We start from the raw sequence: 140,851 nt of genomic DNA, 5'->3' as shown, positions 1-140,851 counted from the left end.
GCCTTGAATGCCTGTAGCTATTAGAATATTTGCCCAGCAAGTGTCAATGTGCTAGACGTCGTCATAACGTATTCAATGGCCATACATTTTGGCCAATATCACAGCCTCTTTTGACTGGATTATTTGCCCCTGTAATTAATGTAGGCTAGATGGGGGAAGTATGTATCTGTCAATCACTAAATCATTCTCAGGCAATAGCGCACCAATATCAACAGAATTTCCAACAAACAACCGCATGCTATTCCGATTGCCTGCAAAGGATCCAGTAGAAATAAATCTGTAGAATCAAACAAGTTTTTGATATTCACAGCTGTCTATTGAAGTTCAATGGTCAAAGTGGTTTCTGCGGGATTACTTCAACTGATATATTATGGACCAATAGAAGGTGATACATTGAATATAGTCAACATAGGGGACGATTACTGCTCCATGACATCATGATTACAATCTTCCTTAACCTGACTCTTTCTTTAAATTTGACGTATTTGCTTTGTGTGGGAAACGGAATAAACTTGTATGATGTCTCCACGGCGGTGTTCAAGCTGTCCGCTGAGCTTATGCTTAATAAAGCACTATGCATCCTTCGCACTCACATACCTCGTCAGACAGTCATTATATTTGGATAGCATTTCTTCTTCTTAGCTGCTTTTCCAGTTTCCAAAATTGGCATATTTATAACCAGAAAGTGAACAATTATGTTTTCTGCTGATTCACCAGTGGATACCTTCTTCTGTAAACTGTATTCACTATATTAAGCCTTGTGGTACTTTATTTATATACTGAATTCACTTATGAGACGAAAAGATACCTGCATTGAATGGCATGGTCTCTATTCTTTCGTCCATACCCTCCTTCCAGTGTCTTGCAGAACTCAAATGTTGCCGCCATGAGAGAGTTCTGTTATTGTTGTGTAACGTATACGCACAAAAGATACATATCGCCCACGAGCAGCATTTGGACCGTATGTGGGAATACAGGCTCATTCTTGTTTGAACCTGCTATACGAGTGAGGTTTATAATGAGTCTGAATGATAAATAACATTGTGCATGGCACAACAACTTGTCAAATATTTGTTTAGCGCGTACAGTTTGAATTATCTAATACACTTCGTTCTCACTTGCTCCATTCTTACATTGAGGCCCTCCAGAAAGCTACTTCGGTGTCTGCTAATCATAAGACACATGCATGGGGTAAATTATAGTTTTGGTTCCCCGGATCAAAGACTAAGCTTTAAAGGACTGGAATCAATCTAAAAGAGGATGAAATATACATATAATAATGCAAGCAATTATGATATTTAGTCACGATAGTAATACGAATCATTCTGTAATATAAACTATTGCATAGTCCTAAAGGAAGGGCTTAACCAAATCGCGTTTTACAATAGTGGTATACATACTTTGTTTTTGTATACTCGTTCTTTGTCCATGATTGAGGATATAATTTTAATGTGTACCTGTCTACGGTCACGTTTTTGTTTTGCTTGTAAATTACAAATATGTTTATTTCGGTTTGAGTTCAATACGCAGCCAAACTTCTAGAAATGAACTTAAAATTTCTGCGTTTTTTTCTTTCCGAAAATGTTATTTTGACATAAGCTCAAATGGGGATGTATATGACGTTGAGATCAATAAGATTATTCAGTCCTACTTTAAGTTCAGACCTGAAATTATTTGTTGTTGTGTTTTGATATACTTTGAGAGGAATGCTCTATAATCTTTAATTTATATAATTAAATCATTATTTGTCGAAATTTTTAAACACTTGTCGGTTTTGATTTTGTGCACTAGGATTCGAAGAAATATTAACAGTAACGATAACAACTGCAAAGAACGAGCGTAACATTGCGTCATGTGTATTCAATTTGTATTGTATGTTAGTTTTAATTTTTTTATTTCAGTATAGACTATTGGTAATTTAACATTGTATGTTTTACTTGACCTTGTCCAAAATAGAGTTCATTTTCTTCCTGAGCTGAATTATTGATTTTGGTTTTGTAGAAAATATATTTATCTCGATTTGAATCCAGTAATCCCCAAAGAACTGCAGAGTCTACCGGTTGTTTACTAAACATTTAATGTTATAAATTTTGCAACAAATTTCTGATTATAACAAATATTTTGTTTGGTAAATAATAAAGAGTTTCTAGAAGGTTATTGTCCACTAAGGCATGTTTTTTATGATAGAAAAAGTTGGTTGTCACCTGAGGGCAGGCAGAAGACTATATAATCTTGTTAGTGAAGGGTTTTTAATTTGTCCACTATGATCTAGCAGAATCAAGATGTATTACATGGTGTGTCCAGTATTTCATTTCGGGATGGAGCTTATTTCTTCAAATTATTTAATTCAAGTGATTACACATTGGAAACATAATAGTGCTCATAAAATATATTCTTGGACAGATAAATTCACCGAAGTATATAGTGATTTGAAAGCTGCAATTATATTACTTTTATTCAACAAAATACTGTTGGCACATCAACACTTTACGGGCTACCACAGACACATCAACACTTTCAGTGTTCGATTTAGTTTGAGGTTCTACTAAACTTTAATAGGGACTTCAATTTTTTAGACTTCTGTCTATAATTCTAGGACTATTTCGTATTTAATTCGCAATATCATAAGTTCCTTTTATTATATTTTCACTCTATTTTCTACTGAAATAAATTATAATTCTAGTTTGGGGATTTAATTAGTATTACCGTATGTTCCTTTTTATTACATTTTCGAAATGCGTTCTAGGGAAATACATTATTTGGTGAATTTTATAAAGCGTACGCGATTTCACTTTGTTATTTATTTTAAGAGCATAGGCTCGTAACAATTGAACAAAAAATCCTTATATTTTATTATCAAGCAGCACGAATCAGATGATGTTTATTTAATGTATTGCGATTTGTTCAGGATTAGTGTTAACCAAATTTTTATATATTTCTTTAGATAGTATATAAGACAATAACCTATTGAAACAACTCTTATTTATAAATGATTCTTTTTGGGGTACCAACTCTCTGAGCTAGGTACTGTGTAAAAAACAATTTCATCACTTCAGACGTTCACATCCACCCCAGTATTTTCGACAAGCATTTTTGAAATACATAGTACCATAATAAATGTATTAGGTCCTAGCAGTTAGACTATAGAGCCCGCATTTTCTTAACCTATGATCGAAAAGAAAATTATATATTTTGCTGACGTCCATAAACCTCTTGGGGTGTAATTTTCAGTAGTCTAGGCAACAGGACCGAACACACTGACAACAAAAAACCTCCCGTCACATATTGCAGACTACAGTACAAGGCAACTGCTGGTATTTCTTTGAAACATTTTATAGTAGTGTGAGGGTAACAGATAGGATGTTACAAGGTCTGTAATAACAATTAACGACATTTGCAAGAAAGTTTTCTGCCTATTCGATCTATGTAATCATTTACCGATATTCATTGATACATTGAGCAAGTACAGAAAGTCATTAGCTCTCCAAGATATTGTATGCATCAGTAGTGTCCAACCTTTCAATTTAGGGTGAGAGTCGAAACATACAAACTGTTTAAGGTCGATGGCCGCATGAGGTGGTTTGTTGACCAACATTACTAATACAATTAAATCATTTTTAATTTTAATAATTAAATACGAAAATCTAACTCTTATTACATGACAATAATAACATTCGTATTACCATGTCGTGGTAATAGTGCTAAATAAGTAGTATCACCTTGCTACGATTTCCTTTTCTCACACTGATATGTTTCCACATCTCATTATAAAATATATACTGAAACGTTATAGCGTGAATGTATAATCAGTAACACGTGTAATGAACCACACAATCAGATTACACAATAAATGGCTTGTGTTAACTGCTGCTAATGAACACTGCTTTACCCCTTGGATAATACATTCATGTGCATTAAAACGATTAAATCCCATCCCATACTGGCCATTACTTAATCGTCGTGTTGCTTTATATTTTGAATAGGAAATCCCTAGGTGCGTCTAAACTTGATCTTGTTTTAACACTATTTTTCAACGTTTTCACATTAAACACACTCTTACTAAAACGAGTTTTCAAAACTTTTTTGAATCCGACAGATAGAACAAATTCTAAACAAAAGTTGTAAACCTTAAAAATAGTATTTGAAGTATTATCGCTACATTCAGCAAACGCAAATGGAAATTTACTAAAATCTAGTTTTAGCCGACCCTATAAAGTGTCTGATGGATTTCCATATACACTATTCAGTTCATATCGGAATGAAGAAGATAGTTCACGGAGCAGATACAATCAGTATTCTGCTACTCAAGTAAGTTATTTATAGCATGATTTCCGCCTGAAAATACATGTTTGTTTTTGATTATACATATATGTACGAACAGGAAGCGGAAGGAGACAATGTATCATAGATGCAAGTATATGCTTGTCGTGAACACTGCTTTTGTTCCAATGTGCGGTACTATTACACTTTTCTGTTATTATAGCATAGAGTTAACTTGCATTAGGGTTCGAAAGACAGTCCAATAATCACGGGAACATCAATATATTAGCATCACAAACACCTGGTACACTGTACTATTAGTATGGTGTATCTATCTTCATCAAGTTCATAATTCTACGTTGACCGTGCATGCCTGGTACACTTCTCTGCTATCATTCTGTATCTTTCATCATTAAACCATGAAATACAGTCCATTAAGTAAATGCCCTAAATACCCGTATATAAACAAAACAGACTAATAAAGACGACAGTCTATCCTCTAATCAACAGACAACATAAGTCATTTATTTGCTGACCCATCAAAGATATGCTAGCAATCCCACCGCATACTCGAATGGACAAAATGCATATGGTTATCAATAGTCAGCATATTGGAATTTGCCATGCAACTTAATTCAACATTTCATCACACAATGCATTTGATTCATTTCACATCATTCAAATTTCATGTACAAATATACCGATTTACAGTACAACATATACATAACCTAGCAATCAGTTAACATTTATACAGAAATCCAGGTTAATAACACTGTTAAGTTGTGGAATGAATAATTAAAATATATTACCCTACTTACAGACCAGATAAATTTGTTATTGTGGTACAGACAACCTGGTATTGTAACGAGTGGGTGGTCAAATCAGTTTCTGCGACTTAAGATAGCAATGTTATTTTGATAACCTAATACCTTATATCCTTGACATTTGTACTTAATTTTACTCCATGTGACCACACAACATTGCAACGCAGCTGCGCGATTAATTAACCATTCTAAAAATGAAGATTATTTCTCAGCAACACAGAAGAATATCCGACAAGCCATTGGCATGGATTTTTCAATAAAGTGTAAGAATTTACAAAGTAATAAATCTGAATCTCTAAAATATACAGTAAGAAGTCAATAAGAATAGAGTTGTATTCTTTGTCGAATGACTGCCTCTTTAAGAACAGAATTGTTTTCTTTGTCGAATGACTGCCTCTTTAAGAATAGAGTTGTTTTCTTTGTCGAATGACTGCCTGTTTAAGAACAGAGTTGTTTTCTTTGTCGAATGACTGCCTCTTTAAGAATAGAGTTGTTTTCTTTGTCGAATGACTCCCTGTTTAAGAATAGAGTTGTTTTCTTTGTCGAATGACTGCCTCTTTAAGAATAGAGTTGTTTTCTTTGTCGAAGGACTGCATGTTTAAGAATAGAGTTGTTTTCTTTGTCGAAGGATTGCCTCTTTAAGAATAGAGTTGTTTTCGTTGTCGAATGACTGCCTGTTTAAGAACAGAGTTGTTTTCTTTGTCGAAGGACTGCATGTTTAAGAATAGAGTTGTTTTCTTTGTCGAAGGATTGCCTCTTTAAGAATAGAGTTGTTTTCTTTGTCGAATGACTGCCTGTTTAAGAACAGAGTTGTTTTCTTTGTCGAGTGACTGCCTCTTTAAGCATAGTGTTGTTTTCTTTGTCGAATGACTGCCTCTTGAAGAATAGAGTTGTTTTCTTTGTCGAATGACTGCCTCTTTAAGAATAGAGTTGTTTCGTTGTTTTCTTTGTCGAATGACTCCCTCTTTAAGAATAGAGTTGTTTTCTTTGTCGAATGACTGCCTCTTTAAGATTAGAGTTGTTTTCTTTGTCGAATGACTGCCTCTTTAAGAATAGAGTTGTTTTCTTTGTCGAATGACTGCCTCTTTAGGAATAGAGTTGTTTTCTTTGTCGAATGACTGCCTCTTTAAGAATAGAGTTGTTTTCTTTGTCGAATGACTGATTTTTTAAGAATAGAGTTGTTTTCTTTGTCGAATGACTGCCTCTTTAAGAATAGAGTTGTTTTCTTTGTCGAATGACTGCCTCTTTAAGAATAGAGTTGTTTTCTTTGTCGAATGACTGCCTCTTTAAGAACAGAGTTGTTTTCTTTGTCGAATGACTGCCTATTTAAGAACAGAGTTGTTTTCTTTGTCGAGTGACTGCCTCTTTAAGAATAGTGTTGTTTTCTTTGTCGAATGACTGCCTCTTGAAGAATAGAGTTGTTTTCTTTGTCGAATGACTGCCTCTTTAAGATTAGAGTTGTTTTCTTTGTCGAATGACTGCCTCTTTAAGAATAGAGTTGTTTTCTTTGTCGAATGACTGCCTCTTTAAGATTAGAGTTGTTTTCTTTGTCAAATGACTGCCTCTTTAAGAATAGAGTTGTTTTCTTTGTCGAATGACTTCCTCTTTAGGAATAGAGTTGTTTTCTTTGTCGAATGACTGCCTCTTTAAGAATAGAGTTGTTTTCTTTGTAGAATGACTGCCTCTTGAAGAATAGAGTTGTTTTCTTTGTCGAATGACTGCCTGTTTAAGAACAGAGTTGTTTTCTTTGTCGAGTGACTGCCTCTTTAAGAATAGTGTTGTTTTCTTCGTCGAATGACTGCCTCTTGAAGAATAGAGTTGTTTTCTTTGTCGAATGACTGCCTCTTTAAGAATAGAGTTGTTTTCTTTGTCGAATGACTGCCTCTTTAAGATTAGAGTTGTTTTCTTTGTCGAATGACTGCCTCTTTAAGAATAGAGTTGTTTTCTTTGTCGAATGACTGCCTGTTTAAGAACAGAGTTGTTTTCTTTGTCGAGTGACTGCCTCTTTAAGAATAGTGTTGTTTTCTTTGTCGAATGACTGCCTCTTGAAGAATAGAGTTGTTTTCTTTGTCGAATGACTGCCTCTTTAAGAATAGAGTTGATTTCTTTGTCGAATGACTGCCTCTTTAAGAATAGAGTTGTTTTCTTTGTCGAATGACTGCCTCTTTAAGAATAGAGTTGTTTTCTTTGTCGAATGACTGCCTCTTTAGGAATAGAGTTGTTTTCTTTGTCGAATGACTGCCTCTTACCTATATTTTGAATAAATACTCAGTGCATGATCCATATATGAATAACGTACAGAGCATAATTAAGGATTATTGAAATCACCAGCAACATAATCATTTCTTTGACGTGAAGACGATTAGTGACAGCCTACAGTAGGCTGAGCTTACATAGCAGTAGGACATGCTATTCGCCGTACTTTGACATTCAAAATGTTGTAGTGTGTTTCAAGAATACAACTGGGGGCTGATTTTATATGTTATAGCTCAATCGAAATTCAAACCCCAGAAACCTGTAATCCAAAACCCTCTGAAAATCCTTTCCACATATATGTATAAAAGCACGATCCAAGTAGTTCTTTAAGTTATGGAATACATCAAGGTTTGCTTGTGACTATCCTAGTTCCGGTAAGTGTAGAATAAGTGCAGAATGGTTGAAGATTCTGATACGTACCAAATATCGTATTGAAATGACATCTATGCAGTAGCGTACTAACTGGGAGGGGAGGGACGGGGCAGTTTACTGAAACACCAGAGGTCCTGGAGCAGCCAAACAACGGACGCATCATCATCGCCCTAGACACCATTTACCCTTAGTACGCCACTGTATCTATATGAAAGTGGAAAATGCAAAATGGGGCCTAAACAGGGATATAAATTGTGAAGGTCATTATCATGAACGGTTATTAACAAAGCACACTATACATTTTATAAAAGTGTCGTATTTTTATGGATCCTTCTCTGATACCTTCTTGCCATGGTCAATTTCATATAAGTAAAGGAAAGCAGCCCGTAGCGTCTTTGAAAAATATTTATGCATTTTAAGAACAATATGTTAGTTGTGCTTTTTTGAAACCCAGCAGCAGCAGTTATTTTATAGAATGTTTGCTTCAGACAGAACATGGCTTTCTGAATAGTATTCAAAATAGCTGTCAACTAGTATAGGTAAACTACACGCATATGGACGCCAACACTCAACAGTGTGAGAGTTGTACACCTTTGCCTTGTAACATCTCCTTTCAGCCGTGACTTAAAGCCTTATGTGCAACCTTATCTACGTTGCTATGGAGTAGTTGAACAAACCGTGTCTTGTTTGTACTGGTTTCATGAGGCAAGCGTGTGCAAAAAGTACAAGCAGTTTTTGCCGCGACAAATTGATAGACAACTTACGTAATGAAAGAGACAACCACAGAATACCTATTAGAATTACTTCCCTTAAAGTAAGAGCAAGTATTCTGGTCTTTTTGATACCATCATTTGTCAAGAAGCTAATAAACGCTAATATACCCGTAGCTTCGATAATCTGATGACCAGTTTCAGTTTTATACTTGTGCTTCATACGTTTCCGTATCTATTGCACGTGCGTCATAAATATTTGGCTAATATGATAAGGACCGTAGAAAGTATTTTCAAATAAGGGGAATATGTGAAAAAAATGCAAATTGAAAAGAACCATACACTTTGATGATCTGTATAACAACACAGTCTAAAATTGAAACAATTAATCACGTATTGTTTCGATGTATGTTGTATTTCATTATACTTTAATAACTTTGAACTCTTCCTAACAAAACTTATCAAACTGTCTCACTTGTCTAGAATTGCATCAGACCTAAAATTATTTTACCCAGATTTCGCTTCCAGATGAAAATTTCCGTTTTCACGAAATGCCATTTTTATATAGCATTATGCATTTGGCAGCATGGGAAAGTATTCACAATTACGTAAGACAGTTCCAAATTTAAACGGAAGAATAATGTGAGGTGAAAACGGATGTAATTGACGTGACCTTTTTAATCATAGAGGAAGAATTTTTCGTGAAAAGAAGATTCGAAAGCCTCTATGATTTCCCCGACCTACAATATAAAATATTCTTATCCTGCCTGGATTAGGCAGCTTATCTCAACTACCTCAGCAAGATATAACATATCTAACTTTGATGTGCCGTTAAACACCAAAATAAAAAAAACAACAGAAATATCACTTCAGGGACTTGGTCACAGATAACGAATAAAAGTTGTCCGGGATGATAATCGTGTCGCCAAAAATGAAATGACTGATAAAACTTAACATCGGACACATTGAAAATTCTTTGAAAATTGACAGAATCAGATGATAATTTTTTAAATCCTCTTTTCCGATCGAAGAAAATATCTAGTTTCGCACCCTTTTCGGTAGACGCATTCCATGTTCTTGCATTTAGCACAACCTTTACCGGTCCACGTGGCTACATATTCTAGTTGATCGGAACTGACCATCGATATGCAGCGTGTGTGAAGAGGCAAACCTCTGGCGATCTATGAAGAATGCATTAGTTTGAGACCAGATTTATGGGGACAGGAACGTATCAAATCGCCATGCTGTCATGATCGGTAATGTCTTTTCGAGGGGAGAATTGTTTTCTTAATTAAGCATTTGTTTATTTAGCAGCCAAATGGACTATTAGGGACACGGTAAACTTTGATTTCATGGTAAAACTGTCACAAATTGAGAATTTCCATTGACCAGTAGTCACGACGTAGAAGGTCAAATTGACCCCATATTTGGCGCCTCTGGAAAAAGGTGGCAGATATACTTAATCCTGATTGGTTACGCTAAATAAAGAGCGTATTTTAATATCGCCCACATCGAATATTTTAATCAGTCTAAGCTTTTCTGTAAGAGGCAAACATGTGTAAAGAAGACTGCGAGAGAAATTGGTGAGAAATTCTCTCGTAAAACTGTTGTCCAAGAGGACTGTTGTCGAAGGAAAACAGACGAACAAATTTGGCAGTAGAAGCAAGGAACTTTGAAAGGAAAGGTATTTTGACAATTCCATGTAATTTGTTGGTGCCATATATAATGCTTTGCTGAATTTATTTACTTATATTTGCATGAATCTATTTACTACATTCGTATATCAATTTGCTTTATGAAGTATAACTGTGTTGAGTTTATACATAGGAAGTCGTACAATAATCTTTAGATAAGTTTGACGATTTGTTTGAATTAGTCATCTTGTTTGCATAATAATTAGGTTCTAAGAATTTAATGCTTTACATTAGTTAATATGAGTTATGAGATTCCGTGTGAAATCACCGAATTTAGAAGATTTCACGTATGATTAAGGCTGAATGTGTATTCGCCGGACATGACGTAGAAGTCATTTAATGTATTTCATTTATTCACTTGTGTAAATTGAGGCTGGCATCGGAACCGTTATGCCTCGTGGTGTGTTATTGTGTGATGTTAATGCGTGATGATTTAGACATTAACCTAACTAGGGTCATTATGGGACCGATATTAAGATCTGATAACAAGAGGGCGAAATTAAAGTCCCTATATTCGTAAACAACAGGAAATTTAGGTTGTCTCTATTTATATTTGTTAAAAGGGGAGAAAATAGCTCATGCGACGTATTAATTCTGAGACGTATAGTGAGACTATCTCTGAGACGTATAGTGAGACTGTGTCTAAAACGTATAGTGAGACGTACTTATCCTGAGATCCAGGTATCTGTGAATCTACGTGCTACGCACAGAATGAGGACCGAAAAAGGCAAGACCGACGGAAGTCGAAGGAACAGCTACAGTGGTGTGGAGTGAACGAAGAAAAAGGTTATGCAATCATACAAGGCATTGACTTCGATTGTTCACTCGATCCTATGATGAACTAAATCTATCAGGAAAACAGATCGGCTACTTTATTTAAATATCTTTTGTATTTTCTTTTGTAATTCGTTAAAAAATTTATATCTAAAAACAGAGTGTATTCCTGATGTAATGAATTATCATAGTTGTTTTATGTAATTGATTAAATTGTTTGTTTACATGTACGGGGGCTCGTGTTGGTTTGTTCTATATATTTGCTCAGATCTCTATCTATTCCATCTTTAAGTTTCACCACTTATATTTATATTTCCTCGAACTGGGCAATAAAATCGAGGGTGGTCAACCTCTAGATAATGAAAACCAAATTAAGCTAACACCTTGAAAGAAGGTACAATCCGCCAACCCACACCTCTTGCAAGAAGAGGGAACTTTGTGTAAGGTTTCAAAAAAATTGACAGTGGGTAACGCTTACAGCGTGCAAATGAAGAATAGCGAAACATAAACAAGCCAGAGAACATCTGAAAAGAATTGGACCTAACCCTGGAGATAAGTGGTGAATGAGTACTTGCTCGACTTGTATTTCCTCAAAAATCAATTACTCATGTGTCTTAACGTAATCTAAACTAAAAACTTGTACGATAATTGACAGTTATTCAATAATTTGAAAGCGTACAAATCCATATGCCACAATAACTTTATTAAAGGATATATAGTTTAAAATCTGTGACGCACGAAGGAAACAAAACAACCTATTATAAATGAAAGTAAAAGTGGTCCAAGTGATACACAGTTTTAAGAGTTTTGAGGGGTTTCACAAAATATATTTTGTCACACTTGTGGTATTGGATATAATTCATGCTTTTTTCAGTGATTACCATTCAGTAAAGTATATTGTTAAAGAAAAACAGATCGCCTACGTCTGTATCTAAGGTTACAAATCCGGTTAAAGTTCATGAGATAATTGAAAATTGTTTCAAACGGGAATACCTGCTTTGATTTTTCATTTAATTGCACGAATTGTAGAATAAATGTACAGGTTTATTTCCTATACACTCCCCCTCTACAATCCTACCCATCCTGCATGGTACGGAGGAGTTCAGAAATTGAATCGTGCTGACAAAAGCCAAATGAAAAGTGTCTGCTTACCTCAAGTGCAACAATGGTTAAAAGAACAAGCCACGTGCACCATACACAAAGTCATTCAACGAAACGTTTCCAGAAGTCGCACCCTAGAGGAGGGCATCGATCATCAATGTCAAGCCGATTTAGCAGATGTCTCTCATTTGGTCACCTACAGTCGTGGCTACAAATATTTGTTTTGTGTCATCGAGGCCTTTTCCGAATTTGCCTGGGTGGTGCCATTGACTTCCAAATGGAGCGATGAAATAGTGCGTGCCTTCCAACTGGTGTTGAAACAAAGTGTTTGTCACCATCTTTTATGGCAAATCCATAAAGACACCGAATTTCTGAATCAAGCTTTTGAAAAAGAATTAACGAAACGAGATATTCACCATTGAGAAACCAGAATTACAATCAAGCATCGTGGAACGTTTTCGACGCACCTTGAAAATATATTTTACGCAGGAACATACTCTCAAGTACATCGATGTCTTACCGTACCTGGTCCAAACGTGCAACCAATCTTACCATCGGAGCATCGGATGTGCTCCCTAAGAAGCGACTTCCGACCACGAAGTGACCGTTTATGAGCGTCTGTTTGGTAAGTTTCAAACTTGCCAGTCCCCTAGAAAGATGGAGTGTTGACGACAGGAGATTGGGTGGGCATTGGCAAAACCAAACGTACATTCAACAAAGGTTACTTACCCAACTGAATCAATAATTGTTTTGTGTCACTGCACGTGAGTGTGGCCGTCATCCTGCCATCGATAAATTAGAAGACACGAACGAGAAAGTAATAAAATATTGTATCAACAGTTACTCTCTCTCTCTCTCTCTCTCTCTCTCTCTCTCTCTCTCTCTCTCTCTCTCTCACACACACACACACACACACACACACACACATGAGAGTATTAATGGTTTAGTTCGAGAAAGGTGGTAGGTACAAACCTGTATTTTTTGTGCTACAAATAACTCATGGAAGCACGATATATCGGCTTCATACATTTATCATGTATAGACCTGGATCAAATATATGTAATCTAGTCATCTGATAAGGATACACTGTTCCTCTTGTTCATAAATCCTATGCAACCCATAATCTGAAAACGGGCAGTGAGCATGGACAAATCAATAAATTATTATTGGATTCTCATTTGTTGAATCACTTGGATACCAAAAAATTTCTTACATTATATTTTTGTATAGTCTCTAAACACTTCGTATAAAAGTATCGATTTTGACTGAACTAGAGTAACACTTTTACATGATATTTTGCTTCGCGAATGATGCAAATCCTGTGATACTTTGGTATAACCTGAATGCACTTCATATGGACATCTAATGTACACATACAAAAGGTTTGACCAAAACAGATACCAGGCGCATTGTTATAGAGATGAACAAATTAAATAGGTTCACAAGAATGCAGAGATACATTGAACATACTAAATTCACTTATTAATTTATTATTAATGTGGTATAATCTGTTCCCGTTAATTATTATTGAATATGTTGTTTTTTCAGTGCTATAAAGATCAAGTTTATTTATTTTCTAATCACGACAAAAGTACATTAATATGATAAGTATGTAATTTTATTATTTAATTGTCACAGTAAGTCCATTGGGTTCTGATGAAAACGTCTTTTATCCGTATGAAAGATTGCTTACCCCTTTGGGGTATGAACTTACATGCCACATTGAAAACATACTTTCTGACGCATGTAGAAAATTAATTATTATTGGCAAAACTGGTTCATACAATCACGGAATAACAAACTATCAGTTTTAAATCGCAACCTACGTGCACCAAAAATAATACTGCACCTTTTTATTAAATGCGGTAAATTCTGTCGTCAGTTCAAATACGCTTATCATGAAAAGCCTTGTATTGGTCGGTCTTTTGAGATCGATTACAAGGCTATGTGTGGTTATTTCGGGGCAGCAAAGGACGTAACGTTTATATTAATCAAACGTTGTTTCCAGATCGCATGAATATGTTATCAATCCAGATAGAAGTACATGTGCATCAGTTACAATTAATAACCGTCTTAATATGTTCCAAATTATAAAAATACGACTGAACGAATGAGAGAAAAAGTAAAGAAGGAAATGACAGAGAAAAGATAAAAACATTAATTTGAACATCGCTTTGAACAGACACTAGTTCTATGTTGGTCACTTTTGCACGCTTCTTTCCCACGAATTGTATGCATCGATCTGTCTATGAAATCTACTCATTTAGGTAAATATCCAAAGTTTAAAATGGCAAGTCCTTGGTATCTCAATACACAGGTACTTGAATTAATTTAATTGGCTGTTGCTATAGGTCGAAAGTGTTAATTTAGCCCATGTTTCAAAAACAGAGGCAAAGAAATGCATACATATATAGCATAATTGATTCTAATAGTCCTTCGAGTTCGAAGATCACCATAATGTCACAAACTGGTTTTTGTTATGGGAATATGTGCGTAGCTGATTAGGCTACATTGTGTTCTGAACTAACTGTGATTCGCTGTCAGGAGATCTCACTTTTTTTTTCTTAATCTAAAACAGGAAGCACTGAAATTCTGAGCCTTATGCTGCGTGCGCTTCTGCACTGTCTCTTCAATTTTCGTCAGCTGTTTGTATGAAGGTCGAGTTTCGATGACACTCCGCCTAGTGAAACAATCCTGTGCCAGATATTTATTGCTGAAATCTTTTATTAATGGCTTGAGCGAGTCTTTGAACCATTAACTTTGACCTTCCCCCATATCTGTTTCTGTCATTTAGTACTCCGTAATCGCTGTTCTGGCATCTTCACTGATGCAAGAAGTTACTGCCTCGATGAACATCGTTGTGTCTTTTAGGAGCATATCCTACCGTCTTATCCTCAAATTGCACTCTGGCACGGATCTGCCTCTTGACATGTCGTGCAGGATACTGGATACCATGTAAGCCAATCATGCGATACAGATAGGCATTAAACCCACAAAATGACAAAATAAATCAGATGGGTAACTAAAAATAATTTATTTACGTCCAAAGTGAAACGTACACCTCTTTCATACATAACAGATGTTATTGCATTCCTTTATTATCAGGATTGTGTGCATGATTTACTGTTTTGAATCTCACAATTATTGAACGTTTATGTAATTCTTTTGTGCTTTTGAAATGCGTAGGAACCCTTTTTAATGCCTATGGTAGACAAAATAGGTAAAATATTTTGACACAAAATTCTGTGGATGTATACCCTAAACTGGTAATTCGGCAAAATGAGACTTCTCAGAGGTTAATAAATATGAAACCAATTGAAAAACAATCAAGAAGACTAAGATTCGTATCATAAGTATGACAGCTGAAATTATTTGTCAACTAACGAGTATAACTTCCAAAGATAAATCTATTTATTTATGTAAAGAGACTAAAACACCTTAAAGCGTTTTCACAGATGATTGATGATGTGGGTCTATGGAGCCGTTTTGTGGAGATAGTCATCTATCGTTAGAATCGATATAAATAAAGATGACACGCAAAGGTTATATTAATCTCAAATTTAAAAATAACCGTCTTTACAAGCGAGCTGTAAATTGCCAAAATTTGAAATGAGTAAGATCATACTAGCTTTAGGTGTAACATATTACATTAAATACGGCTGTTTTGCCACCATACGCCGGTATAGGTATTTAGTTGATACAATAAACACACCTTGATATTGTTACCGTGTAATCTAAGAATATAACAACTTCATTCAAGCTTTATCTCAGTTTTTGTTTCAACGTTTCATCTGTCTCTTTTCTCATAAATATGACTTCCACATTATCGTCGTAAAACATGTTTTGTTTATCAAAGTTCAATTGACAAAAGAGATCCTAAATTATAAAACCAGGCTATTTTACGGTAAACATTTACTCCTGCACAGTCATTCACAAAAATATTTCGCAAAGTATACCCTCGAATGCTAACGTGACAAAATTTGATGTGTTGCCTTTTTCTTGCTAATACACTCGCGTATCAGAAGTTAAGTGTTAGCGACCTCGTAAATATTAACGATCGACTCCACTATTTTAAGTGTTGGACAGAAGAGGCAATATAATTTGATTTCAGGACATGAGTTCCTGAAAGGCAAAGCTGACATAACTTGTGGTTGGTTTTCATGTGAATCATCTGACCTTGTTTACCAATTCAAATCCTTCTGTAATATATATGGGTATTTCAATAGTGCTACGTCTTAGCTAGTTATATAAGATATGTTTATTTAAGAATTCTTAGTATGAATATTGGTCATGTGAGACATTTAGTTCATTTTGGTTGAAGATATTAAATTATTTAATTCAAATATTCATTGAAATGATTACTTGCTTCGACTATTCGAATTTCTTGGAATGTATAACTGTTTCAGAATCTGTGAATTCATTTAAAGTCATGTTTTTGGATTATATCGTTGTTATTCATCAGTACATTTGATACGTCAGTAAAATAGTGAAAAAGTTTAAGAATATCATTGTAACTAATTAGGATTAATCGACACGTTACGAGTTAATAGAAAATTTATGATTGTTTATTATTTCGTCAAAGATACTGTAAGTTAGTTTAATTTTTCACCTTTTACTTTTGATAAATACTTTATATTTTCCACATTGCATAACTTGTTGGTTTTCGTTTTGTTTTACATAGTTTAAGACAAGTAAAAGTGTAAGTTTTCCCTTGCAGCTATATAAAGCGTTTTTCCGCACGTTTTAAGAAATTGAATCTTTCGGGGCTGTTTAGAAAAAGAGTATTTTGACGTAACTATGTTTGAATGTCAATAAAACTACTTCCGTAAGAATCAAGGACTTTAGTATCTTTTTAATCACTCTCGTAAGGACGGCTTATGAATGTCATCTCTTTATTAGTATGCCGGTAACGTAGAAATTCCTCCGATATGAGTCACTTGTGGTCTAATTGATGATAGTTCTTTTTGTTGGAGGTATTTGGGGATATACTGAAATCATAAGCGGAACTATATTGTCCATGTACAAGATAGCAATTATGGTCACACTATCCAAGATATATCTATGTAGTTCAATGTTCGATAGCGAGTTCAATATCTATTATTCCAATATGATATTTTGTGTAGTATTTATGTTATTGTATATAAAAAAATTTAAAAAAAATATTTTTCGACGGTAGCAGATTACAGTGTTTTAACACTCTTTACATCATCTAATAATAATTGCTTATTTTTCAGGTTGTTTAGATGATATACGCTCAATTACACCTTTCAAATATATCAATTTGTTGCAGACTTGAGATGTGGTTGAGTATTTCTTTAACTTTAGTCTTCCTTCAAGTTTTGTAATTAGGTCAAGCAGTATGTCACATATGTTTGTATATTCATTGTTCAGTAACACCATTAATGTTATACCTGTATCTCTCACAAACAATACTGCCATCTTAAATCGCAACATGTAATTTGCCCACCTATCGCGACTTATGTTTTTGAAACAGTATGGCTTTGATTTGGCAGCGAATGCTTACCTGAGTATAAAATACACAGTTGCTAAACATTTTGTGCACACCTATTTTATATTTTCAGGGTTTCGATAGATAGATCCATTGTCGAACTTTGGCCAATATATTTTCTGCGACATGGGGCATATTATCATGTGTACTACTCTAGCACGCGAAATGGAATGTTAGTCTGTGCATAAGATGTTAAACTCTTTTATTAGAGAATCCAGTGTTTTAGGTGTACGTATAAAACATATAGTATTGCCTTTGTTATACGTTGCTTCAGTTTACCATCATTATAAACGTAGCAAATGAAAGCCTTTTGAACAAGTCATGCTCAGTAATCAGTATCTTGTATATTGTTGGATTGATGATTTGTTTTCCTAACCAGTTTTATTCTCCTTCTTACACATTACTAAGGCATTTATTTAAAGAACCCATTTGTGGTGAATCGCGTGTGAAATTTGGTAAAGTAACATCTGTTGCCAGCTCGATATTGCTCCCTAATGATGTTGTCAAGCATAAATGATGTTTAGTCCTGTACTTATTGACAATACATTGAGCAATTAAACTTGAAGCATTCGAATCGTACATAAATCAATTAGTTAATAGCTCATGCCATTTTCTATCTCTCCACCAAGGTTGCAAATGTAATGTTAAACTCTTGAAGAAAAACAAAACATTACAAAGGAAAGGAAATAACTTCTTAACCACTCCTGAATGTAACATAATCCATTTATCATTCACGAGACCTTGCTCTGCTATGCCTTTTTTTCTGAAAAACGCGGGTTGTCACAGGTTTCTATACTTGATAAAAATGTTATAGACATTGCCATATTATTTCTAAATTGTATAAATGAATAAATTGCCCTCAACACTTTTATCATTTACCTCAAATTATGAAAAAGAAACTTAAGTACCATTATGAAAAAGTGTAGGATACGAAATTGAATTAGTGCAGAAAAAAGTATACCGTTCAAGCAAAGCGTAGTACGGAGGGCACTGTTGGAAATATTGAAAGATATGGGAGTACATAGTTGGACATGAACTTGATCTCAATCGTACTGTTTGAGACTTTGAAATACTGAGTTGACAATATAAAAGAAATATTACATTTAGATGAAATGTTAACTAGATCATTCAAAGACAATGCTTGAAAATGCAACGATTATTATGGCAAGAAGTGTTATTATAGCAAGTCTTAATCTATGCAAATATTTTGAGAAAGAACAGAAATAAACAAAAGTAGTATGTTCGCAAATCCCATCAACACTTTCAAAACTAATATCATATTATTCTTGATGCTTCTATTCATAATATGTTCAATCATTTATTCATTCTGACCACTTTTTCAATCCTGGTGAAATCTTGAGATATGAAGAACGAATTTTATACGGTATGGAGTTTGGCTTAAACGAGTTTTGGGGAGCGTAAGATATATCAATGATAGTAGACAATTTGTTTCCACGTCTTGGTTAAAAAGAGATTAAGCAAATTTGAAACAACTCTGCAATTTGGTAAAAAGCAAACCACGGTAACTATAGATCAGATTTCTAATTAGTACTGAATAATATTACAAACATTTGCTAAGCAGGTGCAGTGCACAAAATCAGCTATAATGCATTAACAATATTAGGGCATATTGGTTATCTTTTGATTTTGTATTTTGGAAAAGTTTATATTATTCTTTAGGTATAGAAGACTGAAAACCATATTGGAGTAATATAAAGAGGTCTAGACCGATCAAAACACGTTCTGAGAATACTTTCCTGAAGGTAATAACTGATGTTTACATTTATTTCCATTGCATTTGTATTGTAAATGTAAAACTTTACTTTCATATTTTAAAAAAAAATGGCATATGCAACCACATCTATTTATATGAAATACTCATGTATAGTTCTTTCCCTTCTCATACAAGATGATACACAGGCAGAGATCATTCTCTTATGTAGTGGTCTCCCAACAGTAAAACAGACAAGTATTATCTTCAGCTGACGAACATGAGTTTTCGAGAATCATGCAGGTTTTGAAACAATCGCTACACAACGGGTACGATGTGTGCGTCGCCTGGACGTAAGCATGGCAATCCGACAAGACATCCGCTGTTACGCTCAATCTGTAAAACATTATGTTTACAAAAGTACTAAAGCAACTAAAACATATTTAAGTAATCCTTACTTAATCTGTACGAACACATTCTCTTGGCTATGTTACGCTGAACTAAGCGATCTTGGCTTATTGGTGGACGGCCTAAATGTCAATGTCTTGTCAACATTAAATGGTACATAGCTGTAGTGTTCTTGTGTGCTGAACTTTATAGCGAGTTTGATTATTGTCTCACTCCGAGCATTAAAAAATCTGCTACTTGCTCTGTTTCGTGAGTCCGATTCGTCAGATTACAGATAGGGCGAAAATCTAATAGCTGTGGAAAATTTCAATCATTTGTTTGGATGCATACGCAGCTAACAGCTAACAATAATAACTACAAAAGCAAATGTTTATGGAATGCAAGCTTCACACTCCAATGAAAATGTAATAAAATGCTCTTTTGAACAAAGTCGCTGCATATGCATAAATGCCAGTTTTTAAGAGGGTAATAAGCACCACAGTAATAATGTGGTATTATTCTTTGTTTAATCTTTCCTAATGTCTGGTCTGGCCTATGGAAAACGCACCTATTTTCCTGCACAAATTAAATACACAATTACGGTTCTAATGTCTTGAACAATTTAACAACAGAAGCAAACCTAATAATTTAGTACAATCAACAAATAATTTATTTCCCTAGAATACATAGTGAAAACTTAGCATGAATATACAGTATTGGGAATTAAATACTAGTTAATCCTAAATGTTCAATCACAAAACAGAAATTATAGAATATTCCGATTGAATTCCAAGTTTGGAAAGTGCTGATGTACAACTAGTGTTGAATAGGTTGATGTACCAACAGTCTTTATGTACCATAATTACATACTCCGATCGTTTAGTTAATTCAGAATAATTCCAAAAATACGTTTTAGTAGAAAAGCTCAAGGAGCACTTTGTAATTACCATGCATAAGTTAAATACATTGTTCCTTTTATATTATATATGTACATGCCTAAAGGTGATTCCTTAGACTGATATTAAAAATACGAATAACTAATTTTGCTTGTTTAAACCTTATTAAAAAAAAAATCCCACTAGGATACAATATAATGGCAAGGATCTGTGTCACAATTTCACTTTATATTTGTAAATAAGGCTAGGTCTTAACACTAATATCAGCACACAACTTATGGATAGCTTATAAAATGTCAGAAATATCGTACACCATAGATACGATGCCGTAGCCTCAGCTTGATTTGTCGTGATTGAGGCTACGAACTAATCCCATATCATGTAACTGAGCAGATTTCTACACTGTTTGTTTTTCTGACTTCAGTCGTGATATGGGCCTCAATATCCTTATATGGCACACAAACACATATCACGACTGAAGTCAGAAAAACAAACAGTGTAGAAATCTGCTACGTAAGTATAATCATTTTATGAAAAAAGTTTGGGTTATTTTGAATTTATTAAGCCCTTACACAATACAAATAATTGTCATGTTTACACTAACCTCACTGTGTCCGCCATGACAGATAACACGAGACTCTCGCCGTGACCCTTTTTCTATATAAGGCATGCCAGACCATATTTGGATATTCTACGCTATGTTATTATCAATCAAGTGGCTAATAATCGCTTCTTGCTGGAATTTCAAAGCTGCCGATAAACCGTATTTTTTTTTAATGCGCAGAATTTCTGACTCAAACCGCGCAAAAGTTTTACTACGATTTGTTTACGTTTCCAAATAAGGCCTCAATATCCTTATATGGCACACAAACAAACGAGGCTGAGAACGGAAGTAATCATGATTTGAACTAGTATGGCACACTATCTAAACGAAAATATAGGATACAAAATGTAAACGAGATTTTACAACTATTTGTTCAATGTTTTTCGATATTTCCGGTATTAACTACTCAATTTGTTGGATTATATGCAAGGAATATGTTCAAATTGTTATTATCAGGCTTAAAGAACACCGGGTGTGACGGCTTGCTCCACTGACACTTATATTCTCATGTTAGTACCTGTCCGCGAGGTAGGAGTAAGGGTACTAATATTAGTACTACATACACCCTAAACACTCTCCCCTTAATTACTGATACATGTCAAGTACACTGTCACGGAATAAGGCAAGAAAATAATTTGGGATGCCTTAAGAACAATTTGGTTTATTAACTTCATAGACTCATACAGCGTTACCTAGTGTGGTTCAATATTTGTGTTTGTATGCCTGAACAATACACGTATCTCGTCGTAGGTCGCTCGCGGCGAGATACTCGTATAGCACTGTCTGCACGGGCACTTTACTCCTGGTAGTGTGCATTTTTTTATCATGTATTTATAGAAGGCTTATTGTTCTAGGTGATACAATGATCGCTTGGATCTTGTTAGAGTACCAGCTCTTACGTGTACTTTTATAGGTTAAATATCTTTTGTTTTTCAATTTACTGCCTTTTTCTTTTCATTCTGCGGGTTTAATACAATAGAAAAACAGTAGGGGACCCGAGTGGCCGAGTGGTCTAAAGCGCTCACGTTCCGGATCACTGCCATCTCACCTCTATTTGGCTTCGAGTCTCAGGCTCGGATAACGTGGGTCTGCGAGAAAGCTTGCCAGTAGCTTCTCGTTGGTTTGTAGTTCTTCCCGGGGTTCCTGCACCAGTTATACTGGCTGCCGTGTATAGCCTATATCGTGCTTGAACCATATAACAATAACAAGAAAAACAATCGATATGTTACATTTTATCGCTAAGGCTTTTATTTGACATAAAAAAATTAGTAACATATATTTATGGATTTCTCGTATGTAATTTTGTTTGTTCATTGTTATGACCAGATTGGTTTATTTATAGCTGTCTGTCTGTATGTATGTATGGATGAATATACAGATAAATCGGCTAGAACAGCCCGAATGATGAGACTATTATCCGTAGTGTGGCAGTGAAGCCATTTGAACCGAAAGTGTAATTGCATAGTAGGAATTAATGAATATGGACGTATATTTCTGGAAGGACTAGGAATTATGACGTAATTCTCAACTCCTGGATAAGGACCATTATGTTGTGTAATGTTTACAAGGACACGTGGTGTTGGGTAATGTGTACAAGGACACGTGGTTGTGTAATGTTTACAAGGATACGTGGTTACTTGAACCACGCTTAATTTTCTTTGTATCACATGGTTAGTTGAACCATACATACATTGTTGTCATTGGGCTGTGTGAACCATACATCATTTTCTATTGTAATCATATGGTTGTGTGAACCCCTTATTTTTTATCATCATATGGTTGTGTGAACCATACCTTTTTCCATTGGTATTATATGGTTGTACGAACCACACTTGTTTTACTTTTGCATCGTACGATACTGTGAATCAGACACGTGTCAGTTTATTTGTCTCCTATGATTCCGTAAATGTTCTTTTCATTGTGCACATTGTGAATGTGAAAACCACTCATATTCTTGTTACACATACGTGTATTTGTAACATGTTCAGTATAGTAATAGTGTATTATATTTAGCGGGCGGGTGTTCGAGTAAATTTGCATATGTGTTGTATGTGAACATTTTTTGTTTGTTTGTTTCATAAACTTTCATACCCTCATATTGTGTTGCATCGTCATTCAATCCAAGCATCCATTCGGTTTCAATCCTGCTACATACACAATACAAATTCAATATACATACAAACGCCGAATAAAATAAAGCAACCTGCACTCTCCGTGTATGGTTCAGTAACGTCGCTCCTGTTTTAATTACCTTCCCGAGCTAAGAAATGTCACTGTCACCTTTTAAAAACGCAGCCATTTTTGGTGCCATGGCTGCGTTTACTTTCAAACGATGGTAAGGGTGGATGTTGTAATTGAAAGACAATTAATAACATTGCGATATTTGTTTCCTTTCCAGTTCCTGATTGTAACGCTACTGTGAATACCATCTTTCGATATGAGTATACATTATGATCAGACCTCATTATTATTATAAGCAAACATCACGAACTTGTCTGCATTTCTGGAATCAATCACGTATTCAAACATGTAATATTCAGGTTCATAAATCCTTAAATTAAATCAGATGTCAAAAACATTTCTAAAAAGGCCAAGGAGAGTGGACATTCATTATCAAGTCAAATTATTATGCAGGTTTTTATTCAAAGAAACGTCTTAGCTAAAAGTGGCACGAATGTATGTGTGACGTCTGACCGATTCGATCTAAAAATTTTATTCCAGCATAAAACAGAGCGTATTGGTTAGGCACCTAACCCGAATAAATACCAGATAAATACTGCATCAAATAGGTTATTTATAGTTATATTGTCAAATATAGTTTAATCTTTATGGATGTTATGTATATTTGATTTAATTTTTGTATCTGATTTAATTGTTTGTAATTATTAAAATCTTTTTATTTTTTATTTCATTATATGTCAAAATAACGTAGTTCTGTTCGTTAGGAATTCTATAATTTTGCAGAAAATAGTTTGACATTGACTGTTCGTTTTAGTAAACATAGAAGGCTGACCTGGTCTCCGACCGTAATTCAAAATTAGTAACAGCCACATCAACAGGTTCTTTTTTATATATTAGTGAGATTGAGCCTGTAAATAGTTTCTTGTGAAGTAAACAACTTTTATTTTCGGAGTATATAGATTGGTTCTTATCAAGGACATACGTGACGTTTTCATATGTAACGATGACCACGAGTAGTGAATGGGGATACTATAGCGACAATGGGAATTAGCATTACAGACCCCCCTGGGAACATATAGCGACAATGGAAATTTAACATGGAGAAAAACCCTGGGAACATATAGAGACAAGGGAAATTAACATGGAGAAAAATCGTGGGACTGTTTAGCGACAAGGGAAATTGAACATGGGAATAGGGGACTGTATAGCGTCAAAGGAATTTAAACAGGGTGGGACTGTATAGCGTCAAGGGAAATTGAACATGGGATTTTTTAAATTTTTTTTTAAAGAAAATAAAAAAAATAAATAAAAAAAGGGGTAGGCAATCGAAAGTCATTCTCTTTTCGAGACCTATGAGTGGCCCTGAAAAGGGCCTTTGGTTTTATGTTAATATTAACATAGATGGCATCTGTCACATCTTCTTCTTCTTCTTAAACTCCTTCTAACTGCAGGTCCATACACAAGTACCCTCTTGAGACATCCTTGTCTTTCTATGTAAACTCTTCTCATCCATTGACTAGTATCTGTCCTATCAACAACAGTCCACTTGGACCGGACATACATGAGCATGTCCGTCCGAAACATCATTGAAGACACAAGGGTGGATGATTCGACTGTGGTCCACATCTTGAGGCGACGAGAACAGGTGAATCAATGCAGTGAACTGTGCTTATTTATAGGTAGAGGAAGGATTGAAACGGATTGAGTTCATTCACCAATCCGAACACGCGTTACAAAATTCAGTCAGCCCCCCATCCAATCCGAAGAGAGCAGTCTGTGACGTCACGTGGTCTATATAGAATCGCTAGCGCCTGTGTGCAGTCAATCTATGCGACAGTGATTCAACATGACGGAAACTCAGAAAACGATCCGTTGGGGTGCACCAGCAGTGGAGACCACCCAAGGGAACCAGGACTTACTTTCAGAAGAGGTGAATTGGGATTTTGTGGATTTTCTTACCTCGCAAGAATTTGTTCCGGAACCTTCGTTACCTTCTTCATCACCGCAAGTGGAGAATTTTAGACAGAGACAGAAAGAAGAATTGGAGAAATTTATACAACGACAAAAGGAAGCGGAACAAGCTTTTCTCCTACAGCAACAGCAGCAAGAAGAAGAGGTAAGAAAAAAACAACAACAAGAAGAAGTAGCAGCAAAGAAACAAGAGAGTGAAAATCAAACAGTCACGGTACTGTTGGACATTTTAGCGGAGTTAAGAAGTCTGAAACAAATGTATCAGACTTCGTTATTACGACCGAAGAGAATACGACCTTCCCGAGCTAAACACGTTAACCCTGTGACTAAGCCTACCGTACCACCCTTAGTGATTTCAACCCAATCATCATCATCAACAGTATGCAGCCCAGAAGTAGGCCTTGGCCGTGGCAAAGGCTTAAGGCAGTTAAAGTTGATTGCTTAAGCTCACCCCTACACCAAACAAAGGCCCTTTTCAGGGCCAACCACGTCTTTTGAAAAGAGATAGCCTTTCAATTTGCCAATAACTCAAAAATCAACATAAAAAAAACATTTTACCCACATAGTACGTGTATATCAGTGCGTGAGTGTAGCTTCTTATTTTAAAATCAAAACTCAAAGACACTTACCTTATATAATTAATTTATTCTTTTATCCATAGTTACAATCCAATTCACAATTCACAACAGAGCACTTTAAAAAGTTCATAGACTTCTTCTGTCTCACTCTTTAGTCTCTCTGTTTTTTCAATTTCTTCACCGTCAGAATCTTTTCATCCTCTTCCTCACTTTCTTCCCTTCTTCTTTTCTTCTCCTTTTTCTTTGCCTCTTGTAAATAGAATTGTCTTCTTTCTTCCTCTTCTTCCTCTGAAGAATCCCTCTCTTCTTCTGACTCCTTTTGTTTCTTTTTTGGGCAATCTGGAGACCAATGTCCTTTTTTTTGACAATAATAACAGGCATCTTGACTTTTGTCTTTTTAGCCCCTTTTTTTCTTTTTTGACGGTCTGGACACTCTGAAGACCAATGCCCTTTCTTTTGACAGATATAGCAAGTATCTTGACTTTTATCTCGAAAGGAAGGAGAGTAGTCCGTCGGCTGGTTTAAAGAGAATTTTCTAATGACCCCTCGCAAAGCTCTGATGAAACGTTCGATTTGGCTAGTCTCTTCCATCGTTGTGCTCGGTTAGAGAGTAAAATGAATAGTGAAAGGACAAGACACACACCCTTTTATATACGCTGGGCTGCCATGACTATAAATTAGTCCATGGTGTTTAAACTTGAGTCATTTGACGTTTTTTACTCAAGATGAAACGATCATATTCATTCGAGAAGAAAGAAGAAGAAAGTAAGAGGCAGAAACGTGATCTATCGCCTCGTACCAGGGCTGAAGTCTTGGCACAAATTCATGCCAGTGATTTTGAAGAGGACATGAGTGAACCAGAATCCGAACCCTCTAAACCAAGTTCACCACCCTTAGTCAACCCTGAAAAGTACTATTCCATTCGAGAGACGGAAAAGCGCTTCTCTAGAAAATTTAGAACTACGGCTTACAAATACACGGTGAAGTTTAAAGATTTCAAGGCAGAAGTACCGTTAGAGAAAGCAGAAGGGTTCATCACCGGAGTGTGGGATTCTTTGCTCACCACACTCAAGCGACAATGTCAACCCAAAGAAGACGATCGATTGAGACTTTCCATACAGCACGACGGTTTGAAATCCCCTGTTTGGATCGAGTTTAGCACCCCTGCAGAATTGACCACTTCCAAAGTCATGGACAAGATTCAACACGTGCAACAATCTAATGACCAGTTTGACATCACCGATGGAAAAGCCAAACTGGACATGACCCACGTCTCTCCTCCTCAAGGGACAGGACGCAAAAAGATGTTATTGGTGAACGAGCTTCGCAGCATTAAGCGTAGCCTCGTCCAAATTCACAATTCTCAAGACCAGATGTGTTTAGCCCGTGCCATCGTGGTGGGACGAACCTATGCCAACAAGAACGACACGGTAGAATGGAAAAGAACCTGGAAAACTATTCACCGATACGACCGAGCCAAACAACGAAATGAAGCAGAACTCCTGTTACAACAAGCCGGACTGTCAAAAGACACACCCTGTGGCATTCCTGAGATGCAAAAATTTCAAGATGCCCTAGCTCCACGATACACCTTGAAAGTGTACCCTCAAGAAATGCGCGGGCCTCTGTTGTTTTGAGGGAAAGACTTTAAGGACGGAAAATACATTCATGTCTATTATCACGATGACCATTTCGATACCATTACCAGTATCATCGGATTCCTGGGATACGGTTATTACTGTGAGAAATGTGACCGTGGTTATAATAATCGAGAGCAACACAAACATTGCGGATTGAAATGCTCAGGATGTTTGGCCTCTCCACCCTGTCTGAGCGAAGGACCAGTGCCTTGTTCAACTTGTCTGCGCACGTTTGTCAGCCCTACCTGTTACCAACAACATTTGAAGACGCAAGGTTCACAACATAAATGTGCTTGTCAACTGCTGAGATTGTGCCCTACGTGTGGACAAGGCCTACGTACCAATAGTGCCAAGGCACACGTATGTTCAGGAAAGAAAAAATGTCACATTTGTCATCACATCTTGGACTTGGAACACCAATGCTGCGTGCAAAAATACCAACCCCCACCAGAGAAAGAGGACGGTCACAAGAAGAAAGGCAATTTCATCTTTTTCGATTTCGAATGCATGCAAGAGACCGGCATTCACATTCCTAATTTCTGCGTGGCTCATCGAGCGTGCGAGAAGTGCATTCAGGAACCTATCTTCAGTCATTGCCCTCACTGCAGCAAGATTCCTGGAGGGCGTGAAAAAATCTTTCGGGGACCGAACACGTTAGCCGATTTTACCCAATGGGTTTTAAACCCCATCGACAAGACGTGGAGCCAAGAGAACATCGAACGTTACGGAGATTGTCATCGTCATGCCACGGTGATGGCTCACAATTTCTCCGGATACGGTGGACAGTTTCGTTTGAGATACTATACGGAACAAGGCACCGAGCGTCCTAAAGTGACTTTGAACGGAGCCAAAATCATTTTCATGCAAGTGGGACAAGTACAGTTTAAAGATTCGATGAGTTACTTGGTCATGCCTTTGAGTGGAATGCCTAAAACGTTTGGAATGACAGAAATGGCTAAAGGGTACTTTCCACACTTTTTCAATACGGAAGCCATTCAACACGCCGTTCTACCCCATTTACCTGAGGCTCACTATTACGACCCCGACAACATGCGTACCGAACAACGAGAAGCTTTCTACGCTTGGTACCAGGCTCACACCTCGGACCCTTTCGACTTTCAGGAAGAAATGTTAAAGTATTGTCGTTCCGACGTGGACATTTTACGACGTTGCTGTGGAAAATTTCGAGAACTGTTCATGGAACACGGAGGGGTCGATCCTTTGAAAGAAGCTTGCACCATTGCCAAAGCGTGTTCCTTAGTGTACAGACAACGATTCATTCCTGGAAACACCGTGGCTGTCATCAGCCCTCAATCGACCCACTATGTCAAACGTCAATACTCGGTCAAAGCTTTACGCTGGTTACATTACTTGTGCGACAAGGAAGACAAATGGATTCAGCATGCCCGCAACGGAGGGGGTGAAAAGACCATCGGAACGTATTCGGTCGATGGCTGGGACTTAGAAAACCCCAAGATCGTGTACGAGTTTAACGGTTGCTTATTTCACGGATGCCCCGTCTGTTACCCTGACCGTAGCACTAAAAATCAGTTTTTACAACGAACCATGGAAGATTTATACCAGGACACTTGTCAGCGACGCCTAAAGTTAGAACAGGAAGGATACCAAGTGGTGGAAATGTGGGAACACGAGTACAATCACCGTATGAAAACCGATCCCGAATTTAAACGCCTCGTGGAAAGTTACCAGTTCATGGACCCGCTGAACCCGAGGGATAGTTTGTACGGAGGAAGAACCAATGCCACCTGTTTGCTGTACCAAGCCGACGAAGAGAAAGGAGAAGAAATCAAATACTTGAACGTGTGTTCGCTGTATCCCTACGTGTGCAAATATTGTCGCTTTCCTGTAGGGCACCCACAATTGCTGACGGAACACATCGACCTGAAAAACATTCGACAATACGAAGGCTTGATCAAGTGTAAAGGTTTGCCGCCCACGGACTTGTACCATCCCGTGTTACCTCACCATTGCCAAGGCAAACTGATGTTTCCTTTGTGCCGTACTTGTGCCGAAACTTGCAACCAAGACCAGCCTTGCCATCACACCCAGGAAGAACGGGCCTTGACGGGGACGTGGGTCAGCGTGGAATTGTTCAAAGCTCTGAACATAGGATACCAACTGTTAGAAGAGTACGAAATTTGTCTCTTTCCCAAGACACAACAATACCACAAGGGTGACCCCACGCAGAAAGGCATTTTCGCCGACTACGTGGATGCCTTTTTGAAACTGAAGCAAGAAGCCAGCGGCTATCCGTCCTGGTGTCACACTCCCGAAGACCAAAAGACATTCAAAGAGAAATACTATGAACAAGAAGGCATCTCTTTAGACCACATCGAGAAAAACGAAGGCAGGCGATCGTTTGCCAAAGTGATGTTAAATTGATTGTGGGGTAAAATGGCACAACGACCGTGTTTACCCAAGACGGAATATTTGACAGAACCTTCCCGCTACTTCCAGATGATTCACGACAAAACCAAATACATGAAACACGTGGACGTCGTTCGCGAGGATTTGATCTTGGTCAATTACGAAGAAGATCTGGACTTTGTACAAGACGACCCTTTTGGAAATGTCATCATTGCGGCTTACGTGACAGCTCATGCTCGCTTAAAATTGTACGAAGCTTTAGAACTGTTAGAAGAACGCGTCCTGTACTTTGACACGGACAGTTGCATTTACATCCATCACCCGAGTCAACAGCACCCTAACATCGAAGGAGACCGTTTAGGAGCCTGGACAGACGAGCATCCCGACGACAAGATTCTAAGTTTCGTCAGTGGCGGTCCCAAAAATTACGGTTACGAATACAGGGACAAACAAGGAGAAGTGCACACGCAGTGCAAAGTGAAAGGATTGACTCTGAATTATCGTACCAGTCGAGTGGTCAACTTTGGGGTATTGAAAGAAGTCTTGCAATCCGGAGAAGATGAACACTTTAAAGTGACCACCTATCAACCCAACAAGATTGTACGTTTACCCACTCACCACATCGTCAGTCGACCCTTGGAAAAAGTCTATCAAATCGTGTATCAAAAGCGAGTGCGACTTTCCAATTATTTCACTTTACCGTATGGACACGTCGGTATTGGTCTGTATATAAAAAGGAACTCTAGACAAGATCGATAGTTCATCGTGACTACCAAGACCAAGTGAACAAGATGAATACTTTCAGAGAAACACAAAACAAGTTTAGAAAGGCACAATTCAAGTGTGTGGCTTCTGAAGTGGAATGCGATTGTGAGCCTTGCGATGGGTACGATGCTGTACGCTGTGACCATAGCGATGCCGTAAAGCATCATGGGAACTTTAGTGTCACTACCCCTATCACAGAAAGTGATGCTGTGCGTGTCAAACCTGAGGGATGCGAAAGTGATGCCACTCGTCCTCTTGGACATTTTACTGGGTTTCGTTTTAAAGGGGAATGTTCACCTTCACGTCTACCCCCCTACGGATGTCATCCAGCCCTGAGCAAGCTTCTGTTCATGTCACGCAACCCTCATCGAAACGAACCTGTGAAAGACGAATATTCGTTTCCTGTGCGTTTGTTGGAATACTGCTACTTTGAAAATCGTCTTCAATCGTTCAAAGGAAAATGGCCTAAGTATCTGGGAGGCCCGACCCCCGAAGAATTAGCCAGAGCCGGATTTTTCTACTTGGGCGAAGGAGATAAAGTCAAGTGCTTCAGTTGCGGTGTGTCACTTCACCACTGGGAACCGCAAGATTCGGCCTACGTAGAACATGCTCAATGGTCACCGAATTGTCATTACTTACCCTTAGTGGGACCGATACATTAAAATAACTTACCATGTCGTTGACGAAGAAGAAACCAGATTGGCTAGGAGTCAAATGTTGGACATCACCGAGACCAGTATTTAAACTTTATTTCAAAAAACGATATTGAATCATTACCTAAAGAACTGCAAGAGAAGATTTACAAGGAAGTTTGGCAGGGACTTGCCAGAGTGAAATCTCAATGGGTGACTGTAGAACTTTTATGTCGTGAAATTCACAAGAGGAAAGTGAAAAAAGTCAACCAGTGTGTTAGATTTCTTTGGGTCAAGTGTGCATTCGTCCTATTGTATTACTCTTGACCGTTTACATCAAAAGAGTTGAGTGAGATTCTTGGACGTTACTCTGAATGGCAGTGGCCAGAAATTACTCACTATGTGGATTACTTTTGTTCTAGGAGAAGATTGTGAATTGTACGGACTGACCTATTCATGGATACTTTACAAGAGAACATTCGTGCTTTGCCTGTGGAGTTGAGAGAAAGGATTTACCGAGAGCTGGTCAAAATACAAGTCAAACGTAAAGAACAATTGCATCCGTTACGCCACCAGATCTTTAACCACTGGTACCTAAATGGTATAAGAGGACAGATTCGTCAGAAATTCTTTCAGTGGTCAGACCTTGTTGAACACTTTCAGTTTGTGAATGATGAACTAGACGTTCGTAATTTTGGTTACTTCGAGATTCACCTACTGCAACGTATTGAGGAAGACGAGTTAAAGGATTACCAACATATGTTACGTGGAATCTGCTTAGCGGAAGACGAAACATCTAGACAAACTCTGACGTTTCGGTTACAGTATGTAACATTTAAACTCCCTACTGGAGAACGAACATGTCTAGTTAGAAATTACCTTTATTGCTTCCGAAACAAAGAGACTATAAAATCAGGCTGCCATGCCACGGATTATGTCACATATTATTGAACAGATTCCGTGGAAGGAACTCAATGACCATATTGAAACCGTGGATCATTACCATCGATTATTACAAGAACTGTATCCATTCAATTTGGGTCGACAAGTGGTGTGTGTCTTAGTGACTTGTTTTCTGGGATTTCGTTTACCAGCCGATCCCTTGTGGACTCTTTACGATCAGTACTTACCACACACCCCATGGCCTTAAATTTTCACGAAAAACTCCTTTTGCTCAAAGCCTTGCGGTTTCATCTGGATACTTCTCGACCTCTACGGGAAAAAAGATTCGTCAACTTTTAGCTACCCAAGACGTGTATGATGATGTGTGTGTAGTTTGTGACTTACACCCCCATTGGACAGATGTCCGTGCCTGGAAAGAATGGGATTTTGAGGCTTGGACCCAAGAAGTGGCCCAGTATGCACGAGAGTTGTTCAAGGAAAAAAGTTACTTTTCAACCAGTGTTAGTGACGGTGCCAGAAGAACCCGTCACCCATGACGGGACTGTCGTGGACAGACCTGAAAGACCCTTTCGGGAGGACACTTTTGTGACCTTACCCCCTACTATAGAACTGGTCAGAACATTACCCAAAACATGTTGTACAGACACTTGTGTTTATTCCACGTTAATGGTTATCATGTGCCTTTTATCCTTGTACTTAAGCCTTTGGCTTTTATATATTTTTGTCTTTCGTATTCATGTTTAAAACATTCAATAAACGTGTTCTGAAAAAAGTATATAAACTCTCGTCTTGTCTGTTTTCGCGTCACAAGTGACATTCCTGACACTATGGCTACCTCTGCTGTCTCTGCTCCCTCTTCTTCTACTGTCAAAGTCATCGACGAACACTTAGATCGTGCCAGTTGGGAGGCTTTGTATCTTCGCCATCCCTTTAACATGCTCATTGCTGGACCTAGCGGTTCAGGCAAAACCGAATTCGTCAAACGTTTGATCGAACATAAACATCATTTGATCGATCGGCCACCTCAGCGGATCGTGTGGTGTTACAAAGAGTGGCAATCGGCGTACAGCCTCTTGCGAGAAAGTCAAGGCGATTCCATCGTGTTTGTGGAAGGCATTCCTAAAGAAGACGACGGCATCGTCTCTGACTCCCGTCAAACCCATTTGGTCATTTTTGACGACATGTTAGGAGAAGACGAAGAAGAAATTAAACTGTAGTTCACGCGCAAAGGGCATCACCGTAATGCCAGTGTCGTTTACATCACTCAAAATTTGTTTCAACAAAGTAAAGCCCATCGTACTATCAGTCTAAATGCGCATTACGTGGTCTTGTTTAAAAGCCCTCGAGATAAATCGCAAGTGCAAGTCTTAGCCAAACAGTTAGGGACGCCTTGGCTGACTCAGGCGTACGACGATGCCACTCAAACGCCACACGCCTATTTACTCGTCGATTTGAAACCTACGACCCCCGAGGATTTGCGATTTCGTACCCACTTGTTTCACCACTGGTGCCAAGACGGAGGGCCTGTCCTGTACACGTCTCCGTCCTCGACTTAATTTCACTCCACAAAAAAATCTATAAAAACCTCAGACCCTTTTCGTCTGTCTCACACAGTGTGAACATGACGTCCCTTCAGTCGCATCTTCCCGTCAAATTGATTCGTGCCTTGTATGGCATCAGTCGAGAAAAAAATCCACAAATACGAGCTCGTGTCTTAGAAGCTAGTCTCAAAGAAGTCTTACGATGGTTCACGGTGACGGCACATCAAATACTCCAAGGAATCTTTCAGATTCCTCATCAAACCAAACGCTTTTTTGATCGAAACAAAGTTGCTTTGACCCAACTGGTCGATCCCCGCATTGACACTCAAACCAAAAAACAAATCATTTTGAAACCTGGAGGGAGCGGTACTCTAGGAGGGGTCATCATTCGCTCTCTCTTAAGATGGGATCCTAATGCCCCCAAACTTCTCCCCAAGAAAAAAGTCAATCGAAGCTCCAAGAAGAAGAAAAAGACCAGGTCCCCAAGGAGAACTTCTCCAGTGGCGGGACCCTCCTCTTACCAGACACCACCCCGGAAAAAGAAAAGAAGCCCCCAGAAAATGAAACAGAGAAAAAGTCCCCAGAAAAAGAAAAGTCCACAGAAGAAATCTACTCGCAAGAGAGGCACTTCGGCCAGAACGCAACCTTACACTCGCAAACCACGACCTGCCACGGTGGTGACCGCGTCTCCGGCAGCCTCAAGTTCATCCACTTCTCCGTTAATGACACCAAGAACTGAAGAGTACTTGGAGACGTTGATCACACCAAGAACTTCTCCGTTGATGACCCCAAGAACTTCCCCAGTGGCAGGACCCTCCAATTTAGCGGCAGTGGCCGCGGCTCACAAAGTACCTTCTCCCAAAATCAAAGTCCAAGAAAGATCGGGCATGTTACAAAGTTTACTGGATTTGTCCAAGCAAGAACTGGCTCGATTTAGTCCGTTGCATACCCCTCCACGACGTGTCATGCCTGTCCTCAAATTGATACGACGTAAAGACAATCAGTGGCGACGCGTTCCAGTATAAAAAAGGCCTGTGACCAAGTCGGGGGTATGAGTGTTTTTTGGTGTTCCTGAAGATGTCACCCTCCAGAAAACATCCCTCTTCTAAACAACCCCAAGGAAAGAAAAGAAAAGGACTGCCTCCTCGTTTAGTCAAACATGCGGACATGTTATCTGTCCTGTCCAAAGCTTCTCCACCTCTACGAAAAAAACTCATTCAATCGGCCTCCAAAGAGGTCATCGATACCGTGTGCGAATGCTGTTTGAACGTCTTGAAAGGCACGATCCCTTTGTCCAAACACAAGAAGCAATGCTTAGGCAAACATCGTCACGTTCTTCGCCAAATGGTTCAAAAGAAAATTCCCATTCGTCAAAAGAAGAGGATGTTGGTCCAACGTGGAGGCATTTTACCCCTATTGTAGGGCCCCATACTGAAAGGAGTCTTGGGAACCATGTTGGGAGGACTGGTAGGAGCAAGATAAAAAGACCCTCGGAAGTCCCAAGATCTCAGAATCGACCCCTGACAACCCCATGGAAGGACGAAAACTAGCTTTAGTGCCTTACAAACGATGGATGGAATACCATCGGTGGCAAGAACAACGCACCCCGCATTTACCTCCCAATCCCCATTTGAGCGAAATGTCCCAGTTACAACACGAATTGCAGTCCTTGATGGATCGCCAAGATTTGTCCGAAACAGAAAAATCGCAAAAGTACGGTCAACTCTTGCAACGACTGCAACTCTTTCACCAGAAAGCTTTAGACGAAACAGCTCTACCGACTCTGAAAGATTTTAAGACCTTGATGAAAAGTCCAGCACCATCACCAGTACCAGTACCAGTACCAGTGACCAAGACAGAAAAAGGAGAAGAAGAAGAAGAAGAAGGGTTTCAAACTCCACCAGAAAAAGTACGTAAGTTAACGACACCACCTACCTCAAGAATTGGATGGATTAAAAAGATGATGGCCACCCCTTCTTCATCACAAGAGAAAAAGAAAGTGAAGTGAAACAAGAACCGATATCCCCTGTTCACACATCCTCCTCCTCCTCCTCCTCGACACCTATTGCCGGTCGCACACGCAAAGCATTGCAATCCAAGAAAATACCCCAAGAGAAAAAGAGTAGCATCCTTCAAGAGTGGGTGTCTTATTAACACAATTGTTTGTGTCAATGGAAAAAGTCTTAGCCAGCATTTACTACGATCCCTCCCATCCTGCAGGTTACGCAGGAGTTCAAAAATTGTATCGTGCTGCCAAAAGTCGACTGAAAAGTCTCCGTTTACCTCAAGTGCAACGATGGTTACAAGAACAAGCTACCTACACTTTACACAAACCCATTCGACGCAAGTTTGCCAGAAGTCGCACCCGAGTGGAAGGCATCGATCATCAATGCCAAGCCGATTTAGCCGATGTCTCTCATTTGGCCAGCTACAATCGTGGCTACAAATATTTGTTTTGTGTCATCGACGTCTTTTCCAAATTTGCCTGGGTCGTGCCCTTGACTTCCAAATCGAGCAGCGAGTTAGTGCGAGCCCTGCAACGAGTGTTGAAACAAAGCTGTCGTCACCCTCTTCGATGGCAAATGGACAAAGGCACCGAATTTCTGAACCAAGCTTTCCAAAAAGAATTAAAGAAACGTGACATTCATTTCTTTACCACCGAGAATCCCGAAACCAAAGCCAGCATCGTGGAACGTTTTCAACGCACTTTGAAAGAACGCATGTGGAAATATTTTACGCATCACCACACTCTGAAGTACATCGACATCTTACCGCACCTGGTGCGAGCATACAACCAATCTTACCATCGAAGCATCGGACGTGCCCCGCAAGACGTGACTCCCGAGAACGAAGTGCTGGTGTTTGAGCGCCTGTGTGTTACGTCCCCGACGAGGGCTGTCCCCAAGAAATGTGGAGAGTTGGCCGTAGGAGATTGGGTGCGCATTGGCAAAACCAAACGCACTTTCGACAAAGGTTACTTACCTAACTGGACGACCGAATTGTTTCGTGTCACTGGACGAGTGCATGGCCGTCATGCTGCCGTCTATAAATTGGAAGACATGAACGGAGAAGTGCTCAAAGGAACGTTTTATTTGCCCGAGTTACAACGTGTCACCAAAAAAGAAGACGACGTGTACGACATCGAAAGCATTCTCGAACGCAGAACCCGTAAAGGGGGCAAACGACGTGTCAAAGAAGTCAAAGTACGTTCGAAAGGATATCCACCCAGTTTTGATTCTTGGATCGACGCTTCGCAAGTCATCGACTATAAAAAGAAGTGACCATCATGCCCTTTCACACAGACGCAGCTACGTTGACCACTCCGTCACCTAGTTCTTCTGTGCAAGATTTACAAAAACAACCCTTGTGGGTGTGGTGTGGAGAACCTGTGCCTAAAACCAAAATCGTCTTTTTCTGCCAAATCTTCGTGGTGTATTGTGTCATCGGGGCAGCCATCGCCAATTTGAGTTTGCAACAAGGAGACAAACAATTGTGGACCATTTTATTGAGCAGTTGCATCGGTTACCTGCTTCCCAATCCCTCCCTGAAATTCTCTTCGAACGGGAACCACGGGAACCTAGTGTCCAGTGCCAGTGCCAGTCACCACTCCAACAACAACAACCACAACCAGAACCCCATTTTGGACGGAGACACGCCTCTGATGTCCAGTAACCCCTCGGACAGTCACAGAACTCTGGAATTATGAGTCACCAAAACCAATTTTACTTAACCTTACCCAGTGACAGTTCCATGGAGGTGTTTCCCAACAACACGTTGTGCTGTTACACGGCCAAATTACCTTAGACCATCCAGTTAGATCACGAAGCCCATTGGGAAGTGGCTTTAGTGGAAATCATTCACTCGACCCAAGTCCTCAATGTCCTTCCCAATCAAAATAAATTTGATGTGGAAGTTCATGACGAGCAAGTGCAACACTACTTGGATACCAATGTCAAATATGACAAGAAATCCCGTTTACAAAATCAAAAGTACACCACCTATCACTTGTTCATTCCCCCAGGCTATTATTTTAGTGGTCAACATTTGGTAAGCACCATAACCACCAGGTTTAATGGCGTGTTTCTTAAAGCTTTGGAGAGTGTCAGAAAAAGTGTCACCATGGAATACCACAAAGCAGCTCGTCGCTTCTCGATGAAATTTGACGGGAGTAAAACCCTGGCCGTTTTATTTTGTCCTGAATTGTTTGACATGTTGGGTTGAGACATGAACATGAGAATGGCCATGATGAAGTAAAACGAATTACCAATCATTTACGACAACGAGTCTTTTAGCAAGTTATTTCGTACCCCGGTAGAATTGAATCAAGAACTGAATTTGATGTTCGTGTATTCCGATGTGGTGGAGTACAACGTGGTGGGACACACCTCTGTGCCGTTACTGCGTGTCATTCCTTTCAAAGTGGATTCTGCCACAAACGCTGACGAGGAAGGTGGAAACACTTATCACGTCCACCGCGAATTTGTACATCCTCACTATTTGCCTGTCAGCAAGTCGTATTTGGACACGGTCAACATTACTATAAAAGGAGATTTGGGACAAAATATTCCATTCACCAAAGGAAAAGTCACGGTGAAACTCCATTTTCGAAAACGGTTCTCTCACGACTCGTAAGTCATGTATCCAGTGTACCGAGGGGTTGCTCGACAGCGAGGACACGGTTTAGGAGATATGTTAAAATCGGCCTTTCGTTCGGTGGCCCCGGTGTTGAAACCGACGGTGACACGCGGATTGCACGCCTTGAAAGATGCGGCACTGACACAAGGCAAAGAATTTCTCCAAAATGTCATCATCGACAAACAAAACCCTAAAGAAGCCTTCATGAAGGCAGGCAAAAATGTCTTGCTGCAAACGGGCAAAGACATTTTAGGCCGACGAGACACACCTATAAATGCCCTGCACGCTAACGAGTCAGGCATTCAGCAAGGACAAGGCAGAAAGAGACGACGAAGAAAACACCCTTTCACCAGACTTCACACGTCGAAAGCGAGAAAGACAAAGAAAAGAAGAACCGTTCGAGACTTAGACGTTTTCGATTATTGAGACACAGAACAAAATGATGCACCGAGAATCTTGCGCTTGTTCCAAGTCGGAACTGGATCTGTTTGCCATGCCCCCCACCATGATGACCATGCAAGAATCCCAGTGGGTGGAATTTCACCCCGTCTCCTGTTTGACAGCCTCAGCTCCCATCGAGTTTGAAATCAAAGGACAGCCCGAAGATTACATAGATCTGAATAGCAGTTACTTGTGCTTGAAAGTCAAAGTTATCGAAGATGACAACACAAACATAGAAAGTGATGAGATAATAGCTCCCGTCAACAATTTCATGCATTCCTTGTTCAGTGGAGTGGACTTGTACTTGAATAACAAACTAGTCAGTAACAGCATGGATACTTATCGTTATCGTGCCTACCTGGAAAATCTCTTGACGTACGGAATAGATGCCAAGAACACTCATCTCAATGCCTGTGTGGTATGGGAAGCTGACGATGCAGGCCAGTTTGAAGAATTCGAAATTAATACAACCAAAGAACACAATGCGGGGTTTGTAGAAGGAAGAGACAAAATCAAAGACAGACACAGTTTAGAACTGATGGATTGTTTACATCTGGACATGTGGTTACAAGAAAAGTATTTGCTCAACGGAGTGAATGTCCGCCTGAGACTGAATCGTAGTAGTGCCGCTTTCCATTTGATAGGTAGTACCGCTTGCAAAACTGTCATCGAGGAAGCCAGGCTCTACGTACGACGCGTGGAAGTGTTACGTAAAGTGGGAAACGACATCAGTCAGACGTTGAGCAGAACGACCGCTAAGTATCCGATCCGACGCGTGGAAGTGAAAACCTTCACCATTCCCAAGGGACAGCGATCCATGATCGAAGATCATCTGTTCCAAGGACAGCTACCCAAACGTTTGATCGCTGGTATCGTCGAGAATGAAGCCTTCAACGGAGCTTTGGCTAAAAATCCTTTCTACTTTCAACACTTTGGCGTGTCCAAGATCGAAGTCAGTCGCGATGACCAAACCTTGTGTACCCGACCTTTCGAACCTGACTTTGAGAAGAAGAATTACTTGAGATCGTACTTGTCCCTGTACGAAGCTACCGGACAGATAGGAACCAACACCAGTCACGGCATTACGTACGAGGATTATGCAGGAGGTTATGCTTTGTGGGCTTTCGATTTCACTCCAGACCAAGGCAGCGACAAGGGACATTTCCACCCTATAAAATCCGACCAGATTCGAGTGGAAATTCAGTTTGCATTTAGTGACTCATTTTGATCCTCGTTCTTCTAGAAACGATGTGAAAGTAGATCGATGGTTTTGTGACCAGTATGCTTATCTTTTGTCTCAAGCTAGGAAACGTAGTGTCCATCAATGGCCTAATGACTTCCAACAGTGGAGATCACAATTTCATTCACAACGTTGTCAGCCCTGTTTAAAGTAGAGTATGAATTGAAAAAAAATGTTTGTGATTTGAAAAAAAATGTTTGATGTTATAGTGTTGGATTATTGTTAAAAAATGTTGGTTAGTGTTAAGTGATTTTTGAATAAAAAAATGTGTTTTGAAAAAAATGCCTTTGTCGTTTGTTTGGCTATAAGAATGTTTGATTGATGCTCTTTGATTTCTTACTATCCCTCTCATGACACTCATTGAACGTTGCGGTTCGAAAACCGTGTGGGGGATGTTTTCCTTCACGTCCGCGCTTTGACTTTAAGAACCGGGGGAGTTTCCAATCTAACCATCCATTGTCGACTCATCCTCCTACGAAGATGTGCTCCAAACTAGCTAAGCTAAACGAAGCCTACGTGAATTTGCATAGGGTCAGACACAGTCTGATACCAAAAGCTGAAGAGGTAGAGAATGTGAGAATGTTAAAAGTCACTGAAGACCTGATAGAAGAGCTCTTCAGAGAAGAAGTGAACAGGGAGAAAGAAGAATGGACAGAGAAGTACAGATTTCAGAGACAGCAGCAACAGCAACAACAACAACAGCAGCAGCAGCAGCAGCAGCAGGAACCGGAACCTGACAGAGGTTTTGTCGATTGTCGTATCGACACCAAAGAGTTCTTCTTCTCTTTCCGAAGAAGCAGACCTATCGTCAGAAAGTCTATCCTCAGAGGACGTCGCATTCTTAGAAACTAAAAAATTGCCATAGCAAACAAAAAACCAAAAAACCAAAAAAAACAAAAAACCGCCCTTTTCAGGGCTACCCAATACTCTAGAAAAGAAATAACAATCAATTTGCCAATGTGTGTAGGTAGAGTAGTGTGAATATAAACACTCTTTTTTATAGTGTGAGGGTATGTGTTAGTGTATAGGATTGTGTGTTTGTAAGTGCTCACGTACGTTGGTATGGATAGTAGATTAAGATCATGTCTTTTTTTTTTTGCTGTTAGAGGTGTGGGGAGAGTAGATTTGGGGTTTGATTGCTTTGAGTATGTGGATAGTCTATTGAAGTGATTAATGAAAAAATTTTAGAATAGTGATGGGTAGTATAAAAAAGTGAGTGAGTGTTTCTTTTAGGTCCGCGCGTTGTTTGGTCATGATCTAGGTAAGATCAATTTTATATTTTTAGGGGGATGTTTTCCATCACGTCCGCGCTTTAGCTATAAATTGAAACTCGCTGGGTAGTCTAGCTACCCTGTTCATTCTTTGACAAAACAATGAATACCAGAATTGTGAAACTGCTAGAACTCCAGATGCACCTGGAATATGCCAGGCGCATACTAAATGAACTGGCCGCGGAGGCCATTGTCGAAGAGGGAAGGATGAAAGAGGAGGAGGAAAGAAGAAAAAAAGAAGAGGAGGAAAAGGAGAGAGGAAATTTCAGAATCCCAGAGACAGAAAATTGGGATTCTGAAGCCACTTATCCCGCCTCTGCACTCCCAAGAAGAAAGGTAAAAGGAGACTGGGGAAGAAGATGTGTGTGTGGCGCCAGGCAAGGAAGGTGCCAGCATTAGATAGGTGCATCTGGAATTGAAAAAAATCCAGCCCTTTTCAGGGCTACCCAATACTCTAGAAAAGAAATAACAATCAATTTGCCAATGTGAGTAGGTAAGTAGTGTGAATATAAACACTGACTCTTTTTTCATAGTGTGAGGGTATGTGTTTGTGTGTTTGTGTGTTTGTGTTTGTAAGCGCTCATGTAGGTTTGTGTGAATAGTAGATTATGGGTTTGTTTATTGTTTCTTAGCGTATGTGGAGAGTATAGTTTGGGTTTAGTAACCGCTCACGTACGATTGTGTGGATAGTAGATTATGGATTTAGTTTTAATGATTTGCGTGTGTAAATAGCAGATTTGGGGTTTGTTTATTGCTGGTTCACGTATGTGAATAGTAGATCATATGAAATGAGAAAAGTAGGGGATGTTTTCCTTCACGTCCGCGCGTTGTTTGGTCATGATCTAGGTAAGATCAATTTTATGTCTTGGGGATGTTTTCCATCACGTCCGCGCTTTCACTATAAGAACCCACAGTATTCGTCGTTCAAACCATTCTACAGAGAAGATGGCTTCAAACCACCTCGATAAAATGCAAACATTGCAAGACGTCATGGACAATTTGGGCATGATGGAACAAATGCTAGTGAGACTAAATGAAGACCACTATTCTTATAGCCCGCATAGAGTAAAGATGGAGATTAATAACTTAAGAAAAGTAAAGGACATGATAAGTGCTGTGATGAAAGAAATAAAGGAGGAGAAGGAGGATGAAGAGGAAAGGATAAGGATAAGAGAATGGAATGAAAAAATTGAAAAAGAAGAAGAAAATGAGAAGAGGAAGAAAGAAGAGGAGGAGAAGAAGAAAGAAGAGGAGAAGAAAAAAAGAAAGAAAAGAAGAGAAAGAGTGTAGGAGAGAAAATAAGAAGTTGGTGGAGAAATAGAAGAAATTAGAAGCAGAAGAAACCCAAAGGCCCTTTTCAGGGCCACTCATAGGTCTCGAAAAGAGAATGACTTTCGATTGCCTACCCCTTTTTTTATTTTTTTATTTTTTATTTTAAAAAAAAAAAAAAAATCCCATGTTCAATTTCCCTTGACGCTATACAGTCCCACCCTGTTTAAATTCCTTTGACGCTATACAGTCTCCTATTCCCATGTTCAATTTCCCTTGTCGCTAAACAGTCCCACGATTTTTCTCCATGTTAATTTCCCTTGTCGCTATATGTTCCCAGGGTTTTTCTCCATGTTAAATTTCCATTGTCGCTATATGTTCCCGGGGGGGGGGGGTCTGTAATGCTAATTCCCATTGTCGCTATAGTATCCCCATTCACTACTACCACGTGACCCTTATCCGGGGTGTTTAATTCAAGTTTTAAACCATCGTATTAGAGAAGTAACACCGTTGGGCTTTTATATTGGAAGGGGTCTGCTGAGTCGTTTGGAGTTATATCAAATTATTTGGATTCAAAAGGATTAATTCTTTTTTCCTGGAAATATACATGTGCTCATACGAAATTCTTGAACATTCATAAAAAAGTTTATTCGGATTTTTAAAAACAAACAAGGAACTGTAGACTTCAACACAGTACAGGCTACATTATACGTAATCGCCTTCCATCTTGGATTCTACGTCGGGACTCGAACTTGAAATAATTAGAACATTTTGTTATTAGGACTTCTAAAATTATATTCGTGGATTATTCATGGGTTATTTCTGGATTTGACTCTTGAAACAGTAAGTTCATGTTTACAGTATTTTTCCAGGAAAATATATTTTTTCAAAGCTTGTTGTTTTCACTCTTCTGTTAATGTTTATTCGAGCCTACACACTTACCATAAGAATTAAGAGCTTGTCCGGGATATAGAATTTTGGTTAGAATATTTCAGAAAACTTTGTTTTCAGAAATTTGAATTTCCATAGTTTTCGTAACTTTTAGTGAAATCGGCAACATTTTTCTAAAATGTCATCAAAAGTGGAAATCTCTTTCAAATCCTAACCAGGAACAATTATATCTTTTCAAAAAAGATGAACTGATTGAACTTGCCAGAAAATACGATCTTTCTGAGGTAAAGGCTTTCTTAACGAAACAGGAAATACGAACTATTTTGATTCAGTACTTGGTAGAAAAGAATGTTTTGGATAAAAGTGCTATGGTTTCGATCAATAAGTCTGTATCAGACTCTGACACAAAAGTAAAGGAATTATAATTAAAATACAAGGTGGAATAGGAGTTAAGGAAGCTGGAACTTCAGAAAGAGGAGAGAGATGCAAATGCAGTTACAAGAACAGCAAATGCAGTTACAATATGAGAAAGAGGAGAGAGAGACACGAAAGAGCGGAAGCAAAAGAGAAAGAAAGACAAATGCTATTATACAAAGAACAAATGCAAAAGAAGAAAGAAAGAGATGCAAATGCAGAGAGAGACTGTAGAGAGGTAATATCAATTTAAAATGAAAGAAATGGAACCGGCAAGTGAAAAGCACATTCATACTTAAAATACAAATTTAAGTTTTGATCTTGCAAAATATATAAGATTAGTGACCACTTTCAGAGAAAAAGTAGACAAATATTTTCCTTATTTGAAAAAGTTGCTGAAAATTTGAAATGGACAAGGGAGCATTGGACTAAGTTATTACAATGTGTACTCGCTGGTAAAGCTAGTGATATTTACCGTTCACTGTCAGTTCAATAAAGTAATGACTTTGATACGGTTAAAGAATGCATCTTAAGGCGATATGACTTATTCCCTTAAGCTTATCCGCCAAAATTCAGAAACTATAGAAAAGAAGCCTAACAAACTAATGTCGAATTTGCTAGAGAAAAGAGCAGTTATTTGATAGATTGTGCTTAGCCAAGAAAGTTGAACAAGATTATGAAAGTTGTAAGCACGTCATTTAAATGTTAAGAGACCAGATTATAACAATAGGAAGTGTACTGCCTAGGTATCCGAGCGTCTCGGTTGCTATTGGTCCTCATGCGAATAATTAGTAGCATATTGTATGCATGGAATGGAATAAAAGTATGAGCTTTTATATTTATAAGTGTTTAAATAACTAATATTGACATCTATTTACATGCCTATTCTGAACTGTGCCAGAAGTTAGACGACTTCTGCTGCAATAAGCACTGGAATCATAATTTTAGAAACCAACTCGTCAAGTGAAAGCATTATCTAAAACAATTCAACATAATGCCAGGATGGGATTAAAATTCAAAATGGAAACATTCTTTCCCACTGAAATATCTAATTAGCTTGGAATTCACCTGCTTTAAGTTACAGTATTTAGTGAGCATATATTGGTGATTGCTTAGCAGATGACGAACCTATCATTGACGTTAGATCAGCGTGATACGAATGTCCTCTTGTCGCTACAGTAGTGGCCACAATTTTGAGTGCGATTTGTTTGCGTTAATGTTCGAGATACGCTTGGATTTATTGCACAATTGCAAAGAACTGGTAACATCAAATATTCGCCATGATAATGACCAAAAAAGTGGTCCCACAAAGTAAAGTCTCCGTGCTAGACAAGGTTTCTAATTTGGTAACTCAAAGGTAAGACTTCAAGTCTGATTATGATTGCATTCCTGAACCAGGTTGATAGGTTTCGAGTGCAAAATCATCTTTATTTGAACAGTATATCCATCAACATTTACATCCTTTTAGTAATAATTCAGTATTGTAATTTGATTGGACACAGTGAATCTGCCATCTGCAATGATCATGTTCCAGAAAAAACTTGTTCTTTCCTTTGTTCTAGAATACAAGTGTGAAAGTGTTGTCAACAACGTTTCGAGCAATAAGATGTTATAGCAATACTATTAACTGACCGATAATTTTTATTTGCTTCAATGTTAGTATCCTCCAGACAATTTTGCAGCGGAACAATACATGTGATATAAAATAAAACGTATCTTTATTCTAAATACGCCAATTTTTCACTTATTTCAAATGCTTTTTAATTAAACACCCGTTATAACACGGGGTTTATATTATTGTGGCTTCCTATTTGTCCGTCCCTCAGTTATATGTATTTTCCATATTATCCTGAGTTCTATTTTATTTAATGGACACGAAAATTTACTGAAATATGGTAATGAAGTAACAACAATTTATTTGGAGGTTAGGGGCATCCATTTATTATGTACGCAAAAATCTGGCAAAGCTTGACCCCCACACATATGCGTACTTTTTTTACATCCCACCACCTGCGTACGTAAGCTTGAAAACCCCCATTTTGCATAATGGCCTATATTTATTCTATGCAAAAACGATCAACGATTAATCATATTAACGTGTTTAATAAAACAGATAGTCCACCGACGTTGAATATATGGCTGCATCAAAGAAATATACTGCGTAACTTTAAAAAGTGTCTAGTGTCCACTAAAATTCAAACGCCGACTGAACCCAGTCGAATAGGTTATGTATTAGACAAATTATTATCGAGGTTTCACCGCCTCCCATTTCCTATGCGTACGTACATCATTAGTAGATCCCCCTCCATACGCAAGCGTATGCATGTGGGTTAACTCCCCTCCCACTCATTGCATACGTACTAAATGAACGGCCCAGTTACTGTCAATAACCAGATTATAGAGGCTAAAACCCAGTCTCTGTCTCTGTCCATAAGTAAACATTTCCGTTTCTAAATGATAACCTCGTTAATGATTTTTTTCTTCTTCCCGATGATCGTTGAGCTTCATAGCGGACGGACACAATTCATTTTGGGGTTCGGTAAGTCAAGGGCATAGCTAAAAACAGCCTTTCCGTCCGTCTGTCCGTAAACCTCATGGGTCTCAATTATACGTTTGCTCTTAAAACTAGCGCATCTTTGGTATTAGTGACATAAATCAGGAGAATCAGACAAAATGTACACAATAATATTTTATCTTAAGTGTCGATACTTTCTTCGGCCTGCCTAAACTGAAAACAAATTCAGTGGTACTGTTTGATTCAATATAATTATCACCACTTTGTGTTTTCCTAGACTAGTATAGACCAGACCCGATCGGTTGCAACAATATATATATATATATATATATATATATATATATATATATATATATATATATATATATATATATATATATATATATATATATATATATATATATATAAAAGCGTGCGTGAGTTATATATGCTATTGGTTCACAAAGGGCCGACAAGAGGGAAGGGCAACCTGGGATATATCCCTGGAGACCAGAGCCCGTAAGGTAGCCTGAGCCAAACAACGCTTTAATTTTATTTTAAAAAAGTTGTTTGAACAAGAACTGAGAGGTCCGGGTGTTTGTTACCACAGGGCCCGTGATCGCTATCTACGGCCCTGAGTTCATACACTAAATAAAATTAGTCTGCGTAAACTGAAACTTGCACCATGCACCATGATATACTCTCTGGTCACTGCCCCCTCCCCTCTGCAAAGAAAACGAAAATAAATAAGTGATTGAAAAAGATCCTTGCGTAACAGAGACTATAATAGCAACAGAGAATGAAATTGAAACAATCTAATACTATTGCGCCCAATGCTGTTTAACTTCTTTACACGTTAAAGCGTTAATTAAGCTTTCCGCCACCAATTGTTATCGAATAGCATGTACTTTACTTTAATCCGCAATAACTTTTTATGTTCACTGCAACCATCAAACTTGATACACACATTGGAAAATACATTATCCATTGAGGAACAATATTAGACATTTAGTGCAAAATGAAGGATATACTTTAGGAAGATTAGGTGAATAAATCAGCAAGAATCCTAATGTTAAAGTCATAAAAATATGTGCATACATCTGCATTCCCTGTGCATGGCCCCTTATAAGGTAGGTAACAATATCCAGCTAAACATCTTCTAGAGACGTGTGCAAATGTCATTGATTTGTTGAAAGTTTCATATTACGTTCATGACACTCACATATAGCATTTGTTAAATTCAACAGTTCTGGTTGTTTGAAATCTATACTAGGTTTGCTTCCGGGATAAATGGTGGCTCAACATAATTCATACCTAACTGTCATGAAGACTTGTGTGGATACTTTTGTATGGTAAGTTGATTTCAAACTAATAAATATAACATAATTATGCAGTATTGCATATAACAATATATTATTTGATATTATTTTAATGTAACAAAGACACAAAGCTTATCCATTGTCATCGCTGCAGAAAAATGCTAACATAATGAGTAACAAGACAATATAACACGACAGGAACTGCAATTTGTGTGTGTAAGAGTTATCTAAGATACACAGCAGCCGAAAATAACAGAAACTTTAGCATAAAAAAAGAATATAATCCAAAGAAAAACGTAAAATAAACATTAGAAGAAGTACAGGACAAATATACATACTTGAACTATTAGGTCTTACAGTTGCACTACATTTTACTGAGAGAGCGGCAACAGTCGCTGCGATGCTTCCAGTTTTATTTATCCCCAAATATGTGAGCTTTTTTGCCCGCTCGGCTCAAGAGGAAACTGCAAGCATAGTTGGGGATAAACAAAGCCGTCGAAGCATCGCAGCCACTATTGCTGTCAAGTATTTGAGCACAAAAACGTTATAGAATTTAAGTTATAAAAACTTCAAGATTATAGTTCGATCGTTACAATCGTATATAAGCCAAGCAGATAACCTGAAAACCTAAATAACACATGCTACTGGTAATCATATTAGAGCTGCACCACGAGGTCTAGACATCACTGCTGTCTGGATTAAAGTTTGTCATTATTCTCAGCGTGAAGTTCGCCATGCGTGGTCATTCAACCAAAGATGTATTTACACAATCTGTTAGGTCGCCGTCATGGTTTCATGGTGGTGTATTTCCAATCTTGAACGATAAAGACACCGAAGCTGTTCATAAATAAATTAAACTAATTATGGGAAGATTTTCGGAATATTTAAAATACCTTCCAAAGGAGTTACATATTGATGCCTAGGAGATCAGTTTTGTACTTCTACATATATCCACAAACGTATTTAAGACATGTTGCGGTCGCGACATATTTCACTGGAAAATTTCACATTGAGCTCTGTGCAAACGTTTGTGCCACTGACCAAAGCAACAAAATAGATTGTAGCCGAAACCGTAGAAGCTGGGGAAGCGGTAGAAAAAAGCTGCAAAAATCACCACGACGATGATGGAAGCAGAAGAATAAATGGGTCATATTATTAAGAGAGCCAAACGCGTAAGTTATATGAAAAGGGCACAAGGGCACCACAGAGAGACTACTGGACACTTTCCAGAGACGATTACAGGTATGCAAGAAGACAGGAGAGAATTTTGAGAAACAATTTGTGTGATAGCAAAAGGTACACGTGTACTTGATGCAGACTCAGAGCGGCGATTAAGAAGCTTCCACCACCACCGCCACCACCACCCGTGTTCGAATCAATTACTGAAATACCACAGCAACATTTGTATAATTAAAGTCGGTAATAGATCTTTGCAAATACTATATATGCCGCTCAAAACATTCAACACAAATAACCAATACATATTGAGAAAACGAAACATCGACATCACTGGCCAACACAAGGCTTAGGTTGGTATTTAGGAGCATTACAGAACCGTGGGAAAATAATAATAAAATACGGCATACATATCAGTCTGCAGACTTAAAGAAAGCCGCAGAAATTTATAACAATGGCTCAGATCAAAGAATGAATATTAGATCCCGCTTTTAACATGGAAGTGCTTGTGTTGTGAGATCAATGAGAACAACATTTTCAACACTAAGAGTCTAGGGATCCAAAGAAGTTCAGGGCCTTTGCATTTCAGGTTCATGATACATATCGGTATTTTCTTGGATGCGAAGCTTCTGTGAAGTCCTAGAAAGCTTATACAAGTCAATAATGCTGCGCAACATACCAACGATAATGACGGATTTGTCAACAACTGCATCACTGCGTTGTTCAACAGGCACGCTTCCTCATCGATGGAAAGGAAGTTAAAGCATATCTTATGAAAGTTGACAATGCTACAATAATTCATGATATGGTCCGTTCCATGGACAATTACTTAAGTTCTGCTGGCCCATCTATGCTATTCACAAAGACACAAGCGCATGTTCTTATAATGCAAGGACAACATAAATGAGTCAGAAAATGCTGCTGCAGATGTGGAAAAGGTATTCATTAACGTCATTCCAAGCCCAACTTAACACGTGTACAGGATATTTCTTACATAATTCCACTCAGTTATATTCGGCTTTTTATAAATGTTTCTCGTGTCAATTTTGTGGCTAAACAGTCACGTTAAACAAAATGGCAACACCCATGATCAATTTGCACGGTGTTGGTGTCGCAGAAAATAAATTTGTGTCATGAAAATTTACACTTCGGATTGCATCAACGAGTCATTCAGTGGATAAAGACGCACATATAACATCATGTATAACGTCTATAGGACATGAACAATTTCTTATCCCAGCACGACTTTAGTATGCTGTACTCAATTTATTATATTAACTTCGAACATACAGACTTGTCTTAACTGCATAGACCCGGAAATTGTCAATGTCTTACTTTAATCCTTTCTGACGGGACCCTGCTATTGCAGTGCTTGATTTGCCCAATGAGGGTTATTGACGTGCCTGTAGAACGTTGTATAATTTGTAATGGAAGATGTTTTCAAATCTAACCTCCTTTCACGAAGTGAAGGTTGATCTTAATCCAGAAAAGTATGAGAACATAAAAATAGCAACACAGGAATAAGACTTATCAAAAGGAAAAATGTTTTTCGATTATCAAGGCACGGAGCCAAAATCTCCGTTGCAGAAATCGTATAAAATTATGGCCTCACCGTTAACTCATCCACTTACCAATTTTTATATAGCCGCTTTTGCAAATCAATGAAACATTTCAGAGATGACTCTATGCAGTATGAACTCGGACTCAGGATTGCCCGCAAAAGGATACTATCATCATCAACCTGGGTTTAACAACAGAACGTGACACCCATTTAGTTGATTACCTTATGAGACCCAGAAGTCTGTATTTTCCCTATATATTTTTATCTCAGGACAGCGAACTAAATACTATATTTTAATCGACGCTACCATTGCAAACTCCGATGAAAGTGCCAATATCTCAGGATATTAATTTTGAAACGTTGCGTATACTTGAGCGAAGAAAAGCTTCAACACCAATATCATGTGCGTTAATTGATTTGTACATTGTTAATTAGAACGTAAGCTGCGTATTGCTGGAATTGTGACCAGGGCAATGGGAATTGTTGTCAGAGCTATGTTAATAAAAACCGGTGTCTCAGTTTCAGCAGGTACAGTAATTTATAAATGGCTGAATTTGCAAATACATATTAATTCAGAGTTTCTCGCAGCAGCAGGAAGTAGTCTCAATAAGATCAGTAAACTATACTCGATAGCATAAAACCATGAACATAGCGGAGGTCACGACCGTGCTGGCAGAAATGAAAAAACTCTGATGAAGTCGTGCGCAGATAGGGCAATTTTGTATGTTAACTTTCTAGTTTACATTTGTCAAAATGAATTAATCATGAAATTTCAAGGTCGATGTCTTGTAACATTTCTAGTAAAGATGACGTGATCCAACAAGGACATCGGTACTGGTACAAATTTCAGACTGACCTACTGATTAGCTAGATTATGTTTTTGAAAGTTATCGTTCCGTTTAATACCCCAATATTGCATTTTCTCTACTGCTTATTATATCAAAGGATTTTACACAGAAGTGATTATTCTTGGTATTCATACTGGTCTTTGAAAACTGCATTGATTAGACATGTAGCATGATGTCCCACCTAGTCACATTATCCGGACACGAGGCCGACCAGTCCTAACACTAACCTCTTAATGCTGAGCGCCAAGCGAGGCAGCTGTTAGTATCATCTTTGTAAGTCTTTGTATGACTCGGCCGGGGATCGAACCCACAACCTGCCGCATCCGAGGTGGACGCTCTAACCACTAGGCCACCGGAGCGGTCATAATGAAGATCGAAATAACATGTTCATGTCCACTTGTTCAAATCATTGACTGGCTTGTGATTTAAGGGAAAGTCACAGGATATATAAGCTTTTGGAATCGAGCAGTAGGCCCGGTTCAAAGCACACAGAAAAATGCTACTGTTTCACGTCTGGGATAATTGCAAATATGAGAAACTAATACAAACTAATTGCATTATAAGCAAAGGTGGTGGAAAGTGTTATGGAAATATATATCAGAGTGCAACAGCTATTCAGCAAAATAGTAGCCGCATGATGCAGCTTAGAGGTAAAGTTCTGAACATTTAAATAGAAGAGCTAAATAAAATACAACATTAAAAGATACATCTTTGCAAACATAACAATCTAGGAAGATAAGCTCTCCCATCGGCACGCTAACGCAGTATTAGTTATGTCTCTAATCAAAGGTAATGCTCTTAAAGTGTCAATAGAAAATATTGCCTAAACACAAATTGAGACCGTACACCTTTATACCGAATCTGAAACACCGAATGCTATAAAATTAAAAGATAGACGGTTACACTGTAAATATTAAGAATTGCAAAAGCCGTTGGAAAAAATCTCTTTCAAATATAAACATGAAGTAATAAAAGATTAATGATCAAAGATGATCATACTACTGTTACTACTACTATAACTACTACTACTAATAATAATAATTCTTTTGTCACTGGACGTGAGTTTCATAGTGCAAACCGTCAGGAACGAAACGTACATTATGTGGGTTAATCAAAATATTTGGGACTAGAGGTTTTGTTTAAGCCATTTCTAGATGTGTTGGCATCTGCAGTGTTAAACAGTGCACTTTATGGTCACCAAGTTCGTTTGTCAGTCCACCTGTTATTCGACTCAGTGGGAAGCATGATACCATTGTTTATGACGCTGCTCTTGTAATTGTTCTTAATTTGAAGTCAGCTGTTTGTCATTACATTCGTTAGCATAGACATTGCACACAGGACAGAAAGGACAATTTTACTGATACAATTAGGATTGGACTGTGTGTAGAGATTAGACAAAGAATGTGGCCGAATGATCTAAAGCACCCACCGTTACAGATCACTATCATGTCACCACCGTCAGCGTGTTGAGATGTCTCGGGCTCGGCCAGTGTAGGTGCGTGAGAAAGCTTGCCAGTAGCTTCTCGTGGGTCGGTGGTTCTTTCTGGGGTTTTCAGTGGTTTTCCACATCATTTATATTGGCTGCCATGTGCAACCTATCTTGTGCTGAAAATTGGCTTTAAACCCTGTAACAACAACAACGAATGTTGTTAGATGTATGTTCCGGTCTTCGAATAATGATTGAATAGCAGCTTAGCACGCATAAGGTGGTCTTTCCAGTATCTGGTCGATTAAAACCTACCTTAGAAGCGTAGACGAGTCAATAATCTACAAGTTACTCAGGACAATTTGTCGTATGTTTGGGTCATGAGCGAAAAATGAACCATATACGGTAGGTGCGTAAGAAACTTCTTCGTTCCATAATATACCCATTTCAGGACTGGTCTGGCAAAGTACAGATGATGGAAATAATGAATCGCGTATACCATCCACTGTTAGAACTTACGGGAAACCGTCGCCTGACTTAAAATCATTAGGTTGCTTTTCGAGTCCAGATTAGACCAGGCTTGTTAGTCTGCAGTTGTGGATCTCTGCCCAAAACAATCTGCTCTAATGAGTCTATTAAATAGAATTAAACGTGATTATGAGCCAGTTAAACCTAGTAGTCAACAATTCTAGAAACATAAAAACAGACCACATCGCGACCCTGTGACCAACATTCTTTTATTGCCTGTTCATATATGTATTGGATGGCCAGAATATAATATTGACACACTCAATAGTACTCGTCTACCGAGATTGAAACATACCAGAACACATTGCAAAAGCATTTCCAGTCGCTGGAATGTGTCAATAAGATAAGTGATTGCAAAGATGGATCCGTACATGAATCACTAATACCTTTCGGGAAGAAAATTGCGACCAATGAATGAAGTCGAATTTAATATCTTGTTTAATACTAATTCATCTGCTAAATTTGTTTTACGGCCGACAAGGGGGGGGGGGGAGGAGCTATATCGCCGGGACCCTGTCCCATAAGAGCCCCGGCCAAACAAAACTTTTTAATTTTATAAAAGAAAAAGTTTGTTTGAACACGAATTAGGACAGCCTTGATCCTTAGGGCCCTTGATCGCTGTCTACGGTCCTGATTTTATAATTATATTTCTCGCCACGAATTAGTGTCGAATAGTATCAACCTTATGTCATAAGAAGTTGAGTGAAAATTGGAGGAAACATTTCGAACAGATCAGTGAAAGAATGGCGAGAATACCACATGCTAAATTCAAAATAAAATCTCTATATCCGCACTCCTAGTGCAACGCACGTGCTGTATTTACATGTATCTAACTTACCATGTTTTAGGGACGTGTGCAAATGTGATAGTGTTCTCAAAACTTTGAACTTGTTTACTGCCTACTTGTATTCGTTGTATTTTTTGACATTTAGCCATTGTTATTGCTTAAAATATATAATCTGTTTCCATGCGAAACAAATGACTGGTCCGGATAAGCATTTCTAAATGTCATGAAGAATTGAATGTAGATTGCTTTTATGGATAAGTTGATCTCAGACTAATTTATGTTCAGGATGATTTGGAAGTGAAACTTTAATACTTTTTTATCATACGGATGTTCACAGTTCGTTTGTTAATTGTAACATTAATGGTTATCGCTGTAGATAACTGTTACAGGTAATGATAAACAAGACAGTATAGAACAACATAGCATGTCATGAGGGTGTACAGGATATATCTATCTCTCTTTTTCTTTACTCTCTCTTCATTTGTGAATGTGAGTGAAAGAGAAAGATAAAGGAGGAATAATGGAAGAAGAATTATTTAAAACAATTCTGATTAGAATAATATAATTAGTGTGTAAGTATGCGAGCATATTTTGGGATGATATAAATCCAGATAAAAATAAGACATCAAGAAGCACAATATTTGCTCAGCAAAACGTTCATTGTTAATATCAGCTAACAGTGCACATCAAACATGCAATCGATTTAAGCAGTCTTTCTCGCATTCAACATTTGATGATAATAAACCATCCAAAACATTTAGATATAGGACAGAAGTTTCTTTCCCGGTAACGGAATTTTTAGTTTATTGGAACTTTGTCCACATATAAATTTGAGAACTCTTTATCGGAGATTAAGCATGGAAAGCCCGGACAATGTTTTTACTAAGCCATATTGTGACACTCAGGAAAAAATGCAGCTAAATGTTGAATCTTGTGGAAGCTAAAGGAACAAAACGGATATACGCAGAGTCAATGAACAGCCGAATAGAAACGTTTGATATGCTTATATTCGGGTGGCGTTGAGGGTATTTCTATTTACCCATTTTATAGAGCTTGTCCTCATGGTTAGGAGCTGAAACATTTCTACTTGATTCGTGATTTTAATCTATGGAACAATTGCTCGATAATTCAGCTTTCGTATTTTTCGTATATATATGATACATTAAGCACTTAAAATAAAAGAAAACCAAAGACACATCGTCGCTTTCGGCTGAATATTAAGTACATTAAAACTGCTAACATATAGGCAAATAAGAGAGAATGACTAAAATTGTCTGTGCTATTCATGTAATTAGCCCGTTGTGGTTGTCACCAGATGTTGCCTATTCAGGTTTGCATTCTCCCAGATGCAACGTATTACATTTCACGTGGTTTCTATCTCTCTCTCTCTCTGAAACAGTATTTGGACAAGCTAAGTCAACTTACAGATCTTTGCTTAGAGTTAGTGATTTCGCCTTTCTGCAATAAATTCAGGGCTCAGAACTAATGGCACGTGATACCACATGTTACTTTACGCTTGAACTGTCTGCTGACTAAAGATAAACACCATTTCGAACATTCCACAATGAAACGGTTGCATTTATTTAATACACGAAATAATGACGTTTACATATGATGTTACGCTTTTATAGTACCAAGCTTAAAAGGGCATTCTTTATTGCTACTTTGATAAATATCGGTTTACATATACTAGCGTAAGATGAAGCTAAATCATGAGCCTGTATATTTTACGAGAATGTTCGCCTCATACACTCTTAGTAATGCTGTCTCCCGTGACCAGAGAGAGAGAGAGAGAGAGAGAGAGAGAGAGAGAGAGAGAGAGTGAGAGATAGAGAGAGAGAGAGAGAGAGAGAGAGAGAAATTCAAGCTCTCTCGAAAGAGGTGTCACATTGACAAGGAAGATCTAGCTACATCTGGGCAAGCCTCTTTGAGATTCTGATGAATGGACTCATTTTATTGAAATATTCAATATATAAAATTACTTTGCAATATAAACATTCCAATATCACTCTTCATAAACTAAAATTACAGATAAAAAGGATACATATACAACTACGACATTCGTTCACTTACCAACATCATACATTTGTATAATTTCGGCCTTTTAGAATATAAAACAGATAATTAAATATTGACTAAATTCACGATATCTAAAGAATCTAAAATTCTACATTACAGATTAATACAGCAATCATTTAATAGAAATACATTTTACTGAATTTAATCTAAAATGGAAATATATTAAACTCTATCATTGAAAGAGTATTTCATTTCTAAGGTAACTGTTACTGAGTTTGAAATTGGTAGAGAACGTTTTTTATGTATACTATAATCAATAATATAATTACAAGTAAATATAAGATCTTCAAACAATTAAACTTTCCAATAAAATATATTAAAGATTAGTAAAGATATATTAAAATAATCCAATGTTGCAATGTACTGATGTTTGATTATCATCTTAACACTAAGAATCCTTATACTATATAAAAAAATTGTGCATAGACGATAATCTTTTCTGTAACAACACAAGCCTTTTTGCGATTCTGACGAATGGACTGATGTGTCCGCAGATCGAGGATTTTTATAGATTTCTTATGACATGAACAAATATGGTCATACGTCTAGTTCTTGTGGTCCACCAGAATCTCAAAGTGCGGCTCCATCGTTTCTTGCAGACTATCTTCTGGGTCTTTGTACGTCATTAAGTAGACAATTTTGCCAGATCAGCTCATTTACCCATCTAGAAGGAATGTTTGCAGCAGTCTCTGACCATTTTCATTGGTTTTTCCAGTGCCATGATATCCGAGGCTGGTAATCCATGACTCGTGGTCCGCACCTACTCTGGCATTAAAGTCGCCGAGGAGGAATAGTGGTTCGTTTTTGGGACATCCTTTAATCTGTTCATCCAGCTGACCATACAACTGATCATTCGCATCTTCTTACGACGTGAGGGCTGGGGCGTAGACACTGATGATGTTGACAGGACCTGAAACAGTGGTGAGGTGGATGGACAAGAGACGCTCAGTGCCTCCTGTGGGAGGTTCAACCGAGGCCAGAAGATTGTTTTTGATGGCGAAGCCCACTCCGTGCTGGCGGGGCTCCTCAGGTTCTCGGCCCTTCCAGGAGAAGGTGTAGTTTTCCTCTCTGAGGGAGCCACTAGAGGCGAGCCTGGTTTCCTGGAGGGCAGCTATGCTGATATTTAGTCTGGTGAGTTCTCTATCGATGATGGCCGCCTTTCTGGTGTCATCCACTTCTCTGAGGTCATCGGAGATGCCTGTACAAATGGTGCGCACATTCCAACTTGCAAATAGAAGAGCTGGAGTCTTCTTTATTGGTTTCTTGTTTCTTTTGTCTGGTGTGGAATTACCGTCTGCTTGTCATGCTGAACAACACACTGAGCTCCAGACACCCACTGGAGCAGGCAGACGATGGCGGGTCAACACCTTACTGACCCGGGGCTGCCCGGCTTGAGGCGGGCGATAGTTGGCCAGTAGGAGACGATGATCCCTCCCACCGTCAAAGCTGACCCGTGGCACCCCTTCCCTACGCCAATCGGGTGGGACTTATAACCCGTAAACTGTCAGCTTCCGTGTTTTTCCTCTCTCATTAGCGAGACAGGAGTGTCCTCTCCAGGGCGCAAGCCTGGGCGTGGAGTATGGAGATCCTGGACTGCCGCGACGTCAGGATTCCCCTCTCGTCCTTGCTGATGGGGTCCAAAGGAATGCTGAGCATGACATTTGGCACCAGTTTGGATGCAGGAGCTGTCGGAACGAAGTCGTAGTCAACCCCCAGCCGCCTTAGGGGCTCTACTAGGGATTTTCTGTCTGGGTTTACTCCCGTAGCCTTTCCTTCTCCCGAAGATATCCACAAGGCAGTGGAGCCATAATCCAATGGATGGGACTTGGTGGGTTTTGAATCAGAGTTTCCTTCTCTTAGATGAATTGCCTGACAAGGCTAACGAGCTTCATCTGCCCGGATTTGGAGTCAGAGTTTTCCTTCTCTTAGACTGGTTGCCTGCCAAGGCTAATGAGCCCAGTCTGCCCACCCAGTTATACCGCCGGGCACTCGTTCGCGCCACACGGCAGGCTCTGTTAAAACAGGGGGCCCCACGTGAAGGTGCTGCTGTGGACACGATATTGTAGGAGAGGCCATATGCAAGTAACCACCTGCCCCGCAGAACGTGACAGTGGTCCTGCGGCGATCACTACACCTGGGAAGGAGAGGCTATGAGAGACGCTTCACTTTCCTTTGGCAAACGGGACGTCAGGCCCAGGCCTCACACACCCCCTGATATATATATATTAGGATATACATTTTTAGCGAAAGTAATAATATTGAAATTTCTCTAAATTGTATTAAAACTAATTTTTTTTTCATTAAATTATATTGAAAGTAATTTTCTATTAAAATAGATTGAGATTAAATCTATTTCGGTATTACAATTATATAATATTTAATAAAGATTGCGCCCTTATGATTAAAAGGCAAAACTCTCTGTATATTAACCTTGTATCTTAAGTCAGCTAAAAACTAACTCGGTAAGTTGAGATAGACGAACTATGCACCTACCATGGACTGTGCGTCACAAACACCTTCTTCAAGTGTAAGCCACAACACAAAGTGTCATGGAAACACCCCAGATCCCATCACTGGCACCAACTCGACTTGGTCATCACCAGGCGCTCTGCCCTTAACAGCGTCCTCTCCACCAGAACCTACCACAGTGCAGACTGCGACTCCGACCATGCCCTCGTGGGCAGCAGGTGGAGGAGTATGTGTCCGCCCTGGACAAGGCTCTCTAGGACCTGCATGAGCACGACGCTACAGCCAAGTGGAACGCCATGAAGGGTGCTATCTCCAGTACAGCTATGTCAACGTTTGGCAAGAAGGAACGACCCAGTCAGGACTGGTTCAACGCACACCTATCAAGGATGGAACCACAAATCGAGGAGAAACGAAAAGCCTTCATAGCTTACAAAAAAGGCCATAATGAAAGGGCGCTTGCTGCTCTCAGAAGTGCCCGAAGTAACGCCCAATGCATCGCTAGACAGTGCGCGAACGAGTACTGGCAACAACTGTGTGAAGGGATCCAGCGCAGTGCCAAATCCGGACACATCCAAGGTATGTACAGTGGCATCAAGAAGGCTCTAGGCCCTACAGTGAAAGGGGTCGCTCCCCTGAAATATCTGATGGGAGAGAAGATCACAGACCGTGGGCAACAGATGGCCAGATGGGTGGAGCACTACACAGAGCAATACTCCCGAGAAACATCAGTCACCGATGCAGCCCTCAGCAGCATAAAGGATCTGCCCACCATGGAAGAACTCGACAAAGTGCCAACCTTAGAGGAGCTTAGCAAAGCAATCGACTCCCTTCCAAACGACAAAGCACCAGGTAGTGTCAGCATCCCGCCCGAAGTTATCAAACGTGGAAAACCAACATTGATTAAATCACTGCATGAGCTACTTTGCCTCTGCTGGGAGGAAGGAGTAGTCCCCCAAGACATGCGCGATGCCACATTTGTGACCCTGTACAAAAACAGGGGCGACGGCAGTGACTGTAATAATTAAAGAGGGATCTAGCTCATGAGTATCGTTGGTAAAGTGTACGCCCGCATCATACTCAACAGGCTGCAGTTGCTGGCGGACCGTGTGTACCCGGAATCACAGTGCGGCTTCAGAGCAGGCAGGTCGACGACAGACATGATCTTCTCCCTACGACAACTCCAAGAGAAGAGCAGAGAGCAAGGTCAACTACTATACACGATGTTCATCGACCTCATCAAGGCCTTTGACTTGGTCAGCAGGAAGGGTCTTTTTGAACTTCTGAGTAAGATTGGTTGCCCCCCCAAAACTCCTCAGCATGATAATCTCTTTCCATGCAGATATGAAGGGAACAGTCCTGTATGATGGATCCTCCTCAATCTCCTTCCCAATTAACAGCGGCGTGAAGCAGGGCTGCGTGCTGGCACCAACACTTTTTGGGATCTTCTTCTCAATGCTTCTGTTCCACACCTTCGACACGTCCACGGATGGCATATATCTATACACCAGGTCCGACGGGAGGCTGTTCAACTTGGCACGACTGCGCTCAAAGACCAAAGTGAGAGCTGTGCTCATCAGGGAGATGCTTTATGCAGATGACGCAGCTCTTGTGACCCACACCGAGGAAGCCCTCCAGAGACTGGGAGACCGTTTTGCTGTTGCCTGCATGCACTTTGGTCTCACCATCAGCTTGGAAAAAACAAATGGAGCTGGACAGAAGGATTGAAAAGACAAACACCGTCATGGCTCGATTAACGAAGAGGGAGTGGGAAAACAACGCGCTTACAGAGCACACCAAGGTCCGAGACTACCAGACCTGTGTTCTCAGCACACTTCTATATGGAAGTGAGACCTGGAGTACCTACATGAGGCAAGAACACCGGCTCAACTCCTTCCATATACGGTGCCTAAAACGCATCCTGAAAATCAGCTGGCAAGACCGTGTTCCACACAACGAGATCCTGCAGCGTGCAAGAGTGCAAGTACCCCCAGCATGTACTCCCTGCTGAGCAAACGCCGCCTTCGATGGCTGGGACACGTCCGACGCATGGAGGATGGAAGGCTGCCAAAGGACATCCTATATGGACAGCTGGCCACTGGCACGAGAAGAGTCGAACGCCCCTCACTCCGTTTTAAGGATGTATGTAAGAGGGACATAAAGGCATTCAACTTTTCACCCGATGGCTGGGAAGAGGTGGCTGAGGACCGAGACACCTGGAGACTGACGGTAAACAATGGCATATCAGTCGCTGATGCGAGGAGAGGCCAGTTGGCGGCAGAGAAACGTGAGAGAAAGAAGAACGCGGCAGCAACCACAGTAATGCAGACTTCCCAGTATATCTGCAACAACTGCAATAGGGACTGTCACTCACGTATAGGCCTGCACAGCCACAGCAGACGATGCCAACAGAGACAGACAACACCCCAAGGGCGCTATTCGCATGGTCCTTCGAGACTGAGTCACCAATGATGATATAACGAAAACGACCAAGATACCGACCTGCATTGTATGGCACGTTCATAATTTCACATGCCTTGTGTGTAAAGCGAAATGCTTATAAGGAAATTATTCCAATTTTCATCCCATCTATTTAATAAGCAATGTGATTATGGCAATGTCGTAGTTGAATTTTGTCACTATGCCGTTATCCAATACAATTGAAATTGTCTGATTTATCTCCTACAAATGCCTGCATCCCCGCACATAAGCCTTTCACATAGCGTCACTCTGTCCGTAATAAATAGTGCTTATTAAATAGATGAGATGCCTGTGCCTTTATATTACAACGAATGTTTTGCATTCGATCAATGTAGCATATTTTAGTTAATTACGTTTATTACACAATATATTTCTATACCATACCGACCCTGTATGCGATATCAACAACCTTTCAGTCGTGGTATGTTTAGTATAAACATGACCGGATGGATGTAACCTTTCATACAAAGTAATAATTTTCGAATTGAAATAAAGCAAATTGATATAAAAATACTACTGGGATATTAAACCATGATCTGCCCATGGCGCAATAAAATGAATATATAAACATTCTTTCAACTGAAGGCCTATAGATCAATAATGAATTTCTACTCATTCATTAATTATCATGACATAAGAAAATAACGATACGAATTATTAATAGTTCCTGTTTTCTAATCAAAACAAAATGGTACACAATTTCACCGGAATCTTCTCTTTGTTCCATTCCCCTCTCCCCTCTCGTGCGTAAGGAACAAAATAAGAAAGAATCTGGAGTGAGAGAGAAAAACATACTGCACTGGACGAAAATGTTAAAACTGAACCTGTACCAAGTAACCTACAGTAATCTGGTGCATCGTAACGATATGTTTACGCTTTATTTGGGATCTATCTACAGTGTTCATAATATCAATGATACATAGTTGCAATAGCCAGTCTACACTAGTCGTGTATGTAAACATTTGTCGGTTACGAGGCACACATACTATAACAAATTTGATCCTTTGTTGTTGTTGTTTATTAAATCTATTGTCATGTTCAAAAAATCGATTATTAATTTTTTAATACAAAAATGACAAAATGGTCGCCACTCACCTCCCTCGAATCGCTCTCTCTCTCTCTGTCGCGTCCGTCGCGGATGCTGAGGATGCGGAGGTCTTGGATTGGATTCTAGGCCGACTCATACCAAAGACGTACGAAAATGGTACTAACGGCTGCTTCGCTTGGCGCTCAGCATTAAGAGTTTAGTGTTAGGACTGGTCGGCCTTGTTTCAGGATACTGTGAGTGGGTGGGACCTCTTACTACATGTCTGCGGTATGATGCCTCAGTGCTAGACATCACTATAAAGTATCACACTGCTGACATCGTATTGTGAAAGATTACAACATCATGGGTAGTATGAAAGTTTACAGCATCAAAGTTATATCTATCTATTAACACCCATATCACTTTGAATGTCAATATATTTAACTTATTTTACTTCGTGAATAAATGTTGTAAAATAACAGCGTCAGACACCTTGACATCAGATATATAGATAGACTGAAAGCCAACCCAAATAGAGCATAGTGAGGTTTTTTTTACAAAACTACGTATGTTGAGTGAACAGTTAAGCTGAACTTGTTTAACTAAAGCAGAAGAACTTGTAAGCGAACCTATTGCACCATAATATACTCTCTGATCACTGCCCCTCCGCCTTGCAGAGAAAACGAACATAAATAAGTCATTGGAAAAGATCCTTGCATAACAGGGACTCTAATAGCAACAGAGAATGAAATTGAAACAATCTAATACGGTTCCGCCTGAGGCTGTTTAACTTCTTTATATGTGAAGTCGTGAATTATTATGTTCACTGTAACCATCAAACTTGATACACACTTTGGAAAATATATTATCCATCGAGGAACAATATTAGACACTTAGTGCAAAATACAGGGGATACTTTAGGAAGATTAGGTGAATAAATCAGCAAGAATCCTAATGTTAAAGTCATAAAAATATGTGCATACATCTGCATTCCCTGTGCATGGCCCCGTATAAGGTAGGTAACAATATCCAGCTATACATCTTCTAGAGACGTGTGCAAAAGTCATTGATTTGCTGAAAGTTTTATGTTACGTTCATGACACTCACAGGTAGCATTTGTTAAATTCAACAGGTCTGATTGTTTGAAATCTAAACTAGGTTTGCTTCCGGGATAAATGGTGGCTCAACAGAAATCATATCTAACTATCATGAAGACTTGTGTGTGGATACTTTTGTGTGGTAAGTTGATTTTAGACTAATAAATATAACATATAATTATTCGGTATTGCATATAACAATAAATTATTTCATATTATTTTGATCTAGCAAAGCTTACTTATCCATTGTCATCGCTGCAGATAAATGTTAACATAATGAGTAACAAGACAATATAAGACGGCAGGAACTGTCATTAGGGTGTACTAGACCTCTCTCTCTGTCTCTCTCTCTCTGTTTCTCTGTCTCTGTCTCTCTTTATTGAGTGAAATGGAAAAACTAATTTATCCAAATAACTTAGATTAGTTAACACTTTTCTGTGTGTAGATATATGTGCATATGTGGTGCTAATATTGAGCAAATAGGTATGGAGAGTAGAAAGTGAAAAACTAGGAGTAACTGAAGTACTAGCATTTACCTAAGATACACCGCAGCCGACGTTAACAGAAACTTTAGCATAAAAAGGAAATAATCCAAAGAACGTAATATAAAGATTAAAAGAGGTACAGGAAAAACATACATACTTGAGGTATTAGGTCTTAATGTTGCACCGCGTTTGTTTGAGAGAGCGGCAATAGTCCATGCGATGCTTCCACGGTTTTGTTCATTCCGAAATATGTAAGCATTTCCTCCCGCTTGCCTCAAGAGGAAACTGCAAGCATAGTTGGGGATAAACAAAGCCGTCGAAGCATTGCAGCCACTAGTGCTGTCAAGTATTTGAGCACCAAAACATTATGGAAATTAAGTTATAAAAAGAGCTCTCGCGAACTTCAAGATTATAGTTCGATCGTTACAATCGTATATAAGCCAAGCAGATAATCTGAAAACTTAAATTAGACATGCTTCTGGTAATCATATCAGAGCTGCACCACGAGGATGATGCATCGCTGCAGTCTGGATTCAAATTTGTCATTGTTCTGAGCGTGAAATTTACCATAGATGGATTTACATCATCTGTTATGTCGCCGTCGTGGTTTCATGGTAGTGTATATGCAATCTTGAACGATAAAGACACCGAAGAAATTTATAAATAAATTAAACTAATTATGTGAAGATTTTCGAAATATTGAAAATTACCTCCAAAGGAGGTTACATATTGATGCTTGGAAGATGAGCTTCGTACTTCCCTGTACTTTTTATCTCATCGAATTACCCACACCAAAGTATCTTCCACTGTAGTAAGTAATATATGTATTAAAAAAAAGATGATGTCCAGTGCTGTTAATGAGTAATCTTATTTTTGTGTAATTTTCTACAACATTGTAGCTACAGGCAATACCTGGGCGATTTTAAGTTTTCTAACATTGAATTTCCTGTACAGGCATCTTACGCAATACTTCAAAGGTTTCAGCAACACATTCTTAACATTGCTGTAAATATGCTTTCTTCGAATAAAGACTGCTGTTCAAAATGATTCTGAGATGGTTCAAGTGGGGTTGCTTGTACGTAATTGTACCAACAATCGACGATACTCCTGCCATTGATGTTCTTAACCTAGTAAGCATTCATTGGGTTTGTTGTTCCGCCGATCACTAATGAGATTAGTTTCGGAATGTACCTGCGCTGGTCACTTAGGAGTCTTATATTTTCCTCATGCATGGCTTGACTGGTAGACCACGCAGGTTTCTATCCGTTTTTTACATTGCAATTTAAACGATTATGACAAATATAATGTTAAGGAGAAAATCGTACGAAGCTGATCGCGAACATTTTGGAACTTTTTGTGGTGATACAGATATCCACAAACGTATTTAAGACATGTTGCAGTCGCGACATATTTCACTGGAGGATCTCACAGAGAGCTCTGAGCAAACGTTTGCTCCTCTGACCATAGCAACAAAAATAAATTGTAGCCAAAACGGTATAAGCTGAGGAAGGATTAAAGAAAGCTGCAAAAATCCCCACGACGATGATGGAAACAGAAAAATAAATGGGTCATGTCATAAAGAGAACCAGACGCGTAACATATATAAATAAAGCCAGAAGGGCACCACAGAGAGACTACCGGAGACTTGCCAGAGACGATTGCAGGCATGCAAGACGTCATAGGAGAACTTTGTGTGATAGCAAAAGGCACACGTGAACTTGATGCAGACTCAGAGCGGCGATTAAGAAGCTTCCACCGCCACCGTCACCAAAACCCGTGTTCAAATCAATTACTGAAACACCACAGCAGCATTGTTATCATTAAAGTCGGCAATGGATCTTTGCAAATACTATATATGCCGCTCAAAATATTCAATACAAATGACCAATACGTATTGAGAAAACGAAACATCGACATCACTGGCCAACACATGGCTTAGGTAGGTATTTAGGAGCATTACAGAACCGTGGGAAAATAATAATAAAATACGTCATACATATCAGTCTGCAGACTTAAAGAAAGTCGCAGAAATTTATAACAATGGCTCAGATCAAAGAATGAATATTAGATCCCGCTTTTAACATGGAAGTGCTTGTGTTGTGAGATCAATGAGAGCAACATTTTCAACACTAAGAGTCTAGGGATCCAAAGAAGTTCAGGACACTAGCATTTCTGGTTTATGATACATATCGGTATTTTCTTGGATGCGAAGCTTCTGTGAAGTCCTAGAAAGCTTATACAAGTCAATAATGCTGCGCAAGGTACCAACGATAATGTCGGATTTGTCAACAACTGCATCACGGAGTTGGTCAACAGGCACGCTTCCTCATCGATGGAAAGGTAGTTAAAGCATATCTTGAGAACGTTGACAATGCTACAATAATTCATGATATGGTCCGTTCCGTGGACAATTACTCAAGTTCTGCTGGTCCATCTATGCTATTCACAAAGACACAAGCGCCCGTTCTTATAATGCAAGGACAACATTAAAATGAGTCATACAATGCTGCTGCAGATGTGGAAAGGTATTTATTAACGTCATTCCAAGCTCAGCTTAACACGTGTAGGGGACATTTCTTGCATAATTCCACTCAGTTATATTCGGCTTTTTATAAATGTTTCCCGTGTCAATTTTGCGGCTAAACAGTCACGTGAAATAAAATGGTAACACCCATGATCAATTTGCACGGTGTTGGTGTCGCAGAAAACAAATTTGTGCCATGAAAATTTACTCTTCGATTGCATCAACGAGTCATTCAGTGGATAAAGACGCACATATAACATCATGTATAACGTCTATAGAACATGAACAATTTCATATTCCAGCATGACTTTAGTATGCTGTACTCAATTTATGATATTAACTTCGAACATACAGACCTGTTTAAACTGTATAGACCCGGAAATTGTCAATGTCTTACTTTAATCCTTTCTGACGGGACCCTGCTATTGCAGTGCTTGATTTGCCCAATGAGGGTTATTGAAGTGCCTGTAGAACTTTGTATAATTTGTAAAGGAAGATGTTTTCAAACACTAACCTCCTTTCACGAAGTGAAGGTTGATCTTAATCCAGAAAAGTATGAGAACACAAAAAAGCAATACAAGAATAAGACTTATAAAAGGAAAAATTGTCTTCGATTATCAAGGCACGGAGCCAAAAGCTTCAAAAGCAATATCATGTGCGTTAATTGATTTGTACATTGTTAATCAGAACGTAAGCTGCGATTGGCTGGAATTGTGACCAGGGCAATCGGAATTGTTGTTAATGCTTCAGAGATGACTCAATGCAGCATGAACTAGGACTGATGATTGCCCGCAAAAGGGAAACTACCATCATCAACCTGGGTTTAACAACAGAACCTGACACCCATTTCGTTGCTTACCTTATGAGACCCAGAAGTCTGTATTTTCCCTATATATTTTTATCTCAGGACAGCGAACTAAATACTCTATTTTAATCGACGCTACCGTTGCAACCTCCGATGAAAGGCCAATATCTCGGGATATTAATTTTGAAACGTTGTGTATACTTGCGGGAAAACAGCTTCAACACCGATATCATGTGTGTTAAATGATTTGTCAATTGTTAATTAGAACGTAAGCTGCAATTGGCTGGAATTGTGACCAGGGTAATCGGAATTGTTGTTAAAGCTACGTTAATAAAAACCGATGTCTTAGGTTCAGCAGGTACACTAATTTATAAATGACTGAAGTTGCAAATACGTATTAATTCAGTTTCTCGCAGCAGCAGGAAGTAGTCTCAATAAGATCAGTAAACTATACTCGGTGGCATAAAACCATGAACATAGTGGAGTTCACGACCGTGCTAGCAGCAATGAAAAAACTCTGATGAAGTCGTGCGCAGATAGGGCAATTTTGTACGTTAACTTTCTAGTTTACATTTGTTAAAATGAATCAATCATAAAATTTCAAGGTCGATGTCTTATAACATTTCAAGTAAACATAACGTGATCCAACAAGGACATCGGTACAGGTAAAGGTTTCAGACTGACCTACCGATTAGCTAGATTATGTTTTTAAAAGTTATGGATCCGTTTAAACCCCCCAATACTGCATTTTCTCTACCGCTTATTATATCAAAGGATTTTACACAGAAGTGATTATTCTTGATATTCATACTGGTGTTTGAAAACTGCATTGATCATATAGATTCCTTATTTAATATACCCATTTGTTGCAATTGCAATGCTGTAACTTTCATGCAACTATTTTTTGTGTATATTATAATAGCTGTACGATTTACTGCAAAATATTCAATGGCATTTAGATTTATATATCTATTGGAATTATCGTGAATTCGTGTGTAGGGCATTTGTCATTTAGATTATTAGCTCTACGCATTTGTCGTGAGTTCTTTAAAGCAAATTTCGGATTTGATTTATAACAGAGATTCTTCTGTACATCATTCGCAATAGTTTTGGATCATTCTGGATTACTTGGAACTATTGGACTTTATAGTGCTTTATGATGTTAGAAACTCATTCGCCATAATACAAGCAAGTTTTATTTTTTTCACGTTGTAGTTTAGGAAAATGAATGAAGATCGATGTAATATGAGATGTATTTTGGATTTTTATCGTAGCTTTAACAATTTTTCAGTCATATCGCTACGATGTCTGCAATGTGACAGTTTATAGTGATGTCTAGATTTGGGGCATCATGCCGCACACATGTAGCATGATGTCCCACCTAGTCACATTATCCGGACACCAGGCCGACCAGTCCTAACACTAACCTCTTAATGCTGAGTGCCAAGCGAGGCAGCTGTTAGTATCATTTTTGTAAGTCTTTTGTATGACTCGGCCGGTGATCGAACCCACAACCTCCCGCATCCGAGGCGGACGCTCTAACCACTAGGCCACCGGTGCGGTCATAATGAAGATCGAAACAACATGTTCATGTCCACTTGTTCAAATCATTGACTGGCTTGTGATTTAAGGGAAAGTCACAGGATATATAAGTTTTTGGTATCGAGCAGTAGGCCCGGTTCAAAGCACACAGAAAAATGCTACTGTTTCACGTCTGGGATAATTGCAAATAGGAGAAACTAATGCAATATAATTGCATTATAAGCAAAGGTGGTGGAAAGTGTTATGGAAATATATATCAGAGTGCAATGGCTATTTAGCAAAATAGTAGCCGCATGATGCAGCTTAGAGGTAAAGTTCTGAACATTTAAATAGAAAGAGCTAAATAAAATACAACATTAAAAGATACATCTTTGCAAACATAACAATCTAGGAAGATAAGCTCTCCCATCGGCACGCTAAAGCAGTATTAGTTATGTCTCTAATCAAAGGTAATGCTCTTAAAGTGTCAATAGAGAAAATTGCCTGAACACAAATTGAGACCGTACACCTTTATACCGAATCTGAAACACCGAATGCTATAAAATTAAAAGATAGGCGGTTACACTGTAAATATTAAGAATTGCAAAAGCCGTTGGAAAAAATCTCTTTCAAATATAAACATGAAGTAATAAAAGATTAATGATCAAAGATGATCATACTACTGTTACTACTACTACAACAACTACTACTACTAATAATAATTCATTTGCACTGGACGTGAGTTTCATAGTGCAAACCGTCAGGAACGAATTGTATTGTATGGCCAGAATATAATATTGACACACCCAATAGTACCTGTCTACCGAGATTGAAACATACTAGAACACACTGCAAAAGCATTTCCAGTCGCTGGAATGTGTCAATAAGATAAGTGATTGCAACGATGGATCCGTACATGAATCACTAATACCTTTCGGGAAGAAAATTGCGACCAATGAATAAAGTCGAATTTAATATCTTGTTTAATACTAATTCATCTGCTAAATTTGTTATACGGCCGACGCGGGGGGTGGGGTGGGGGGTAGGAGTTACATCGCCGGACCCTGTCCCATAAGAGCCCCGGCCAAACAAAACTTTTTAATTTTATAAAAGAAAAAGTTTGTTTGAACACGAATTAGGAGAGCCTTGATCCTTAGGGCCCTTGATCGCTGTCTACGGTCCTGATTTTATAATTATATTTCTCGCCACGAATTAGTGTCGAATAGTATCAACCTTATGTCATAAGAAGTTGAGTGAAAATTGGAGGAAATATTTCGAACAGATCAGTGAAAGAATGGCGAGAATACCACATGCTAAATTCAAAATAAAATCTCTATATCCGCACTCCTAGTGCAACGCACGTGCTGTATTTACATGTATCTAACTTATCATGTTTTAGGGACGTGTGCAAATGTGCTAGTGTTCTCAAAACTTTGAACTTGTTTACTGCCTGGTTGTATGCGTTTTATTTTTTGACATTTAGCCATTGTTATTGCTTAAAATATATAATCTGTTTCCATGCGAGACAAATGACTGGTCCGGATAAGCATTTCTAAATGTCATGAATAATTGAATGTAGATTGCTTTTATGGATAAGTTGATCTCAGACTAATTTATGTTCAGAATGATTTGGAAGTGAAACTTTAATACTTTTTTATCAGAGGGGTGTTCACAGTTCACTTGTTAATTGTAACATTAATGGTTATCGCTGCAGATAACTGTTACAGGTAATGATAAACAAGACAGTATAGAACAACATAGCATGTCATGAGGGTGTACAGGATATATCTATCTCTCTTTTTCTTTGCTCTCTCTTCATTTGTGAATGTGAGTGAAAGAGAAAGATAAAGGAGGAATAATGGAAGAAGAATTATTTAAAACAATTCTGATTAGAATAATATAATTAGTGTGTAAGTATGGGGGCATATTTTGGGATGATAGAAATCCAAATAAAAATAAGACGTCAAGAAGCACAATATTTGCTCAGCAAAACGTTCATTGTTAATATCAGCTAACAGTGCACATCAAACATGCAATCGATTTAAGCAGTCTTTCTCGCATTCAACATTTGATGATAATAAACCATCCGAAACATTTAGATATAGGACAGAAGTTTCTTTCCCGGTAACGGATTTTTTAGTTTATTGGAACTTTGTCCACATATAAATTTGAGAACTCTTTATCGGAGATTAAGCATGGAAAGCCCGGACAATGTTTGTACTAAGCCATATTGTGACACTCAGGAAAAAAATGCAGCTAAATGTTGAATCTTGCGGAAGCTAAAGGATCAAAACGGGTATACGTAGAGTCAATGAACAGCCGAATAGAAACGTTTGATATGCTTATATTCGGGTGGCGTTGAGGGTGTTTCTATTTAACCATTTTATAGAGCTTGTCCTCATGGTTAGGAGCTGAAACATTTCTACTTGATACGTGATTTTAATCTATGGAACAATTGCTCGATAATTCAGCTTTCGTATTTTTCGTATATATATGATACATTAAGCACTTAAAATAAAAGAATACCAAAGACACATCGTCGCTTTCAGCTGAATATTAAGTACATTAAAACTGCTAACATACAGGCAAATAAGAGAGAATGACTAAATTTGTCTGTGCTATTCATGTAATTAGCCCGTTGTGGTTGTCACCAGATGTTGCCTATTCAGGTTTGCATTCTCCCAGATGCAACGTATTACATTTCACGTGGTTTCTCTCTCTCTCTCTCTCTCTCTCTCTCTGAAACAGTATTTGGACAAGCTAAGTCAACGTACAGATCTTTGCTTAGAGTTAGTGATTTCGCCTTTCTGCAATTAATTCAGGGCTCAGAACTAATGGCACGTGATACCACATGTTACTTTGCACTTGAACTGTCTGCTGACTAAAGATAAACACCATTTTGAACATTCCACATTGAAAAGGTTGCATTTATTTAATGCACGAAATAATGACGTTTACATATGATGTTACGCTTTTATAGTACCAAGCTTAAAAGGGCATTCTTTATTGCTACTTTGATAAATATCGGTTTACATATACTAGCGTAAGATGAAGCTAAATCATGAGCCTGTATATTTTACGAGAATGTTCGCCTCATAAACTCTTAGTAATGCTGTCTCCAGTGACCAGAGAGAGAGAGAGAGAGAGAGAGAGAGAGAGAGAGAGAGAGAGAGAGGTGTCACATTGACAAGGAAGATCTAACTACATCTGGGCAAACCTCTTTGGGATTCTGATGAATGAACTCATTTTATTGAAATATTCAACATATAAAATTACATTGCAATATAAACATTCCAATATCACTCTTCATAAACTAAAATTACAGATAAAAGGATACGTATACAACTACGACATTCGTTCACTTACCAACATCATACATTTGTATAATTTCGGCCTTTTAGAATATAAAACAGATAATTAAATATTGACTAAATTCACGATATCTAAAGAATCTAAAATTCAACATTACAGATTAATACAGCAATCATTTAATAGAAATACATTTTACTGAATTTAATCTAAAATGGAAATATATTAAACTCTATCATTGAAAGAGCATTTCATTTCTAAAGTAACTGTTACCGAGTATGAAATTGGTCGAGAACGTTTTTTATATATACTATAATCAATAGTATAATTACAAGTAAATATAAGATCTTCAAACAATTAAACTTTCCAATACAATATATTAAAGATTAGTAAAGATATATTAAAATAATCCAATGTTGCAATGTACTGATGTTCGATTATCATCTTAACACTAAGAATCCTTATACTATATAAACAAATTGTACATAGACGATAATCTTTTCTGTAACAACACAAGCCTTTTTGAGATTCTGACGAATGGGCTGATGTGTCCGCAGATCGAGGATTTATATACATTTCTTATGACATGGACAAATATGGTCTTACGTCTAGTTCTTGTGGTCCACCAGAATCTCAAAGTGAGGCTCCATCGTTTCTTGCAGACTATCGTCTGGGTCTATGTACGTCATTAGGTAGACAATTCTGCCAGATCAGCTCATTTACCCATCTAGAAGGAATGTTTGGACGTTGTCTAGTTCGTCTATCCCAACTTACCGAGTGTAGTTTTTAGCTGACTTATGATACAATGGCAAATGTATAGAGAGTTTTACCTTTTGCTCATAAGGGCGTAATCTTTATTAAATATTATATAATTGTAATACCGAAATAGATTTAATCTCAATCTATTTTAATAGAAAATTACTTTGAATATAATTTAATGAAAAAAATTAGTTTTAATACAATTTAGAGAAATTTCAATATTATTAAAATGTATGTCCTAATATATATATATATATATATATATATATATATATATATATATATATATATATATATATATATATATATATAACGAAAACGACCAAGATGCCGGCCTGCATTGTATGGCACGTTCATAATTTCACATGCATTGTGTGTAAAGCGAAATGCTTATAAGGAAATTATTCCAATTTTCATCTCATATATTTAATAAACAATGTGATTATGGCAATGTCGTAGTTGAATTTTGTCACTATGCCGTTATCCAATATAATTGTAGATTGTCTTATTTATCTCTTACAAATGTCTGCATCCCCGCACATAAGCCTTTCACACAGCGTCACTCTGTCCGTAATAAATAGTGCTTATTAAGTAGATGAGATGCCTGTGCCTTTATATTACAACGAATGTTTTGCTTTCGATCAATGTAGCATATTTTAGTTAATTACGTTTATTACACAATATATTTCTATACCATACCGACCCTGTATGCGATATCAGTCGTGGTATGTTTAGTATATACATGACGGGTTGGATGTAACCTTTCATACAAAGTAATCATTTTCGAATTGAAATAAAGCAAATTGATATAAAAATACTACTGGTATATTAAACTATGATTTGCCCATGGCACAATAAAATGAATATATAAACATTCTTTCAACTGAAGACATATAGATCAATGATAAATTTCTATTCATTCATTAATTATCATGACATAAGAAAATAACGATACGAATTATTAATAGTTCCTGTTTTCTAATCAAAACAAAATGGTGCACAATTTCACCGGAATCCTCTCTTTGTTCCATTCCCCTTTCCTATCTCGTGCGGAAGAACAAAATAAGAAAAAATCTGGAGTGAGAGAGAAAAACATACTGCACTGGACGAAAATATTAAAACTGAACTTGTACCAAGTAACCTACAGTAATCTGGTACATCGTAACGATATGTGTACGCTTTATTTGGGATCTATCTACAGTGTTCATAATATCAATGATACATAGTTGCAATAGCCAGTCGACACTAGGCGCATATGTAAACATTTGTCGGTTACGAGGCACACATACTGTAGCAAATTTAATCCTTTGTTGTTGTTGTTTATTAAAACTATTATCATGTTCAAAAAATCGATTATTATTTTTTTAATACAAAAATGACAAAATGGTCGCCCCTCACCTCCCTCGAATATCTCTCTCTCTCTCTCGCGTCCGCCGCGGATGCTGAGGTCTTGGTTTGGATCCTCGGCCGACTCATACCAAAGACGTACGAAAATGGTACTAACGGCTGCTTCGCTTGGCGCTCAGCATTAAGAGGTTAGTGTTAGGACTGGTCGGCCTTGTGTCAGGATAATGTGAGTGGGTGGAACCTCTTACTACATGTCTGCAGCATGATGCCCCAGTGCTAGACTTCACTATAAACTGTCACACTGCAGACATCGTATTATGAAAGATTACAACATCAAAGTTGTATTTATCTATTAACATCCATATCACTTTGAATGTCAATATATTTAACTTATTTTACTTCGTGAATAAATGTTGCAAAATAACAGCGCCCGACACCTTGACATCAGATATGTAGATAGACTGGAAGCCAACCCAAATTGATCATAAAGAGGTTTTCTTTACGAAACTACGTATGTTGAGTGAATAGTCAATCTGAACTTGTTCAACTAAAGCAGAAGAGCTTGTAAGTGAACATACTGCGCCATAATATACTTTCTGGTCACTGCCCCTCCGCCCTGCAAAGAAAACGAACGTAAATAAGTCATTGAAAATAATCCTTGCTCACAGGGATTCTAATAGCAACAATGTGCTGTTAATGAGTAATCTTATTTTTGTGTAATTTTCTACAACATTGTAGCTACAGACAATACCTGGGCGATTTTAAGTTTTCTAACATTGAATTTCCTGTACAGGCTTCTTATGCTATACTTCAAAGGTTTCAACAACACATTCTTAACATTGCTGTAAATATGCTTTCTTCGAATAAAGGCTGATGTCGAAAATGATTCTGAGATGGTTCAAGTGGGGTTGCTTGTACGTAATTGTATCAACAATTGACGATACTCCTGCCATTGATGTCCTTAGCCTAGTAAGCATTCATAGGGTTTGTTGTTCCGCCGATCACTAATGAGATTAGTTTCGGAATGTATCTGCGCTGTTCACTTAGGAGTCTTATATTTTCCTCATGCATGACTTGACTGGTAGATGACGCAAGTTTCTATCCTCTTTTTACATTGCAATTTAAACGGTTATGATGAATATAATGTTAAGGAGAAAATCGTACGAAGCTGATCGCGAACATTTTGGAACTTTTTGTGGTGATACAGATATCCACAAACGTATTTAAGACATGTTGCGGTCGCGACATATTTCACTGGAGGATCTCACAGGGAGCTCTGAGCAAACGTTTGCGCCACTGACCAAAGCAACAAAATAAATTGTAGCCAAAGCGGTATAAGCTGAGGAAGGATTGAAGTAAGCTGCGAAAATCCCCACGACGATGATGGGAACAGACAAATAAATGGATCATGTCAAAAAGAGAGCCAAACGCGTAAGGTATATAAAAAGGCCAGAAGGGCACCACATAGAGACTACCGGAGACTTGCCAGAGATGATTGCAGATATACAAGACGACATAGGAGAACTTTGTGTGATAGCAAAAGGCACACGTGAACTTGATGCAGACTCAGAGCGGCGATTAAGAAGCTTCCACCACCACCGCCACCACCACCCGTGGTCAAATAAATTACTGAAAAACCACAACAACATTTTTATCATTAAAGCCTGGAGTGGATCTTTGCAAATACTATATATGCCGCTCAAAACATTCAACACAAATGACCAATACGTATTGAGAAAACGAAACATCGACATCGCTGGCCGACACATGGCTTAGGTTGGTATTTAGGAGCATTACCGAACCGTGGAAATATAATAATAAAATACGGCATACATATCAGTCTGCAGATTTAAAGAAAGTCGCAGAAATTTATAACAATGGCTCAGATCAAAGAATGAATATTAGATCCCGCTTTTAACATGGAAGTGCTTGTGTTGTGAGATCAATGAGAGCAACATTTTCAACACTAAGAGTCTAGGGATACAAAGAAGTTCAGGGCATTAGCATTTCAGGTTCATGATACATATCGGTATTTTCTTGTATGCAAAGCTTCTGTGAAGTCCTAGAAAGCTTATACAAGTCAAAAATGCTGCGCAAGGTACCAACGATAATGACGGATTTGTCAACTACTGCATAACTGCGTTGTTCTACAGCGCACGCTTCCTCGTCTATGGAAACGAAGTTAAAGCATATCTTGAGAACGTTGACAATGCTACAATAATTCATGATATTGTCCGTTACATGGACAATTACTCAAGTTCTGCTGGTCCATCTGTGCTATTCACAAAGACACAAGCGCCCTTTCTTATAATGCAACGACAACATCAAAATAAGTCAGGTAATGCTACTGCTCTTGTGGAAAAGGTATTCATTAACTTCAGTCCAAGCCCAGTTTAACACGCGTACGGGAGATTTATTGCATAATTCCACTCTCAGTTATATTCGGCTTTTTATAAACGTTTCCGGTGTCAATTTTGTGGCTAAACTCAGTCACGTTAAACAGAATAAGTAACACCCATCATCAGTTTGCACGATGCTGTAGGCTCAGGAAATAAATTTGTGTCACAAAAATTTACACTTCGGATTACATCAAATAGTCATTTAGTGGATAAAGACGCGAATGTAACATCATGCGTAACGTCTATAGAACATGAACAATATCATTTCCCAGCAAGACTTTAGTACGCTGTACTCAATGTATTATATTAATCTCGAACATCCAGACCTATTGAAACTGTATAGGTCCGGAAATTGTCAATGTTTTAGTTCAATCCTTTCGTACGAGACTCTGCTATTGCAGTGGTTGATTTGCCGAATTAGGGTTATTGACGTGCCTGTAGAACTTTGTAGAATTTGTAATGGAAGATGTTTTCAGAAACTAACATCCTTTCACGAAGTGAAGGTTGATCTTAATCAAGAAAAGCACGAGAACATAAAAATAGCAATACAAGAATAAGACTTATAAAAATGAAAAATGTCTTTGATTATCCAGGCACGGAGCCAAAATCTCTTGTGCAGAAATGATGATGTAAATTGTGAATCGCTTATACCATCCACTATTAGAGCTTACGGGAAACCGTCACCGGACTTAAAATCAATAGGTTGCTTTTCGAGTCCAGATTAAAACAGGATTGTCATGCTGCAGTTGTGGATCTCTGCCGAAAGCAATCTCCTCTAAAGAATTAAATTAAATAGCATTTAATAGCATTTGACGTGATTATGAGCCAGTTAAACCAAATAGTCAACAATTCTGGAAGCATATAAAAACAGACTACATCACGACCCCGTGCCCAATATTCTTTTATTGCCTGTTCATATATGTATTCCATGGCTGTAATATAGTATTGACATACTCAATAACGCTAGTCTACCGAGACTGAAACATACCAGAACACACTGCAAAAGTATTTCCAGTCGCTGGAATGTCTCAATAAGATAAGTAATTGTAAAGATGCATGCGTACATGAATCACTAATACCTTTTGGGAAGAAAATTGCGACCAATGAATAAAGTCAAATTTGATATATTCTTTAATACTAGTTCATGTACTAAATTTGTTGCAGGGTTGACATGGGGAGGGGGAAACTGGGAAATGTTTGTTTGAACAAGAATTAGGAGAGGCCCGGGTGTTTTGTGTCCCCAGGGCACTTGATTGCTGTCTGTGGTCCTGATCTTTTAGTTATGTTTCTCGCCAGGAATTAGTGTCGAATAGTATTAACCTTATGTCATGAGAAATTTAGTGAAAATTGAAGGAACAGATCAGTGAAAGAATGGTAAGAATACAACATGCTAAATGCAAATAAAATCGCCATATCCGCACTCCTAGTGCAATGCACATGCTGTTATTTACCTGTATCTAACGTATCATGTTTTAGGGACGTGAGCAAATGTGATAGTGTTCTCAAAACTTTGAACTTGTTTACTGCCTGGCTGTATTCGTTCTATTATTTGACATTCAGCCATTGTTTTAGCTTAAAATATATACTCTGTTTCCATGCGAGACAAATGACTGGTCCGCATAAACCGTTTCTAAATGTGATGAATAATTTAATGTGGATTGCTTTTATGGATAAGTTGATCTCAGACTAATTTTGTACAGAATGATTTGGAAGTGAAACTTTAATACTTTTTATCATATATACATTCACAGTTCGCTTGTCAGTTGTAACATTAATGGTTATCGCTGCAGATAACTTTACAGGTAATGATAAACAAGACAATATAGAACAGCATAGCATGTCATGAGGGTGTACAGGATATATATATATATATATATATATATATATATATATATATATATATATATATATATATATATATATATATATAATCTTTCTATTTACTCTCTCTCTTCATTTGTGAATGTGAAAGTGAAGGAGAAAGATAAAGGAGAAATAATGGAAGAAGAATTATTTCAAACAATTCTGATTAGAGTAATGTATTTAGTGTTATATTTTGGGGTGTTATATATCCAAATGTAATTAAGAAGTTTCGAGCATTTCCGCCAAGAAAAAGGAGACAGAGAAGCACAGTATTTGCTCAACCTGAATATAATTGGGGTGGCGTTGAGGGTGTTTAAATTTACCCATTTCATAGAGAATTGAGTTGTCCCCCTGGTCAGGAGCTGAAACATTTCTACATGATATGTGATTTTAATCTATGAAACAATTGCTCGATAATTCAGCTTTCGTATCTATATGCTACAATAAGCACTTAAAATAAAAGAATACCAACAACACATCGTCACTTTCAGGTGAATATGAACTATATTAAAACTGCTAACATGCAGGCAAATAAGAGAGAATGACTAAAATTGTCTGTGCTATTCATGTAATTAGCCTGTTGTGGTTGTCACTAGATGTTGCCTATTCAGGTTTGCATTCTCCCAGATGCAAGATACTTAATTTCACGTGGTTTCTCTCTCTCTCTCTCTCTCTCTCTCTCTGTGAAACAGTATTTGGACTATCTAAGTCAAGTTACATATATTTGTCTAGAGTTAGTGATTTTGCCTTTCTGCAATAAATTCAGGGCCCAGAACTAATGACACGTGATACCACATCTTCCTTTGGACTTCAACTGTCTGCTGACTGAAGATAAACACCATTTCGAACATTCCAAATTGAAACGATTGCTTTTATTTAATACACAAAATAATGACGTTTACATATTATGTTACGCTTGTATAGTACCATGCTTAAAAGGAAATTCTTTATTGCTACTTTGATAATAATGAGTTTACATATACGAACGTAAGACGAAGCTAAATCATGGGCCTGTATATACAACGAAAACGACCGATACGTCGGTCTGCATTGTATGGCACGTTCATAATTCCACATGCAGTGTGTGTAAAGCGAAATGCATAAAAGGAAATTATTCCTCTTTTCATCTCATCTATTTAATAAGCAATGTGATTATTGCAAATTGGTATTTGAATTTTGTCACTAAGCCGTTATCGAAAGCAATTGTAAATTGCCCCATTTATCTCTTACAAATACCTGTATCCCCGCACATAAGCCTCTGACATAACCTTTCTCTGTCCGTAATAAATATTAAATAGATGAGATGTCTGTACCTTAATGTTACGTTTATTACACAATATATTTCTATACCGTACCGACCCTGTATGCGTTATCATCAACCCTTCATTCGTGGTCTGTTTGGTATATATATAACGGATTTGATGTGACCTTTCTTACAACGTAATAATTGGTATGAAGCAAATTGATATACCGATGTTATTGGTATATTAAATTGTGATCTGCCCATGGCACAATTATACGAATATAACAACATTCTGTCAACTGCAGACATATAGATCAATGATGAATTTCAACTCATTCATTAATTACCATGACATAAGAAAATAACGATAAAATGTATTAATAGTCCCTGTTTTCTAAACGAAATTCCATTCCTCCTTCCCATCTCGTGCGTGAGGAACAAAACAAGAAAAAATCTGGAGTGAGAGAGAAAAACATACTGCACTGGACGAAAATATTAAAACTGAACTTGTACCAAGTAACTTACAGTAACCTGGTGCGTCGTAACGATATGTTTACGCTTTACTTGGGATCGATCTACAGTGGTCATAATATCAATGATACATAGTTGCAATAGCCAGTCGACACTAGGCCTATATGTTAAATTTGTTGGTTACGAGACGCACATACTGTAGCGTATTTAATGTTTTGTTGTTGTTATTTATTAAAGCTATCATCATGTTCTAAATCGATTATTAATTATTTGATATAAAAATGTCAAAATGATCACACCCACCTTTCTCTCTCTCTGTCTTTCTCTGGTTTATCGTAGCTAGATACGGGCGAAAATCCATGAAAGTACGAGCGTTGTGGATTTTCGTTTGTGCCATACGACGATGTCTCTGTACGTATGAATCATGGTAAAGTTTAGTCAAACCGTCCAAAGGAGGGGAGGGAGGGAGGGAGGGAGAGATAGAGATATTTATAGTCTTTAGAAATGTTATTTATAGCAGAATCATTACTTAGATGAACTGTCAATATATTAAATATTTGAATTACCTCTTTTTGGTTCGTCATTTCGCTTAGTTTCTATTCCACGATAATTTCCGTACGCCAGTACGTGAATGTCTGACAGTTCAGGTTCAATGTACAAGCAGCTAACCGTGTTTGTAGTGCACTACTTTCTTCATAAAAATCATATTTCATGTTTAAATCATGAGCGTGTCTCATACTAATTTAATAAATGTGAATAAAAATAGAAACTCATAAAGAAAACAATTAACTTATCAATTTGCATATGTGATTGTGAACAACAAAAAATATCGTAGAACTGCATTTTGTAGCGGACGCAGTCGTAGGGATGTGAGTTCATTCACTCGGTAAATAGACGGTTACCCAAAACATATCATAACTCCATTCAAAGTGCAAATATGCGTATTTGTGTGTAATATAAATAAAATATATGTATAGTAAGTACGCTATATCAATGATATACCACTCGTTGTATACATTTTTCATTCAAAGGAAACTCGGCAAGCCTCGTTTCCTTGTAATGAAAAATGTGTATATCTCGTGGTATATCATTGAAGCAGCGTAAATACTATATATAAGTTTACAACTGCTTTGTACTTCTTTGATTTTTAGTTCGTTCGTGAGTAAAATTAAAAAGATATTTCATTGCAGCTCTTAAAGCTTCTGCTTTTGTTGTTGGTAACTTGGCATTGTGTACGTACCTCCATCAATATCGTTGGATGGGCATACACTTTGAAGTCCAGCCAGGTGTATACAGCGATGAGTAGACATCAACATTTCAGGGACCGAATTTGTGAAACAAATATTTATTACGGACAGTGAGAGACTATGTGAACTTCTTAATAAATATGTATTCAGAAACGAGTGTGTTTAATTCATTGCGTTGTCGACGTAGCTTTGGCCTAGTAACATGTGTAATTTATAAATTTCTATAACCCCAACCTTCTTACCCACTTTTTGCAAACTGTTTACCATAAAGATTAAAGTCCTTTGTCATCCATTGTATCAATTTTCAAGAAAAGGAACCTTTAAGTAGGTCGAATATTTTCCATATCTCCAAAGTTTTACTCTGATCAGGGTAACAAAAAAAACAATAAAAGTATGTCACGAGGACCCATCTGATTGCACAACATGTTTTCGTTCCGTAATAAACCAGGTCTTTGAGACGCACATACGATCATAAAGAGTCAATCCCACTCACCATCAGTTGTTAAAGCTTACGGATATTCATATCCTGACTTACAAACAATAAGTTGATTTTTAGATACTAGAACAAAGCAGACACGACCTGGTCGTCTGCAGTTGTGGATATCTTCATAGCGTCGGAATTATATAGCCTTCAATGTGAGTATGGGCCACTTAAAACCAAACAAGCATTTAACGAAGAGGCATAGATAAACAGGCGATGTTATGTCCATGTGACCCACATTGCTTTATTGCCTGTTTATATATAGTCAATGCACGTGCAGAATGGTAACTTCCTGCGATATCGTGGGTTCTGTGGTAGTTTTCTGCATCAAGCCGCCCATCATGTACCCATTCAATATACACTATACGACTATAATTGACTAGTTCTGCATCACCAGTTCATTTCGGGAAAATGTCGGGATTGCTGGCGAGTACTCTGTTTTAGAAATGCATGCATAAATATCACTGTTTGCAAAAATGGCCGCACCCCATGTTCTCAGAATCTGCTTACAATCAATATCACTGGAACAAATCGGTTAGCCAGTTTGTTGTCTGATAGCGTATGATTACCGTATTCGTCAAAAATCAAGAGAGCGAATAAATTATTGCACATTGTCATGTATATTTAATTTAATTGTTTGTCTGTTAGATTTAATTTTCTTTTACTCCATTACATGCTCTTGTAATGTGACATTGTTTACTGAATTTGATATTGTCAAGAACAGAATTCAGTTCTGTTTGTCCTGACCCTTTTTGATTTTCGAAGTAAACAACTAATATATGATAAATCGTATCTAGTTGCTGACCTTGTTCCTCAATCATTGACAGTTTTGGTAAACAACTTTTTAATTTTTTTTTCTTTCTCACACTAAGAATCATTAAGTTGAGTCAATGTCATTACTGGTCGACATGATATTTATCATATAACAAACTTCATTTCCTTATGGAAGGTTGAACTCTTGACCCCCATCCGGGAATCTGTTTTGCTTTATAGTTAGATTTATAGCTGATGTTATGATAAGAATTATATTAGTCGTGCCTTAACACTTGAGAGGTCAAGTTGTATTATGTTGTCTTCAGTTTGAGGTGAGTTTTTATTTTCTCCCAATTATTGAATTTCAAGTGATTATTTTCCCTGGAAATGCAAATTGCTCTGATATTCTTGGACAACGACATTTACTGAATTTTAGACAGAATTAAAAACTGGAATAATATTTTATGTGATTCAAGAAAAGACTGTTGACACATCAGTACAACGCTGACTATTACAGACGTCATCGACTTCCATTTTGGATTTTCATCGGGATTTGAACCGTATTTCACTGAGCACTTTTTATTGACAGGACTTGTGTTTTTTAATTCTTGGATTATTTTTGGATTTAATTCGTAAAACCATAAGTTTGTTTTCTTATTTTTCACTTAGTATTTTATGGAAATAAATTATTTATTAAATTTTACAAAGCTTGTTGTCTTCACTCTTTTCTGTTACTTTTTAAGAGCATAGACTCTTAAATGTCATATTCTCTTATAACAATATAAGAGTTAAAACATCAAGCATGTTAATATTCTTGTACTTTGTAGCCTTCTGAACTTACAGGCGTTGATTTTAAAACATTGTTGTAAGCAATATATTGCTTTTTTGGACCACCTGACGTTGGTAGGCCCAGTGCCACCGACAATCCTAGCTCCACTCCCCGTCACAGGAGAACACAGATACATTATTCATTTCTCTGAGATAAGTGTCTGTAGTTTTAGTTACATACAAAGACAATATGATCGATGAAGAAATACGGCAAAGGATAAGACGAGCCATTGGGCCTCACGCTGACCTCCTGATCATAGTGAAAAAACGGAAACTGCAGTGGTATGGGTATGTCGCACGATCATCAGGACTTGCCAATACAATCCTACAAGGCACTGTACAAGGAAGAAGAACGTGAGGCAGGCAAAGAAAGAGGTGGGGAGATAACATTAGAGAGTGGACAGGCTTGATATTGAGCGACTCACTGAGAAAGACAGAAAATCGAGAGGAATGGAGGAAGCTGGTTGTTAGGTCTTGTGCGTTGCCCCAACGGTCTTCAAGACTAAGGGACTGATGGTGATGATGATAATGATGATGAATTTTAGTGAACAGGTGGCAGAATAAGGACCATGGAAGCATTATCCATTTTTCAAGTTGACTTAAACTTTGTGCGACATTTATATCAAGTTACCACGATTAGGGCACTGCTCGGATGGCCTAGTGGTTAGAGCATCTGTGTCGGATAAAGCAGGTCGCTACGATGTTTGCATTGTGACAGTTTATAGTGATGTCTAGTACTGGGGCATCATGACGCAGACATGTAGCATGATGTCTCACCCAGTCACATTATCTTGACACCAGGCCGACCAGTCCTAACACTAACCTCTTAATGCTGAGCGCCAAGCGAGCCAGCATGTTAGCACCATTTTTGTAAGTCTTTGGCATGACTGAGCCGGGGATCGGACCCACGACCTCCCGCATTTGAGGCGGACGCTCTAACCACTAGACCACGGGAGTGGTACCGCTGAGATTTTAACATTCCAAGTTAAATAATAAACTACTCTCTGATTAGGGATTATGTTAACAGAAGTGATTGAAAACGTATAGGAGATGCGAGTGACAACTGGAAAGAAACAAGAAACAGTAAGAAGCGTTTCAGTTCCATCTGTTGTTTAACATGTTTAATCTTCATTTACTTTATTTGACATCAACCATAGTGAAATAGTCAGAACGTTGTTTGAATCCACAGCAGTGTTTCATGTTCCCTGAAAATCTCTTCATCATACTTCATTAGGGAATAAAAGGAAATTATTTATTTATTGTGGGCACTATTGAAAAGTTTAGCAAATAGAAGGAGAAGATTTGAAAAGTTTCGAAAGAGCCCTTCATTTTAAAATATAAAAAGAGTTCACTTTGTTGATGCATTCCCTATGCAAGGCCAATATCAATATTTGCAGGTATCGAGGGACGTGTGCACAACTGGCTGTATTATAAAACCTTGACCTTTTATAAACTTTACCTGATTCTTTTACCGTATTAGTTATCTCGACTTTGTTGTGCACTAACAATAAATGGCGGCTGTACAGGATTCAGATACAAATGCTATGTAGACTTTTGTGTAGATTTTCAATATCTCAATAACAATTCAAATCTAAAGACGATTGACCATGAAAATGTAATTATTTTCTTTTGGTAAAATGTGTGTTTACATCTGACTGGCTAAATGTCAATATGATTACAAAAAGATACAGGTAACGATAAAAACAGTACATAGTAGCATACAATAACATGGTATGTTCACTGGAGTGTGCAGGATCTTTATCGCTTTCTGTCATCGCGAAGTTGTCTGTTTGTGTGTGTCTGTGTGTGTAATATAGTGAGAGGGGAAGAGAAGGAGGGAATATAAAAGAAAAATTGTCACAAAACCTTTATTGATTGAAGATATTCAATGTATAGATCTGTGCGCATAATTTTTTGATAAATTAGACCAAACTGGAAATGGCGCATTCAATAGTTTCCCCTAATTAAGAGTGGCGAGTGCAGCATTAGCTTTCCTCAGAAAGAGAACATGTTAGTATAAGCTAACTTTGCTGATCACAAATATATTTTTCACATATGAGTATTATAAAAGATTACAGCATCATGGGTATTATGAAAGATTACAACATCATGGGTATTATGAAAGTTTACATCATGGGTATTATGAAAGATTACAACATTATGGGTATCACGAAAGGTTACAACATTATGGGTATCATGAAAGATTACAACATCATGGCTATCATGAAAGATTACAACATCATATATATTATGAAAGATTACAACATCATGGGTATTATGAAAGATCACAACATCATGGGTATCATGAAAGATTACAACATCATGGGTATAATGAAAGATTACAACATCATGGGTATAATGAAAGATTACAACATCATGGGTATTATGAAAGGCTACATCATCAAATATATTATGAAAGATTACAACATCATGGGTACTATGAAAGATTACAACATCATGAGTATTATGAAAGACCACAACATCATGGGTATCATGAAAGATTACAACATCATGGGTATTATGAAAGATCACAACATCATGGGTATCATGAAAGATTACAACATCATGGGTATTATGAAAGATTACAACATCATGGCTATTATGAAAGGTTACATCATCATATATATTATAAAAATCACAACATCATGGCTATTATGAAAGTTTACATCATCATATATATTATGAATGATTACAACATCATGGGTATCATGAAAGATTACAACATCATGGGTATCATGAAAGATTACAACATCATGGGTATTATGAAAGATTACATCATCATGGGTATTATGAAAGATTACAAAACCGTGGGTATCATGAAAGATTACAACATCATGGGTATTATGAAAGATTACAAAACCGTGGGTATCATGAAAGATTACAACATCATGGGTATTATGAAAGATTACAACATCATGGGTCATGAAAGATTACAACATCATGGATATTATGAAAGATTGCAACATCATGGGTATTATGAAAGATTACAACATCATATATATTATGAAAGATTACCATATCATTGGTATCATAAAAGTTTTTATCATGGGTGTTAGGAAAGATTACAACATCATGGGTATCACGAAAGATTACAACATCATGGGTATTATGAAAGATTCAACATCATATATATTTTGAAAGATTACCACATCATGGGTATCATGAAAGTTTACATCATGAGTATTATGAAAGATTACAACATCATGGGTATCATGAAAGTTTACATCATGGGTATTATGAAAGATTACAACATCATGGATATTATGAAAGATTACAACATCATGGGCATTATGGAAGATAACAGTATCATGGGCATTATGAAAGATTACAACATCATGGGTATCATAAAAGTTTACATCATGGGTATTATGAAAGATTACAACATCATGGGTATTATGAAAGGTTACATCATCATGGGTATTATGAAAGGTTACAAAATCATGGGTATCATGAAAGATTACAACATCATGGGTATCATGAAAGATTACAACATCATGGGTATTATGAAAGATTACAACATCATGGGTATCATGAAAGATTACAACATCATGGGTATCATGAAAGATTACAACATCATGGGTATTATGAAAGATTACAACATCATGGGTATTATGAATGATTACAACATCATGGGTATCATGAAAGGTTACAACATCATGGGTATTATGAAAGATTACAACATCATGGGTATCATGAAAGTTTACATCATGGGTATTATGAAAGATTACAACATCATGGATATTATGAAAGATTACAACATCATGGGCATTATAGAAGATAACAGTATCATGGGCATTATGAAAGATTACAACATCATGGGTATCATAAAAGTTTACATCATGGGTATTATGAAAGATTACAACATCATGGGTATTATGAAAGGTTACATCATCATGGGTATTATGAAAGGTTACAAAATCATGGGTATCATGAAAGATTACAACATCATGGGTATCATGAAAGATTACAACATCATGGGTATTATGAAAGATTACAACATCATGGGTATCATGAAAGATTACAACATCATGGGTATTATGAAAGATTACAACATCATGGGTATTATGAATGATTACAACATCATGGGTATCATGAAAGATTACAACATCATGGGTATTATGAAAGATTACAACATCATGGGTATCATGAAAGATTACAACATCATGGGTATTATGAAAGATTACAACATCATGGGTATTATAAAAGGTTACATCATCATGGGTATTATGAAAGATCACAGCATCATGGGTATTATGAAAAATTACAACATCATGGGTATTATGAAAGATTACAACATCATTGATATTATGAAAGATTACAACATCATGGGTATTATGAAAGATTACAACATCATGGGTATTATGAAACATCACAGCATCATGGGTATTATGAAAGATTACAACATTATGGGTATCATGAAAGTTTACATCATGGGTAACATGATTGATTACAACATCATGGGTATCATGAAAGATTAAAACATGATGGGTGTCATGAAAGATTACAACATTATGGGTATTATGAAAGATTACAACATCATTGGTTTCATGAAAGATTACAACATCATGCGTATTATTAAAGATCACTACATCATGGGTATCATGAAAGATTACAACATGATGGGTATTATGAAAGATTGCAACATCATTGGTATTATGAAAGGTTACATCATCATATATATTATGAAAGATTACAACATCATGGGTATCATGAAAGTTTACATCATGGGTATCATGAATGATTACATCATGGGTATCATGAATGATTACAACATCATGGGTATCATGAAAGATTACATCATGGGTATTATGAAAGATTACAACATCATGGGTATCATGAAAGTTTATATCATGGGTATCATGAAAGATTACAACATCATGGGTATTATGAAAGATTACAACATCATGGGTATCATGGAAGATTACAACATCAAAGTTGCATGTATCTAATAACATCCATATCACTTTGAATGTCAATATGTTTTACTTTTTTAACTTCGTGAATAAATAGTGCAAAACAATAGCGTCAGAGACCTTGACATCAGAAATGTAGATGTACTGAAACCCTACCCAAATAGAACATACAGAAGTTTTCTTTACGAAACTACGTATGTTGAGTGACCAATCAAGCTGAACTAGTTTAACTAAAGCAGAAGAGCTTGTAAGCGAGCATATTGCAACGGCGTGAGCAGAATTTTAGTGGCGCACAAGAAATACATGTATATTATTATAAGGTGAGAGCGCCAGTCAATAATACAGCGTTATCTGTATGTTGGCACACTGGGTAGGGATATATATGTGTTCTTAAGCCACCGCGGTTAACATCATATGAATGTTTTATGTTTCTAAGATCTAACTGGTTAGAGTTATAAACTATTAACCCATGTATTTCAATCTCAATCACGGTCATGGTACAAATGTTTTTCCTTCATAAATTGATGAGACGGTTGAGCGGAGGGTTGCACATACTATCTTAAGAAAAAATAAATTTCTATTCCACAAGGAAGATATACTGTAGTACAATTATTACGAGTGATAATCCATCCAAAGTAGGTATCTTCTTGATAGGTCTTCTATAAGTTATGGTAAAATCGATAAACGCCCACATATCAGTGGCAACATGTTAATCCGGAAAACGCCAGTCAGCATAAAGATGTAATTTGTCACAAGCGGTGAAAAGCACCATCCACCATCACAATTACACATCACTTTTTGTTCCTTGTTGACCGCTCCGGTGGCCTAGAGGTTAGAGCGTCCGTCTCGGATACGGGAGGTCGTGAATTCAATCCCCGGCCGAGTTATACCAAAGACTTACAAAAATGGTACTAACAGCTGCCTCGCTTGGCGCTCAGCATTAAGAGGTCAGTGTCAGGACTGGTCGGTCTATTGTCAGGATAATGTGACTGGGTGGGACATCGTGCTACATGTCTGCGGCATGATGCCCCAGTGCTGGACATCACTATAAACTGCCACACTGCAGACATCGTAGCAATATGACTGAAAAATTGTTAAAGCTACGTTAAAAATCCAAATCACACACACACACACACACACACACACACACACACACACACACACTATTCCTTGTTGAGTTCTCCCGTCGACGGATTTTGCTACTCGGCACTGAAGGGTACACAGGTGTTTACCTAGCTGATTCATCTCAGATAAAATTCCTGACATGGATCCTATCAATGGCGTGACGTTTTATCTCCATCTGATGTTGCCAGTTCTCAGTAGGCCATATTTATTCTGCAAAAAGTGATTAAACGCACGTGACTTCTTAGCGGTTAGTTCATCGCGCATGAAACCTGGCCAAAATATATAAATTTATGTTGTCTATCAAATGTAAAGTTGGAGAGAGGTAACATCATATTTGACTTAGTCTGAGTCAGTCTGGCACTCTGTGCGTTCAAGCTTTTGGGTGTTAATCGAAGCACCTGGCCTTTATTTTGTACCAGTGATATCGAGGTCAGACGGCAAATTTTTCAGTGTAAAAAACCCACCCCAGGTCGTTCGCGACCTGTGTGTGTGTGTACTTGGTCGATGTTTTCGCCAGTTTCTGTGTGTAAGATTTTAAGTCCGGCATATCCAGTGCTACCAAGTGAAACCATTTACGCGACTGCAGGCTGTTGTGGAAATTTATTCAAGAATTGCCGCCAAAAGTGGAAAGATACCACCGTTTTTGACGATTTAGGCGAACTGGGCCATTTACAAATTCAGTGTGACACCTGAATCAGCTTGTTTCGCCACAGTCACTTGGTTCATTTGTGACGCCGTCAAGGACAGTTATTTCTCCTCTCTCGATACAAGACCTAACCACACGAGGCGCCGGTGTGCGTTAGCTGAGCGGATCACAAGTTTCGCTGATTCTGTGAAAGTGTGATGTCCATGTTTTTGTATGACATGTTTTACTTATCTACTTGCCCACCGCTGTTTCACATACAGTTTGGCTATCTATTGTGAAATGGCAACGGTCATTCTGTACACAAAATGTATTACATAGCCTTTCTTTGTCCATGAGTGTAGACTAAACTTTAATATAGAGTTTGTAAACTTGGACCTGAGTTGAAGACTTTAAAGTTTCCTTTGTAAATTCCTGGTCCGTCAGATATTTGCTATGTACCTATTAAAATTTAAATAAAAGGCCTGACCTTGTTTGAAATTTAGATTGTTTTTGACATGAACTTTTGATCCTCATCCAGGTGGCCCTATTGTGCCCAATATTTTATGTTAAGTTTGCTTACATCAGAAATATTCATTCCTATCTTAACATTTGTGGTGAAATTAGTGTGTTAGTAATGTATAATCATAATGTGAGAAGATATAGTTATTTAAAGTATTCATTTGAATTACAAAATGCATATTTACTCTTTGGACTAAATCCCCATTTTATGGTTAATGTGAACTCATTTAACGACATTCTTGATTAAATCATTTGGATACATCAAGACTGTTAGCACATCTGCATATTTCAAATTAGTGTCACATCAACACATTCGATATTGGAATTCGTTCGATACACCACTGGAATTTATTTGGGACAATTTATACTTTTGTTATTGTGATATACGGTAAGCACTATTTGGAATTTAAATCACACTACTACAAGTAATTTTTTTTTAAATTTTCACTTTGTATTCTATGGATACAAGTAATTGGTTTACTTATGCTAATCTTGTTGGTTTCGCTTGTTCCTGTTGCATAGTTTAAGACCACTTGCGGAAGGATCCGCATAATGTTTCGTGGATTAGTACACGGGTTCGCATTGTAGCTCCCGCAATTTCGCCCACAAAGACATGTTCGGAAATTATTTGCCATTTATGCCAACAACTACACATAATCATGAAAGGCAGCAATCTTGGTCACGCATCCGCAATAGCTCCGGCCATAAGCCCTGCTTTTGCCGACCCCTAATTTTCAAGCAGGTCTGAAAAGAGTACAACGTTTGGATATTTGTGAAGTTAGTCATTCTTTACATTATGAAGTTTGCAAACGTTGAATATGAGTGCACATTCAAGTTAAAGAGCAATGCAAATGCTGTGTTTGCAGATGGAAAGTGAACTGGAAAACAGAAATAAGGCCAGCTTAGGAAGAGCAACTAAGGCTACAGTAGGTAAGAATATTTATTGTCGGACACATTTACTCAGCAAGGTCTTGTATTCTGAAATGCGTGACATAACACAAGAAATGATGTCTCTTCTAACGGAATAGGAGTTATGATGATTTTCTTCGTGTGCTGCACGTTAATGTGGACCTTCCAAAATGAAAAATGGCTTTAGATAAAGACTATGTGCTTCTCAGATTGAGGAAGCCAAAGAGTAGTGAAGAGTTTGCCTACGTATTAAGCATCTTCTATAAGGCTTAAGTATTGTTTTAAATGATGTTGCTGATGGCCGAGTTTTAAAGGTTTCGAAATTATGTACGATATGTATGAAACTGTCCAGGTGTCATGGATAAGTGAACCACACAATATGTGAAGCAACCTCTGCTTGGCTGTGTCGTGTTTCTCACTTAACTAGGAAAAGCGAGTTTTAAATCTTTTAGACAAAAGTATAAATTAAGAACAACACTTATACAGAATGATGTTTATCGCCTTTTAGACTGTGCATAAATCAAACTTCAGCATATTCACTAAAGTTAGAACAAGTGGATTTTGGGACGGCACTAGCAGGACATTGAGGTGATTGAAACTCCTTATATAAAAACACCCATCAAAGCTCATGACTGTACACACCACAGGGTCCATGGAAAGAGGCTGAATGTATCAAAATAGCGTAATCAATATAACGCAAAAAGTAGGTCACAGCGATATGATTATACCTGTTTATGATGCGTATTGACACAATGAACACAAAGATTAAGTTTCATGACTCTACATACTGAAAAGGTATTCTAAATCGGAACATGTCATGGTCGTTGCTGGAGGGTAACTATACATGTATTTACCAGAGATGAGTATAAACCATGCAAGATACAGATACCGATTACGTTTCATGACCGTACGTACAAAGGTGTCAGAAAACTGTTGTAGATCAACGAATTCATGTTGATGCGTATGACAACATAAACAACATAGTCAGAAAATGATTCCTGATCTATCGCCTGTGTTTTGCAGCAAAAACAAAAGTAAAACGTACAGACTGGCAGTTTGTAGTAGTGGGGACCGCTCTGGTGGCTTAGTGGTTATAGCGTCCGCCTCGAAAGGTCGAGTCTTATTTTGTTTGCAAGTCTATGGACAGTAAAACGTTTAACACTATGTAGAAACAAATAAACATGCAGAAATAAATAAACATGCCGCAGTTTGTCATAATATAGTCTGTATGTCATAATACAGTTTTTGATCTCTAGAAATAATAAATATACAGATGAAAAAATCATCATTTTGATAGATAGGATGATGAGTCCAACAGTGTGTAATATTTGTAAGGACACTCCGGGACGGATGGAGGTTAGGGACGATATTTAGAACAATATAACACTGCAATAAGACGTATGTACAGATGTGTACAATCCTAAATATAAGGCGCTTACCTTTATAGGTAATGTATTCCATTTCATTATTCAATCCAGTAGATTTCGTTCTACAATGTAAATGTGATCATTTGTAAATGTGACACCTAAAGAGGGGAACGAAACTGAGCCATTAATATTATGTTAATTTGATGCTGGGCAATATCTTTCGTTCTCATGTCGTAGACTAAAATGAACTCTGGTTTTGTCTCCGAAATAATGTCATCCGAAAATCATATTGGCCACATATACACGTTTCATTCTAATTGTTGATATGCGGGCATAGAATGGCCACGTGCTGATATTCTGTTGATCAGGATTGAAACTGATCTTATTAAACTGGTTACCTATTCTTATTTTCTGCTTCTACTGCTTAATTTGCTTTTCAAAGCATCCATCGTTTTTTAAATATTCTGGACCTGAAGAATTAATTACAGCAAAATACCATGGAAAGGATGGATATCTCCAACTCGTGTGTAATCTCTGCCAGATTCTTCTGTTCTTTAATGTAATTCTTGTTTATTCCTGAGTGAGTGTGTGTGTTTGTGTGACTTGGATTTTTAACGTAGCTGTAACACTTTTTCAGTCATATCGCTACAATGTTTGCATTGTGGCAGTTTATACTGATATCTAGCGCTGGGGCATCAGGCCACAGACATGTAGCCTGATGTCCCACCCAGTCATATTATCCTGACACCAGGTCGACTAATCCTAACACTAACCTCTTAATGCTGAGCGCCAAGCGAGGCAGCTGTTTGTACCACTTGTGTAAGTATTTGTTATGACTCGACCGGGGATCGAATCCACCGACCTTCCGCCTCCAAGTCGGACGCTCTAACCACTAGGCCACCGGAGCGGTTTGTTTATTCCTAACATGAGGATTAAAGTAAAGATATATAGCCAAATCTGAGTGGCGGTCCAGTGACTATACATAGAGTGACAGTCCTGTGACTGTTCATTGAGTGGCAGTCCTGTGATTATACATCTAGTGGCAGTCCTGTGATTATAGATAGAGTGGCAGTCCTGTGATTATAAATAGAGTGGCAGTCCTGTGATTATAGATAGAGTGGCAGTCCTGTGATTATACACAGAGTGGCAGTCCTGTGACTATACATAGCATATTTGTTTACAGAACCTCTTCCCGTATTTCTCTCTTGTTTTCTCACGCAAACACACTCACGTTCAGTTATGATATTTTAAACAACTGCGCGACCATACGTTTATACGGAGGTTGCATAAAATAGCACGCATCATATGACTTTCCATAACCCATTTTCATTCAAACTTTGTAAACACATATTTTCAATTTACACGATTTTAGAGTCATTTAATTCACAAAACTTGTTGGAATTCTTAACTGCAACATAGAGATCACTGTACATATATAGGCGTATTATGAATTGTACTGAAACGTACATGCTCCAACATTGAAGTAACTGACTCGTACGCAAATAAGAGTTACCCCAAAAATGTCTAAAAATTTGAATTGCATATAGGTCTTTCAAAACGTTCCACAACAATGTCTACCGGGTTTATTTTCTAAACGACTACTTCGGTACTGTATCTAAGCTGGAAGACGTAAATGCGTTAGTCAATAAGGATACAAATAGGATTAAATATAATCATCACTCCAAAAGGACAGGCTGGCCGCCCCCCCCCCCCTCCCCCCGGGAAAAGTTATAAAATACTAAAGTAAAATATGATAAAGTAACCATATAATAAGGAACAGGAAACAAAGCATATCTATAATAAGTCATTCACTTCATCCATCGTATTAGCCAAAGAAAACTTTGCTTTCATTTGAGGACGTAAACTACCCAGTAGTCATCATTGAATCTCCATCAACTTCAGGTTTAACGTCTTTGAATAACTCTGCTTTTTGTTTTAAATTAAATCGTTATCATGAAGGAATTTGTAAATATGTTTATTAGCTTCAGTTTGGTTTTAAATTATTACAGAAAGATTGTAAAAAATATTTTTAATACGGAAATATGGATAGAGTCTGAGGAAACCGAATGATCTTGCTTGAAATAAACAGGGTTCTAGCCGGTATGTTAAAGTTATGGATGCAACTTTGCGAGTGGGTTTGTTGTTTGGTTCTACCAGCATTTTTAACGCACAATTAGCTATAGCATGCCGTGCAAACAGGAGCTAAGTGCATTTCTCAAAAGACATACTAAGGCAGTCGACTAGGGCTGGTCTGTGTGAATATCGAACCCGCGACCATTAGGTTACGAGTCAGGCATTTTACAAACAAAACCAGCACGACTCCAAAAATTATGGGAGACTTGGCAATATCTAAACAGATATAGTTTAAACAAATATAACTTAACATCTTGTCCGGGCCATGAATATTCATCACATAGACATCCTTCTATATCCTCATCTGTGAATTTTAAAAACAAAATCAGTAGGTGTCGGGCTTCAGAAGAAAAAAGTAAAGAAATAGGCAACCCGTCCTTAAAGGCTTGCAAAAAACATTTAGTTATTTATGGGAGAATATTACTTTTAACTGTTTCGAATTTTTTCATAAGTTATATTAACGAGCATAAGGTAGATCACAGTGTCACAAACTCCACTACACTTAATCACAAACTCCACTACACTTAATCACGAACTCCACTACACTTAATCACGAACTCCACTACACTTAATCAGATACTTAAGACAGGGAAGCGCGAATGTTTGATACTGGCGATCGTCACTCAAAGAATGAATACAAAAAACGGAAATTACACAAATAATATTATATTTATTGACATACAACGCTGATGATAAACACACCCACTTATTCCGCCATACTATCTATTGTGATAATAATAAAATATCAAATGAATGAGATAAATACATCTGATTAAAGTTTCGCTATTCAACTCTCTTTCATTGTACAGTTCTATCATTGCACTACATTAAGAACTCACCAAAGTGATTTTTCCGCTTATATCCTGAAATTATTTACATCCAATCAAATTTGTAATTTTTCAGAAATCTCTTCTACAAACGATTTTCTTGCTTTAATTTACATGACCTTGTGAACAAGAGAAAAAACCCCAAAGAACACTTGGTTATATTTTCAGTGAAAGAAAACAGTTGAACGCCAGGGTTGATATAGGGACAATTATTAAGTTCAATATAACTTTTTACTGGTAATAAACTATTTTCAGATTCCGGTAACAAAAAATGCCTATTTGTTGTTCAGTTTAGTACCATACTTCATGTGTCTTCCTTGGCACTCATACCGGTTAGATAATTCTAATTTACCTCCTATCGACAAAGGACGTCAGGTACATGGGTAGTTGCACATGTTACCTGCTTGCACGCATTAGTCACATTACTCCTGCAACTATGCGGAATCCCCACCGTATGATGGAGCTTAGTCGCAATAATCAGCATTCGTTCGCAGCATACATACTCTCTTGGCGACCATGTTATTAAATGCCCTCACAATGCAAACCTACGCCAGATTCCTCTGACATGGTTGTTGTTGTTGTTGTTGTTGGGTTTAACGCCATTTTTCAGCACACGATAGGCTATGCATGGCGGCCAGTATTAATGGTGGAGGAAGAACCCGGGAAAACCCCGGAAAGAACCACCGACCCACGAGAAGCTACTGGCAAGCTTTCTCACATACCCACATCATCCTCTGACATAAATGAAGGAATATTATATTTATGATTGTACGTACCAGATACACACCAAAACAAGGAATGAGTTGCAATCGTTAAATCATACAGGAGTATGAATGCAGTATGAATCGAAATTACACCCAGTAAGATATTATCACAAAAGTTACTTACTCACGTATAAGCTATCCCATACTGAGACTTTAATCCAAATACACAAGCTATGAGCTGTGGTACCCATCGCCATGGCTGAACAAATCAGTCACCATACATTCGTGGACTAATCAAGATACTTCAGCAAGGATGTAACTAAATCGTGAATATAGGGTCAAAAAAGCATACACATTGGGAGATCATTCAGCTAAGTTTAACGAACATACTCAGTGCTAAAGTTATCTACGTTTGCTTACACTATTGTTTAAACATTTTCATAACTAATTGCTGAGTAGATTCAGTCTACCTGAGGTAACAATGTATCTCTATATCTAACCCATCTTTCCTTTCTACAGTGACAACATGCCATGCAGCCGACATAAGCTACATGTATCTCTATATCTACCCCGTCTTTTCTTTCCACAGTGAAAACATGCCATGCAGCCGACATAAGCTACATGTATCTCTATATCTACCCCGTGCCATGCAGCCGACATAATCTACATGTACCTCTATATCTACCCCCTCTTTCCTTTCGACAGTGACAACATGCCATGCAGCCGACATAAGCTACATGTGTCTCTATATCTACCCCGTCTTTCCTTTCTACAGTGACAATATGCCATGCAGCCGACATAAGCTACATGTATCTCTATATCTACCCCGTCTTTCCTTTCTACAGTGACAAAATGCCATGCAGCCGACATAAGCTACATGTATCTCTATATCTACCCCGTCTTTCCTTTCTACAGTGACAATATGCCATGCAGCCGACATAAGCTACATGTATCTCTATATCTACCCCCTCTTTCCTTTCTACAGTGACAATATGCCATGCAGCCGACATAAGCAACATGTATCTCTATATCTACCCCGTCTTTCCTTTCTACAGCGACAACATGCCATGCAGCCGACATAAGCTACATGTATCTCTATATCTACCCCGTCTTTCCTTTCTACAGTGAAAACATGCCATGCAGCCGAGATAAGCTACATGTATCTCTATATCTACCCCGTCTTTCCTTTCTACAGTGACAACATGCCATGCAGCCGACATAAGCTACATGTATCTCTATATCTACCCCGTCTTTCCTTTCTACAGTGACAATATGCCATGCAGCCGACATAAGCTACATGTATCTCTATATCTACCCCGTCTTTCCTTTCTACAGCGACAACATGCCATGCAGCCGACATAAGCTACATGTATCTCTATATCTACCCCGTCTTTCCTTTCTACAGTGAAAACATGCCATGCAGCCGAGATAAGCTACATGTATCTCTATATCTACCCCGTCTTTCCTTTCTACAGTGACAGCATGCCATGCAGCCGACATAAGCTACATGTATCTCTATATCTACCCCGTCTTTCCTTTCTACAGTGAAAACATGCCATGCAGCCGACATAAGCTACATGTATCTCTATATCTACCCCGTCTTTCCTTTCTACAGTGACAACATGCCATGCAGCCGACATAAGCTACATGTATCTCTATATCTACCCCGTCTTTCCTTTCCACAGTGACAACATGCCATGCAGCCGACATAAGCTACATGTATCTCTATATCTAACCCGTCTTTCCTTTCCACAGTGACAATATGCCATGCAGCCGACATAAGCTACATGTATCTCTATATCTACCCCGTCTTTCCTTTCTACAGCGACAACATGCCATGCAGCCGACATAAGCTACATGTATCTCTATATCTACCCCGTCTTTCCTTTCTACAGTGAAAACATGCCATGCAGCCGAGATAAGCTACATGTATCTCTATATCTACCCCGTCTTTCCTTTCTACAGTGACAGCATGCCATGCAGCCGACATAAGCTACATGTATCTCTATATCTACCCCGTCTTTCCTTTCTACAGTGAAAACATGCCATGCAGCCGACATAAGCTACATGTATCTCTATATCTACCCCGTCTTTCCTTTCTACAGTGACAACATGCCATGCAGCCGACATAAGCTACATGTATCTCTATATCTACCCCGTCTTTCCTTTCCACAGTGACAACATGCCATGCAGCCGACATAAGCTACATGTATCTCTATATCTAACCCGTCTTTCCTTTCCACAGTGACAACATGCCATGCAGCCGACATAAGCTACATGTATCTCTATATCTACCCCGTGCCATGCAGCCGACATAAGCTACATGTACCTCTATATCTACCCCCTCTTTCCTTTCTACAGTGACAACATGCCATGCAGCCGACATAAGCTACATGTATCTCTATATCTACCCCGTCTTTCCTTTCTACAGTGACAATATGCCATGCAGCCGACATAAGCTACATGTATCTCTATATCTACCCCGTCTTTCCTTTCTACAGCGACAACATGCCATGCAGCCGACATAAGCTACATGTATCTCTATATCTACCCCGTCTTTCCTTTCTACAGTGAAAACATGCCATGCAGCCGAGATAAGCTACATGTATCTCTATATCTACCCCGTCTTTCCTTTCTACAGTGACAGCATGCCATGCAGCCGACATAAGCTACATGTATCTCTATATCTACCCCGTCTTTCCTTTCTACAGTGAAAACATGCCATGCAGCCGACATAAGCTACATGTATCTCTATATCTACCCCGTCTTTCCTTTCTACAGTGACAACATGCCATGCAGCCGACATAAGCTACATGTATCTCTATATCTACCCCGTCTTTCCTTTCCACAGTGACAACATGCCATGCAGCCGACATAAGCTACATGTATCTCTATATCTAACCCGTCTTTCCTTTCCACAGTGACAATATGCCATGCAGCCGACATAAGCTACATGTATCTCTATATCTACCCCGTCTTTCCTTTCTACAGCGACAACATGCCATGCAGCCGACATAAGCTACATGTATCTCTATATCTACCCCGTCTTTCCTTTCTACAGTGAAAACATGCCATGCAGCCGAGATAAGCTACATGTATCTCTATATCTACCCCGTCTTTCCTTTCTACAGTGACAGCATGCCATGCAGCCGACATAAGCTACATGTATCTCTATATCTACCCCGTCTTTCCTTTCTACAGTGAAAACATGCCATGCAGCCGACATAAGCTACATGTATCTCTATATCTACCCCGTCTTTCCTTTCTACAGTGACAACATGCCATGCAGCCGACATAAGCTACATGTATCTCTATATCTACCCCGTCTTTCCTTTCCACAGTGACAACATGCCATGCAGCCGACATAAGCTACATGTATCTCTATATCTAACCCGTCTTTCCTTTCCACAGTGACAACATGCCATGCAGCCGACATAAGCTACATGTATCTCTATATCTACCCCGTGCCATGCAGCCGACATAAGCTACATGTACCTCTATATCTACCCCCTCTTTCCTTTCTACAGTGACAATATGCCATGCAGCCGACATAAGCTACATGTATCTCTATATCTACCCCCTCTTTCCTTTCTACAGTGACAATATGCCATGCAGCCGACATAAGCTACATGTATCTCTATATCTACCCCCTCTTTCCTTTCTACAGTGACAACATGCCATGCAGCCGACATAAGCTACATGTATCTCTATATCTAACCCATCTTTCCTTTCTACAGTGACAACATGCCATGCAGCCGACATAAGCTACATGTATCTCTATATCTACCCCGTCTTTCCTTTCTGCAGTGACAACATGCCATGCAGCCGACATAAGCTACATGTATCTCTATATCTACCCCGTCTTTCCTTTCTACAGTGACAGCATGCCATGCAGCCGACATAAGCTACATGTATCTCTATATCTACCCCGTCTTTCCTTTCTACAGTGACAACATGCCATGCAGCCGACATAAGCTACATGTATCTCTATATCTACCCCGTCTTTCCTTTCTACAGTGACAACATGCCATGCAGCCGACATAAGCTACATGTATCTCTATATCTACCCCGTCTTTCCTTTCTACGGTGACAACATGCCATGCAGCCGACATAAGCTTCATGTATCTCTATATCTACCCCGTCTTTCCTTTCTACAGTGACAACATGCCATGCAGCCGACATAAGCTACATGTATCTCTATATCTACCCCGTCTTTCCTTTCCACAGTGACAACATGCCATGCAGCCGACATAAGCTACATGTATCTCTATATCTACCCCGTCTTTCCTTTCGACAGTGACAACATGCCATGCAGCCGACATAAGCTACATGTATCTCTATATCTACCCCGTCTTTCCTTTCTACAGTGACAACATGCCATGCAGCCGACATAAGCTACATGAGGACCACGATACAAGAGCATTTCTCCAACATCCGACATCATGAAACAAATCCTACGTATAAAGAATTGGCAAGAACATTCATCTACCAAGAGTTTCGGAGATTTGGGCTTGGTACAGAATTCCACAACTTTACAACAACCGACAATGTTTGTGTCAACACTCAGTTTTATGCACTCTCTCTCTCTCTCTCTCTCTCTCTCTCTCTCTCTCTCGGTGTGTCAGATACACACACATAATCGATCAATGTTAATCCCTTTTTTTTTACACGTTTCATTCTTTGCATATTTCTATGTTCATTTCTTTTCATCAGTTCTTTCTTTCTTCCACTGTTCTTTCCTTGTCTCCTCATAATTTGTAATGACTTCATGTATATTTGTTTATACGTGCTATTGTAGGCAAATTGCTTCATTGGAGTATCCCTTATAGATGTGCGCTTAATATCAACACTTGTAATTTCTATCCAATTGTAACATAACGCCAAGTTTGACTTTATCCTGCTTCTATTGGAAATTGTAAGAGTTTTCGTTTTGGTACACTTGAGATCTCTTACCCTCCACTTCGTTAAAAAATATTCTTGTGATTAGCTTTTACAATGCCCATATGTAGCGTGAGCAACTACGTTTACTTGTAAGCAGCTAAATATGTACCTTTCGTATCAGAAAGCCAAATTTTGGTGATTTCGTTGTGTCATGTGTGTCCTTATTAGTGACTTCATTTGCTGAAAATATAAATTTCATTGTTTCATCGCAGGTGACGGGGTCCAACATTATTGGGATACTGAAAGGAAAAAGGTTTGGGACTTTCGAGGACCGAATTGCAGGGATATGTGCGCATTATGACACGGTCAAAACCTCGCCAGGTATCACTTTAGTACAGACTGTTATGATGACATCAAGTGTGGCAGATTTCAATGAATTGCTATACACATTAACAAGATTTTGAATGAATGTTTCAGTGTGTTTTTTTTATTTTTTAAATACTAATGTGGAGATTTTGCCTACGTCCGGCCGATCTTTGTTTCTTGCATACTAATTTAGTTATTGATAAATTGAAATAAAACATTACATGCTGGTTAATATTTACAAGATTTTAAGGAAGCAACATATTTAGGTTGTAGGTTATCTCAAAAGGCACTTAAAATCGTAGTAGCTACTTTAACAACAACAATCTTATTCGGCTCAAAGTCCTACATAACGGGTAGTGTGAAGCTTTACAAGACCAACTACTGTCTCGTGCTGTATAATATAGGTTCTTTCAGAATATTTGGTAGTTGTTATAACCTAAGTTTCACAAACTTATTTGTTCCGCAAGTAACAAATACAGACCGATCTGGTGGCCTAGTGGTTAGACGTCCGCCTCGGATGCGAGAGGTCGTGGGTTCGATCCCCGGCCGAGTCATGCCAAAGACTTACAAAAATGGTACTAACAGCTGCCTCGCTTGGCGCTCAGCATTAAGAGGTTTGTGTTAGGACTGATTGGCCATGGTGTCAGGATAATGTAATGTAATGGTAGGACATCATACTACATGTCTGCGGCATGATACCCACGTGCTAGACATCACTATAAACTGTCACACTGCAGACATCGTAGCGATATAACTGAAAAAGTGTTAAAGATACGTTAAAAATCCCAATCAATTTTAGCTTGCCCTTACGAAATAGAGGCGTGCTACTGTACTAAGGTGTTGGCGTCGGTGTGTTTGCCAGCTGATGTAGAAACGAACACACACACACACACAGATATATATATATATATATATATATAGCTTCATTGTGTTCAAACAATCGTTTTCTTCCTCTGACCTTAGCAACTGTTTAGAGCTGGTCTCATAGGACGAACATTCTGTGACTAAGTATTTACATACATAAACATTATTTGTAAATTTTGGGTTAGGATTGTTGCGTTTAGCCTACGTTTTTCCTGCATACCGTATGCATACGGATACAGCTGAACTCACGACATATGATGAACGGATGCCTTTTAATGAATGCGACACCATCAGTGCAAACGTTGGTTGATGTGACCAATATCTCACCCCGAAAAGACTTTGGTTAAATGTGTTGTTTTAAATACATTTCTTGTGCTGTGTTTATGCTATAATTATGACACTTGAAGATTAAGCCTTTCGTTTAGTATCACATCCATGTAATAAAAGATCTTTGTGGCCAACATTTCTTATTTTACTAATGTAGGTTATGTTTTCGTTTTTCTTATGCTTACATAGGAGTTTTGAACCCTGTATATAAACTCTCTAACCTATAATCTTGAACCTTAGTGAAAGGATACATGTCGATGGGAACTACACCCTGCTTAAAAAGTATGTTATTGGACCCATATTTCACACATCAATGAATTAGGTGAATTATGTGTTTACCGTCATGGTATAATCATTGAAAGAGACGAATGTGCACCTCATCTGTTAACACATCCCTATCGACAAAATGACTGTGATGTATACTTCATACCGTATGTGACATTGGTTTACGTTCAGCTCATAATCAATAGGTGTTTGCATCCTATGTACAACCTATCCTATGAGCCCTGGCTTGCCGAGTTGTCTACGGCACTCGGCTTGGCAGATCATTGAAAACTCAGCTGGGTTGGCGGTTGTTCCTGGTGTTTTCCTCCACTATATATACTAGCCACGATGTATATGTCTCATGTGCTGAACAATGGCGTTAAACCCAAAAACAACAGCAACAACAACACCAGCTTATCATATCAAGAGTAATAAGTGGATATATATTGATGAGTACTACTCCCTCTTTTCAGAAAAGGTCTTTATAGCCCATTTTTGTCCGCTAACCTGGCTTGTGTAACCTTTTGAATTTCATGTTACTTTGTCAGGAATGTTGAAACTAACCTAGAAATTGATTAAGATACGGTATTAATAAAGCTTCTCAGCAAAAGAAGACCAGTTTGGCCATTATTTCATATTTTGCTTGCTTTGGTTATCGTTCTGCGTTTAGCTTGTGATCAAAAGAATATCGTGGAATCATATACCCAAAGTACATTCATGAAATATGGCGAGATGATGTATATTGATATGTACTATGTTCTTATTGATAAAGGAGGTGTATGTTGCCTATATTGCATTACTCATTGATGTTGCTTGAATATTATGTTTAAAGTTTATTTATGTGAGTGCTGTTTTATGTACGAATCATAAGTTTGGTAACCTGGACACACCTCGGTTATTAATAGACCCTTGCAAGCCAATATTACTGGAGTCTGAATTGATTTTCTGATCGATAATTATCACTTAAACTTGCCTGTTGCTTTGAATTACTAGAAGCGTTACAGAGGCGATACATACAATTGTGTGTTACATTGTTCTTAAGTAGTTTCTTTCCTTAGGGGTCGATGACAACGGATCTGGGTTGGCAGCCATGTTGGATGTCGCAAAAAGAGCCAGTACTCTGAAGAGAAATAACACGGTTATATTTATCTCTTTTGATTTGGAGGAAGGTAATGAAATCAAATATCAGCTTTCAGACAATAAATTGAAGAATTGGACGATCTAAACTATAAAGCCACATTTTACTAATGAGGTTACTAGTTGATAGTCCTAAACCTCAATAGTCATACGATTATCTGGGTACAGTGTAAGCCGGCTGATGCAATATTATATTTTAGCAAGTAAAACTGAGACAAAAGCAAGCCTGGTATTCATATAGACATCATATTCAGAAACCGCTCTGTATGTTTCTGATTTCCATTATTTTATATTATTTATTTTCTCGAGGTATACATTTCTTCCAACATTTCTGCTCGATAAAAAAATGAAAGAACATATTAACATGATTTCATATGCTTGCCATGGAATTTTTTGAGAAGTAAGTGACTTCATATGAGATCACGATACTTTATTACACATAAAATCGATTCTGAAATTTCCTGATGACCAAGTATATCTTATTAGTATTCGTTGTTTTGTCGATAACTGTAAATAAGCTACATCGTATTAAAGATTCTAATGGACTCTTTACCAATCAAGATGACAGTTCATGTTGCATCACTACATAATAGTCTTGTCCTGTTTTTGTCTGTCTAAACCCAAAAACTGTCCAAAAGAGAGAACACTAAACCCTAGATAATTTACCATATAAAACGTACAAATTTGGATTAGTTAAACGTTTTCATTTCAATTGAGACAATCATTTGTTTTACATAACCACAATTGTTAGTGATTTTCTTCTGAGTTAATGCTGATAATACAATTTGGATTTGTGCAGAACTTGATTTGTTACTTAGTTTGGCAACGTACTCAATGGGTCACTGGCACTTCTCAACAGATAGTCACGCCCATTTGTTTACAAGAAATCTATGACAATTATGAAACCGGTTGTATGTATGTATGTATGTATGTATGTATGTATGTTTTGGGCCTATTTGTGATATCATAGACATGTATTGTTTAGTAATATACAGAGCATGTCTAAGAAAACAGACACAAAATAGTAAAGCTAAATCAGTATGCATTTCCTGAAGTTTTTGAACACAAACTATTCAGTTATGGGATCCTTTTCTTCATTAGAGATTGAATGTAATTTAATTAGTTAGTGATGTAACGTCAGCTTTTATGCTACTGTTTGCCTCAGATGGCTTGAAGGGAAGTGCCTATTTTGTTACACAATGGCTGCCCCGATTCCTGGTCACTAAAAACAATACAGATCCCTTGAGTTATGCAAATCAGACGAACTTACACGGATTCTACGTCATGGACACCATCATGGAGTATAACACCAGTGCACAGTCTCAGAGATTTCCCTCCGATTTGACACCGGAAGTGGTAAGTACCATGCCCCCGTTTAGTTTATGAATAATACCTTTATTAGAAATCTTAGGGGTTATATTACTTCTTAGGTGGTATCTTACTGCAATTATACTCTGGAGGTCGATGGTGGGGAGGCATCCAACAGGCTATCTTGTAACTTAATGGGTTTAATACAAAGATAGACAAGAAAGAAAGCTTAGAAATAAATTGAATATTAGTTTTTCTTCTGCGTGATACTGAATTTTAAACGTTTAATCAACTTGATGGTCGATTCATACAAAATTGGATTGGTACTCGATACCTAAGATTTGCAAACATTTCACATGTATATTTTGGGAAAGCATTTGTGTATAGTTTTGTTTTGCCTATATTTTCATAAAAAGATGTCGTTAAATAGGGCGTATTCATGCATGCATCCAATCTGGTAATACAGTTGTCCCACTCAAAATTTTTAAGAAGCATGTATTTCTTCAACTTGCATGTATATGCTTGTTTTCAAAACCATACAAAACTGATTCTATATCTCGCATAATTCATTTGCTTCATTGTGCTGAGAAAACAGGCCCGAATATTCATTTGTCTTTTCTTTTTTGCTGGTACTATCTGCAGAAGATAAATTTAAACTTAAATATGGATAATGATCTTTTCAGTGGGAAGTAACCTTGTTCCTTAAAGAAGAAAAAAGCAAACAAATTGAAAATATTAATGCTTTCGTTGAAAAACTACAATAGTTTTGACATCCTCTTTACAAAGATAATATAATCTATTGTCTTCTCTTAACAGAAGCAAAACAGAAAGACTTTTATAGTCTGTATTCTATGAAAGATTCTAAATGTGAATGATATTGAAAAAATAAATTAAAAAGGAAAATTTCATCCAAATTAAAGTATGTTTATATTTTGGGTGAGGTTTGGGTGACTATTACAATAAACAAAAAATATAAATATTTTGAGACACTTTTTATTATGAATAATAATATGAAGATATAATTGAATATCTGGTTATTTCTCATCTTCTACAATGATTGTAACAGTACAGAATGAAACCCCGAAGCTGAAAAACATTAATAACATAGCGAAGGAGTTTTAGGACAAACATATTATTATTTATTAAGTTCCATACTAAAATTATTCCGATATCATGCAAAATGATTATAACACGATGTTATATATGGCCTTTCTTTTAACACTGAACAATACTGACTCTTACAAAACTGTTTGTCATGATTTGGTTTTTCATTTCTCAGACAAAGCACACCAAGTTTGAATGAGATCTTTCCAGAAACAGTATTGTCAATTTCTAATTATATTTTTGTTAACAAAATCAATCACAAAATAATATATATCAAACTTTTAAGGACGAGCAAAGCTTAATGTTATCCACATATTAGTATTGCATACACCGCTAAGGTGGCCCAGTGGGTAGAGCGTTCGCCTCGGATGCGGGGGTCGTGGGTTCCATCCCCGGCCGAGTCGTACCAAAGACTTACAAAAACTACCTCGCTTGGTATTAAGAGGTTAGTATTATGACTGGTAGGCCTGGTGTCAATATAATGTAACTGGGTGGGACATCGTGCTACATGTCTGCAGCATGATGCCCCAGTGCTAGACATCACTATAAACTGCCACACTGCAGCCATGGTAGCGATATGACTGAAAAATAGTTAAAGCTACGTTAATAATCCAAATCAAACACACACAGTATTACAAATAAGCCTACATATTAAGGTCGCTTTTAAATGAAAACTTCTTTGTTTCATATTTACCTTGAATGAATATACTTGATGAGAAAATATATGTACCGAACATTGGTTCTCGTCTGCTGAGCAGGTTAAAGATATGGCTGATTTATGTCTTTACTAAGCCTAAATAGTCTGAGTAATGCAGGGCGCTATGAGTATACTTAATCTATAAGTAGTTGTGAGGTCTCCAAGTTTTTTTTCTATGTCCTATCTTGATTATCCGCAATACTGCTAACACGCGTATGTTGCAAAAGAAATTCAATTAAATCAAATGTGTCGTGCAACAATTTAACGAGTCCCTATCGTCGTACTGTCATTTTTGTCGCATAACCAGAATGGACTAAATAATGTCATAGGTACGGGGTAATTACTGTTTTTGCAGGTGCAGAACATATGCCACCATCATGTTCATTGGAAGTGTTATCAGTTGATTGGGAGTGTTATCAGTTCTTCCCTTCAATGTGATAAAGTATCATTTAGGTACATACTGATCTACACATTTTTATTTAATACAACTGGTTGTTCTTTTTCTTTAATACATCTTTACCATTAAGGAATTTTGATGCAGTATTTTTTATTTATAGCGAACATATAGCGCTATTTTTATTGTACAATTACATTCGTTCCAGATTGATTTGAACGATTTTTCAAAGTTTGACCTTTATTACTTAGATGAATGTGTTACGCACTGGCTCAGATATTTATTTACCGTTAAGGGAAACCGTTTTGACAACAGTGATTTATTTTACAAACGTGCTTAAACTATTTTTGACCATTTGGATGGTTTATCCTTTATGTATTTTGTCTTCGTAATTAATTGAGGCATTGTTGTATGATTCATTGAAAACTCTATGCAATCTAACACTCTATCGTAGATGTCACGACACAGACGCTATTCCATTTTTGTAAGCCCATAGGAAACTGTAACAAACCTTAGACACTTTTAGTCCAAAAGTACTAGTCACTAACGCTAATGTACTCCCATTACGGGACAAGTAACCTCTGGAGATGGATTAAAACAACATACCAGTACATAAAACTCTTGTCTTGTTACTAAATTTAAAACTCAGTTTAATCCTGATATTGAGAAAAAGATATGATATGCTGTAACTCGGTTCTTTAAATAAAATCAATAAACATTTTTGATAAACACTCTTTGCATTATGTCAACGACGAATATTTGAAAAGACAAAAACCATGTGTAATATTATAAATTTGTCAGAAATAGCTGAACTTGGCAGTGTGGATGGAACCGATTGCTTGCTGGGTTTCTTTTCTTCAACAATTTCGTTTCTTCTGCAACAATGTTAAAATTCCTCAAGTGCCTGACTAGAAATATCTAATGGGGAAAAATGCTACGTGATCGACAATACGCCAGAAGAATACAAGTGTGCACCAATGTTTTGTGGAGCACGCGCCTAATGATGCATTTAGCCATCATTTCATTTTACAGTCTAATACTGGCAAGGATTGTCAACTGATGTTATGAATTCTGAACAAATGCATTGAACCTACATGCTTGATTTAAATTTCGGGAGATAGTAAATGTCTGACAGATAAAGTTTAGATCAAAATAACAATATTAGATTATATAATACTTATGTAATCCGCATATTAAATGCAAATGTGTGAAACAAAACATATATTACTCCGTTTGCTTAAACAAAATCAAACACTGTCTAAAAGTGTTTGGAGCTATTAAATCTATGACAGCAAAGTTAGGTCATAAATAAAACCTCAGCGTTTCTAAATTGGAATAAGACTACGTTGCTTGTGGTGACAGTATATTTATATGAGTGAGGGTGATATTGTTATGCTAGACTAGTATCATTTGATACAACCAGAGGTTACATAAATCAAGCAACTAGTTTCAAATGTTGATAAGCCCATATAAGCGCTGTTGATACGCCATGTTATAAAGTATTAATTCGGACAGAAACACATATTATCAAAAACAAAATGAAAAAGTCCTCTAATGCTAAAATAAGTAACGTGACGTGATTCTCTATCAAAGTAACCAATTGGATAGAAATCGTAAAAACGTAATTGAACAGATTACTAATAATAGCGTGAATTGTAAAGCTATCGTTGTGATTATAATGCAAAGACATTATCATTTTAAGTGCTCAGTTCTTTTTGTGTTAAATGATGATGTGTTTTGCATTAGAAAGGATAGGAAAAAGGAAAGTAGGAAGACATGGACTAGATGTAGAGGTAGAAGAAATAAGTTAGGGACTTGAAGGTGAACAGTGGTAGGAAAAACATGTTCAAATTAGTAATAGACAAATCTACTGTTTTAATGATGTATCTATGTCAACTACTATTACTCACTTTAATTTAAACAGTTAGACAAGCCCTGTACATAATGGTACTCATCCCTAACCGTTGAATTGACTATCTTAGATGACTAATTATGTGAGCCTTTGTACATTCATCCTTTCTCACGTGTTCATGCAAAACAAATTTTTCTTATTTAATTTATTTCTTGCAGTTCTCTTTCTAATATCTTATTTTTGCACGTTTCAGCAACATTTTTCATAAATTATACGCTAGAATGTATACCTTACACAGCATATACATAACCACTTATTTTATTTCCTCATTGACTGAGATATGTGTTGTAACAATGCTTCATAAAAGTAGGAATAACATCTCTTATTGATCAAACGGCCCATTTGAGTCCATTGTTGGCATCTCGGTGTCTTAAAGGACTTTTTTGTTGCCTCGTCATTGGTATATAAAAGTAGATTGTAGTTGGTACGTTATGTCTATTACATTGTTCTTTGCACAGATTGATGCTTTACAGCTCTATCGTTTCTTCTGAATTTGTCATCTTATTTAACCTACAGTAGAAGTTGATACTAGTGATACAGTTAAATTATCACTCACAAAGTCTTGCATCAACATAAACCAATTCTCCCTTATTTCTAACCTTCTATTTGAATGTTTTTCTACCTGTATTATGCTTATATTGATGGCAACCGTTGCTGATTTTCCAAAATGATTTCATATGTAATCTACTAAAATATTTACACATAGCTATAGTATACCTACTTAAAACTCATATTTTATTTCAGAGTCGGACTTTCAAAAGAGTTCCTTTAATTTCATTTTGTTTATTCATTCTTCAAAGCTTACACCTGTTACTTAACCAAACTATCCTGCAGGATTACGTCAAATTATTTCAGTTTTGAAAACATTCGCCATGATAAATATTTTGTGATTTAAATGACGGTGAAATTATGGAAGTTTGCGAAACACGCGCACCCACGATACACGGTCACGCACACATAGTACAAAGCAAAGCTTACATATATATATATATATATATATATATATATATATATATATATATATATATATATATATATATGCGTGTCCAATATTTATATGTAAAGTCATGAGCCAACAACAGGAGAAAACAAGGTACATACATGCAGATAAATTTGTAAAGTCTATCTATTAAGAGGGAGAGAAATAGTGATAAATAAAGAGCTCAAATATACAGAGTGGATATTTGTATGCCATAGTTTCGCTGATCTTTTTAATTTTTTGCTTCCTTGTTTTGGCAAATATGCGTGTTACAATGTTTGCCTATTATAATGCGACTTTCTAATTTGGAGCTAGTATCCATGTTGATACTAATTTCGTTAGGTGAAGTCATGCCCTCCAACGTTTTAAGGTTCAAAGATTTTAATTTTGCAGGAGGAAACACTTTTCGCGTGTCTCAGTGAGTACTTGTAACTAGACAAATTATTTTATGTAAATAATCAACCAGATGATAAGTAATGATGTTTCATTTCCTTTTCTTTTCACACGAGTGAACCTCATATGTCATTGGTCGCACAGTAGAAAAGCGATAAATAATATGCGCATACCTTTGAGGGTCCAGAACACAAACTTTATGTGGACTTCTGATCTAAAATCAAGCATATTATCCATCACATGACAGAACAATTAAAAACTTTACGAAAGCTTTCATTTGACGTTCACGAAACATGTAAACCAGTTAAAGGTATTTATCATTATTAGTACATAATATCACCGTATATTTTATAATTGATAATTTCAGTTAAAGACCAATGTAAAGAAAGTCGCGGCGAATATAGGCATTCCGTATCATGGCGATTTTGAAAAGGACAAGGAAGATAATTTCTACACAATATATTAATAGACAGGATGCCACTATTGCCCATTATCATCAATCTCTTTTTCCTCTTTTCAGACGTAACTGATATAAGAAACTTAAAGGAACAAAATGAATCCGCTATGTACGAGTAGTAGAGGTGTTTATAACTGTATTATGTATATCTATTTTTTTGCAAATCCTGGTGCATGATTGTGTCCATATTATGTGTAATTATTGGTTATGACTGTAGATTGTACTGATCATCTATAATCAAAATATTAGTTAAAATATGTACAAGGATATACAACCATATTATAAGGTATTAAGAGAGTATAATGTGTAGGATCAATCAACATGCTTTGACGTAGATGTTTGCCATCATTAAAAATAACATAAATGATAAAACCGATAGACAACTTTGGGGTCATTTATACATTATCTGGTGGAGTCAGGTGGCTTCTTTGAAGAATAAAGTTATTTTACATTGGATGGGCTAGGTTAGGTGGGATCTTTAACAATGTGGGATATTTGCAAAAATATCAGGTAGCTACTAGGAGCAAAATGTTTTTTCACGGCCTATGTTTACTTGTTTTTTCATCCTTAATTCTTACTTTTTGTCGTAACGTCAGTTTTCAGACGTATTACACATACTTATATATGCTGCTGGCAAGAGGTGCTAATGGAAATCGTTGTCTGAATCAACGGTACGTTCTCTTCAAAGTACTATTCATCTGTGCGATCTTAAAAGCACATTGATAAACCAGCAAATCACATTGACATGTTTTACACATTTGTATCTGAACATTTATATTGGATAAAGATGGAGTCGTATAAGTAATTTATTTCATTAGCATATTATTAGATTTCTTATTAAATGAACATTTTAATCTACATTTCGTCCTGAAAGGATAAAGAGCTATAATTTACTTTCCGTGCGTTATATCACCCACTCCACTTTGTGCTGTGTAAAACATGTTTCCGTGTTTTGTGTGTTACTGCATTTTCAATTAACTGTAGAGCATTCGTGATACCATTACTACCAATATATATATATATATATATATATATATATATATATATATATATATATATATATATATATATATATATATATATATATATATATATATATATATATAGTTCCCGTAGAATATGCTTTAAAAACATTTCTGTGAACCCAAAGTTGTGATTTTGGGAGTCGGAAAACACAATTAACATCAGGCTATCAGGATATCTCTATCTATACTCCTTAGAAACATATTACTATGTACTTGAAGTAATTATTGGAAGTAGTAGTAACTTTGGGATTTTACCTTTTGGAAGCTTGTCATGGCTAAAATGGCCATACCAGTTGAAAATAAAAATCCTTTGCAAGTATTTATTGATATATACGTTTAACTAAATGAATATATTTTCTTCCTATCCTGCAGATGAAAAATTATTTCAGCCAGTTCTACAATGACGTGGTAGCAGACAACTTTCAAGGGGACTATATTAACAGCATCTACCGTAAGGGCGAGGATGAATCCTTAAACAAGGCTCTCTCTAAAGCCTGGGAGTCACTTTCTGATCCCGCATATCAGATGGAAAGTTTGCAGATTCCATTATCTAATTGGAGTGCTATATACGCAAGTAGCTTCAATGAATTCTTGAGAAGCGATCACTCCAACTTTTGGGCAAAATCTTATCCGGCGTTGTTTCTTACAGATTCAGGTACAATTACTGGCAAGAATTCTAATATACTCATGGTATGATATGTCAAGTAGACCTACGATATAATAAAAATAATGATGGTATCTTTACATTAACGAAATGAACAGTTCCATCAAAATCGCTTAGGTACGCATCAATACATTGAAGTTTATTTATAACTTCCTGGAATGATCTTATGAACCTTTTATTTACAACACGATAACCTATATAATTCACTTAGGAATCTCCAAACCCCTGACCCAAATCAACATATTTATTCCTTCTTGTTTACCTGAATAAAAATCCTGATAATAAGCTCATATACATAGAGAACAATGCAGCTATTATTAGTTGTTTACATAAATAAAAAAAAAAAAAGGCAATCAGGTCAAGCAGAAATTAATCCAATTTTTGGACAAGGTCTAGTCCAACATACAATGTTACGTTACAATAACATGTAATGAAATAAAAACAATTGAAATTAACAAACAAATAATTTAATTAAATATACATAACAGCTGGTAAGTTGGCTTTTTGTTGGCACTTTGGCACATTGGCACATTATCATGACGAAGAAACGGGACCCAAGTACTTTTTCCTAGAACACCTAGCCCAGATATGCAAACCGATATCTTTGGATTTCGAACTCTACGATCTACCAACTGAGCCACATCACCTTTAGTGTGGTTTGGCATTCAGACAAAATAGAGAATAAATGGCATGAGCTTTAAATCAACGGTCACCTCGGTAAAAGCACTCTTCCCCCTCACCATGTACGTAAATATCTATTTAAAATACGATATTCCCATTTCGAAAACAAAAATCCGGTACTTGACACATATGTATATTTTTACTGTAAAAAGTGCATGAATACAAAAAAAATCGAGGCAATAAACAGCTAATTTTGTGTGTTGTAAATTATTTACGTTTGCTTTTGGGTCCGGTAAATTATTATCTTAGTGCTCAATAAAGCTACATGTATACCTAGATGTCAGGCAACATGACGGATCACCAGAGCACGGACATCTGTTAGCATTTACGTTTCTGTATACTTCAAAGTATTCGTTATGGCAAACAACTTATATTGACTGTAAACTTAATTATTAGTAGCTAGTACTATCACTACCTAAGCAGCAACAGCACGAGGAGAACGACTACGAAGTGGTCTTGGAAAAGACTGAGACCCTTCAAGATGATGATGTCAAGTCCATAAGAAGTTTGTGAAAACAACCACTCGGCGGTCCTTTTTAGGGTCACATGTATCGCTTGGAAAAAAAAGACGCTACGCAACGATTGCAAAATCAAGTGAAACTGAAATCTCCTTCTCCGTGATTCAATGGCATGCATGTTTGAGTATGTTTATGTATTGTGTAAGTAATATGAAAGGACCAGAATGATGAGACAAGTTTTCTATTATTCAAAATGACAATGAAAATTTCAAAATACATAAAAGAAAGTCTAGTTGTGTTCCCTTATCTGTTTTCAGTTTCTTCACTGGCAATGATTATTCCTCTTCAGTGTCTTTTTGTTGCCTTGATTTCGTTTATTTCATGACGAGTATAAGTTCTTGTATTTCTAAGTACACTCCTCCTCATGCTTATTCTCTTTGTTTCGTATTACACTCTGAACACCTTGCTCTTGACAATAACATTATGTATATTTTCCTTTTCCACATGTCTTTTCATTGCATTGACGTTGAACACAATATCAAACATAATCTCTTTCTATCACATTGATGGCAGGTACATTTACTTTTGCCTCATAGCTTGTAGTCTTATATGAAATGTATTTTGAAGGACACGTTGTTTTTACTCTTCCATCTTCTTCTTCTTAGTCTGAAGGCTGAAAGAGTTATAAAAAATTATGCTTAGAAGCGCTCTCTATATATCCTCTGCGATTGTGTACAAGCCTTAGTAAAACCGCAATTTTGGAATCAAGATAAACTATCGTGCTTTATTGATAAGAAGCCAGATGAAGAAACGAAGAGGCGACGACGAATCGCTTTGGTATAAATCATTCCTCATAACCATTCCTCATAACCAAACCTGAGCATCAAAGAAGGTCTAAACACTTTGATTGTCGATATTCTCAACGAACATATTCAAGAACAGCTGGTGGAAAGTGATCTTCTTATTTAAGAATCCAAAAGAGCATGAATCCTCAACTAAATATCAATACCTTGAGAATTCCTTTTGGGTATTATTTTAATGCTCACTATCTGGCCGACACGATTGTCATCGTTATAACTTAAGTTTGGCAAAGACCGGGAGAAAGGACTCTCAAACATGTATTAATGGAGCACCATATATTTGCTCACTGTCGTAAAATGCATTTTTCCTGACAGAGAAATAGTGATCATTAAATTATGTGCTGGTTTGTTTTCCTTTTTTAGTCCTTACTGCTTTGGCTCCCGTGAAACATATACATCAAGAATCAATTTTCCGTTGCGCTGTCCAATACAAAGAATGACTCGATGTATTGTTTGTATAATCCGATATAGTCGAGTACTACATGGTGGAAAACGAAACCGCTCCGTTACACTAGAATTATTCCTTTGAAGTTGGATTCAGCATTTGTTTTTTTACAAGGAAGGTGGAATCACGTATCACGTTGTACGTGAATGTGTGCATTCACACAATATTCATGTCTGTAAATCGTATTTTGAGAGTCAACAGTAATATAAAATGAAATCACTGACAAACCATTATATTCTCGAAAGGAAAGTCACCTTTTTGAAAGCGATTCTTAAGATATGTTTGCCATGCCATTCACGACGGTGACGATGCAAGAATCCCAATGGGTATAATTTCATCCTGTGTTCTCTTTGACCACCTCAGTTCCTCTAGAATTTCAAACCAAAGGACATGCGACTTGTGTCTGAATGTCAACGTTCGTAACGTGATCAACATTTATCCAAGTGCCAATGCCTTCCGTCAACAATTTAATTTATTCGTTTGTTCTTTGAAGTGGATTTGTAAATGAATCACGAACTAGTCAGCAGTAGTATGGTTAATATTCCTACCGGGCGTAACTGGAACATCCATTGATGTATGGAAAGAAGCCACGAAACCACATGTGGATGCTTCTGTGGAACTGGATTCTGACATGTTGGACACGTTCAGTGACAATGAACTGACAGAAGATTACTATTCTCACAATTTTGGGCTTAACGACGGTCAAAATAAAAGCAAACCAGCAAGCAGTTTAGAACTGATGGGTCCTTTGCATTTGGATACTTAGTAGCAAGAACATAAATTTTGAAGAAGGTGGATGTAGGCTTGAGACTAAATTGAAGCAGTACCATATGTCATTTCAGGGCCATTCCAAATAAGTACAGAAACCAGACTTTACATGTGCCACATGGAAGTTTTACCTCAAGTGGGATCTACGACTAGTGGAAATGAAAACCTTCTCCTTTAGCTCTGGACTCCGATCTAAGATTCTAAGATCATGTTTTCTAATGACAATGTGATTGGCAACATTAGCAATGCGGTTCTCAAATAAGCCAACGATTTACATTATTTTGAGTACCTTTGAACGTGTTCAATATAGAGGGCAGTCAGTATCCAGTCATTATGGCCAGAACAGGAACAACATTTGGTCTCCTGTTTTGCTCAGGACATGGCTGAAATAATTTTACTTCCAACCACAGAACATTGTCAAGATTTCAAATTGAGCATCCTAGTTAGACTCAACGCGACAAATGTATGATAATGAGTCAAAATGACAGGTTAGAAGGGTATAGTCGGATGAGGCATGGACTCGCATCTCCGAAAAGAAGATTTTGAGAAATTAGTATGAAGACTTAAGTTTCGAATTCTTTATATTCATTGACTTCTCTGAGGACCAAACACATCAGCGTTTTTTTCAACAGCGTACATACCTCACCAGTGGCTCGTCACCTTGCTTTACAGAAATTTGAAAGGAACATTTCTGTTGTGAATTGATGACGTATCGTTTCCTGCGCAAAAAGTCCAAGCTAACCGATACTTAGTAACTATTGTCTTACAGTTCGCTCAAAGCGTCTTAGAATCATGTAACTTTCCCCATGGTAAACCTAAAAGCGTTCAAGCCTATGTCACCAATAATTAAAGACGAGAATCATCACCCAGAATCCCATTGAGTAGCCGTCTCATTTCCCAACGACCGCAGCGCGGAATATTTTGGATCCTATCGATTACTTTCTATTTAAGTTGTTATCATTAACTTTTAGAGAAGAAATTTTGTATCAACTTGATTCAGAAACTGTGAGATTACAACTATCAGATTCCGTTGTCTGGACAATATTATAAGTATATATTTCATGAAATTGGGATTTCCCGAAGAACCTTTTAAAATTGTTTTCATCATGAGAACAGTATAAATGATGTTAAATAAGAACGATGGTTTGTTAAACATTATGACTGTCTTTTATCTTTAGCTCAGAAACGCATTAATGACAAAATTAGAGTGACTAAGGTGACGAAGTTTATTGCAAGTCACATTGTACTCCCAATTTTATCAACCTTGTAGATACGTTCTTGATTAATATGTTTTCCTTGTTTGTAATCCTGTTTTGTGTTTGATACTCTTCTGATTATTAACCCTGTTGGTTTTTTGAAAAATACACGATGTCTTGTTTTTATATGGAAAACACACCAGTATGAACGAGCTCCTTCTCACTTCTCTTTATCGATCATTTTCACGTTTACCTTCACTTCCGTTTACCGAATAGGAGGGATGTTTTCCATCACGTCCATTTTTTTCAGTGTAGAGTGATGCGTTCTAAGCCTGATCACATGCTCGGTAGTGAAAAGAGCAAGTTAGCAGACTAATAAAGAGAGCTGAAGAGCTTTTCTGGTCAAAACCCTGAACGCATTGAAAAGCATAGGCTGCAGGACAGAGTCTACGTGCATAAGAGAAGATAGCGACTCTTCTCATTCAACGAGAAGAGAAATACGATCACGCTATCTATTTAGGAGCCGACAGGGACCAAGGATAGAAGGACACAAAGGGGGCAATTGAACCAGCCGCCAAGTGACTGATCCAGAAGCTTTGACGCCGGAGGAGACAGAGAACTCGATAAAAACCCAGGCCAGTGAGCCTAGTTTTAGGATATAGGTCTCCTCAAAACCAAAAGATGCAGCGCCTAACCTAAAGGAGGATATTGCGGGTGGGCAACCCAGCAAAGCAAGTCACAGAAAACAAACGGCCAGTTTCATGACCACCCAGATCCATAGACAAAAGTGCTAATTTTTTTTCTTCCAAAAACAATTTTTGTTTTATGTATGTATGCATATGTATATATGTATTTGTCAATTTCTATGTTGTTGAAAATCTAATACTTAAACCCCACTTACAACTTCGATGTGATAGTGTGTGCTTGTATGTATGGCTATTTTAGCGTATCCAAAAACACTTCCTTCTTTTTTGTGCCATAGCAGGTTTGTATATTTTGTATGTTTGTGAGTTAAAATATGTATAATTATTTCCCTTCTTTTAAATTCAACACGTTTAGTTGAATGGTACAGGTGCTACTTTGGATAGTAATCAGATGTGTTTGATTGTGTATGTGGTGTGTTTGGATCGTAATCAAAGCGAGGGTCCCGGATGGTGCTTAAGACAATGTGTATTGGACAATTTATAAATATGTAGCCAATGGTCAGCATGCAAACGGCATATAACAATGACAAAGCTACCATTACATTTCTCTTTGGTCAATGTACACTTTTGTGCCCATAAACCCATTTCCATGTTAAAATCACAAGCATATTAAACATAGTATTTCCCACACGTCCCCCATGAGTCCACTGAATCTTAACTTAATGGCCCTAATGTTGTCTTTATGATGTCCCACAATAGCAAGACAGTACTACTCATGCCATCTATTGGCTTAAAAATGGGGATTGAACACTTTTTCCATTCATTACAGGACAGCATCTTATCTATCGAGTCAGCTCATCATGTCATGAATATAAATGATTTCTAACATTGAATTAATTTGCAGGAAACTATCGTGGCGACATGATTAACTGTTATCATCAACCTTGTGACAACCTGGATATCATGCTGACAGACGACAACCTAAAGTTTCTGGGAAAACAAGCAGATGCATTATACTGCAGTCTTCAGTATCTGGATGAAACTGGCAAGTATATATATCTGCACTTTGATTGGCTGTAAACAGTCACGTGATACTGATCTGGAATTATTTACACATTGATAAAATTCTGCGGACTACTTTTGGTTCCCTGTTACCAGATCATTTGATGTGAAGTTTTATATATACCAACGCCTTGCACCCTAATAATAATAACAACAAGCTCCCACCCACCCACTCCTGTGATTTCTGATAAAAAAATGACAAGCCACAGCTTAAAATCGACCACTAGAAGTTAAAACAATGTAATTGCACAGACCTTCCTGCATTCCAACACTCGCTAATTTTGCCGAAGAAGGCATATGTCAAATTTTGGAAGCTAATCTTCAGAAATTATTGCATTTCACCTCGACAACATGTTACAGCAGCGGTTATTAAAGGTCAGGGTCATATGTCAACCAAGGGATATCACTAGAAACGGTCACGATTTTGCTTTTGAACGATCGAAATGCGTAGAAAGTAACAACGACGTTGCTATAACAACACATGCCACACGCAAACGTAATTTTCAAAACCAAAAGAAGAAATATTCCTAGTTTAACCGCAACACCATTTTTTATATATTAAAATAATGATGATAACAGTATATCAATGGCATGACCTGCTATGACATTCTACCCCATATCACAGTATAAAGAATCGATCGATGAATCTTGGCTAGCGAAGATAGGGTTATGCATTATATCGCAGTTAAGAGGCTAATGAAAGAAAACTTCGATGTACATACAAGTGAATGTTTCGTTGGTTAAATCCGCTGATCTGATGTTAAAAAGGAAGTAAATTTGAATTATAAGGATTAAATGATCATGGTTGGGTATTTATCGATGCGTGCATTTTACCTAATCACTCACATCGGACATTATTTACTTTGTGTGAGTGATTAGGTAAAATGTACACATCGATAAATTCCCAACCATGATCATTTAATCCTATTATATATATGTATGTATATATATATATATATATATATATATATATATATATATATATATATATATATATATATAGAGAGAGAGAGAGAGAGAGAGAGAGAGAGAGAGAGAGAGAGAGAGATGCACACACAAACACACACACATATATAAACATATATACACACACACACACACACACACACATATATATATATATATATATATATATAAAGTTAGATGTGTGTGTGTGTGTAGATATGTAAGCAAATGTGGAAGTAAGGATGAAAGTAATAAAATAGATATAAGAATATTTAAATTGTCGTCAGGAGCGACGCTAACGCTACGTCTAGCTCATGTTAAAAATTTTAAATATATATTGAAGAAAAACATTTAATTACGTTCAACATTTGTTTTAGTATTTATTTTAAACTATATGTTTAACACAATTTTTAGACTTTTAGGACTATTTATATTATGTTAATTTAGAGAGTAATTCAAAATCTTATTTTGGAATTTGAATACAAAAACTTATTCAGGATCTTTTTTAGGATGCTAATTTCAAAAATGTAATTTACGATGTCATTTCAGATCGTAATTAATAAAATAAAGAAGGTTGTTCTATCTGTTCTTTTAAAAAGGTCTTAGGTTGGGTATTATATTTCAAAGGTTTATTCTAAAAGTAACAAAGGATGATATTTTAAAGACAGTTTTAATCAAGTAATCCAATGCTTTATTTCATACTTTAATTTTAAAAAAGGTACAAAAGATGGTTACTATATAACTAATTTCAAAATAGTTTTAATTTTTATATATAAATTTAAACAATTATTCTATGAATAATTCAGAACAACCTACATTGAATGTCAGCTGTTTGTTTAAAGAAACGATGGTGAAAAAACAATCACAATCAAACATTGTCTTTTATATTTTGATAACATAACTGTACTTAATGTAACAATGCAATCATTAACGTATCGGAAAAACGTCTTGTCTGTAATAAACTTTAATTTATAACGCTGATTATTTATAAGAATATCTCTGTGTCATGTCTAAACCATTTTGGAGTTCATCATTACCGAAATAGCAGTTTAGATATGGTTGAGACTTGATATCGTTACGCAAGTTATGAATGAACGCTAACCAGCTAAAATTGTTTCCTATTTCGCATGGTCCACTCGCGAAAACCAAAATTGTTTTCAAGAAACAGGTTATTAGCATAAATCATTATATTCTGAAAATAAAAGTCATTTTAGTTGCATGTAAATCACATTAATATTCTAAAAATCACTCACATTGTAACAAGAAATTGATATTTTATAGCCAAATTTGGTGGTATGAAATAAATTGTACAGATCAATTGCAAGTTTTGGTTCTTCAAATGTTAATAATTTTTTCCATTGTGTCTATCATCATTTCTTTATTTAAAATATATGTGTTTGGGCCATGAAGGCCTTTAAGTATATATTCATCTGATATGTCTTTTTCTGCACAAAAACTAATTGCAGTTCAATTCTTCCATCACGTCTCGTTCATACTCAGACATATCACGTTTATCAACATAAAATGTTTCTGGAGTTAATAAATGCGAATGATGATTACCTTGTAAGTACAGTGTACATTCCAATTCACATTCAAAAAGGTATCTGACTCTTCTAGTACACAAATTTAATTTAGCAATTTCTATTGCGTTAGCCATTTAGCTATTGTAGAATTTTGTAACATTGCCCAATCGATAAATTATATGTGTAAAATTATAACCTTCATCTATTAGATCATATGGATATTATATAATTATATAATTTTTGGATATTTGCCATGAAATCTAATTGCCCTAACATTAACGACTCTACCTCACATTCCTCACATAGCGTGTGGCACTTTTTAGTGGTGTCTTGCAATGGGGCATCATGCCACAGACATGTAACATCATGTCCCACCCAGTCACATTATTCTGACTCCAGGCCGATCAGTCCTAACACTAACCTCTTAATGCTGAGCGTCAAGCCATGCAACTGTTAGTACTAATTTTATAAGTCTTTTTGATGACTCGACCGGGGTTGGAACCCGCGACCTCCAGAATCCGAGGCGGAATCTCTAACCACGTAGGCCACCAGAGCGGTCAGATGTAAATATAATATACAATGACCGTATGTAACGCTTGTTTTACATATAATATATAAAAACCAACTTATTATGTTTTAAATTAATATCTCAAATAGCATCATTGATTTCCTTTTGAGACGTACAGCTGCAGCAGCATCATGAATTACTTTTCTTGAAATTCACATCTAAAATAGCGTCCTTCGTCACGTTTAGAATACACTTTTCCAAGATAATAACCATCTTTATTACTCGAAATTAACATCTGCGATAACACCCTGAATTATTCTTAGAAATATCTTTCGAACTATAATACATAGTAATCATCTTTATCTATTTTCTGAAATCTAATACATAATTAGAATCTTTGTTATATTTTAAATTAACATCTGAAATACTAACGTTAATAAAATTTTTGAAAATTGAGATCTAAGGTATTATCCTGAATTGTTTTATTTTGATTTCCTCCTAAAGAAGTATAAGGCTTGTAAGTTGGAAAAAGAACGAAACTGAGACATTATTATTATCATTATTATTATTATTATTATTATTATTATTATCATTATTATTTTGGTTATGCATAAAGGGAAATAAATAAGATGGTAGCGATATATAAATATAAATGAATAAGAACCTTTGCCCATTTGCTTACAACTAAATTCGGTCGAATCCGATATGCAATAGGTCAGTCGAACTGGCTATATTACACCTTTAAGTTGACTTTGAGGGTTATTTACCCAGTAGAAGGAGTAAGGATTTCAAAGGGCTGATCTCTGATTCACATGACATAGATGTTTATCTTAAATCGTGTCGCGCTTTTTCTTTTTGTAATAAGTTACTGAGTGTTAAGTTTTAACGTTTGATCCTTCAATAATATTGATGTCATTTTACTTCATTTTTATTGCAGATTGTGGGACCCCAACAACGGCAATTAATATTTACGCCACCAGAGGGTGTCCATATTTCCTCATATTTCTGATGACTATACTTCTTTTGATACTGGTTTAAAGAGAGCGTAATACTATACCGTCAGAACATGAATTTGACATCAGTCGCAATATGTAGTCCTTTGCTGGTGTTCTTTTCCTTCATGAAAAAGAGCTAAGCTCGACTTTTGTCTCCAACAGTGAATATTGGGCATAACTATTTTAGTTGCATGTTATTAATTATTATTTAGTTTTCACTTCAATCAAGTGAAACAAACAATTAACACTTCGTTTTCTCACTATATAGTAGACTTCAAATTGATAGTAAAAAATATAAATTGCATGGACATTGTTCAACGATTTTATTAAAACACGTAACTGTTTGTGTCATAATTGTTACAAAACGTTACACTGTTTGATGCTGGTTCACATAAAAGAGAATATTGTACAATTCTTTTCGTATCTTCGTATGATAACCTACATTAAATTTACTGCATTGTATGATCAATTAAATATTCATTTAGACAAGAGTGTTAGTTACACATAGACCGTATGTATGTATTTACAGTAAATCGAAAAGAAGAGGATGGAGAAACAGTGTGTGATGAGACAGTTCATTATTGTGTACACAATATTAAATAACTGCTAAATGGATAATATGTAATGCTACTTTTCCTTTTGTTTGTTTGCTCATAACGTTGATTTTAAGAACAAATATATACCCCAACTTTTTATATCGTCCTTTGTTTTACTTTTACTTTTGCCATACATTGTAATTCATGGAAACTAATTGCAGCAAATTCACAAACTACAATTAATTTGATATATTTGATCATACTACCCAGAAGATATGCTTAATATACATATTTGAAAATGGTTTGTCCCAAACAACATAACCTAGGTGCTTTATATATCTGGGATAATACAACATATATAGAATTAAGAAATGTATATTATGTTTTGAAATCACTGCTGTAAATATGTTCTTTATATTTGTTACTTTCAATTTGGCGAATTGTTTGAATGTGTAAATTATATAAAATATGAATGGTATGTACATAATATAAAATATTCCTCTTTCAAACAACACTTTAATGATGTTGCCAATATGTCATAACCATGTTTGCACAGAGCATCGTACAAATTAACCAAAATTTCATTGTTGCTAAGCTAAATTTCTCATCACGTGCAACCTACTTTGCTTCAATATTTGTAAGAGAACTTTAATACTACTACCACTACTACTAATATCACGCGCGGGAAAAGACCGGTATTTAATGACAGCTATCCTTCTTCAAAGGAAAAGACATTATACTGTTTGTTTTCTTCTAGGAACAAATCTCAATATGTGTTTCCATCATCTATTTTGCATACAGTGTAAGAACCATATTTAAGACCTTTAAAACAGCAGCAGGGATGGCGAACAAGCTCTAATTGGTTCACCTGTATTTTGCCAAAATACGACTTCCTGGGGGATCGCAAAATTGTTTTAACAAAATGCGATATTCAGAAAACAACTCCGTCGATCACAAATTGGTTTACCTGTTATCGCTGATTGTTTTTTTTCTTCGATGCAACTTAAGGAAAAATGCGCGATTATCAGTGACGCGTTGAGAGCGTCGCCCTCCCTGCTGCTGAATTAAAAAATTGTTATAACAAAATAATGGCCAATATTGGAGAAGCGTATACTACTAGATTAACTCGAGAGCGGCTAGAAGCAATTAAAAAATTTCTTCCTGTGAGGGATTCTGTCAAAGAAAAACTTCGAGCAAGACAAGAAGCGAAAGTTGAGTTTACAGAAGGTGCAGAACAGTTATTTAAACCCATTAAAAAAATACTAGTAAAATTGTGACGGGTATCGTGGGGGATATCGAGGCTGACAAAGAGAGTCTTCTTCAATTATCAAATAAGACCCGCGGAGGCTATGGCGGCATCGCAAGATGTTATCAAAACCCTGCAGACCCAACTTGCTGAAGCTGTAGAGGCTGCCAATAAAACACGCGCCGAAATCGATGATGTTAAAAATATTGTCGATAAACTACCTAAACCAGAAATAAAAACAAGATATTTTACACAGAAAGGTTACGAGGATATAATAAAGGATCCTGTTAGGGTCGCGGCGACGGGATATATCTCAAGAGATAAGTTACTGAAGCCACAATTTCTTAATACTCCAGAACATGAGTGGAACACAAAGGTATTTCGTGAGTTTAAAGATATTCCAAAAATCATCGGTAAATATAAGCAAGAATATGATGATTTTGTTCATCAAGTTAATCGACTAAGGAGGGCTGAAACACCGTCAGCAAAAACACCTCGGTCATGGAGACGAGAAGCATCGCCCGACCCGGGTGAAAAAACCGGTGATGGGTTTTCAGGAAGTGGTTTTATTGACTGTCCTAACAATATCAACAATGCTGCGCAACGGCTAGAAGTTCTCATAGGAGGAAAACGAGCTGGAAACAACTCACCAGAAATAATTAATGAAGCAGCTGATATTTGGCGACGATTATTTCAAGGTGGTATCGTGGATATCGAAATCTACCGAGAGTTTATTAATGAGCTCGTTGATGACTATCACAGTGACTAGTTGTTAGATAAATAAATAATTAAATAAAATGATCGTACACACTTCTCATCGTGGACCCATACCAGTCTACGTGGTAAACTCGAGATTACCAACTTATAAAGCAACTTACGGAGACGGGCTTGGTGATGTTGTTCAGGGTTTATTCAGAAGAATAGCACCTAATGCAGTACCAATCGCAAAACAATTATCAATGAAAGCTGTTGATGTTGTTCGTGATAAAGCTCCTGGCGCTATTGGTAACATTGCCAGTAAAGCGTTCCTGGCAATCAAGGATAGACTAGCACGATTAATACGCAGACCTAAACCACAACCGGTGAAATTACCAAGCACCGAAGTGATGCCTGCAGATGTCAGCAAAGTAATAAATCAAGCTGCAAATCAAAAACTATCAGAGTTGATAAATCAAGGGGCTGAATAAATAAATACAAGTTTTATATCAGGAAGTGGTCTTCGTTTTAGAAGATAACAAATAATAATAAAATGTTTAAACGTCAATCTGACCCAGCATTTGACATGGACGCACCAGTACTCAAGGATGAATCCGTGCATGATTATCAGTATTATTCTTATGAGGCAATATCACCAAATCAACGTGGACGAATTGAATTACGAGTTCAGCATACAAGCAGGTATTTCTTGCCCGCTGAATCGTTTATTGAAATCACAGGTGAACATGTAGCAAATGTTGTCCTTAATACCGAATACGGAAGGGATGTCATCGTTGGATTTGTTAATAATGGCATCATGGCGTTATTTAAAAATGCCGCTTATATGATTGATGGAAGTGAAATTGAGACAATCCAGGATAATGTTGACGTTGCTACAACGATTATAGGTCTAGCAAGATATTGAGATGATTATACTAAATCAGCTGGCCCGACTATGATGTTTGCTAAGGATAATTCTGACCATCCTGATATCAATCCGTTTCGTGGGATACTGGTGCCACAGAATACCGCGGTTGATCCACAACCTGCTGGAGGGGTAACGAGACCAGCTGCTAATTTTTTGATGCCTTATGATTCCAAACCTAATTGCAATTTAGGATTTGCTATGCGTAAATCAATGTTAAAAGATATTCGTAGAAGATTTTCGTGTGCAATTCCACTATCCCACATCTTTGGATTTTGTAGAAATGTCAGCAAAGTTATTTGTGGAGCCAAACACACAATTGTTCTTCATCGCAAAGAGAATGATAATGATGCTATCTGGCGGCCAGGCACCGTTGCTGAGGTTAAAGTAATATTATTTAAGCTCGCGTTATGGATGCCGGTAATGTCACCATCAATCACTGAGGAACAGCGTTTACTTTCTTTTATGGATCAAGGCGGTAAATCAATATTGTCGTGGTTAACGGTAACTACCGTTAGTAATCAAAATTTTGTCAACGGGTTATTCACTTGGCATATATCATCACAACAAGGTGTTTCTGCACCAAGACATGTTTTTGTTGCTTTTCAACTGGCTAACCGATTAGACAATCAAGAAAGAAGTCCAGTGATATTTGACCAGCTTGGTGTCACTGAAGTATCCTTAAGAATAAACGGGCATCAAGAACCATACGAGGATATAACATTGAATTTTGAAAATAATTGGGTAGCACGTGCATATCATCGCTTGATGACATTTATGGGACGTGATCAAAACATAGACACTGGTTTGCAAATATCACAACTAGATTTTAGAACACTGTACCCGATTTATTACTTTTCGCTGGAACATCTTGATTTAGTTAAGCAATCTGTCGTTGATGTACACTTCAGAGCTATGGTAAATTCAGCTGATAATTACAGAGCAATTGCTGTTATACTCAGCGACAAATCAATGATACTTGAATATGTTGGTGGCCGAATGAGAATCGTTGATGCCCCAGTAGAAAACATGTAGACAATTAGATCAATCGCGTTTATTATAAAATGTCATACAATCACGTTAATGTTACTTTGACTTCTGGTCAGGCGATAAATTACAATCAAAGAACACGAGTGTATGTGGGGCAACGATAACACTAAAAAAAGATCAAATCGCTAATGGTGGTCCAAACAAGTTATCGCTGACTAAAACCCAACTAAAACATTTCAATAAAGCAAAGCAAGCACAAACTGGAGTTCAACTTGATTTCGCTCCAAAAGCTGTCAAGTATATGGTTAAAACAGGTGGTATATTTCCACTTCTCGCAGCAATACCATCGCTGATAGCTGCTGCTGCCCCAGCTGTCGCAAAAGCAGCCGCGTTAGGAGCTGTTGGAACAGCTGCTGGGATGGCATTAAAGAAAGCAACTGGAAAAGTATACAAAAAAAGACGAGGTCTATGACTTCCTGGAACTCCGCCTTCATGGTACCCAAAACGGTTTTGACACAATACGAAGTATTGCACACACCGATGTCAAATTTTGATTTGCTCGATGCTGCTAAACAACTTAAAATAAAACATTTCAGAGGTGTTTTTATGCGAGATCAATTAACACAACAACCGAATAATCCAGAAACTGGAATTATTAAGCTCGATAACAGCGATGGTCCTGGAACTCACTGGGTTGCTTACGCGATCGATCCACGTGGAATTATCTATCTCGATTCGTATGGGTTAGCACCGCCAGTCGAATTTCTCAAATACGCACGAAGTACTCCAATTCCTATTCCAGTCTGATATTCAACGCTACCAACACAAACACTAACCGATCCACCAATATGTGGTCGTGAAGTAATTAATGTGCTTGACGCGATATCAAAATCAACCAAACCACCTCACAAAGTCGTACACGAGTATACCGCGGGTCGATTTAAACAATCCTTAAGAGAATAATGGTAGATATTTACGGAAGATCTCTCATCGAAGCAAAGATATAAAAACGCGGTGATGTAGATTTATCAAAATATGCGACCAAAGATGTAATCGACAATTTTTTAACGCTATCCGGGATAGACCCAGATGAGGTTGTTATTTTTCAGACCGATATGGCAAGCTAAAAACCAGTAATATCAAATGGAATGACATAGTTCGCAGGGTTCTTGGAGCTACCCCGGATAACATCCCTGTGTTTACTGACAGCGGAAAAATCAGAGACTCAAGTCTATCGTGTACAACCATCAGAGATCAAATCTCAGCAAGTGTGACTAATCGCTTAAAAAATACCGGTGACACAATGACAGGTGAACTCAACATGAAAGAAAACAAAGTACTGGTGTTAGCGGATCCAACATCCGACAAAGATGCTGCAAACAAATTATGCGTCGACAACGTAGACAATAAACTATCCACGCTGCGGGCCGAGTATGAGGTTCACGTAAACGTGTTTTCAAATCTTCGTAGAAACTTTAGAAAAATTAAAGACACCGCAGAAGAATTCTTTGGTGATCCGCTCACCGTTGACATAAAACTTTCTGATATCAAAACAAACATTGACACAATCAAACAAACACAGCAAGATATCGTAGGTGGGATTTCTAAAATTGTTAACAAAACCAGTTTGATTAAAATCCCACCCGGAGTTACTCGCGGACATTTTACAAACATAGTATACACGGTATCATAAGGATTTGCAACATGGTTTACACAAAATAAAACTATCAAATTTACCGCAACAGTTACTGGTGTGTATATACTGTCTGTGTTCAGTGCTGCAAAATTTGAGATTTTCACAACATATCTCTGGAGGCATTCCACCGACAAGTTTTCCCGGGTTGTTACTCTCATATTAAACAAGGGAACCGAAGAGGAATTTATACTGGAAGCAGCCGATAAGACATTAAACGCAACATCTTACTGGTGGTGTTTGGAATTTGTAGCTGAAACACCTCAATTGGTTACTGCGTAAAATAATAAATGACCCCCTTGACGAAGTCAACGACAACAGCATCAACAACAACATTAGATGCGCAATAATATAGATACGATCAAGTGCGCGACTGGCAATCAGAGTTAAAAGCCCTCATCGACAAATACAACCTAAAAGTAAAAAAATATAAACGACGAGCAGTCATCCTGGATGCGTTAGTATACTCAGTATCCGCGTTAGTTGCATCCACCGGAGTAGTATTATCAGCGCTAACACCAGTAACAATCGCAGTAACGATATGCGTCTCTTCATCAACTGCAATCGCAGGGGTTTTTAATATAATCGCAAAAAAATATCCTCGTGCACGGGCACAAAATTGCACGATTATGTCATACAACTAAACACAGCCACAGCCGCATACTCAAAATTATCGTCGTTGATATCATCAAGCCTCGACGATACAACAATATCAGATTCCGAATTCGCGTTAATGATTAAGATATACGAAGACTGCAACCGCCATTTAAAACAACAAAGATAGATAATGAGATAATTACTTCATCGAGCTCTGCTCGACACAGTCGAAAATACAAGCCCCAAGAGAATTTCAATGATAACGGTAAGTTCGACTAACCCTGAATTTAGTATTAATTTTCCAACTGCAATTCCCGTGAAAGAAATCGCACTAGCACAATTACGAGTATATCACATTTGGCCCAATATCAGATCAAAATTGTTTGGTGGATTACCAGCGAATAATTCGTTTGTGTTTGCACATAAAAACCTACCCGATGGCACACCCGACTGGAACGTCATTGGGATACCAACCGGGTCTTATCAAATCGAAGAAATCGATGAGGAATTACAACGTCGAATAAAAAATATCACAGGAAAAGAATCCAAGATAAAAATAACTGTTCATGAACCAACCCTGTCTTCTGCGATCGAAATAAGCACTCCAGACTACGCCGTAGATATATATCAGAGTTCGATCAGAACAGTGTTAGGATGGCCTGAAATCCCACCTGAAGCACCACCAATACCACCAGAACCGAAAAGGTCTGATTATGTCACGGACAATAAATCATGCCACGGAGTTCAACCATCATACGAGGTTTTTTTTAATATTTTTTACAACTGGGAACTTTAGGTAGTATATTTGAACTTCGCGGTTCTGATTTCCAACGGTTTTTTGTTTATGAATGAGATCGACAGGGAAAAAAACAATATACCAATATTAACCTGAATGTGATCAGTCGATATGTTATGGTTGCTAATCAAGATCATGAAACACAACTGCAGCGACTACGGCAAAGTTTTCAGGAGCATCTTTTCGATATAACAAATTCAAGAAGCGAAATCATTTAACAACTTGAGATATTAAATCAGATTATATTCGATGTGAAATATTTTAACCAGCGATTAATTCAGGCGATAATTGATCATGTTGACAGCGATAAAAATAATTCTAAACAACGATTTTTAACCATATATAGAACAATAGAAACCGATCTGCCGAATTTTAAACTTCCCGGGTATAAAGCAGACGAATTAAAAAAAATCCACCACCAAAATCATTGATGAATATTTTCCTGACATACTCGCACAGTACAAACAAACACTGCCACCAGCAACTATTCTCCGGCACAAAAATGACCCAGAAGGGACAGGCCGACATGTGTCCCCGGAAATCGTAAATATAACTAATGTGGTCGCGGTCAGTCTTGTGTGTGATGTAATCGATGGCAGCGACAGCACGGACACAACAGTATCAAATCAAGTCCAGCAAGGATTTGTTCTTTATTTATTCACCTCGAAAGACCCACCTGGATATATGATTGTGCAAGAGCCGATCAATCAGGTTTATTTGCAGTGTTATAATCCACTGTTATCAAGAATAAATTTCAAACTAACAGACCAATCTGGTCACCTTCTGGATTTAAGAAATGTAACGCTACATATTAATCTACTTGTGAAATCCTAAAAATCTCATCCTAAAAATCTATGATTTTCAAGGATTTTGTCTTAAGACTTTTGTCTTAAGGATTTCTATCCTAAAAATCTCATAAAAAAATAATTATGATGCTTGTGACATTTTTTCTCTCAGATTGTCATTCTGAGGGTTCCTTTGATAATAAACATTGAAGGCTTTGATTGTCAATCCGAGACTAAATTTTGAGGAAACTATCATATTACTAATAATATATATCAATTATGATAGTTTCCTCAAAATTTACTCCAAATTTGTCATTCTGAGGGTTCCTATGATAATAAACATAGAAGCCTTAGATTGTTAAATTAAGACTAAAGTTTGGAGCATCTGTCATAATTATATAGTAATTCTCCTGACAGTCAGCGTGGATATTTTTTTACTATCGCTCAGAATTATAAGAAACTTATTTTTTCCTGACAGACCCTGATTTCTAATTAATCAAACGAGTATTATATATGTACCAGCAAATGAAATTTTTATACACGACAAGCAAACACTTGAAAACTACATGAAAGAGGTGTTTATGCAGTCCCCGGTCAGCACATTTGATTTGGTTATTGATGTATTCGGTAATGAAGACTTTTTATTAACGCAGCGACAGTTAGATGAACTGCGACAAAAACGTATTTGTGTGATCACATGTGACAGAGATCAGATTTTAAATTACGCGCATTCCTCCATTAAATTTGATCGGCTTAAAGAAATATTATTTAACTCTGCAGGTCAGATTGATACAAGTGAATCAGATGCAGATCAGATTGATACAAGTGAAAATAACTCATCAGATTGATGCAGGTCAGATTGATGTCGGTCAGATTGATGTAGGTAAAAAAAGTCAGATTGATGCAGGTCAGATTGATATAAGTCAGATTGATGTAGGTAAAAAAAGTCAGATTGATGCAGGTCAGATTGATATAAGTCAGATTGATGTAGGTAAAAAAAATCAGTTTGATGTAGGTAAAAAATATTTTTTTTCTGTCAGTGCAGCGAGATTAACATTCTACTTTCAATTTCATTTCCAGGTACCTGACTTCATTTCCCAGTAATCACCTTCATTTCATCAAGGGGGTTTAACTCACGATCTGATATAATTTTTCTCAACTGTCTTGCACGAGTATGAATTACCTTCCTGGCTTCGTATTCTTCAGATAATGCCGATCTAATTTTTTCGATTTCACTTCAGAGAGGGACAGATTCATCCAGTTGCTGTTCTTCTATTGTAGCTAGTGATTTATATAATCTGTCTGGATTTTCTTTATAAATTTATACTGAACAAGTAAAATATACCGACCTTCCAATTTAGTCTCATATAGTGTTTCAAAATCAGACATGATTTTTTAAGGATTTAATTCATCAGATATATAAATTTCGTTTTCTTCAAATTTTTAATAGCAACAATTACATCATTGATATTTTCTTAATTCATTATTTATATAATTATATCTTTTTAAAAAAAAACCACTAAAAATAAACAGTAGCTATGATGAGCAGCTGTTGCGCAATCTCCTTGATGAAATCACCTTGATAAAATCAAGAGGAGGTAATTCCATCATTGACTTTTACACAATCGCTGTGGAGTTATCTCCATTATCTGTATCTAACACCAATGGAATATAAGAGAACGAAATCCAGGCATTATACGAGCATGAAAAGGCCGATTTGGTTATATTTTCTGCAACATATCGTATCGCAGAAGTGTTAATATAGAAATGTTTGCCAGCCGCGCCCACTGACTGAAAAGCTATCTCTTCGCCGGTCTCTCTATTGAAATATTTAACTGCTCTAGGCTCTCTCTTCCCCCCAGCACACCCACGTGCAACATTTTGGCGTTGTGTAATAGCTTGTAGGTTAGACAATTTATTATCAAGTTTATTTGCGTCAATATGATCGATCACAAGACCATCTTCGATCTCTCCAGACAAACACTCGTACACGAAACGATGACAGAGTTATTTTTTCTTCCCGGCACCAAACATTAAATAACCAGTATTATTAACAATGCCAACTTTTTTCAGCCTACAACGCCTAACTATTCCATCACGAGACGCTTCATAATCCTTGATGATAGGGTGTCTGACAAATTGATTCATTTTTATATAATAATGTATTTGTCTAATTTATAATTTGTCTAATTTATAATTTGTCTGAAAACTTAGTTATATAATCGCGCTCACATTTCAGCGCATCATTGTTAATTTTTTTGTTATAATATCTTTTAAGTTCCCTCTATCGCTTACCGCCGCCACTTGCGCACAATTGTGTTTTACCCCTGATTCCAATACCACATCGCAGACACGGTATTGGTCCCAAACTCCCTCTTTGAATGCTTTGGGAATGTTCCCCGCAGAATTCTTTTCTGCAGAATTTGTTACAAAAGGTTACAGATCGCATTGTAAGCCACCTGCACTGACTGGTTTGAGGCATTAGATATATATTATTTCTTATTTAAATGTTTGTCTTAAATATAATATGGAGGAGTTTGAGAGATTATCTGCAATCAAGCCCCGGAAAATTTCTAAATTTGATCTTGACAGACTAACCCCTGATTCGCGGAGACAAGCCCTGATTGGTCTGTTTGATGTTATTAGAGATGCCAAAGAAGAATTTCGTAATGATGGAGCATCTCACGTGTGGTTTACATTCAAAATTATACGCTACGACGATGTCAAGGATGCTACAATGAGTGATGCACGAGCGAAAACAATCATTGATTACCTCAATCAGAAATATCATTTCAGAATAAAGTGGGGCCCCAAGTGGCCGAGTGATCTAAAGCTCTCTCCGTTACGGATCACTGCCATCTCACCTCTGTCTGCGTGGGTTCGAGTCTCGGATTCAGCCAATATGGGTATGTGAGAAAGCTTGCCAGTAGCTTCTCGTGGGTCGGTGGTTCTTTCTGGGGTTTTCCCGGGTTCTTCCTCCACCATTAATACTGGCCGCCATGTATAGCCTATCGTGTGCTGAAAAATGGCGTTAAACCCTACAACAACAACAACAACAATCAGAATAAAGTTTATTGTGCAGGCGATTCCGATACGTGGATTATCCGTGACAAACGTGATCCTGTCATTGCTAATGGAAAAAACGCTCTGTTAAGTAAAGATTCCAACCCAGGAATGTTAACTGGGATTGATAAACCATATTACGCTCGAGCGTATCCTGTAACAGCAGTTATTTATGGATTCTATCAGCTAAATAATAGACCTAACATTAATGATCTTACCCCGATGAGACTTTCAAAGCTGAATTGTGTAGCCGAGCGAGTAATGGAACATTTTAAAAATGCGAAGCGTGGAAACGGTTTAACTGATCTGCGACGTGAAGAAATAGCGAAGTGGGCTGAATCAGTTAAGAATACAGGAGCTTGAATAAACGATGTCGCTGAGTTATCAAGTAAATTAAAATTTCCAATGATAGTAAAAATATTAACCGTAGAGGTCTTATATGAATCAGCGAATAAGGGAAATGGAACACCAATTGAAATTATTGACCATAACGCTCACGCTTGGACTAACGCAGTAACAAAATTTCCACGAAATCGTGTTGTGAGATATTACTCGTCAGAGATCTTTTGGGATGGAATGTTCGATGCTATCAGCCGAATAAGCAAAAACGACCCTGTGTCAGTATGGTTGTTTAAAAGTTCCGAAGATGGCGAGTATGATCAATTTGTAAGATCTAACGGCGAATTATATCGTAAAGAATCTCTCCACGAAGAAATGAGAAAACTCGCACAGAGATATTCAGAAAATACTGAGCAGTTATTAACTAATTGTTTTACAGTTCCGTCAGTTGCTGCCCACTCCGCGAGAGAGAGAAATTCATGGAGGCCAACACACGCTGAGTTCCTTGAAGATGTCCAGGATAGTTGTATCGAATACGGACACGGCGGTTTGTGGAACACCAAGTATAATATCAGCGAGATGATTACCATGGACATGACCGCGTGTTATCCGGGAAGTTTTCTTGGGATGGGTGAGTGCGCCGGATATTTTAAAAGATTTGGTCATCCTTGTCATGAGATGGTAAGAATATCAATTAATGGTCCATTACCCAATTTTGATCTGACAGGATTTGCTCGTGTAGTGTCGTTTGAATTCACTGTGAATCTTCATCCTTGCTGTTATGTTTGGTTTGGCAGACACTTCTCGGAGAAACGTTGGGCGCCAATAGTGTTATTACGATATATGCTTGACAGTAAAATATTGATATCGTTGGTTGTCAGTGAATCAATTATATCATATCAGCCGCAGACTTCGGTTTGGTTACCAACAACAGAGCCTATCAGTCTCGATGAAGTCATCTAAGAGTATGCGCGGGAATATCCAAACGATTCTGTTGATGTCATTGTTAATGATGCTTCTGATATTCTTAAGATTAAACTCAACAACAACGAAAAAACTGCAAAAGATCTCGGTAGAAGAATAATCGGTAAATTTACTCAGGGTGGTGCATATGATCATAAACGGCATCATTCACGATTGATTATGGATGATGTTGAATTAGATTTTATAATTAATGATGCCACTGCGAGAAATATACTTTGTAATCGGGAAGACGCTTACTTGTCTGACGGAACACGGTTGGGCACAATTGTTAGTTACGTCAATGGAAAATCGCCTCAGTACACACATTTAAGATCTTCGATGCTTGCTTATGTTTCTATAAATTTGCTATCGATGATAAATATATTTCCTGACACTGCAGTTAGAGTTGCAACGGATTCATTTTATATCGATAAAAGATATTCAGAATTACTGGCTCGTTTCACAAGCAATGATGAATCATGGAGTTCATGGAGAATAAAAAAGGAAATGTTACATTGTTATTGTGAATCCGCGGATGTTGCGGTTAAAGATAGTTATTGCAAATCAGAATTATCAGAAATGTCGAATGCACCATCTGTGTATGATCCAGTATCCAGACACAAAACCGTTTATTTGAACGGGGCATGAGGTTCTGGTAAGACAACTCGAGTAATCGAATTATTTCGGAATTCAGATATGAATGTGCTAACATCTACACAGACTCGCGCGGGAGATGAAACAACGAGGAGTCAATTCTTGTACTTATTACAGTTTTTTCAAATACAGCGGTGGTGTGTGGACTTCAGATCCAATGGGAGAGAAATATATTCCAAAAGTAATAATTTGAGATGAAATATGTACGGTACCGTTAGAAACATTAAAAACATTTCTCGATTGGTTATTAACTAAAAATACTGCAGTGGTTATGTGCGGCGATCACGGTCAGCCACCTCCGTTTGTTGGACCCTCTCCACACGATTGGTTGAAGAATTTCGTTGATTATTATTCGGAGATAACTGATAATCACAGATCTCTCCATACAGAACTAAAGGAATTTGAAACATTAATCAGACTACAACCGAATATAATTCAATGTGAAATAATGCGCAAGGTGATTTCAGAAACTTCCTTTAACGACTTTTGGAAAACGTGGAGACCAAACGATTTGATAGTGGCAAGTAGAAAGATAGTCACAGACACACTTCAACAGCAGTTATTTCAATTACACAGGAAAAAATTTCCAACAGTGCCAGTGCCATTGTGTTATAGACCAGCTGATTCGCGGTTACAGAATATCGACGTTGATATACCAGGACAGTCAGGGAGGAAGCAGAATCTTGTGTTGAATGATATTGTCACAGTTGATGTCAATGTTGTTGAAGATGCACTGCGCGCCGATAAATCCCCGTGGACGCTATGATACGCAATGACGATACATTCATCTCAAGGACTGACTATCTCTGATGCAGTTGTTTTGGATTATTGATGATCGTATCGAGTGGTCAAACTTAGTTTACTTGGCTGTGTCCAGAGTCAGAAGAATATCTCAACTACGAAGGATTGTTTTGGATAAGTCAATGGCTGATGAAATTAATAATGAAAACAACAATGATATAATAAGAAAAAAATTAGCTGGTTACAAACAGAGTGACAAAAAAAATAATCGAGAATTTGATCTTGATGTTGAATTTATCATGACACTGAAGCAACAGCAGAATAATCATTATGCAAGCTGTAATTGTATAATGTTGTGGCAGTATTCGGATAAACATTCAAGACAATTTACCGTAGATAGAAAGGATAATCGTCTTGGTCATACACGGCAAAATGTGATGCTGACCTGTCTTGAATGTAATCGACGTCGGGGTGCAAGTTAAGTCATCTGGGTGGTAATTGTGTGTCTTCGGGAATTACTTGTAATTGTTCACGTGTTAATCCACGTTGAGAAGCAGTTGAATCCAGTCTATAGAATGCTGGTCTACCAGTAGATCTAATTATGTTAGATATCTTGTGTGTCGTGATGCTCCAGATAGGATCAGTCGCTCTTTTTTTTACTCTTTTCAAGTTCACCTGGTTCATATAAATATCTCACAGTAACATCACCCAGTATTGGCTGTGCTGGGAAATCACGTCGCTGTGGTATATGTTTTTTGGTAATTGCGTTAATAGGTTTCATATTGGTTGTTCGAGTAATTTCATTATTTAATGCAGCTATCACATTTGGTAATCTTGCAACCCATTCGCGTGATCTCTTGTCCTGAATTTATTCCTTCGCGTATTGATATCCAAATAACCGCTCAGCAAGTATTCGATTAAATCGCTCAACAATTGCCTAATGACTGTAAATTTCAGTATGTCCTCGTCTGATGTTGACATTATGTTGCTTCATCAGCGATGATACTACACCCTGAAATTCTTTGCCAGGATCAACTTATAAGAGATGTGGCCATCGTAGAGGTCCTCGTTGATATATTCGTTCAAAAGCATTAGCTACTTCATTTGATGTCTTTGTTGACAACGGTTCTGCATCTTTGTATCTACTTGCAACATCAACTACAGTTAACGCGTATTTATATGTTATTTGACGTCTTCGGACTTTAATAGCATCATGTGGCAGAAATAATATATCAGCTTGGTGAACTCATTAGGAACACTGATATTGAAATGTGCAAAGTGAATTTGTTTAGGCGGTGGTTGGTAAATTTGCCATATTGCCTGTTTGGATAACCAATTTGTAGCAGTAACGCGCGTAACTTTTGCTGCTTCAGCGAGTTTACTAATTTCTGCGATACCCCTCCAATATCCTTTTGGGGAATAACAAATCGACTCCATTATAACCAATTACCAACACCTAGCGCTAACTTACCTTTCATTGCGGATTTTATTAACCAACTAGCCAATCTTTCCTTGAGAGATTTATCAGTGATGGAATCTAACGCGTGAATTAATTTCACATCTGCGAGATTTTTATGTGAAGATCTTTACTTTTACAAGCTACATCATGAGCATGACACGCTTTATCAATAGCGTTTATCGGATACTCACCTGGGTTTGTTTGATCTTGGTCATCAAGTCTGATATCAAGTCTGGTTCTAGGACCGCAGTAACTATATCCTGGAAGATGTTTTTCTCCTGGATATTTAGCCCACGGAGCACCTGGAAGGTTTCCTAATTTTGCTGCGATATCACCCCGGTGTTTCATTTTTTTTTTTACTTGATTTTGACTTTGACTTTGACTTTCGTTTTGACTTTTCACCTGACTTGTCAGTGGAGATAAATTTAAATTTCTTTGTACCGCATCGTTCACACTTGCCCGTAACCGCAGATCTATTATTTTTTGTTGTAATGGTTATTAGATCATTTGTTGGCGTGCGCGCCCTGCATTTAACACAATATAGAACCATATTTATTTTATATTATTCTAATGGAGATCACTGACTTTTCTACTACAAAACGACGAGAACCAGTTAAGCATATTGCTGCGTTACGAAATTCTATTCGAATGATTATCATTGGTCCATCTGGAAGTGGCAAGACACAATTACTGTTGAATTTAATAATGAAGTGGATGAAGTGGGATAAATTATATCTGGTAGCTCCATCTGTAGACGATCAGCGTTGCTACGAAGTGTTAAAAGATTTTAATGAAAGCGGAAAATCGTTAAGTGGAGACGATGTTGTTGAATTTATAACTGACATCAATGAAGCGCCAAGTATTGATGATATTGATGGGTCAATTAACAATTTAGTTGTTTACGATGACGTAATGTTGGATAAACAATCAAATCCTGCCAGGATATTTTCCAGAGGTAGACACAAAAACACAGATGTAATTTATGTAACCCAGCGGTATACACAGATCCCTAAAGTGATCAGGGATAACTGTAATATTCTTACTGTCTTTAACGGAATTGATACTCACACGTTACGAAATATTCATCAGACCTGGTGTAGTGGTGATATGGACATAAATAAGTTTAGAAATTTCTTTAGTCGTGCTAAAACAACCCCATACGGATTTATAACAATAAATTTACACGATCCTCGAACACGGTATCGAATCGGGTTAGATAAAATTTTTAATTCATAGCAGCAGGGAGGGCGACGCTCTCAACGCATCACCGACAATAGCGCAATTTTCCTTAAGTTACATCGACGAAAAAAAAATATCAGCGATAACAGGTAAACCAATTTGTCATCGACGGAGTTGTTTTCTGAATATCGCATTTTTTAAAAACAATTTTGCGATCCCCGAGGAAGTCGTATTTTGGCAAACTACAGGTGAACCAATTAGAGCTTGTTCGCCCTCCCTGCTGCTAAAACTGTTTTGACTGACACACTAACGTTTTCCTCTTCATTCTGTGGTGACAATACGCCTTCGAAATATTTAGGAACTTGCGTATTTGAAAACTACTCACACAACCATTTATACCGATGAATAAGCCCTACACTTGTAATGATCTTTACTTGCGGTTTAGGGGCTGATGTTGCCTATTCGTTAAAACTAGCAAAAATCTGCAAACACTCTTGTTTGCAAACATTGGTGTACATTTAATACACTTACCAGCTTTTATCACAGCTGATGAGGTATCGTCGGCTGAATGATTCTTTTGGGAATGTGCACATAATATTTACGGATCAAATCCTATATTTAGTGACTTGCAAATAGACGTGGAATAGAACAACCCTCTGTCACGTTGTCATTTTGAATTGTGTGCCAGATATGGCTATTTCGAAATACCGACAAGTGTCTAAACTGTACGCACCGGAATTATTTGCATGCAGCAAAATTGCATAATTTATTATACAGGTAACATCAAACCCACATATCGTCCAACAGTATCAACACATATTTGAGAGCTGATTTATCGGTCTAGTATCAAAGGTTACAATAGAGTTAAATTTCCTTGCAATACTGTTTCATTAGTTTATATTTTACATTTCCTTGATCATTAAGAACTGTGAGACTGCAATATTCTGATTTACAACTCTTTCGAATTTTACTGGTATGGGTTCTTCAGTTTTGTCAAGCCTTCCTTATTTTGCCTGTCGAAATGGATT

General features: G+C 37.4%; 1 protein-coding gene across 3 annotated transcripts; it reads left to right on the top strand.

Annotated features, from left to right (window-relative positions):
• Window positions 1-47,682: 47,682 nt before the first annotated feature.
• Window positions 47,683-123,856, top strand: LOC149775947 (uncharacterized). Of its 3 annotated transcripts, none has more exons than XM_089942803.1 (8): window positions 47,683-47,704; window positions 100,672-100,818; window positions 101,458-101,566; window positions 104,065-104,175; window positions 105,309-105,499; window positions 112,785-113,067; window positions 119,033-119,173; window positions 123,104-123,856. In XM_089942803.1, exons 2-8 carry the CDS (start codon window positions 100,747-100,749, stop codon window positions 123,202-123,204), a joined length of 1,008 nt encoding a protein of 335 aa, XP_089798929.1. In that variant the 5' UTR covers window positions 47,683-47,704; window positions 100,672-100,746; the 3' UTR covers window positions 123,205-123,856. The 3 variants fall into 3 exon arrangements, with proteins under 3 accessions (XP_089798929.1, XP_089798926.1, XP_089798928.1); XM_089942800.1 differs by lacking the exon at window positions 47,683-47,704 and adding an exon at window positions 63,154-63,289 and having other exon boundaries at window positions 100,672-100,853; XM_089942802.1 differs by lacking the exon at window positions 47,683-47,704 and adding an exon at window positions 63,176-63,289.
• The last annotated feature ends 16,995 nt before the right edge of the window (window positions 123,857-140,851 follow it).

This window comes from Sinohyriopsis cumingii, chromosome 18 (assembly GCF_028554795.1).
Source record: "Sinohyriopsis cumingii isolate HCF-2022 chromosome 18, ASM2855479v2, whole genome shotgun sequence".
Taxonomy (NCBI): domain Eukaryota; kingdom Metazoa; phylum Mollusca; class Bivalvia; order Unionida; family Unionidae; genus Sinohyriopsis; species Sinohyriopsis cumingii.
The sequence above is the reverse complement of the archived record's forward strand: the minus strand, read 5'-3'. Positions and strand labels throughout refer to the sequence as shown.

What these genes read in the sequence shown, in the direction of transcription:
- LOC149775947 (XM_089942800.1), top strand. Translation starts at nt 63,226, where the DNA reads ATGGTGGCTCAACAGAAATCATATCTAACTATCATGAAGACTTGTGTG. An exon ending in CACGGTCAAAACCTCGCCAG is followed by an intron (nt 101,567 to 104,064) that starts GTATCACTTTAG and finishes TTCTTTCCTTAG; the next exon opens with GGGTCGATGACAACGGATCT. An exon ending in TCAGTATCTGGATGAAACTG is followed by an intron (nt 119,174 to 123,103) that starts GCAAGTATATAT and finishes TTTTTATTGCAG; the next exon opens with ATTGTGGGACCCCAACAACG.